The sequence below is a fragment of the Trematomus bernacchii genome, unplaced genomic scaffold (assembly GCF_902827165.1).
Source record: "Trematomus bernacchii unplaced genomic scaffold, fTreBer1.1, whole genome shotgun sequence".
Classification (NCBI taxonomy): domain Eukaryota; kingdom Metazoa; phylum Chordata; class Actinopteri; order Perciformes; family Nototheniidae; genus Trematomus; species Trematomus bernacchii.
This window is the reverse complement of record NW_022987720.1, coordinates 7929291-8072543: the sequence shown is the minus strand read 5'-3', so window position 1 is coordinate 8072543 and position 143253 is coordinate 7929291. Positions and strand designations below refer to the sequence as shown.

Below are 143253 nucleotides of genomic sequence, written 5' to 3'. Positions count from 1 at the left end.
GTCGACGTGTGTGTCTAGGTGTCTCAAGGACTCGGCCGTTGGCAAACGTGGGAAGTTTCAGGCCGATCGGACAATGTATTTAGGAGTTACAGCAGTATCATAAACATTGTGTTTGATGGCGAGTGATCTGTCGCCATGGCAACGGAATTTGATGACACCCCATAATACGCCTAGATGTGTTGAGGGCTGCATCGTTATCAAACCTGTGAAGTTTTGGGCCGTTTGGAGCATGTTAACTGGAGTTATGAGAAAACCGTGTTTCACGGCGACCATTTTGTTACCATAGCAACGACATTTGACGAATCTAAAAACTGACACATATATGTCTCGAGGGCTTGACGGTTAGCACACATGTGAAATTTGAACACTTTTTTACCATTTACACAGGAGTTAAAGCAATATGGTGCTTAACGGCGAGAGATGCGTTGCCATGGCAACAGCTTTTGAGGAAAACTCACTATTGTCATATTGAGGTGTTGAGGGCCGGACCATTAACTGTCATCTGCAGTCTCGTGCCGTTTGGACCATTTTCCATTGATTTAAGACAACATTGTGTTTTATGGCGAGGGATGCGTTGCCATAGAAACGGCATACGGTGAGATCTCAGATTTCACGTAGAGCTGTTGAGGCATGGACCGGTGATATAAAAGTGAAGATTGGGGGACGATGGGACCGTGTCCATTGGAGTTACAGCGACACCGTGTTTCATGGCGAGGGATGCGTTGCCATGGTAACGCCATATTAAGTAACATCACATTTGACGTAGAGCTGTTCAGGGCCGCAGTGTTAACCATCACGTGAAGTTTGGTGGCGTTCTGAGTATGTCAGTTGGCGTTATGACATCATCGTGTTCCATGGCGAGGGATCGCCTAGCATCGAGCGAACGCAAACTTTGGCGCCAAATCACGGCTACGCCGTGCGAAAGAAAAAAACTTCCGTGATAACTTTGAATTGCCCATGTCTCGAGACGCTACCCGACAAATTTCGTCGAGGATGAAAAACGCGATAAATCGCGTTTTTCCGACGCCAAATTCAAAATGGCCGGCTTCCTGCACGTTATTTTATACCCCTCCAAGAGGCTTTTTGGTTTGTCTCCGCACCCTAGATATGCGTAGCGAGTTTCGTTCGTTTACGTGAAAGTTAAAGTGGGGGGAGTTTACGTTAAAAACGGAAGTGGGCGTGGCCTATGCCATTTTTGACGCAAAGTTCCGGAACCAATTACACATCTGAAGTTGCACCACTTCTGACGCGCGTGCAAAATTTGGTGAGTTTTCACATATGTTGCGGGGGTCAAAGGTTTATCGGTCTTCACCGACCTAGGTCTCAGACCCTAATTATAGTAATGTGAAATCCTTTACTCTGAAAATGTGTGTCCTGTAGATCCCCACATTCACCACAAACACACATTCAGGACTGTGAATTCTAAATAATTTAACTACTGAATATGCACAAAACTATAAAATAATTGTTATTTATCAAGATCTAGCCATTTATGAAATAGCTTTCTTAATAGTCTAAACGCGAGTAGTAAAAACACTTCCGCGTAGTCTGCTCTCGTGTATCCTCCCTTTCGTTTCCTCCCTCACCCCTCCTCCCTCACCCCTCCTCAACTCCTCCGTGTGCATTTCAGCTATTGGGACGTCCTTCAACATGGCGTGTCTTGATCGATTTCCGGGTCAAGTCCCGGAGGAGGGGAAGAGAAGAGTCGAGGAGGGGTATTGTCAGTCTCCTGACCAACTTCCTCAATGTTCTCCTGAGTCTTCAACAGACTCTTCCTGTTTCCCCGAATGCTGTGGCACAGCATTCGCACTAAATAGGGGCAAAAGCCCATTAAAAGTGGCCTAAATCATGACAGTAGGTAGCCCACGCGACTACAGTGACGTGGGCACTCACCAAATTGTGCACGCGCGTCAGAAGTGGCGCAACTTGCGATATGTAATTGGTTCCGGAACTTTGCGTAAAAAATTGCGTAGGCCACGCCGACTTCCGTTTTTAACGTTAACTCCCCCCACTTTAACTTTCACGTAAACGAACGAAACTCGCTACGCATATCTAGGGTGCGGAGACAAACAAAAAAGCCTCTCGGAGGGGTATAAAACAACGTACAGGAAGTCGGCCATTTTGAATTTGGCGTCGAAAAACGCGACAAAAAACGCGATTTATCGCGTTTTTCGTCCTCCGCGCAAAATCTATCTTCTCCCAAGGACTTTATCCGTACGACTCGAAATTCGTCGGGTAGCATCTCGAGACATGGGCAATTCCAAGTTATCACGGAAGTTTTTTTCTTTCGCACGGCGCAGCCGTTATTTAGCGCCAAAGTTTGCGTTCGCTCGATGCTAGGCCCATCCCTCGCCATGGAATACGATGATGTCATAACTCAAACTGACATGCTCACAACGCCACCAAACTTCACATGATGGTTAACACTGCGGCCCTGAACAGCTCTACGTCAAATTTTATGTTACTTAATATGGCGTTACCATGGCAACGAATCCCTCGCCATAAAACACGGTGTCGCTGTAACTCCAATGGACACGGTCCCATCGTCCCCCAATCTTCACTTTATATCACCGGTCCATGCCTCAACAGCTCTACGTGAAATCTGAGATCTCACCATATGCCGTTTCCATGGCAACGCATCCCTCGCCGTAAAACACAATGTTGTCTTAAGTCAATGGAAAATGGTCCAAACTACACCACACTTCAGATGATGGCTACTAGTCCGGCCCTCAACAGCTCTACGTGAAATCTGAGATCTCACCGTATGCCGTTCCATGGCAACGCATCCCTCACCGTAAAACACAATGCTGTCTTAAGTCAATGGAAAATTCTCCAAACTGCACCACACTTCAGATGATGGCTAATGGTCCGGCCCTCAACAGCTCTACGCCAATTATGAGATGTCATCATATGCCGTTACCATGGCAACGCATCCCTCGCCAAAAAAACACGAAGTTGTCTTAAGTCAATGGAAAAGGTTCCAAACTGCACCAGACTTCAGATGACAGTTAATGGTCCGGCCCTCAACAGCTCTGTACCAATTATGGGATGTCATCATATGCCGTTTCCATGGCAACGAATCACTCGCCATAAAACACGATGTTGTCTTAATTCAATGGAAAATGCTCCAAACGGCACCAGACATCAGATGATGGCTAATGGTCCGGCCCTCAACAGCTCCACGCCAAATTATGGGATGTCATCATATGCCGTTGCCATGGCGACAGATCCCTCGCCATGAAACACGGTGTTGTCTTAACTCAATGGAAAATGGTCCAAACTGCACCAGACATCAGATGACAGTTAATGGTCCGGCCCTCAACAGCTCTATGCCAATTCTGGGATATCATCATATGCCGTTTCCATGGCAACACACCCCTCGCCATAAAACACAATGTTGTCTTAAGTCAATGGAAAATGGTCCAAACTGCACCACACTTCAGATGATGGCTAATGGTCCGGCCCTCAACAGCTCTATGCCAATTATGGGATGTCATCATATGCCGTTCCATGACAACGCATCCCTCGCCAAAAAACCCGGGTGTTGTCGTAATTCAATGGAAAATTGTCCCAAACGGCACCAGACTTCAGATGACAGTTAATGGTCCGGCCCTCAACACCTCAATATGACAATAGTGAGTTTTCCTCAAAAGCTGTTGCCATGGCAACGCATCCCTCGCCGTTAAGCACGATATTGCTATAACTCCTGTGTAAATGGTAAAAAAAATGCACATGTGTGCTAACCGTCAAGCCCTCGAGACATATATGGGTCAGTTTTCAGATTTCGTCAAATGTCGTTGCTATGGTAACAAAATGGTCGCCGTGTGAAACACAGTTTTCTCATAATTCCAGTTAACATGCTCCAAACGGCACAAAACTTCACAGGTTTGATAACGATGCAGCCCTCAACACATCTAGGCGTATTATGGGGGTGTCATCAAATTCCGTTGCCATGGCGACAGATCACTCGCCATCAAACACAATGTTTATGATACTGCTGTAACTCCTAAATACATTTGTCCCATCGGCCTGAAACTTCCCACGTTTGCCAACGGCCGAGTCCTCGAGACATCTGCCTGACGTCGACGTGCGGACAACAGCCTGCGGAGCGTCGAAGACCCGCTCAACGCTGCTTGCAGCTTTTAATTATAATTATAATTGTATTGAAATGTACATTTTACACCACAACGGAACACAAAAGCAGGACCAACCATCATACATTGAATTCCTTCAGTTGTGCACATGTCATTATTAACAGACGTCGTTTAAGAGTGACGTTTGAGTGAACAAGGACATCCCAATTAATACCTGAGGACTCCTCTGTCCTCGCGTCACCTCCTCGTGTCTCTCGCTCGCATCTTACAAAGGCGGAGCTAAGACGCAAGGAAGGGATGCGAGTGAGGGAAAGGAGGAGTCGAGGAGGGGTATTGAGATGAGGCTTATGTCTTTGGTGAGTTTTCACATATGTTGCGGGGGTCAAAGGTTTATCGGTCTTCACCGACCTAGGTCTCAGACCCTAATTATAGTAATGTGAAATCCTTTACTCTGAAAATGTGTGTCCTGTAGATCCCCACATTCACCACAAACACACATTCAGGACTGTGAATTCTAAATAATTTAACTACTGAATATGCACAAAAACTATAAAATAATTGTTATTTATCAAGATCTAGCCATTTATGAATAGCTTTCTTAATAGTCTAAACGCGAGTAGTAAAAACACTTCCGCGTAGTCTGCTCTCGTGTATCCTCCCTTTCGTTTTCCTCCCTCACCCCTCCTCCCTCACCCCTCCTCAACTCCTCCGTGTGCATTTCAGCTATTGGGACGTCCTTCAACATGGCGTGTCTTGATCGATTTCCGGGTCAAGTCCCGGAGGAGGGGAAGAGAAGAGTCGAGGAGGGGTATTGTCAGTCTCCTGACCAACTTCCTCAATGTTCTCCTGAGTCTTCAACAGACTCTTCCTGTTTCCCCGAATGCTGTGGCACAGCATTCGCACTAAATAGGGGCAAAAGCCCATTAAAAGTGGCCTAAATCATGACAGTAGGTAGCCCACGCGACTACAGTGACGTGGGCACTCACCAAATTGTGCACGCGCGTCAGAAGTGGCGCAACTTGCGATATGTAATTGGTTCCGGAACTTTGCGTAAAAAATTGCGTAGGCCACGCCGACTTCCGTTTTTAACGTTAACTCCCCCCACTTTAACTTTCACGTAAACGAACGAAACTCGCTACGCATATCTAGGGTGCGGAGACAAACAAAAAAGCCTCTCGGAGGGGTATAAAACAACGTACAGGAAGTTGACCATTTTGAATTTGGCGTCAAAAAACGCGACAAAAAACGCGATTTATCGCGTTTTTCGTCCTCCGCGCAAAATCTATCTTCTGCCAGGGACTTTATCCGTACGACTCGAAATTCGTCGGGTAGCATCTCGAGACATGGGCAATTCCAAGTTATCACGGAAGTTTTTTTCTTTCGCACGGCGCAGCCGTTATTTAGCGCCAAAGTTTGCGTTCGCTCGATGCTAGGCCCATCCCTCGCCATGGAATACGATGATGTCATAACTCAAACTGACATGCTCACAACGCCACCAAACTTCACATGATGGTTAACACTGCGGCCCTGAACAGCTCTACGTCAAATTTTATGTTACTTAATATGGCGTTACCATGGCAACGAATCCCTCGCCATAAAACACGGTGTCGCTGTAACTCCAATGGACACGGTCCCATCGTCCCCCAATCTTCACTTTTATATCACCGGTCCATGCCTCAACAGCTCTACGTGAAATCTGAGATCTCACCATATGCCGTTTCCATGGCAACGCATCCCTCGCCGTAAAACACAATGTTGTCTTAAGTCAATGGAAAATGGTCCAAACTACACCACACTTCAGATGATGGCTACTAGTCCGGCCCTCAACAGCTCTACGTGAAATCTGAGATCTCACCGTATGCCGTTTCCATGGCAACGCATCCCTCACCGTAAAACACAATGCTGTCTTAAGTCAATGGAAAATTCTCCAAACTGCACCACACTTCAGATGATGGCTAATGGTCCGGCCCTCAACAGCTCTACGCCAATTATGAGATGTCATCATATGCCGTTACCATGGCAACGCATCCCTCGCCAAAAAACACGAAGTTGTCTTAAGTCAATGGAAAAGGTTCCAAACTGCACCAGACTTCAGATGACAGTTAATGGTCCGGCCCTCAACAGCTCTGTACCAATTATGGGATGTCATCATATGCCGTTTCCATGGCAAGGAATCACTCGCCATAAAACACGATGTTGTCTTAATTCAATGGAAAATGCTCCAAACGGCACCAGACATCAGATGATGGCTAATGGTCCGGCCCTCAACAGCTCCACGCCAATTATGGGATGTCATCATATGCCGTTGCCATGGCGACAGATCCCTCGCCATGAAACACGGTGTTGTCTTAACTCAATGGAAAATGGTCCAAACTGCACCAGACATCAGATGACAGTTAATGGTCCGGCCCTCAACAGCTCTATGCCAATTCTGGGATATCATCATATGCCATTTCCATGGCAACACACCCCTCGCCATAAAAACACAATGTTGTCTTAAGTCAATGGAAAATGGTCCAAACTGCACCACACTTCAGATGATGGCTAATGGTCCGGCCCTCAACAGCTCTATGCCAATTATGGGATGTCATCATATGCCGTTTCCATGACAACGCATCCCTCGCCAAAAAACCCGGTGTTGTCGTAATTCAATGGAAAATTGTCCAAAACGGCACCAGACTTCAGATGACAGTTAATGGTCCGGCCCTCAACACCTCAATATGACAATAGTGAGTTTTCCTCAAAAGCTGTTGCCATGGCAACGCATCCCTCGCCGTTAAGCACGATATTGCTATAACTCCTGTGTAAATGGTAAAAAAAATGCACATGTGTGCTAACCGTCAAGCCCTCGAGACATATATGGGTCAGTTTTCAGATTTCGTCAAATGTCGTTGCTATGGTAACAAAATGGTCGCCGTGAAACACAGTTTTCTCATAATTCCAGTTAACATGCTCCAAACGGCACAAAACTTCACAGGTTTGATAACGATGCAGCCCTCAACACATCTAGGCGTATTATGGGGTGTCATCAAATTCCGTTGCCATGGCGACAGATCACTCGCCATCAAACACAATGTTTATGATACTGCTGTAACTCCTAAATACATTGTCCCATCGGCCTGAAACTTCCCACGTTTGCCAACGGCCGAGTCCTCGAGACATCTGCCTGACGTCGACGTGCGGACAACAGCCTGCGGAGCGTCGAAGACCCGCTCAACGCTGCTTGCAGCTTTAATTATAATTATAATTGTATTGAAATGTACATTTTACACCACAACGGAACACAAAAGCAGGACCAACCATCATACATTGAATTCCTTCAGTTGTGCACATGTCATTATTAACAGACGTCGTTTAAGAGTGACGTTTGAGTGAACAAGGACATCCCAATTAATACCTGAGGACTCCTCTGTCCTCGCGTCACCTCCTCGTGTCTCTCGCTCGCATCTTACAAAGGCGGAGCTAAGACGCAAGGAAGGGATGCGAGTGAGGGAAAGGAGGAGTCGAGGAGGGGTATTGAGATGAGGCTTATGTCTTGTGGATTTTCTCAGATCTGGTGCTTCAGTTACTGGGGAAGGTGAAGGAGGCTCACTATGTTGCAAGTCTGATGTCTCCTCAACTCCCTTTTCAGACTCAAGGCTCGTCTCAATTGAATATTTCACCTCCTCCTTTCCCTCACTCGCGTCCCTTACTTGCGTCTTAGCTCCGCCTTCGTAAGATGCGAGGAGGAGACGCGAGGAGGAGTCCTCAGGTATTAATTGGGACGTCCTCGTTCACTCAAACGTCACTCTTAAACGACGTCTGTTAATGATGACATGTGCACAGCTGTATCCCCTCTCATCGGGCTTAACTGAATAACCCCTTAGAACCGGCCCATTTGTTTGTAAATATTTATTTAAATGAATGAATCTTTCTCTTGTTAGTCAAGGAATTCAATTTATGATGGTTGGTCCTGCTTTTGTGTTCCGTTGTGGTGTAAAAGGTAGCCTACATTTAAATACAAATGCTCTTATTGTTATTATGTTATGTTATTATGTTGCATTGTTGGAGAAGCCTGTGACATAAGATTTTCAACTGCATAATTACTCTGTAGCTATGTCAGATTGACAATAAAGAACCTTGAACCTTGAACCTTGAATTAAAGCTGCAAGCAGCGTTGAGCGGGTCTTCCACGCTCCGCAGGCTGTTGTCCGCACGTCGACGTGTGTGTCTAGGTGTCTCAAGGACTCGGCCGTTGGCAAACGTGGGAAGTTTCAGGCCGATCGGACAATGTATTTAGGAGTTACAGCAGTATCATAAACATTGTGTTTGATGGCGAGTGATCTGTCGCCATGGCAACGGAATTTGATGACACCCCATAATACGCCTAGATGTGTTGAGGGCTGCATCGTTATCAAACCTGTGAAGTTTTGGGCCGTTTGGAGCATGTTAACTGGAGTTATGAGAAAACCGTGTTTCACGGCGACCATTTTGTTACCATAGCAACGACATTTGACGAATCTAAAAACTGACACATATATGTCTCGAGGGCTTGACGGTTAGCACACATGTGAAATTTGAACACTTTTTTACCATTTACACAGGAGTTAAAGCAATATGGTGCTTAACGGCGAGAGATGCGTTGCCATGGCAACAGCTTTTGAGGAAAACTCACTATTGTCATATTGAGGTGTTGAGGGCCGGACCATTAACTGTCATCTGCAGTCTCGTGCCGTTTGGACCATTTTCCATTGATTTAAGACAACATTGTGTTTTATGGCGTGGAAACGGCATACGGTGAGATCTCAGATTTCACGTAGAGCTGTTGAGGCATGGACCGGTGATATAAAAGTGAAGATTGGGGGACGATGGGACTGTGTCCATTGGAGTTACAGCGACACCGTGTTTCATGGCGAGGGATGCGTTGCCATGGTAACGCCATATTAAGTAACATCACATTTGACGTAGAGCTGTTCAGGGCCGCAGTGTTAACCATCACGTGAAGTTTGGTGGCGTTCTGAGTATGTCAGTTGGCGTTATGACATCATCGTGTTCCATGGCGAGGGATCGCCTAGCATCGAGCGAACGCAAACTTTGGCGCCAAATCACGGCTACGCCGTGCGAAAGAAAAAAACTTCCGTGATAACTTTGAATTGCCCATGTCTCGAGACGCTACCCGACAAATTTCGTCGAGGATGAAAAACGCGATAAATCGCGTTTTTCCGACGCCAAATTCAAAATGGCCGGCTTCCTGCACGTTATTTTATACCCCTCCAAGAGGCTTTTTGGTTTGTCTCCGCACCCTAGATATGCGTAGCGAGTTTCGTTCGTTTACGTGAAAGTTAAAGTGGGGGGAGTTTACGTTAAAAACGGAAGTGGGCGTGGCCTATGCCATTTTTGACGCAAAGTTCCGGAACCAATTACACATCTGAAGTTGCACCACTTCTGACGCGCGTGCAAAATTTGGTGAGTTTTCACATATGTTGCGGGGGTCAAAGGTTTATCGGTCTTCACCGACCTAGGTCTCAGACCCTAATTATAGTAATGTGAAATCCTTTACTCTGAAAATGTGTGTCCTGTAGATCCCCACATTCACCACAAACACACATTCAGGACTGTGAATTCTAAATAATTTAACTACTGAATATGCACAAAACTATAAAATAATTGTTATTTATCAAGATCTAGCCATTTATGAAATAGCTTTCTTAATAGTCTAAACGCGAGTAGTAAAAACACTTCCGCGTAGTCTGCTCTCGTGTATCCTCCCTTTCGTTTCCTCCCTCACCCCTCCTCCCTCACCCCTCCTCAACTCCTCCGTGTGCATTTCAGCTATTGGGACGTCCTTCAACATGGCGTGTCTTGATCGATTTCCGGGTCAAGTCCCGGAGGAGGGGAAGAGAAGAGTCGAGGAGGGGTATTGTCAGTCTCCTGACCAACTTCCTCAATGTTCTCCTGAGTCTTCAACAGACTCTTCCTGTTTCCCCGAAGCACTTGTCCATTCTCCGTTTTCACAGTGAATGACCTGGGACCCACTTCACTGAGGACAGTTGCTTTCCTGGTCCAGGAATCAGGACCCTCAATTCTCACAACATCCCCTTCCCGAAGAGGTTCCAGTCTCCTTGTCACTTTGTCATAGTTCATTTTCTGTTTGAGCTTGAGCTTCATTCTCTTATTATCCAGCACCTTCTTGTCGTTGGTGTAGTTTGGTACCGTGGTGCGCAGATTGCGACACATGAGGAGCTCAGCAGGGGATGCACCACACTCCAGCGGTGCGGCCCTGTAACTCAACAAAGCCAGGTAAGGGTCAGTTTTACCATCACTTGCCTTTTTCAGCAGCCTTTTAACAATTTGGACCCCTTTTTCAGCCTGCCCATTAGCCCGTGGATACAGTGGGCTAGAGGTAAGATGCTGAAATCCATACTGCTCCGCAAACTGTCTGAATTCCTCACTGCTGTATTGTGGACCATTGTCACTGACAACACACTGTGGGATGCCATGTCTGGCGAAGAAGCCCTTCATATGTGTGATGATAGAAAGTGCTGATGTACTGGAGAGCTGTGCTACCTCAGGGTAGTTTGAATAATAGTCTATTAACAAAAGATAGTCCTTGCCATTCAGATGGAATAGATCAGTGCCCACCTTTTGCCATGGTGCAGCTGGTAGGTCTGCAGTCAGCATTGGCTCCTTTGTTTGTTTGTAGTGGTGTCTGAGACATGTGTCACATTTTCCTATCATGCTCTCAATGTCCATGTTGATGCCTGACCAATAAACTGCTTCTCTGGCCCTCCTTTTACATTTTTCCATGCCAAGATGTCCCTCGTGGATACGATGTAGCATGTCCTGACGCATGGATTGAGGGATGACAATCCTGTTCTGTCGCAGCACAAGGCCATTTGCCACACTCAGGTCTGCCCGTACAGGATAGAACTGTGGACAACTTCCTTTTGTCCAACGATTGAAAGTATGGCAGGCCACTTTCTGTAGTGTAGGGTCTTTTTCTGTCTCCTGCACAATTTTCTGCAACATGACATCAGAAGCTGGGAGCGATGCCATCACCATGTCAACGTGTGCTTCAACATCATCACCAGCTGTGAATCTGAGACTTGTGTCAGTGCTAGGTACAGGTGCCCTAGATAAAGTATCTGCCAGTACAATGTATTTCCCTGGAGTGTATATTAACTCAAAATCATATCGCTGCAGTTTCATCATCATGCGCTGGATTCTAGGTGACATGTCATTTAGGTTTTTCTTTATGATTGAAATCAGCGGTTTGTGATCAGTCTCAGCTGTAAAGGTTGGTAAACCATAAACGTAACTGTGAAACTTTCCACACCCATACACTAGACCAGGGGTGGGCATTTTACGGCCCGCGGGCCACATCCGGCCCGTTGGCCAGCCTTGGTCGGCCCGTGTGAGGTTGATCATAAATTATAACATAATGAAAAAAAACAGCAACCTTTTCAAAATAAAAGCAACACAGCTGTATTGCTTGCATGGCGTAAATACTTTTCTAACTGTGTTGCTTTTATTTTGAAAAGGGCGCTGCTGTTTTTTTTATTTATTTACGTAAACGCGCATGCCGTGAACAGCTACGAGTGATGCTGGCCGGCTAGTCCTCGAAATGTCCGCTAAGGGCAAAAAAAGAAAGATCGATACTGAATGCCGCATTTTCAACAAGACATGGACCGCTAAGTATTTATTTACAGAAGTGAAAGGTAAAGCTGTGTGTTTAGTTTGTGGTGCGCAGGTCGTTGTGTTCAAGGAGTACAATTTGAGTCGCCACTATGCTACCAAACACGCAGACAAATACAAGAACCTGTCTGAGGAAGAGCGGGCAAAGGGGTCGGATGCTTTGCTAGCTAAGCCTCACAGTCTCACTGCCTGAGTGTTACGCTTCCCTGAAAGAGGAGAACTTTCCACACATCAGGAGACGTGCTCAGAAGATGATGGTCCTCTTTGGATCTACCTACATATGTGAACAGACATTCTCAGCGATGAAGTTCAACAAATCCAGATACAGATCCTCTATCACTGATGATCACCTCTCAGCTGTCCTTCCCATATCCACCTCAGACATTGAACCAGATTTCCGTGCACTTGTTCAAGCCCAAGACAGACTGGATTTTTCTCACTGAACAAGTAAAATGAACTGAAAAACAAAAATCAAAAGCACTCATTTATTTTTGTATAAAGCTGATTAATTTCTTATCTTTAACATACTGTAAAACACCTTTTCAGTATTGGTATATTGAGCAGAATTAAGTTCAACTTATTTTTGATTCGGCCCCCCAACACAGCTCGAGTTTCTGAAGTGGCCCCTTGTCAAAAATAATTGCCCACCCCTGCACTAGACCCAGAGTCTCCTTTTCAATTTGCGCATAGCGCGTCTCAGTCTCTGTCATTGTTCGTGGCGCGTATGCCACCGGCTGCCATTTGTCTCCATTTGCTTGAAGGAGTACAGCTCCCAATCCATCTTTAGATGCATCTGTAGAGATCTTTGTAGCTTTTGATGTATCAAAGAATGTAAGAACTGGCTCAGTAGTTACAGTTTCCTTTAGTTTTTTCCATTATTTTTCATTTGAAGCATTCCACTCAAAAACCTTGTTGTGTTGAAGCAGCTCTCTGAGGCATGTTGTCTTGGAGGAGAGATTAGGTATGAATTTACCCAGGAAGTTTATCATTCCCATAACTCGCAGGACTCCTTTCTTGTCAGTGGGAGGAGGCATGTCCAGTATTGCTTGCACTTTTGCCAGATCAGGCTCCACCCCCTCTCCTGAGATCTTGTCTCCCAAGAAGGTCATTTCTGTGACCCCAAACTGACATTTATTTCTGTTCAATTTCAGTCCATTCACTTGGACTCTCTGTAGGAGATGTTTTAGTCTTTTGTCATGTTCTTGACGTGTTTTTCCCCAGACAACCAAGTCATCTATGTACACTCTTGTGCCCGAGACCCTCTATTATGGACTCCATCGCTCTGTGGAAGATTTCTGGCTCTGAGATGATACCAAATGGTAACCTCAAAAAACAGTATCTCCCAAATGGTGTCATGGTTTTGGATTGTTGTTTTCATTTTCCACCTTTTTATTTGGAAATGTTTTCCTCCTTGTGTCTTGTCTGGTCCTACTTCCTGTGTTTGCCTTCCTGTCTTTAGTTTCCCTGGTGTGTCTGATTGTCTCATTGTGTTCACCTGTTGCCCTTGTGTTTCTGCCTTGTCCTGTGATTACCCTTCTGTGTATTTAGTCTTGTCTTCCCCTGTGCTCCATGTCTGTTCGTCGTCGTTTCATGTCCTTGCTACCTGTCGTCTATGCTTGTCCATGTCTCCTGCCTGTTCCCGCCTGTAAGTTTGTTCCTGTCTGTCGTGCTCCCCGGTTTTGTTTTTGTTAATTAGTTTCTTGTTTTTCATGTCTTCGGCTTTTTATAAATAAAGCTCGCTTTTTGTTACATTACCTTTTTTAGTCCTTTTTAAACTGCACTTGGGTCCTATTTTCCCCAAACCTGACAAATGGTGTATTGAAGGTGCAAAGCTTGCTGCTTTCTGGGTCCAACTTCAGCTGCCAAAACCCCTGCGAAGCGTCCATTTTGCTGAAATATTTTGCACCTGCCATTTCACAGGTTATCTCCTCACGTTTGGGGATTTGGTAGTGTTCTCTTTTGATATTCTCATTCAGATCCTTTGGATTAAGGCAGACTCTTAAGTCACCAGTTTTCTTTTTTACACATGTGATGGAGTTCACCCAGTCAGTAGGCTCCTCCACTCGCTCAATAACACCCAGTAGTGTCATCCTGTCAAGCTCTTTTTTCAAACCTGCTCGTAGTGGTGCTGGCACTCTTCTTGGGGCGTGCACTACAGGCTTGGCATCATCCTTGAGCTGGATCTTGTAAGTGTACGGCAAGGTCCCTTGTCCTTTTAAAAACGGTTGCAAATTCCTTTACAATGTCAACTGTTTCAGCAAACTGCGTGTAGTTTGTATTTCTGCATTGTTTGTCCATTACTATGTCCCCACTGTTTATTTGATAGATTCTCTTAACCAGTCCTAGGTCCTCTGAAGCTTTGTCTCCCAGGAGTGATTCATGCCCATTAGGCACAATGACAAACAACAGGCTGTACTGTTTGCCTTTCACTGTCAACTTGAGTCGCCGGCATTGCCCTTTTGTCTCAATTGGCTGCCCGTTGTATGCCTTCAGTGGTTTGTTCTTTTCTGAGATACTTCTAGGTTTCTCTCTAAGTGCCTTGAGATCATTCACATGAATTAAATTAGCTTTAGCCCCAGTGTCAATCTGAAATGGCACAATTGTCCTATTTACTAGGATTGGTGCAATCCATTTATCATCTGATACAGCATTTACAGTACCTTTTGGACTCTGAGCTGTCATGTGACACCATCTTGATGAAAAATGTTTCACTTAAATCATCACTGTCATCTGAGTCTTCAACTCTGTGCACCTTATTCCATTTATTTTTTTCTCTGGAGAGGCACATCTTTGCATAATGATTTTGTCCTTTGCACTTTGCACACATTTTCCCATAAGCAGGACATTGTCTTGGTGTGTGTTTTTCCCCACATCTCTTGCAGCTGAACGACTGTTCGTCATCATTGTTTTTATCTCTGTATCTTTTCCACTGTTTTGCTTTAACTGACACAGCGTTCACTCCCTCGTCATGTTGGCTTGCTGCTCCATGTGCAGGTTCATTAAAAGTCAGTCCATGTTGGCGCGCTAGCTCACTGGCGTGGCATATTTTAATGGCGCTCTCCATCGTGAGTTCTGTTTCCCTCAATAATTTCTCTCTGATTTTCTTGTCATTAGTCCCAAACACTATCTGGTCTCTAAACATAGAGTCTCTGAGATCATTGAAATGACAGGATTTTGCCTTTAGCTTGAGGTCTGTGAGAAAGTTATCAAACGTCTCTCCCTGAAGCTGCATTCTTGTGCGAAAGACGTACCTTTCAAATGTTTCGTTCTTTTTCGATAGGCAGTGCTCATCAAACTTCTTTAAGACACCATCTAACTTATCTTTGTCCTCTGGTTGAGCAAACACAAAAGTATTGTAGACTTCCAATGCTTCTGGTCCGGCAACGGTTAGCAGTATTGCTATTTTTCTAGCATCTGACTTTGTATCCGCTCCGACAGTTGCAGCGTACAGCAGAAACTGTTGCTTGAATGACCTCCATTTCGTATCCACATTTCCAGTCAGATTTAACGGACTTGGCAGTTTTAATGTATCCATTCTGTGTTGCTTCTTGCTCCCGACAAAGTTTTACCCGTGTCCTGGTACCATGTAATGTTCTTATTGGTTATAAATAAGACATCTTCTTGTATCTTTAGACTAGCTTTACTATCCAACTTTATTAGCCAACATGCAGTACCTTCACATCTTGTTCTGCTAACATCTATGTCCATAGATGTTATACTGCCGCCTAGTGGTAACATATATGCATTGTAACTAAGCATAAACACATATCATTACAGAGCCCGATCGTCGATTTCCAATGATTTAATGTAATTGTTTGCCTGTCTGGCCATTGTAATCGGGCTCTTTGAAGATCCAAAAATCCACGGTTTTCTTACATTTCTGATCAGATTGGCAAAAACTTCAGAATACCGTACTTTTTGCCCGGAAGTGACGCATGTAGTGGTGGTGGGGATAGTGGTGATCTAATGGAAAGTGAGGTGGGCTGAAGATCGGAAGGTTGTGAGTTAAAATCCCGCCAGGAACACCATCACTAGTGTTGAGATCTCCACATTAGGTTGAATAATTAAAGTTAATTATAATCAAATATAATCAATTATATTCTTGTATAACCCACAATGAAAATGCTTCATATTTTATGATTTTCTATATTTACAGTATAAACAAAAAACAAGTGGTTTGTTAAATTGAGTGTAAGGCCTGTAATGGTTTATGGGTGTCACTGATAAGAGAAGAGGCAGTTTCTTCTCTCTCCCCTCACAGCAGTACACAGGGAGGGGGGCTCCTGACTTAAGGAGAAATACATTGAGGCCCCAAAAAGGTGGTTATGTCATAGCCGAGAATAATATTTTGCAAGTCCTGCAGAGGAGGGGTCATGCACTTTTTACATAAGCCTGGGAAGGTTTGTCTTATGCCATAGTCATAGAATATGTCTGGTCATCCACAAATATGGGTATGGAGGAGGTGTCTTTAGGTTTTTCTATCCTGTTTTCGAGCATAAAGACACTGGCGGATGGGGAGGAACTTTCTTTTTGGAGAGAGAGAGAGGGGGGGGGGATCCCCTGGTATACTCTCTCCCGGTAAAGCTCTCTCCCTGGAGCTGGGTTTTTGCTCTCGGTAAGGTTCTCTCAAACTTGGTAACTATTGCTTGAATCTCTGTGTGGAATGCTGAGTGAATGGATGGATGAAAGTTTTAAAACTTAAGATTTCTAACTGATCATTCTGAGGAGCAAAACCTCTTAAATGTGTCAGGCTATAGGCTGTGAATGTTAGAACCTTCGATCCACGAGGAGATCCCTCTGGGTTCTGTCGGAATTCAAACTGATCATTCTGAGGAGCTGCCTCTTAAATGTGTCAGGCTATAGGCTGTGAATGTTAGAACCTTCGATCCACGAGGAGATCCCTCTGGGTTATGTCGGAATTCAATCTGAACATTTTGAGGAACTGACCTCTTACATGTGTCAGGCCATAGTGTGTGGATGTTAACCCCGTCGATCTGTGAAGAAATTCCTTATGGATTTTGTCGGGAGACTTTAATGTGTGAACTATGAATTAAGGTTTTAGACAACCTGGTCTCACCAGAATGCGTGACTCCACCACGACTCCTTAACACCGCAGTGCGTGGTGGAGTCACGAACTTTGCTACAACCCCAATGTAAAGTGAATGAGGCTCCTTTGTCGTGGTGCACACACGCATTTCTACAACGTCCAACATTGAGCTTTTATTCTATAAAACGTTTTTAAAATCTACTTTATAGCTTGTAGTAACTCACGGGAGGCTTCTTTTATTTTATTTGTATTCATAATAATTTTTATTTTTCATCAGAATGTATGATGGTGCATTATTCACCAATTTTTGTTCTCAAAAAACTGTGCATTGTGTGTAATACAACTGTGATTTTTATTAAATTAAATAGTTTTTAAGGAAGGCCAGATCTTCAGCTGTGTCAAATAGATTGTTCCCTTTAGTTAACGTTATTTAAAAGATAATTATATTCCTATTTGATCATGTCCCCTTTATTGTATTACGGACGCAGAGAGCAGACTTTAGTTACACCTGAGTAAAATTCAGGGAAAGGTGATTGTCAAGTGCCAACAATCAGGAGAGATATTTGATTGTTGGTGCTTGAGAAGACAAACATTTATCTGCAGATCCCTGTAAAGCATATTCATTACTCGTTATTCTCTACTAATAGTAAATTAAAAACTGTATATAATGGCTATTTTACACATCCCTTTCAAGATTTCATGATTTTCTAAGGTTTATTGGCATATCATATACACAACTACGTTGAAGTAATGCAATTAATGAAAAACTTGGGTCACAGGTTCCTCAACAGTGCATTACAAGACATCTACAGTATCAATATGTGTGTATACCTCCACCATTAAAGGTGGGGTAGGTAATTTCGGAGAAACCAGCTCGAGTGCGTAGAATTTGAAAATACACAACCGGAGAAAATCTGCCACTTCCTTACAGAGCCCCTCCTCCAACACACATGAACGCGCACATGACCAATGAGGGCACGAGATAAGTTTGTGCAGAGATGGAAGGCTGACAGGCAGGTAGGCCATCCAGTTATTTTAGCCGGGCCGGCTAAAATGATTGGTCGTGCTTTTTACAGTACTACGGCTTCCACAGATGACATTTTTTTATGGATTTTTTGTCAAAGCACTTAAGATATTCATTGCTATCGGGATATTAAGAGCATTCCATGGAATATAACAAAAAGTGTATCTCGAGCCGGTTTCTCAAACTTACCTACCCCACCTTTAAACTGTCAAATTCTGTACATTTCTTATACTATCTACATACATAAGAGTATAATTAATGTGTATAATATCAGTTAAAATAAGTGCTTCAACATAGTTAACATTGCAGGAAAGCAATATATTAGACGTTAAGTACTTTGTCAGGCTTAATATTTATCTGTAAATACCCCCAAAGCTGTTTTCTTATTTAAAAGAAGACCTTAACCTAAAGCATTCTTTAATGTGTTAATAAAGGTTAATTAGTATGTCTGTTTTGCACATCTTCATATTAATATCTTTATACATCCGGCACTAAACTGTTTTATTGTAGAGATCACTTACAGTATCTTCTTGATTTTTTATATTCTATATTTCTATCATTGACCTTCTACTTTCACCCTATGAAAGTATGTACTCTTAATATTTTTTTCATCAAATAACATTATTCAACAAAAATAACATTATTCAACAAAAATAATTCAATAACGTGCTTTAACCACTAGGCGGTGCACACAAGGTGCACACAGCATACTAATAATAACTTTGTATTATTAGTGTAGGACACTTATGTATGTATAACATCTGAAGATGTGTAGTTTTATTCATGTTTTTACATAATTTTACAGGATATTGCTATACTATTTCTCATGTTTTACTTCTACACATTAATATCTGATTTGTAAAACATCACAGACAGAAAGGTATATCCGTCATTTAATGGTAAGCTATTGAAATTGTGATTCCATAGATGTGTCTCCCATCACCCAAATCCCCTGACTATTCTCTCAACTCAGTATTTACATTCTTATATTCAAAGAAAATCAGTAATATCTTTAAAAACTACAAGTCCTTTTCTATCAGCTGTGCACCGTTATGGTGTAAATATAACCTATCTACCAATGGGATCAAATGTAAAAGTCAGCCGAATTAGTATTGATACTGCAAGGAGACGTATTTTGTGAAAATAAATGTAAGATGTTGTGTAATTGTTGATATATTTATGATCCACGTCACGTATTCAGTTTCAGCGGCACTTCTTCCTGTTTGTCCAGAAGTCTTCTCATCAGGGCTCTATAAATAAAGAACTACGGCAGATGTGTAATATTGAATGCAGCCGAACCGTGTATTACAATGCCATTATGTGATGACTTCCAAAGAGAAAAGCAAGAACACTCGGAATAAAGTATTATTTTATTTTTAAATGTTTTCGGATTTCACATCGCATAAACACCATCTCCCAACGTGCATTGCGGCTAAAACATCCAATCAGCGAGCTGAGGATCTTTCCTACATCTGTTTCCGGTATTGTTCCTGTAATGAGAGTTCACATTTATGCTACATTGAAGGGTGGAATTGACTACACATCTTCAGAAACATAATTTGCTTCAGATATACTGTAACTCATAGCAATATTGTAACTATTAAGAAAAGCCAACTGCATTAAAAACCCAGTTAACAAACACTAGGTAAAGTATTTTTCCTTCAATAATGAAGATGTAATTCCAATGTAGACACACCTGGGGTCGCTGTTCAGTCTGTTACGCTGAGCCATGCATTGTCTGGAACGTAAAAGGGACGAAGAAGACAAAGTGAAGTAACGTACTTCCGGTTCCACATGAAAACATTCCCAGTGCAAAAACAAATCGCTAAATAAAAAGATAAAACACTGGCATGTAATTTACGTTAGAATAAATAGAATGGTTTTGAATAATAGATGAGAGTAAAATCTACGTCACTTTACAGCCTAAAGTTAACAGATATGGTTCTAAACTGTATTGAAGTAAACATGTATTATTTTGAACTGTATTTTAGTGAACATGTATTGTTTGAACTGTTTTAAGTAATCCTATATATTCTCTTCTCACTTACACTCACTGACCCAGATATCCTGCTACACACACATACACCTCCTCCCACCAGCACACACACATATTCTTTTCAAGGTCCTTTCTGGGCATCAATATATCTGTGTACAATGTTTGGTTGTCTGGGAAAGAATAGTTTGTGTGAAATATTCCTTGGGAAAGTAAAGGAGTGAATACAGGTGCAGAGATAAAGATTGACTCTGTCCTTGTGTACTTCCGAAGATCTCAAGATCTCACGCCCTGCTCAGAAGAAACATACTTTTTTCCCAGAACTCTGATTCGCTGTATTGGACCCGACCAGAAGTGAATCCAACCAGTAAAAACACCTGGGGGAGTGAGCAGCTCACACAGCTCCTCCCCACGGACTCTCTGATTCGCTTCGGAGTAAAATGGGACGGAAGAGTCAACACATCTCCGCCCCAAAAATGTTTATGAATACTGTTGTTTATTCATGCTAAATGCTTCCTGTTTCTGACTGGCTGGTCCCGATACCTGTATTGCACGGCAGTAGAGCTGGAAGTCCGGAGTGCTCTGGGCTTCCTGTTTCTGACTGGCCGGTCCCGATACCTGTGTTGCACGGCAGTAGAACTGGAAGTACTCTGTAAACTTGTATAAGTGTTTTTTACCAGTAAAATCAGATTATTGTTATAACCTTTATTCCGGTGTTTTGAACTCCTTCTTTTATTAAATATAACCAGGCTCATCTAACGAACGGCGCGTAGCGAAGGTGGGCTTTAAGCCACCACCACGGTGTTTGCTACAACAAGCCCCGCCCACTTTTGGGGAAACCAACGCTGTCATTTGAACGGCGATCAAGCCTGAAGCCACAGAGCTCTTCTGTTACTGTCCTTTCTTACAGAAACACGTAACTCTGGATTTGTTTTAATGTTTGAGGTGCAATAAACGACACAGCAGCTTTTTGGCATGTTAAAACTAGTATTTTCTGCCTCGCTCATGAGAGTAACAGCTGGCGAAATTACAGCCTCGCCTACTGATTTTAATTTAACCATATATCGAGCCCGATCGTCGATTTCAAATGTGTGCTCTAAAATGATATTTATAAATGACTATTATCATTATTATAAGCAAGACAATAAATGGCAAAGATATGTAGAAAATAAACGTATTTAAGATACGTTCATAACAAACGTAACGTGGGGGAAAATATGTTTCTAGAAGATATGTAGAAAATAAACGTATTTGAGATACGTTCATAACAAACGTAACGTGGGAGAAAATACGTTTCCAGTTAAACGTAATTGAGAATGCAGTTTAGTTCTGTGGGAACGTAATTTTTAGGAGACAGGGTTGGTCAGATCTAAACCATCTTCAAGCTGTGGCCTAAAGTTCTCTGTCATATTTTATTCTCCACTTAAAGTATGTTCTCAATTATTATTTGTATCCTTACTTGGGCTATTGTCGGTAAACAAATAAATGCTATTTATAATTACAGACCTAGGTACAGGGGTGGTATTCCGGGAAGAAAGTGGCGAATTTAATAGGAAAACATTTACAGAGAAAGACATTTGAATAACCTCTGACATTAAAGTTTTACATTTGATGAGAAAACTGTTTTGTTATTTTGTTGTCAAGAAACAATGTTGCTTAATTTAATTTTACTCACAATTTATGACTTTATAATACCCAAGTATGTTTCTTGTACATTTACGTCATACTTACGAGAAATTAAAAAATGTTTTATACCTAATAATACTGCTATCCTTCAAAATGGCACCAATATCACTTGAAAAAGGACGAAAGAGGTTTTATTGGGGGTTTTACTGGAATTAACGATGCCTCAGACATACTGGGTGTTATTTCACGTCCGGTGTTATTCTGTAGTTCTGTAGGCCCTATTATGCTTTTTGGGGTTTCTCCTTTCCTGTAGTGTTTATATTGGTTTGTGTGCATGTAAATGGTCTGCAAAAAAAAAAGGCCTTTCCCACACTCTGGTTTCAGACAGAGGGTGAAAAGAGGTGCTGCAGCACAGGCAGTATGAGAAAAATAACGACCTTTTTGAACATTAAAGCATGGAGACATGTCCCAGGAGAGACACTAAATACTAATATGAACCTGAACATTTGCATAATAGCTCATTTGAAACATTGAAGCTGCCAACAAATGTGTCCTGGGAAACAACAATTGTTATACATTGTAGCGAGAACAGTTTTTGAGAAAAAGCTCATTTTAACCTTTGTCTAAAATTGGCAAAAGGGATCAGTAATACTGTATTGAGTCTTCAGCCTGCAGGCCATCATTTTACCTTTTTGCTTTTGTGCTTTGCCAACACCTGTCAAATGTTATGCCAAAACAGTAGATTTCATATTTTATTTTTGTATTGGCTGTCAACAGCAGCTGCAGGTGTTTATTTTGTTGACTTTATGGAACAACAATCAAACCTGTGGCTCTACGTAGACTTTGCATGTTGCTCGAACTCCAGGACTCCCCACAGTCAGTGAACATGGATGCAGGACAAAATCACTGATCACTGAGCTGTCACATCACTATAAATATCCAGAATCACTCTCCTGTAAATCCAGTTTGAGAGCAGGCGGTTACGGGAAGAATAAGTGCCTCAGGCATTAATATAAAAATTGTTGTTGTACAATGGATACAGTGTGCTTAACTGATGCTCTGAGAGGTACTGTATATATACAATAGTGCAGCTTCTCTTGAGCTACAATTTTAGCTCACTAATAGCGCATTTCCACTGCAGGGCCTCGCACGGCTTAGTACGGTATAGTTAGGCCTTGGTAGGCCAGGCTCACTTTATGCTGCGTTTCCATTACAGTTTAGGAACTGGGTAACTATAGTAACGCAGTGTAGGCGGAGCCGTGACGTCATCTTAAAGGAGAGGTGTCATGCTTTTCCGGTTATTACCCGTCCCCTTGTGTGTTATGAAGGTTTGTATGCATGTAAACGGTCTGCAGAGTCAAAACCCTCAAAGTACACCCTGTAGCGAGTAAAACTCTAACACAGAAAATACCTCCCCAAAACGCCTCGTTGGAAATACGCCTTAGTCCATTTGATTCTTCCGTGTACGGCATGATGTCAACCCGTACCCGGAACGAAATGGACCAATCCGTGGAGCCGTTATGTTACGTCCGCGGAGCCGTTACGTTAAGCCCCCGCTGATTGGTCCAAATTGACCAATCCACGGACTTCCTCACACACAGGTAGCTATGCTGATTTCTCCTCCCTGGCTGCAGGCTGATAACAGACAGTTGGGATGGCGGCGAAATTCTCTCTGCAGACCCATTCTCACAGCGTTTATCAACCTTTTTCTTACTCAATATCAAGCCACACTTATTGTTTTTACTTCGGCTGTGAGTTTGTGTGTGCTCAGGATGAGTTTGGCTGTGTTTCGCTATGTATCCTAAACAAGGAAACAACACCTCCACGGAGCTCAGCGCGATTCACAACGTCCCGACCAATCAGAGCACACTGTGCTCACAGGAAGGGTGGGGGCTGGAGCTTTTGGAGCTACAACGAGCCGTTAAAGGCAGAGAGTGAAATTCAGTGAATACACGTAGTTTACAGAGATGCTGTATGCGACACCAATGCGAGTTTGGAAAAATGCACAGTATAAATCTATTTTAGTATACCTCAACAATGGAATTATGATCAGTGGAAATGGCTATGACACCTCTCCTTTAAATGCGAAACACAAAATCAACATCAGCCGTTAGCTGTTAGCACTCAAGAGCTCACAGCTCCTCATATCTGTTCAGAAACTAGACAAAAGTTAAACAAGTACAAACCACAGACTCTCTGTGTCATGGCGAATACAGTCGCTGGTTTATTTATGTCTGTATAGGCCGTTGTTGTGAAGTTGTGAGTGTGGACTGTCGGAGCATATACAACGTTAGCTTAGCCGATCTCCATTCAGAAAACAAGCATTTTAAAAGGTTTTTCGCCTGCCGTCTTGTCTGCAGACTTGTCAAAGCACTAATTCATGGTTTTTACTAACTGGTATCAGTATGTTGTTACTTCGGCATCATTTTGAAACGTGTATTACAATTAAATCACGGTCAAATATGTTCATTTTGTTGTAGTTGCCAGCGATTCTCTCACTAGTTTAGGCCTGTAAAATATATTTATACCCAATGTCCATGGGTGCAGCAGTTATTATTATTTATTTTTTTTGTAATCTATTGTCTGAGCCACATTTTTACCTGGATCATTTACCATAACAATTGTCCCACCGGTTCACCTGGTTTACAGGAATTTCCCGGTGCTGTTTGGAGTGTTGCCAATATGACTGCGCCTATGCGTAACTGCACATGTATCTGCAGACTAAACCTGTATTTAAGTGTGCAGCCGACTTCCTGGTGGAACTCAACAGGCCTGAAGGTTTAACTGGCAGCACCAGCTTGCCTTCCCAGAAACTCAGTGTTCATGGAATAACATTTCCTCTAAAATATCCAACCCGGTATCACGGCAAGACGTGAACATGTGACGATCTACCATGCTGGGAGACGTGAATATGTCACGGTTTCGTCCCTTCAAACGTGACAGTTACACGGTATTGTTAACATGGCCCAACCAGTGGAGAAATACCCGGAAGTGCCAAGCAAATGGTCTACCGCGCCTATTGGTCGGTTTTTATTGTCAAAATTAGATGTTTTTAATTTATTTTTTAATCGTCACACTCGATTTCGCCGGACGTGACGTTGTGTGATTGCGTTGCCAGGCAACGCAATTTACAAACTCTTCAACTACAACCCTAATTATATTTAAAAACATTTTAGAAGGCCTCACGAAATACTTTAAAGTGGACCTATCATGCTATATTTGAATAATATAGTGTAGGACCATACCTTTCAAATACCAAACAGATCATGCATTTTAGCCATGCCTCATTTTGCTCAATTTGACCATTTCTAGCTCTGTTTGTGCAGGGGCAGATTCAGTGAGAACAGCACCATCTACTGGCCTGGCATATGTACTACAGCGTCTCCAGCGCTTTCGAACGGCAATGGCCGTGGAGGTCTCCTCCTGATTGGTGGAGTTGCACCTTTCAACACAAGGACATTCAAACTATTTTAATTAATTTTTGTATTTACTATTTACTTGCACTATATTCTTCTGTTTATCTGTGTTTTGTGTTGCACTGTTGGAGAAGCCTGTGACCTAAGATTTTCATCGACATAACTACACTGTAGCTATGTTCGTATGACTAAATAAAGAACCTTGAACCTTGAACCCAGGGGAGAGGAGAGGGTGCTGCAGCTTCCTCAGCCTTTTGTACAGGTCCTGATTACTGATGGGGAACCCCTGAGGGAGGGGCTGCACCTGGAGGGAGTCAATCAGGTTTATATAACAAGTTTTTATACAGCACCTTTCAACACAAGGACATTCAAAGTGCTTTACAAAAATGAAAGACATTAAAGGTCTCCTATTATAATATTGTTAGGCAATAGCATAGGTCTTAGATATATGCAAATATATAAAAAACATGTCTATGAAGTGTTTTTCTCAAAATACCAAACAGATCACCCATTGTAGCATGCCTCATACCCCTCTATTTCAGCCCTGTTAGCTGATTCTGGGCCAGTAGTTTAAAAAGAAAAAAAGAGGGGGGGAGCATATGCCTGCTCAGAATTCTACCCAGATACTCAACTAAATGCTACCGTGATTAAACGACATATCACGTTCAAAACCACTTCAAGCATTATTTCTGAAACAGTATGCAAATGCTTTTTCTCTTGCGGGTTTACCACAAGGTGAGTTCCTTTTTTTATTTTCTGCTTTTTTCCACTACAGTATTAGCTCTGAGTGTCAGCGATGCTTGCTAATGTAAACACAGAACATATTACTTCCAAAACGTTGCACATTGTTACTGATAGCAACGTTTCTGATAGGGCTGTGGGTCCACATTTCCGATATTACGTCATATCGGACGCAAATCTGGATCAGCTCCGTTAGAGATTTGGGTACGGAGGAAAAGAGAGAGGGTTTTGTTTTCTGACACTTTGTGAGTTCCCTGACACACCGGGGACACATATTTATGTATAAAATACATCAGAAAGGGCATTTTGCATGATAGGAGACCTTTAGCGTTAAGAAATAGTGCAGTTGAAACAACCTCTTAAGTCTATCACTGCCTTACAGGTGTGGAATTCCCCTTGAGATGCAGAACAGTGAAGTGGAATAAAGCAGGTCATATCAGCATAAATGGAAATGCTCTCCCTGCAGCTCAGAGAAATGTTGATTGAGGTGTTGGGCGTGTCTTTGAACAGGTGACACTGTAGGAGGGAGGTGGAGAGGCAGATGAAGTTATTTATGCCGCAGCAGACCTGCAGAATCGACCCACAGTCATGGCTCTCTACAGGTTGATCTGTGCCGCGGCTCTGCTCTCCCTCCTGACTCAAGGTAAGGGTCCTCAGCTGCACCACACACTGACGTACCTCACTGCTGTCTGAGGGACAGGGGGAATTACTTTTAAAAAAAGAGTAGGAGTAGTTGTTGCTCCATAGAGGGAAAAGTACTACTGTCAAAACGTAATGTGTGTATTTCTTATGATGATTTCATCTCTAAATGATGTTTGCTCTGAGTGGAAATCCTGCATTCAATTTTTTATTACATTGCCTTAACTGAAAATATTGCACTTAAAAGGATCAAAATGCAGAGCAGAGTTCATGTAATTGAACTATAATATGCATTAATAAAATGTATGAATATGATATAGTAGAGAAAATGTTTTCTTTCTTACATTTTCTTTCATTTGCATTAAAATAAATGATTTAGAAAAATTATTTCTGAAGGGGAAAAACAACCAACTGTATTTATTGAACATAATAAAATAAATCATTCTTGGAAGTTTGCAGTAACTTAGTTGTTGTTGTTGTTGTTGTTAAGTTGAATAAAAGTATTATATCTTCCATTAAAATGCGAGAGATGTCAAAACATGACTCATTTGAACCTTTGCAGCTTTTGTCTGCTGGGCAATTCCTGATAATTATAGGTGATAACGTGAGAGGAGTACAATATGTGTCCAGTCAATCACTGTCAGTGTCCTTTATCAAGCCTTCTTCTACATGTCCCATTCTTTTATAAGATCCTCTGAGAGTGAAGCAGCTGCCAGGCTTTAAGTGATTTATTAGTCATAGAAACCAACTTTTAGTTCTGCTTTAAATGTCCATTGTATTTTATTACTTAATTATATATTTAGTGTAATAGAATTGCCATTTTTAAGATGTAGTTATAATCAAACTCATATTGATTGATTTTCATTAGTTTGAAGTTATTTCCGGGTACATCAATCCTCTTGTATTTACATTTTAAAGACTTTATTTATCATGAAACCAGAAACATTTGGCTTATATTAAAGAGGAATTAGTGTCAATGTAATTATTTAAAGACAGGAAATTCAGTGGTTAAAAAATATTAAAGTACTGCTTACAGAATCTTAAAGGTGGGGTAGGTAGGTTTGAGAAACCGGCTTGAAATACACTTTTTGTTATATTCCATGGAATGCTCTTAACATCCCGATAGCAATGAATATCTTAAGTGCTTTGACAAAAAATCCATACAAAAATGTCATCTGTGGAAGCCGTAGTACTGTAAAAAGCACGACCAATCATTTTAGCCGGCCCGGCTAAAATAACTGGATGGCCTACCTGCCTGTCAGCCTTCCATCTGTGCACAAACTTATCTCGTGCCCTCATTGGTCATGTGCGCGTTCGTGTGTGTTGGAGGAGGGGCTCTATAAGGAAGTGGCAGATTTTTTCCGGCTGTGTATTTTCAAAATCTAGCGCACTCAAGCCGGTTTCTCAAACTTACCTACCCCACCTTTAAGTACATAGATATTATCATCAAAATACGCTTGAGGTACCAAAAGTGAAGTTATCGTTCGAAATAATAGTTCAGAAACACATAGAATGCGTCTTTTATTGCAAAAAAGTTGTATGAATATATTTTTTTGTGATACATTGCCTTGCCGTTGATCATGCACTAAAAGTACAAAAGTGGGATTTATTTAGTTTAAATAACAGTCAATCTGTAAAACAGTTGCCAAAACAACTTTTGCCAGTGAACTTTAACACATTAAATATTTTTTTTTTTAAATTACTTTAAAGGAACATTTTACTATTGTCCCTTTTTTAAAGAGAGGGAAATATGTACTTTTATATTCATAAATACTTATATATTAATAATAATAGTTCACAATAATAATAGAAAATGTTGAATGTAAACAAAATAAATTAATATTCATATTAGGTACTTGGTGGTGTGTCACAGCAGTGTCTGTCAGGGCTATTATTACTTTGTAGGTATTTTTGATATTGCTGTACTAGATCTTTTTCTAAACAGATGTAATGGCAGTACAGATGGCTCTATGTTTCCAGTGAAGCATGTCATTGTTTCCAGTGTTCAAACAAACAAACCTGCAGGTGTTCATTATATAACACCAGGATGAATACCGGGTGGGGCTCCTCTCTTTTATTTCCCACCCAATTCACTTAATTTAATGTTATTTATTAATACAATTATGTATTCATTTATATAACATAATGGCATACGTATGTGGGTGTGTGCATATATATATTTAAAATTAAAAAGAACTAATCAAATAAAAGTGATGCCAAAACCTAACAAGAAATGAGAGATAAATAAAAAACATGTAAAAACATAATTACCAGGTTTTTAAAACATATCTTAAATTGGTGAACGATTTTTATAAAAGAGTTGCCTTAAGGGAAATGTAGGATACAGTGCCTGTGTGTGTATGGTAATAAATGACATGGATATAGAATTTAATAATAATCAAATTAATATTATTAAATTATCCCAGAACAGAAGAGAAGATTAAAGAAAAGTAGACCGTTCTTTAGTGAGTTAGGCAAACTTGAAATAAAACATTAAGTAAATATCATTATAGAAACATAAGTATGTTCATTCATAACTGTTTCATCAATATGTTTGTTTTTCTATTTTTCAGAGTCTCATTCACAACTAAATGGTAAGTCAAAGTTTTATGGACTTTACCCATTTATCCTTTACAATTTGCTTGATACATCTTTGCTATTTTGTTCATTCATGTTACAATTCATTTTCTTATAAAACACAACAACTTAAAAAAGGTAGACCCCCTGCTAAAGACCAGTGTGTGCTGAACTCAATTACACTCAGCGCCACACATGAGAATGAAATGAGAATCCCATCAGGGGCCAGCCTCCAGACACATAGTTTATTAAAATGCTATTATCTATTCCAAACAAAATGTCGTCCACAAAAACTCTAAAAAGTTGCTTCGTCATCATATCATTTACATGTCATAAACAGCCTATAGACTTCTGGCAATCAGATGCACATACAAACCTCAAAATTACAAATTAACTTTGCAGTCAATCAGAATCAATCAATATGACAACTCGATATAAAACCCGGGAGAGCAGAGGGGCTCACTGTGTTGTGTTGTGTGTCTCTGTCAGTGTGCGGTAAGCCCGCGCTCAACACCAGGATCGTTGGAGGACAGGTGGCCCCTGAGGGCAGCTGGCCCTGGCAGGCCAGCCTGCATCGATTTGGGAATCAGTTCTGTGGAGGGTCCCTCATTAACAGTGAATGGGTGCTGACTGCGGCTCACTGCTTCCAAAGGTGTGTCCTATATCCTATAATGAAATGTATTTATGTGACTTAATTCATGAGGAAATATTATTCTCATTTTCAGGTTCAGATTTGTATTTTGTTCCTCTACTGTGACATGTCTCCATGCTTTAAAGTTCAGAAAGCTCTTTATTGTTCTCATACTGCCTGTGCTGCAGCACCTCTTTTCACCCTCTGTCTGAAACCAGAGCCCAGTCTGCTCTGATTGGTTAGCTGGCTGGCTCTGATGTGATTGGTCAAAAGTGATTGGGGGATGGAGCTACCATCCCCACCATACGTCATCTCAAATCATTCAGAGCTGATTGGCTGTAAGTACGTGTGCCGCGAAAAGTGTGGTGCTTGAAGAGGAGACGAGAGAGCTGCAGTGGCGCGTCCTAAAACCAGGAAGTAAGCACAAAAAAGCAATGAGATTTCTCCAGAGGATTTTAGAAAATAGCTCGAAATAAGATCTGTGGGAAACGTACCTGTTAGATAAATGCACGTTTTGATTAGCCGGATAACATCCACATGTCTACCCTACTTTTATAATTTTTTTATCATAAATCTATGGATTAGATTTATGATAGACTTTTGAAACTACAAGAAGATAAGGAGGACTTTTACAAAAAAGTAATAGAAATGTTTGTCCAGAAGGATAGGCAAATGGACTTCATCTTCAAGTCAAGGTAAGACCGCCATTTTATTGAAAATGGGATCTTACTAAGAGAGAACAATTCAATATTTAAATGATAAAATTACATTTTTTGGGTATCCTTTTGTTGAACTGTCTGTTTAAAATTAATCGAAGCATCAGACAAAAAAAGCTTTTGAAAATAATATTATATTTTGGTTTAGGTCAAAATATAATATTTGTAAACCTGAAGAGTCAGTGCCAGTGCCTCACCAGCCATGAACCTCACTGCACGTCACTGCAGAAGCTTATATATAGACATCTAAGTTTTTTGTGCCCCACCACTTTTGTACATATAAAAACGCCACTGGATATTGTTATAGTTTCTTTAATGATGGTACATTTAGTCTTATATCTGGTTTGCGTTATAATTGGTTACATTTATTTTACTTTATAATAGTTTATAAGTACATTTTTTTTAAAGTCTTATTTTACAATTTATTTTAAGATACGGTAAACCCCAAAGCAAATGCCCTTTACAGTATGTGAAAAATGACTTTACCTGATTCTGATCATTTGAATTTTCATGAATCAATCAATTTATAATTGTTTTAATTTATGTCACTAAGTGAGTTATCATCAGTTTACTATGATATAAGTTTACTAATATTTTAATTTTTTAACTCTCCAGTCCCGGCACAGCCAACCTGATTGTGTATCTGGGTCGCCAAAATCTAGAAGGTGTCAACCCTAACGAGGTGTCGAGGACGGTTACACGGATCATCAATCACCCTAACTACAACTCTGGGACGATCGACAACGACATCTGCCTCCTGAAGCTCTCCTCTCCGGTCCCCTTCACCAACTACATCGCTCCCGTGTGCCTGGCAGCCTCGGACAGCACCTTCTTCAGCGGCACCGACTCCTGGGTCACCGGCTGGGGGGACGTCGCATCTCAAAGTGGGTTCAGAAGGCAACATTTATTTTATTATTAAGGTCACAACTCTGCTGTTTAAATGCAACAAACATTTAGATTTCCTTTGAGCACTTAACTGAGCACTCATAAGGGTGTCCCAAAAAAAAGACATTTCAGAACACACTGAAAAATTGCACTAATTACAAAAACTTTTCACAAACGTCAAAATCAAATCCGAAAACTCAAACATATTTCACAAAAACATAAAACAAAAAATCCTCAAAATATATTTTACGAACCACACATTTAACAAACATTACATTTTGTCAAATGTCATTGTGTTATGTATAAGGTCGTTTTAACATTATTAGAAACAAAAAAAAAGTTTGATGATACGTTCAAGCACTGTAATACTTCATAATTGCAGTAGTTGTAATTCATTGTAATCTTTTTAAAATGCAGTAAAAATCATGTGCTCTTAAAGAAGTGTGTATTTGTGTCTCTTCAGCTCGTCTTCCATCCCCAAAAAGCCTCATGGAGGTGGAGGTGCCCATCGTGGGGAACAGGCAGTGCAAATGTGACTATGGAGTGAATAGAATCACAGACAACATGATCTGCGCCGGGCTCCGGGCCGGAGGGAAGGACTCCTGTCAGGTGAGCATCTTTGACCCAACCTTCTCCAATCCTTTCTGTTACACAGTATCTATCTTAAAATGGTGCAGGTGTACCCTAATAGACTGGTATCTGGATGACGTATTTTTGTGGTCTGACCTTGAACTCAGCATCTTACTGTTTCCCTCCACAAAACACATTCATGATACTAGTTTTGGTTCAAGCTCTACATATTCACACCACTTTATGGTTTTTGAAGCATTAATGCAATCGAACAGCTAACATTAGCTGTGAAGGAACAACAGCACAGTCACATGACTTCACCTTTCCACCGCTAAGCTAAAGGTGGTTAATGTTCGATGACGTTTAGTAGCGTCCTTTAATTTCTGCAACTGTGCTCAGAAATTCACAAATGGAGTATTTTACTGACGTAGTTTATGTTGTAGAACAAAAACAAAACGGAAACATTTGAATGCAGGATCAATACCCTTTAAAGGTGGGGGAGGTAAGTTTGAGAAACCGGCTCGAGATCGCAAGAATTTGAAAATACACAACCGGAGAAAATCTGCCACTTCCTTATAGAGCCGGCTAAAATAATTGGTCGTGCTTTTTACAGTACCACGGCTTCCACAGATGACATTTTTTATGGATTTTTTGTCAAAGCACTTAAGATATTCATTGCTATCGGGATGTTAAGAGCATTCCATGGAATATAACAAAAAGTGTATCTCGAGCCGGTTTCTCAAATTTACCTACCCCACCTTTAAGTAGGTAGGCCTACTAGGCTAGATTGAGCTGATTGCATACTCAAAGAAACGTTGTAGTGGACTATTTTCAGAGTCTGGAATTAATATTTTTACTGCATTCAAGAACCTGAAGACTTTCATATTTTACCTTCCGCAAAGACCCTTTTCTAAATGTGCCTCTCATTAAAGGGGGACTCAGGCGGTCCGCTGGTGAGCAAGCAGGGCGGCCGCTGGATCCAGGACGGAGTCGTGAGTTTTGGGAACGGTTGCGCCGCACCTAATTTCCCAGGAGTCTACTCCAGAGTTTCCCGGTATCAGGCCTGGATCAACAGCCTAATCACCAGCAACCAGCCGGGCTTCGTCACCTTCACGTCCACAGGGACTGACAGCGACCTCAGCGTGTCCTGTCGCGGCCTGCCCCCCCTTCCAACCTCCGCCCCTACACCCCCACGTGAGTACCTGTCACCTGTCAGTCATTTGCAACAGAAATGTGGAAAAGCCACATTTAATATGGTTGTTTCATTTTGTTGAAAGATTAGAGTCAAAGGTTTTTACAGAGTAGATTTTGGAAATGTCTTTTTCACTCCATTAATTTGAAAAAAACATACTTTACATCAGACCTTCAGAATTTAAAGTGGACCTATCATGCTATATTTAAATGATATATTGTAGGGCCATACCTATATAAGGTATATTTATACGTTTCTGTTTTCAAAATACCAAACAGATCATGCATTTTAGCCATGCCTCATTTCACTCTATGTGCTGTTTGCTGTCTACAGGGCTGATTTTGTGAGCTGCAGCTGACCACGCCCCCCTGCAGGAGAGGGGAGCCGTGCTCTGATCAAGTCAAGAGGGGGAGAAAAAAAGATCTCCGTCCTCCGTGTTTTATTATATTGTTATAGGCCTATAGAGTCGTTATTCATTTGTTTTAAAGCTCAATAAATAACAAAGAAGACCTTTGACCGGCACTTTTCTAATTTTGTCCGGAAGATTTAAACTTTAACGGACATCTTGACCGGCGAAAGAAACTGAAACTGAAACTCTGCCGCACGGTCCCCTCGTTCCTTGGAAGAGGCGGAGAGGTGGGTGTTTGTCATCTGCTGGTCGACTAACCGGAGAGAATTACAGTGCTTGCCTCGACGGGGAGGGATTGCATTGAATTAAAGCAGCGGGAGCAAACGCTTGCCTCGGGGAGGGAGAAAAAAAGCCACAGCGGAGAATAAACAGAAGGGTAACCATGGTAACTATGGGCGGGAAGTCTTCTTCGCTGCTTTTGTGGCAGACTACAGCGCCACTTACAGGCCTGGCATATGTACTACAGCGGCTCCAGCGCTTTCGAGCGGCAATGGCCGGCCGCGGCCCAACCCCACATTCCCCTGATAGGTGGAGAGTTGGCCCAATAGCCGTAGCGCCACTTCTGTGACGTCAGTAAAGTGTTCAAATCTGGATCAGTTTTTATCAGATCCGTTGCAGCCCCTTTTTTAGAGATTTGGGTATGGAGGAAAATAGAGAGGGTTGTGTTTTCTGACACTTGGTGAGTTCCCTGGAACACCGGGGACACATATTCATGTATAAAAGACGTACAAAAGTGCATTTTGCATGATAGGTCCCCTTTAAATAGGAATACAACTGTACATTTGATTGTATGCAAGTGCTACTCGATCTCTTGAATGAGATAATACACATTTTTAGAAAATGGCTTTTAGAGATATATATTGTAAAACTCTTACATGTTCTACACACTACAGGTGAAAGGGTAAACATTTTACTGATAGATATCACCACAAAACTTCCCTAATAGATCACTTGCATTAAGGCAAATATTTGTTGTATTACAAGTTTTCTGAAATATTAGTGTTACATTTTCAAATGATGTATTATGTACTGCTCGCTTTTGAAATGTACACAAATAGAGAAAAACTAAATGTGTATTTGGGATGTTTCCTCTTTTTATAAATTCTGTTTAAGCTTGTTCCACTTTACATTGTAGCTATATAATTAATACTTTGAAAATTGAAGAACTATTTTGTGTATCACTCCCCACGAAAGTTCACCCTGAAATGTTTGCTGTATTTGGAAACTTTCAAATATTAAGTTCTGTGTAATACTGTGTCTTCAGCACCTGAGTTTAATATCTTTACATCTGTACGTTGTGATTGTACAGCAAAGGTCACTCCACAGCCGTCAAACTCTGGAACAACCACAACTCAACCTCCACCCACTGGTAGGAGCTTCAGGACATTATATTCCAAAACCATAGTTTTTCTACATCTAACACAAGATTATAGCAGTTTTCCTCAAGTACTGTACATAAGTACAATTTAAGGTATTTGTACTTTGAGTATTAACATATATATGTATAATACTTATCTTCTCAGAAGTACTCAAAGTATCCAAACTTTTTTGACATTGACAAATTACAACATAAAACACTCTTATGTAATTGTAAGTGATAAAACTTGCAAATCAGGTATTATGTATGTAATGCTTGTTTTTGGTGAATTTAGGAGAAATGTTCCCACATAGAGAAAAAATGTTAAACTATTAGCAGCTAATTGTGCATTTTGGAATTTTCCCTTTTGTTACATTTTCAGTATAACCTTGTACCACTTTACATTGAAGATGTATGTTGTTTACACATGCTAAAATAGGAATTGATTTTGTGTATCATTCTGTGAAAACCCACTCTGACATGTTTGGTGAATTTGGAAAACTTTCCAGTATAATTACAAATATTAAGTTTTGGGTTTGAACCAGCTTGACTTAACAAAAATGTAGTACTGTGTCTTCAGCACCTGAGTTTAATATCTTTACATCTGTACGTTGTGATTGTACAGCAAAGGTCACTCCACAGCCGTCAAACTCTGGAAAAACCACAACTCAACCTCCACCCACTGGTAAGAGCTTCAGGACATTATATTCCAAAACCATAGTTTTTCTACATCTAACACAATATTATAGCAGTTTTACTCAAGTACTGTACATAAGTACAATTTAAGGTATTTGTACTTTGAGTATTAACATTGTTTTTGTTAATAGTTAAATAACTAACATGAGTTATTTGATAAGACAAATTACAACAACAAACATCTCTTAAATGTATTTGTTAGTAAGAAAAGAACAGAATAGTGTTATATCTATAATAATACATCCCTTTTATGGAGTCACTCTCATGAGTACTTTTATTTGTGATAGTTTAAGTACAGGCTGATGATACATTTGTTCTTATACTGTAGTATTATTGACTTTTTTTAAACCCCAGGCTGTATACATGTTCTTCCTTCCTGTTTCATTAATCATTTCATTGCTTCATAGTTTAAAAATGTCATTGTCTAAACGTGGTAGTTAGCTTTATGTGTTTTTGTACACTCTGTTGTCAAATGTCAAAATGTCAAATGTTTGTCTTCAGTTTTGTTATAACAACCAAGCGTGTGTATCTGCCCATCTAACCTCTCATGCTAACATAGCCTTAAAGCCTAATGTTGTTTGTCTTTATGGCTGTATGAACAAGAAACTCTAGTGGTTTTGGTCTTTATAACTGATTAAAACAGTGTTTTACTGACTGCTTTATACCAATATGGACTGCTAGCTCATGCCTTACCTCGTCTTTTGCAGGCCACATTTTCAGAATCTGAATTAAAAAAAATGTATATCTTGAGGAAATTGGGTTGCAGGACACTTGCTCCATTTGAGAATAAAGTAGAATATAAAAACATTGCTTAAAAATTAGTAAGTTATAGAAAAATGTGCAATGCATAATGAAAGAAAATAAAGATATTTATATATTTACATATGTAATTCAAGTTAAATGTCCAATAAATGGTCAAATACAATAATATAGAATACGAATATTTATATTGACATAAGTTAAAGTAAGATTGTGCTGCAAAAACATACAATTAAATAAAGATACTTAAATAAACATAAGTAGATGAATTAAAATGTCCAATAAAAGATCAAATCAAATGTAAAAGGGTTTGGCTGCTGATGGTTAAGTGAGTCTCTTGGTGAGGGAGGAGTTAAGAGTCTGATGGCCACAGGCAGGAAGGACTTCCTGTTTGATGGCCACAGGCAGGAAGGACTTCCTGTTTGATGGCCACAGGCAGGAAGGACTTCCTGTTTGATGGCCACAGGCAGGAAGGACTTCCTGTTTGATGGCCACAGGCAGGAAGGACTTCCTGTTTGATGGCCACAGGCAGGAATGACTTCCTGTGGTGCTCTGTGGAGCATCTTGGTGTAATGAGTTGTTCTCTGAAGCTGCTCTTGTGGCTAACCAGTGTGTCATTGAGTGGTTGGAAAACATTTTCCAAGATGAGCCACACCATGAACAGCCTCCTCCTCTATGACACCGCCTTCAGAGAGTCCAGTTGAGGTTTTTTTGTGGCTAAAAAAAAACTCAAAAATCTCATTTTGAGTATTTGCAGATTTTCTCTACACCTGATACATTGTCGTTATTGTTTAAATGCTCTTTATTTGTTAAACTATGATCCCTATTTCATCAATCCCATCCCACAATATATACAAATATTTATAATAGATCAAATCTGGTAGATGGAAAATAAATTATTTTTTCAAAAGTTATTAATAAAACTAGGTTTGGTTCAGGTTCAGTGCTTTGCTGTTTTTTGTGCTATCTACTGACTAACCCTTTTCCTTTTGTCTTTGTTTTTATCTGTATGTCTATAGCTGTGTTAAGTGCTTTGAGAGCAACAAGAAACTAACGTTCAGAAATCTGATTGTGATTGTTTCTCCAGCTGTGTTCTGTGGCAAAGCCCCGAGGAATTCACGTATTGTGGGAGGAAGCTCGGTGGCGACGGCCGGCGAGTGGCCCTGGATGGTGAGTCTGCAGAAGAACGGGAGTCATGTGTGTGGCGGGACTCTGGTGGCCGAGGACGCCATCTTGAGCAACGCTGAATGCTTCACAAGGTGAGACACCTGGAGTAATGGTTCCAACAAATGACGACCAAAGTATGTCCAACTTTAGTCGTAAGATGGTCTTCTCAAAGGCTGCATTGTCACTGCTTTGTAACTACAGTGTGCGAAAACCACAGACGTAAGTCTAGCCTACAACAACGCACTGTGTCAATGGTTTTTATATTGGACTTTATGGAAACCGCCTATTTTAAACCAATCAGAGGTTTGGAAGTTTTGAGTTCTCTTCAGTCAGATGTCTAAAGAGAACTAGATACAACGTCGGAGGCGGGGCCCCGTTCGTTCCTATGAAAGTGGCACATGAAGCCCGAAATGGAAAGACTATAGATTCAAAAAGTACCCGACCTGGGCCCATAGAGCATGAGCACTTGAGTTTTCCTTTAGCCCCGACTCCAATCTCCCACTCTTGGTTCCGTCATGGAGAGGGAAAAAACTCTGGATTCTGCATTTGTACAGCTTTTAGACTCTAATGATTTAAATATTGGATAGAAAAGTGTTCGGACTGGGTAGTTTTTTTTAAGCTAAAAAATAATTATCCGCTGATTTACAGACGTTTCTTTCACAATGTAATTCAATTGGGAAAAAGCATGTTAGGGCCAAAATGATGTAATTGACTGGAAAGTATGTGTAGTACCGTCGTTTGGCAACTTCAAAAATGTGCTTAAACAGCCAGCGCTCTTCCTGGGGGCTTGCTCAGTCCTGGGAATTCGGTGCTCTCTGGGGCGGCACAGCCATCTTTGTAGGAAAGCTTTTATAGCAAAGGCAGCCGCTGTCACTTTCTATGCTGAATGACTGAATGATAACTAAATGTTGACTTATGCTGCATAATTAATCTACGGATATTTTTATATATATTTCGCGACAATTCAGGTCTTAAATGAAATTTTCTGTTTCAGGGTTACTGTAGTTCAGCAATTATTTTAGATACTTGCATTAAACAGTCAGCAGTTGGCTGCTACCGTATTGTTGTTACAATCAACAACAATGCCAAGTTACAAATAGTTCCAGTTGAACCGGTTCGAGCTACTTTACTGTCTGCACAGGTTAGTATACATATTGCAGTCGGTCGCAGGTATCCTCAAAAGATGGCCAACCTGCTGTTGATGTTGTCTCTTTCCTATTCCTTATGGAGTGTTGCAGGGATACCGTATTTCTGTAGGGGAACCTTGAAGTGAGCATATTCCCGGTTTCCTCTGCAAAAATCCAATGGAAATTAGATCTTTGGGTTATTGCAGAAAGTATGCCATGTGGCAAACAAACGATTATGATAGTTGCATGTTTAGCTCAATAGAATAATCCCTTATGTTAACACCACTTTTATAATTCTTCAAAAATAAAAAGTTAACGTTAGGCTATACGCAGGAACCATACGACTGTCACATGGCTACACTAAGATAAACTAAGGTCATCGCTAGGCTAAAGATGGCTAATGTTCAGGGGGGTTACATTAAGTATTCACATTTAGACACTAGTGAGCTACCCGCTTTTAGGACAAGCTTTAGAAATTCACAAAGAACATATTTACCGATGTATTTTATGTCATTAAACAAACAAATCTCTGAAGCTTATTTTAAGCATTTAACCAAAAATGTTTTGACTAATTTCAGGGTTTTAGGACTCATTCTGCAGGTCAATATTGAGTTCATGTTTTATCTCCCACAGTTCCCCCTCAGCGTCTGATTGGACCGTTGTGTTGGGTCGGCTGAAACAGAACGGGTTCAACCCCTTTGAGGTGAAAATGAACGTGTCAAACATCACTCTGAGCATGATGACGGGGTCTAATGTAGCCATGCTGCACCTGCACACCAAGCCCACCCTGTCCGACTACATCCAGCCCATCTGCATGGACAATGGACGGACCTTTTCCGTGGGAACGTCCTGCTGGGTTGCTGGTTGGAGCTCTGCGAAAGGAGGAGGTGAGATTAAACATTTTTGGAATTTGCACACTAATATAGGCACTTACAAAGTACCTCAAGTCCAAGTTTTAGCAATTTAGATTTTTCATTTCCCGTCTTTTTTGTTGTTCTTCCACTCTTCAGAAGAACAAGTCCTGCAGGAGTTTAAGACCTCTGTGGAAAATTGTGGGAACGCGTCGTCGAGTGACATTTTATGTACCGGCACTTTTACACTGGATCCAGTAAGTTATTTCCTTTTTCTTTCTTTATGTAGTTAGCCTATATTTCTGTGTTGCTCAAAATTTTAATTTAGGAGATTATTTCACTTTCATATGTTTTTTCTGTTTTATCAATGTGTTTTAGGGTCTTTTAACATTGGACACTTAAAAAATTACATTGGAAACACAAGTTGAACCTTTTTAAAATAGGTACAGACTTAAATGTAACACTATTTCTACAAGCCTTAAGAAGGTATTGTTTGTGCAGCACATCATAACGGGGGTTCATACAAAACTACTGCTTATATTCAAGTATGCAGACTATCAAAACTATACTCGCATGTCGGCTTAGGTGGTATTTTCCTTTATTCTATAAGCACACATCAAGGAGTATGTGAATATTCATATATCGTTTTTTGATTAATATCTACATAATTAAATACATAAAGATTTTTATTTTATTTTATGTGATTTACTTTGTGTACCCTACAGTGTCGTATAGTTCGTTTTTTTAATAGTTAGTTAGTCATTTTATATATCACGACTGGCATAGCACAGTTGCACATTTGCAGAAATAAATAGTTAAATAAATAAAAAGAGTTAATGGATGACATACAAATGTTTTTTATTGTGTAGTACAAAAATGCAAACATGTATTTTATTTCCTTTGATGTATAGCTTCTAAAGCGATGATTGAGAGTGGTATCTTTTTATAAAAGTGTATGTTGATTGGTTTTGATTTTAATTAAGAGGTAATGAAGTAGTTAGGGTTAGGTTTTTTTTAATTATATATAAGATTATCAGCAAGACAATCAGCAGCTTACAGAGGTAATATTGTTTCACCATCCCTCCTAAATGTTGTGTGTCTGTGTGTTCAGACTGACTCTGGCGGTCCGATGATGTGTAAGCAGGACGGCTCCTGGTTCCAGGCGGTGGTGCTCTCAGCTGAAAGCACAGCCAATAAGACCAGAACAAAAGCAGCAGTGAAGAAACATACAAGACTCAGCCGCTTCGAGAACTTCCTGGAAGTAAATGTGGGTTTCTTATCTTCAGACACCACCAACTCCACCGCTGCCCCCACCCCCACGCTGCCCACCAACAGCGGGGGGAGCCCTGTTCTCTCCCCCCTCTTCTTCCTCCTCCATCTCCTCATCTTCTCCACCTGTCTCCGACTCTTTTTGTAGAAAGCTCAAACTTTGTAAATTGTGATTTACATGATGTGGCGATCACAAATGAATGTAATCTTTATTAACAAATGTCTTAATTTAAGAGAAGATTTAGCTCAAAGCTGCATCTATGACTTAATTTTGTGAGCACTTGGCGTAGAGAGGTAGTTAAATCCGACATCCGGGGGGAAATAACAACTTAAGGAGCTGCAATAAGCACAGCAATGCAAAAATAAATCCTATCAGAGAGGCTAATTTCTGTTTAAACAATCCTTATTCAACTGCAGGGTACATGTTGCAGAAACCTCCTATTTTAAGGAAGGAAAGGAAGAGTTAAACACTGTGTCCACACAGCGTCTCTTTCTGAGCGCCTTTTTTCATTTATGTCTGCTCTAGAAACCAACACTACTTTTCACACTGAGCTAAACCTTTGAACCGTTGTTTTTCTTATTGAAACACAAAAATAATGACGTCACGTTAAGACAATTAGAGGAGTTAGAAGTGTTGACGACATCTGTAGAGAAATCTAAAGATGTTATTTGGGAAAATGAAGAATAACTCCAAAGCAGGAGATAGAAGAAGGTTAGCGGGCTAACATACTAGTTAGCATTTTGTATGTTTTGTTGAGCATAAAGAGAGCGGCCATACAGGTTAAAAAACGCTTGCTAAATCCACTTCGTAGAATAGGGAGAGTGAGAACAGTTTATGCCTAGGGGTTTAAATCAGTTTCAACTTCATCTCTCTTACTTATACATTAAAAACATTATTAGCTGCCTTGGTGTTTTTGTGGATAACAGACATGGAAAGAGAAAATATATTTTTTTAACTGCATAAGTAAGTCAAGAAACATATTGTAAATATAGAGAAGAAATACCACACCTTTATGAAAAAATATATAATGAAGATGTAAAAACTCTGGGCAGGGAATATGCAAAACTGTACACTAAGGTACAGGATTGGTGGATCTTTCTTTTTCTTAGAGTTCCCAACCCTGAGGGTTTTACAGAAAGCAACATTTTATATATTTGTAAAGAAATGTGTGCATGTACAGAGATACATTTCTAAAAGAAAGTTAAAAATAAACGTTTAAATATTAATTACTTTGAAGGAGATTAACCTGAAGCCAGCTTCACTGCTCTATCACAAAATAAAACATGATTACATTCATTTTGTGATCCTGTACGCGAACTGCTCCAGTCTAAAAATGAAGAATAGTTTGAGCTGCACTGAAAAAAAGTCTGGTACGGTTTATGAAGCTATGGACCATACGGCTAAATGCACGTTTTTTTATAATTATTTTTTTACTGAATACAATAATGAAATGTGTGAAATCTTTGTAATATATAATCTTCTACGTACTGAGGAATATTTTGTGAGAACTTTATAATTGTTTAACCTCAAAGTGACATTTATTATGGATCCAGACATTACACACATGGCCTTAACATCTTTTACAAAGACGTCAACTCCAACTGACGTAGAAGCAGATGGTGTATATTGATACAATTGGACGGATTATTGAACAAATGTAAGATTTAAGGAACACTGAGAGCCCTTGTCTACCTCATAATATCATGGAGCTAACATGTCAACATCTATAAAAAACAATATTTGCTCTTAAAATACTTCAGCTGCACTTTTCATGGATCATAAGTCTGCCAAATCTTGCCGTGGATTGCATGCTCTTTAACTGTGAAATAATTGTACAATTTGTTTTGATTTGATGCCATAATGACCTTTTTGAAATATTTCTGTGTTTTTTTTACAAACATCCAGAAGCATATTAATAATTCTCTTTATTATTTTGGTTCATATCGAGATGATTAAATACATAATGAAAATGTGTTGTTGTGAGTCCATCTCTCTGGTGCGCTACATTTTCACTTAATTATAAAAATAAAAAGATTCTGAGCCCACCCGAGAAAACCACCATTTACAGGTTGGGGTCAGTAAAAAATGTGGATAGATAAATCGTTGCCTATGATAGATCAATAAATAAATAGGGGTTTGATGAAAGAGCATGGTTAAAGGGGCCCTGTTATGCTCCCATAGATGAGAGTAACACCTACGTCACTTTCGGGCGAAAAGTACGGCCCCGCCCACTTTTTGGGGAAAACAACGCTGTCATTTGAATGGCGGTCAATAGAAATTCTGAATTTTTTGCCAATCCGATCAGAAATGTTTGAAAACCGTGGATTTTTGGATCTTCAAAGAGCCCGATTACGATGGCCAGTCAGGCAAACAATTACATGAAATCATTTGAAATCGACAATTGGGCTCGATATATGGTTAAATTAAAATCAGTAGGCGAGGCTGTAATTTTCGCCGGCTGTTACTCTCATGAGCGAGGCGGAAAATAATTGTTTTATCATGCCAAAAAGCTGCTGTGTCGTTTATTGCACCTCAAACATTTTTTGTACTTCCTCTAAGAAAAAAGGACAGTAAAAGAAGAGCTCTGTGGCTTCAGGCTTGATCGCCATTCAAATGACAGCGTTGGTTTCCCCCAAAAGTGGGCGGGGCCGTAAAGTGACGTAGATGTTACTCTCATCTATGGACATCGATCGCCTACTGCTATATTTAACCATATATCGAGCTAATCGTTGATTTCCAATGATTTAATGTAATTGTTTGCCTCTCTGGCCATTGTAATCGGGCTCTTTGAAGATCCAAAAATCCACGGTTTTCTTAAATTTCTGATCGGATTGGCAAAAACTTCAGAATTTGTATTGACCGCCATTCAAATGACAGCTTGTTTTCCCCCAAAAGTGGGCGGAGCCGTACTTTTTGCCCAGAAGTGACGCATGTGTTTGTATTTAGTGTCTCTACTGTGACATGTCTCCATGCTTTAATGTTCAAAAAGCTCTTTATTTGTCTCATCCTGCCTGTGCTGCAGCACCTCTTTCCCCCCTCTGTCTGAAACCAGAGCCCAGTCTGCTCTGATTGGTTAGCTCAGCTGGCCAGCTCTGTTGGGATTTGTCAACCTTTTAGAGATGTCCCGCCCCTTAGTCTATCGTACAATGTTTGAGCGCTAGCCAATAGGAGCGCAAGTGTTACATGGTGATGTCATTATATTGTTGAAGTGAAAAGGGAGTCCAATGGAGGCCTTTCAGGCAAGGGGGGGGGAACACAGGAATTGTAGACTTTGCAGACCTGCACTAAAACCTATATAAGACACTACAGAAAAGGGAAGTCCCCCTTATGGATTTAAATGCACATCTTTGAAAACTAGCATATATATATTTATAGTCGTTTTCTCTTGTAAGTCATATTGTGTCTCTTTTTAATACGTTTGTTTCACTTTGTGGTCTTTTTTGGTAACTAACTATCTTAATTTTCCAAAGGTTGTCCCATTTAGTCACTTGAAATACTGAAGTTTAAATGTACAAATCATACAAATAGTTCCAAGTATTCAGTAAGAGAGGGTCATAAAAACCTCCATTCTGCTATGTAATCCTGAGTCAATGGATATCAATATACTATATCAAGTTATAGCACTTTTATAGTAAATTAATAGTTAATGGATAAAGGAACTAAAGAGGAAATGTCATTTTTTGGCTGATCTAATAATAAAATATGTAAAAATCAATGAACTTCAACACACTGATTTAATCTGTTTCACAAAAAGATTAAAACACCAGGAGTTGTTAAATTAGTTTAATATCACTTAGAAATAAAAACATGAGAAAATAGGGTCCAGGCTGAAAAAAATACCAAAGGTACCCAAGTTTAGAGAATGACAATAAAACACTTTGACACAGCCTTCAACATGTGAAAGCTAAAACGAGTTCTGCTCAGTAACAAAATAATTGTCAGTCTTTTTAAAAAAAAATGTAAAAGGGCAAAAGAAAAAGAGAAATAGTCCTGGGTAAAGATGCTGACCATGAGCGCCTCTGATTCAAGTCCTTCCCAGTCACTTTCCTCCCTTGGTTCCTGTTATCTCTCCACTGTAAACTCTAACAATAGGCATTCCGTTTTTAGAAAATGTCCCTGTGGCATTAGTGCACCAGCATCCTTCACTTGATCCTGATCTCGAAGCAGAGGCAGTTGCAGGACTCACACTCCGGGGGCTGACAGGTGCAGGCGCAGTCCCAACATGCACACTGTGGGGAAACATACGAGACACAGGAGATCACAATAAGATAAATATAAAAGCTCTATATGGTAAGCTTTTTGCCTAGGGGCGCTAGAATAGAAAGTAGCGTGTGTGTGTGTGTGTGTGTGTGTGTGTGAGGGGCAGTTTGCCCATTTAGGACACTAGAAGCAAAATCTATAAACTCCATAAGTGTGTGCACAGATTATGACCGATTATTTTGCCCAATTGTCAAGACTCACTAATGTTAATATTGAACCCATTTCTCACAAGCCACATACAGAACGTACTGACACTACAATCAGTCTCATCTCAGGCAGACCAATCAGGTGAAACTTGACTTTGTTCAAGACCGATTTGTGTGATTTGTCTGTCTCAAGAGTTTGACCCTTTAGAATCAGAATCAGAAACAGGTTCATGTATTGCCAAGTAGGTTTACACACAAAAGGAAGTTGCTTTGGTGTTTAGGGTGCATACATACAACACAATAAGAGAATGTAAGAAAAAGACCATGGAGTGTTTTCACAGACTTATTTCAGCTGCAAACAGTTGATAAAAATACCAATTTAAAGAGAAAAGGAAAGCTTTTTAAATATATACACATTGGTTTTAAGTCTTTGCATGTCAGAGAGACATACATACATAAGTGGCTAGCAAGGACAGGAAAGGGTAAATCCAATTTACGTAGATTTTTATTGCAGAACCGGAACTAAAATGAACCAATGTTTGCCTCTAATGCTGTGGAAACTAGTTAAGTCTGAGTATTTAAATAGCCAAAAATCTCAAATGTGCGTGAAGTAAGGCCCCTATTTACAAAGCCGTATGCAAAGATGAACTATTTAACATAATACAATGACAGTATGCTCAGCAGGAATGTGAAGAATTCATGATTACACCAGTAGTTATACTGTGTGCAGTGTGTGGCGGTGACTTACAGAAGGAGAAGGGCAGGAAACGGCCCGACATGAGCGCAGGGTCGGCAGGCGACAGTCACACATCTCTGCTAAACTCTTACACTGCCCACATATGGACATTTCTGGACAGCAGTTACAGCACTTTGAAGAGCACCGGTCCTTCGAGAGAGAGAAAAAACATCATCACTTTCCACACTCCGTACAGATAACACTTAACACTTATTAAGCTGTGCATTACCTAATCGACTACAAACTGTGTTCAGGTGAGTTTTTTTTGTTTTCTTTTACACGCAAACTTTAGTTATTGAGGGTGGTGAACAAAAGACGAAGACAGATGTTTCTTTACTTAACTCCATATGATAATAAAACCCTTGAATCTTGAATCTTAAGATTAGATGCAACATTGTTGTGTCCCTGTTAAATAAGTTATAAATGATAATTAACCACTCTTAAGCCAGACCCTTTTTCTCAAATGTTACAATCACACCTGATAAAGAACTCAAATTACCTCAGATATCTTTCCTATAGTATTGAAAGCCTGAATAGATAGATTTGCAGATAATTAATAGCTGTGTTAGGAGAGCAAGGCTTATCTGGTGCTGCATTTCAAACACCAGAGGGAGCCAACATCAAAGCCTTTACAACTTCAGCATAGTCCACTTTAATTACAGTTCCTCTACAGTCATGCCTACCTTTAGTGCAGGTTAAAGGTAACAACACATATTCATTTTACATTTTACAAACTGCAGTAAGGGTAACAGGGCACCAACCTTGAGGCAGTATCTGATCCACAGCCCGATCCCCAGGATGATCATGTAGAGACTCAGAGTGATCATCAGCACGGCAGGCAGAGGGATGGAGAGCTCCCAAATAGGCAGCACCTGAGGAACAGGACCAATGAAATATATAAGGACATGTCACTGAGCAGAGATTAGTGTATATTAATAAATCAGCATTTATTCTTACTGGCATCGTCTCTTCCTGAGAAGACATCTTTAACTGTCACAAGGCTCACATCTCTGGGGAATCTGGTAGGAGAAGAATAACAGATATAACAGATACATTTATTTTGGCTTTAAAAAATCTCTTTAATTTTCTTCATGTGAAATGTTTAGTATAGCTATAAGTCTAAAGCATGTGCAGGTTTCTCAATGTTCTGTACTGTATTGTTCTTTTCTCTACAACATACAGTATGTGTAACAGCTATAGTTACATTTCAGATATATATTAGATCATAAAACGAGATGAGCTCATACAATTCATAAGTTCAAGTTTGTATCTTCTTGGTCGAATGCACTTATTGTAAGTCGCTTTGGATAAAAGCGTCAGCTAAATCCAATGTACAATTCCACCAGCTTAAATTAGCTTGACCTGTAACAACCTTTTACAGTCTATGGTAACAACATTAAAATGCTGGTCAGTAATGTCTCAATAATAATCTAATGTATAATGCAATACTTATATATGCACAATCAGTACTTCTACTTTCAATATGTTAAGGACATTTAGCTGATTATACTTCTGTTCTTATACCTGAGTCATTTTAGTCACGCCAAAATACTCCAAAATACTTATCTATGTAAAAGTACACAAGTAACTACAGTTAACTGTAGTGGCCGTACAAAGGACTCAAGTATTTGTAGTAGGGGGGTCCCTTTGATGGGACATAGTTGTTTTAAATGTTCGTGAAAGAAAGAAAAATACATTAATTGTATGTTTTATAAAAATGAACAAAGAATAACGTTACAGGAGAAGCATTAGCTAAGAATGCTAATGTGCTAATGTCTCACCGTTCTGAATGGTCCTGTACTTTCATAAATACGCCTTGTGTAATTAATATAAACGCTGGTATATGTGAAGTAAAGTCACATCACCATGTTATACTTTTGTATAAAAGTGTAAAACTAAGAGCGGCGCCTACATGTGAAAACAAACGGGATGAGCTTCGGCGGAAGCTGCTGCGTTGCCATGGAGTCAGAAGGGTCTTCTTCTTCTTTTGGTTTAATGGTGGGTGGCACCACCGCCACCTACTATGCTGGAGTGTGGACCACAGACCATGGGAACAATTCAGTGAGCTACAAGGAAGAAAAAAGAAAAATAAAGAAATAAAGAAAAATAACACAATTAAAAAACAAAAAGAAAACGACCCAGTACATTTGAAGAACTAAAATAAAGCTTTAAAGTTGTCCTTGTCGCAACTCAACAGGTTTAACATTACTACTCCACATTTATTTAGCTTTCTCTTCAGTTTTTCTCTGTATGTTTTATATCTGGCAGTGACAGATAACATGTTTGACCGTTTCTTCGTCTAAGCCACATTCACATGCTCCTGGTGGATGTTTCCCAATTAAATGCATTGTTTTAATCCTGTGTGCCCTAATTTCAGTCTTGTAATAATGTGTTGCTCAGTTGTCTTTCCTATTGTTTTAAAACCTCCCACCTTTTCCTGTAGGCTATTTTATAAAACAGTAGTCCTTTTTTCCCTTCATCCCACTGCTTTTGCCTCCATGATATGTTTCCGTATTATTGCTTTAGCTCGATTTTTACTAAAACTATAGCTTCTATAATTCTCTCCTGCTCTAGGGCTTGTTTTGCTAAAGAGTCAGCTATCTCATTTCCCTCAATGCCCCTATGGGCTGGAATCCCCAAATCTGATTTATTTTTCAGTATGATGTAGTCTATATAATGACTCATATATGTCATAGTAGTAGGCTATGTCTAGTCTGTTTTGGGATGATATGAACTGTAATCATATCAGGGCTGATAGCGAGTCTGAACATACTAGCCTACCTTTTTAATTTGATGTTGTTCTATCCACTGCAATGCATTAGCTATAGCCAACATCTTGATGTATATAGATGATCTGGGGTTCTTATTTTTACGTTTATTTATATTGTATAACATAATATAGTCAAATTGGCCCTCAGAAGCAGGGCCGCCCCTGGCCAACTTGTGGCCCCACGCAAAGTTATGTGATGAGGCCCTCTGTGTCGCGAGCGTCGACGGGGGGGTGCTAGTGGCGCACGCGCCGGAGCCTTGCAGCGGCAAAACTGTGGCGCGCTTACGGTGTCCACACGGTCGCGTTGAAGCTTACCGGTGGGCGTGTCTGGCGTGCGACCAACAACCAATCACATTAATCTCCCTCCCCGGACACACAAGCATGCAGTTTGATTGGCAAGCGCTTGTACTGGCATATGATTTGATTGGCTGGCGCTTCTGCCTTGAAAAGTTGAACTTTTCTCAACTTTCGAAGCGAGCAACGGAGGCAAAGTGACGCGACAGAACCACAATGCAGTTTTGGCAAAGCGTGACGTCACCCCATTCAAAGTGAATGGGTAGCGTCTCCGTTGAAGCACGTGACGCTGCCGTGTGGACCTACCGTTACAGTAATTGCGCCGCATATATGCGCATAAAGGTGCGCCGCATTTGTGCTTCGGATGAGGCTCCCTCCGCCAGGTGAGGCCCCACGCAGTCTGCGTGATCTGCGTGTAGGGAGGGGCGGCCCTGCTCAGAAGGGACAAATAGTTTGTATACATTATTTTAGTTTAGTTGCATTGTTTAAAAAATAATTCAGAATTAATAATTAAATCTTCTTTTTCTTCTTCTTTAACATTTCATTTTTGTAATTCATTCACTATGGCAATCTGAAATAACAAATCTTATCCTCCAGGATTAACAGACACCGCATCACACATAAAACATTTATTTGGGATAATAACATCTCAGTTTAGGTGGTCCTTCCTTCTGAATTATAATACAATATTGGCAACCATATTAAAAATGACATTTTTCTGGTTCAAATTGACAGAAAAAAACATTTGTTTAACAAATGATAAAAAGGGGAAATGTTGATGTTTGTGCAATGTATTTGTGATGTTGGTAATTTTCCTGACGATATGATTACGTCACTTTTCCAGTAAAGTTGAGAAACGTTCGGGCGTGGCTGCAGTCGACGTCTCACCCGTACGTAAGCTACGTAGTGACGTTGTTTTCAGGGCGGGGCTATAAAGCCTTGTTTTTCAGTGTAACTGGCTGAAAGAACTCCATTTTGTGAGAGCCGTCGAAGCAGACCCTGCACCGTCCCCGTCAACAGGAGACACTTAGAAGCGACAAATAAGTCACAGTTAGCCGACGAACCGCTCGTTTATCAAGTTATTATCCGAAAGGAAAGCAAATCTTATCGTATGTCCGATATCCAGAACCTCCAAACTTTTGGTAAGTGATTTATTTTTATCAAACTGACCCGGCAGACATTAAGATGGGGGAAGGGCGAGAGCTAGCGGAGCTAACTGCTAGCTTCTGCCTCACGTCGAGGTTTTAATTGCGTTGAAAATTGATTTAACTTTATTACAGTTCTTGTTTCTCAAATAAATCGGTTTGAGATGGATCAGTAAAGCCAGAAATATTTAAGTCTACTACTTTTAACTGTATTCATCGGTAATGTAACCGACTAGCCGGCCATTTGCTAAAACTGCCGCCATTAGGCCTACATTCTGCTACGTTAGCTTATTCTTCAGTGTGTTACCGTTGAGATGGAACTATTGTGATGTGGGCTGATTTTCAACAATACATTTATTTACCTTGATTATAGATGTATTCTTAGACTTCTAATTTACGCACCGAAAATGAAAGTTGTCGTGTCACGATTGTGGTTTTAATGCACAATCGTGTCTGCTGGCTAGCTATGACTGCCAGGCTTTAGTAAGCAGTATATTTAGCTCGGTACGTCTGCGCAGTTCTTCATCCGAAAAAAGGCCCTCCCTAAGAGCTCTGCCAGATGTCAACACAAAGAAAATGTTGTTTGGACAAATCCGCCTTACATATTTCTTGAATTGTTACTTTTCTTGTGGCGATGCATGAACTGTGTATTACATGAGATTTTTCTTGAGCTTAGTCTATTTTTCTTAACGTCTTATGTCATTGTTTACCTCACCAGACCCCTTTGCTGATGCAACTAAGGGTGATGACCGCCTCCCAGCCGGGACAGAGGACTATATCCACATAAGAATCCAACAGCGGAACGGCAGGAAGACTCTCACTACTGTCCAGGGCATTGGCTCCCGCTATGATAAGAAGAAGCTAGTCAAGGCCTTCAAGAAGGTATGGAGAAACATAATAAGAAATATAATGCTTTCCATTAATCTGCCCCTTTTCAGTAATCTTCTTACCTTCAATCTAAAGAAATAATCAGTGTTGTGATAGTAAGAACTGTCTTGTTCTACCAAACGCTTCAAAATGTTTTTTTCAGTCCATTTAACCACATTTTTACCTTAACAGAAATTTGCGTGCAATGGGACAGTGATTGAGCACCCAGAGTATGGTGAAGTGATCCAGCTTCAGGGAGACCAGCGCAAAAATATCTGCCAGTTCCTTATTGAGGTAAGCCTTGTTATTATGCTATGCATAATTGTTTATTATGAGTGTTAAGGTACATACTGAGTGTCAAAGGGCGTTTTCTTTTTTTGATCTCTTATTTCTTTGCAGATTGACCTGGCCAAGGAGGAGCAGCTCAAAGTCCACGGCTTTTAGGAGCTGCTAGCAGCCCTCTCCCCTTCTCTTCTAGAAGGCCATTAAACCCCCTCCTCCTCTTATGTGCTGCTGTTGCTCTTCCTTCCCCCTCTCTCCTCTCTGCAACCCCACCAGCTCCTATTAGCTAACACGTGAATTACCTCTGACAAACATGGGATTCTGTAACACCAACGCCCCCTTACGCCACCAGGGGGCAGACTCGCGCTCACAAAGACACACCACTGCAGCTCCACACAACATCAGGGATGAGTGGTGATGACCCTCCCACACACTTCCTCCTTCCTTTCCCCCCTGTTTTTGTTCATTTCCTTTTTTAATTTCCCCTTTTTAGGTCTTGTGCCACAACATGGAGGCACCGTTTCATGTAACTTTTTTGTTTTGTACTACAAGGTGTTTCAATAAAACGTTGAGTCTCCACATGTTGGAGTGGTGTCATTGGGAATGGGGCCTGGGTTTGTACAGGAAGGTCGTAGACTTTTGACTATTCACTGCTGCAGGGGCTTTACTCGGAAGAGCTGCAGGTTGGAGGAGGGCATTTCTGTTAAGGTGTTTGCTGCAGGAGTTTGGCAACTTAGTGACTTCACTCTTTTTAGTCTTCAATATCCTAATTGCACCGTTTCCATGCCCAGCGCATTGTAAAGTATTGACATCTTCACCACCTCCCAGAAATGTTTTTTTATTTTTATTTTAAATGTCAGATTTTTTTCTAATTCCGTTTTTTTTTTTTTGCTGCCAATCCAAGTATTAAAGCTAAATCAGGGGTTCAGTGGTGTTATTACTCTGATCAACGAGAGTCTGCATCAGTTATGTGATCAGAGCCCTCCAGAGTAGGGAATTAAATCAAATACTGGTAATATATGGCTGTTGCTTATTTCACTTGAAGTATGCTTTTTAGTTCGTAACATTTGAGATTCATTTTGGACTTACTGGTAAATGAAGTGAGTTTCCTACTCTGGCAGATGACCAGCTTTCCGGTGTGGACTGTAAACGAGTCGGCTACTTACGGTTTTGAACATGTGATTCTTTAATTTCCTACAATGCAATAATTTATAAACCTGAGAAAAAGTCTAAGCCATGGCCAGGTCGCACTGTGCTGAGGGAGTTGGAGAGAAAGTCTGTTTTGCAAAATCCATATTTGGTTCAATAAAATGTCTGCAGTTGATACACATGTCCTGTTTTTTTGTTGTGTGGGCTTTTTCAGTTGTCCTCTCCTTTTGGTGTTGACCATACTTGTCACGCACTGCAGTGTATTAGGACGCATGATTACCAAAAGCAGAGAAGTCCCGGACCCTAAATCATATTGTAGAGAGTAAAAAAATATGTATTCTATCGCTCTATGTAAACAAGAGGGGGAAATATTTAGAGGGTTTATTACCAAATGCATGGTAAAATACATAACTTGGTCACAGTACCTAACTAGCCATTTACCATTTTTTTTTTTTTTACATTTACAGTTGTGTTCATACTTATGGCCATTCTTAAATTATTTGAAGGCTTTATTTGATCAGATATATAATATGTATTACTATGAGGACCAATACAGCGTGTAACTATGGTCAGCATTTAGCATATGTTGATTTATTATAATACAAATAAACCACACAACCAGAAGCACATGAATATCTCTTTAACATGTTTTTGTACCAGTAATAACAATTTACTTAAACATGTTGCTGAAAATGTACTTTTACTTAAGTCACCTATGATTCTTTCAACAGGGATAACCCCTTCAACTTCTTTCATGTTTTCTACCCAACAACCATTTAATACTGGCACCAGATTGGCTGTTATTTGTGATTGAGCTGATTAGGGAGGAGAAAATGAAACTAGCCTAGTCAATATCCCAACATAAACAGTGAGGAGAACTTCAGATTACTTTACAACACCAACATGTCTGGCAGAAGTATTCACCATGGTAAGTATATTTAATATTTAATAAAAAGTACTCCTACTTACATAAGCAGGTTACTTTTAGGAGTAGCATTTATTATTGATGTAATAACCGACTCTCCAAACAATAAACATGATTATTATTAGCTGTCTATTTTTAAGACACGTATTTTCACATTTATGTACATATTTGGCGGTATACAGCGCGGTGCTGCTGCTGTGTCCGACTCGGTGTGCGGTGGTGTTGCACAGGGTGTTGGTGATGATGTTCAGGAAAGGGAGGTGGTGGTTTTGTGTGAAGTAGAAGAAAAGGAGGATGGGAGATAAAAACAAACAAATAAAATACAATCTTTAGATTCTGTTATTTATTTTTTAGATCTTTTTTATTGCATGTGCACACAATTTCCCCTCAAGATGTTTACGTTTAATAGATAACATTAACAAAAGTGGTGATAAACTCAGCTGTTAAAATGATAGGCAACCGTTTCCTCCCTCTAACACTAGAACTAGTAATAATAATTGTTATAACAGTAATATAATTTGACTAAAAACAATAATAATCAGTACTGAGCTACACTATAATAATTGTGAATGAACAATTCCAATTAAATTATGTGGTTTGACGCAAACTCCTTTTTTGAAAATCCATTCCAACCAGATTCTAGGAGAAGATTAATGGGGAGGGGAAGCACTTAGTGGTGGAAAAAATCCTGAAAAGTTATGCCATAATGTTCAAAACAGATCAAAACTCGAAAGGTTCAAAGCATATACATGTAAAGGCTCAAATGAATCGTTCATGCGGAAAGAGTCGGTCTGCTTTTGAGAAAAATTAAGTAGACGTATTTGTCTCACTCCTCCCTGCTTGAAGCTTTTGCCCTATTTGAGCTTTTAAAAAATAACTTTGGAGACCACTTTGGATAACACCAGCCGCAACGCCAAATTGGGCTAGTTGCGAGAAGAATGGGGGATTGGTGTTTCCTACGCTTTGTACTCCCTACTTCCAGAAATCTTACTTCTACCATGCGAATCTTCAAACTCAACTTCGTTTTGATCTCAACTGCACCTGTAACATAACGTGGCAGCATCTTTCAAAGTTGTGATCACAAGAATTTACTGAAACAAACTAGTTTTTCTGTGGTAGTTCCTGTTACAGTATGTTTCCAGCAACACATTTTTCCATGATGACACACAAAGACATTCACAAGGCTGATAGAAAGTAGAACTAACTTTTCTTCTGCTACCTGCTAAGGTGTGGTAGCAGAAGAAAGGTTAGTTCTACAAGAATGTCGTCAAACTTGTGTTGCAGAATTGTGTCTCATTGTCATGCTTAAACGTTTAACACCAATGACGGCCTTGTTGTTGTTCCCTAGATAACCAGCAGGCCAGAAAGCTGCAGATGGTGTTGGTTGGGAAGAAGAAAGTTGGTAAGAGTGCAACAGGAAACACCATCCTCAGGAATGAACAGTCTTTCGAGTCGCGGATCTCTTCCACCTCTGTGACACAGAAGTGCCAGATGGAGAAAGGGCGGTTTAATGATCAGGAACTGGCTGTTGTTGACACTCCTGGTCTGAGGAGAGGCAACCGTGACAAAGAGATGAAGGAGATCCAGGCGTGTCTTGAACCCGGCACACCCACTGTGTACCTGGTCGTGTTGCAGCTCGGCACATTCACTGAGGATGAAAGGCAAATGGTAAAAATAATCCAGAAGGCCTTCGGTACAGAGGCGGCATACTACACCATGGCCCTGTTCACCAGAGGAGATGATCTGAGGGCTGATGGACGGTCCGTTGAAGAGTTAATCGGAGAAGATTCGGCCCTGCGTGACTTCATTAGAGAATGTCATGGGCAGTACCATGTTTTAGACAACAGAGAAAAAGATGATCCCTCCCAAGTTAAAGAGCTGCTGCAGAAGATCAACCTCATGGTGCAGAGAAATGGTGAAGCACAAGGAGAAGCTAACCCCTTCAAAAGAATCATCACTCTGTCTCTATGTGCAGTTGGAGCGATCGCTGTCATAGGTATTGTAATTGGGAAACACATTGTTACTTGAATGCTTTCTGTAGCTTTTAATAAGAAATGTACCACCGCGTTCCTTTAGAGCCTGCTGCCCATTGAAAGACACCAGAGTTGTCTTGTTTTGAAAGATTTAGGTCCAAGGTCCTACATTTAATGTGCCCTCTGCCATGTTTGACCTGCCTTCTTTGCATACTACAATTAGTTTTTTGTAGACCACCCAGTAGTTATTGCACATGAACAAAATTACCTTTGTTTTTATAGGAAATTAATTGGACATCAAGTCCCGTCAAGTCATTGGTGTAAGAGTCCAACGGCTTGGGTTTTGGTGTTTAACAACCAAAAGTTAACGAATATTAAAAAGTATAAGTACAAAAATAAACAAAGAAAAGAAGAACATACAAACAAAAAGATGTAAACCCACTGCAGTCAGCATGACGTCGTGTCCCTGGGCAAGACACTTCACCCCTAATTGCTCCTGTGGGGATTGCCCACAGTTTGAGTATGTAAGTCGCTTTGGATAAAAGCATCTAACAAGTGACATGTAATGTAAAGTGCCATAATATAATTATACATCACAAAGTATGAGTATAATTTTTGAAACACCACATTGCAACTCAGTGTAAGTGCAAATGGTTTATCATAAATAACACATCATAATTTGTTTTCTTTTTGAAGGATGTGTATCACCTATAGATTAATTTGTTTAGAACTTGAAATAAGGACCAATCTCAGGTTGAAAATAAATCAGGATAAAAAAGTCAAAATGTATCTATACCTGATCTATACAAGCTGTTACAATACAAGGAATCTTTAAAACATCTGACTGGGCTGTAATTTCACATCTGTTTTTTTTTTTTAATTAGACAATAACAACATTATTGACAACATTTCCAACAACACCTTCTTCAGAAAGTCCTTTTTTAAGGAGAATAACTCCTATATAGTATTAAACAGACAGATCAGGCTCTGGATGGTAAAGGTGGTATACTTTTTAATGCTCCCAACATATGTGTTTCCTTACAAAATCAAAGATGATGCATATATTCGTAAATATTATAACAAACTGGACTCATTGTAATTATATATATTACATAGAAGACTGGTCTTTCAGTTATTATATGGGGTTTATTCAGTGTGCGTACGTTAAACAAAATCGTTACATTTAAAAACAAATTAAATTAAAGGTGGGGCAGGTAATTTTGGAGAAACCAGCTCGAGTGCGCTAGAATTTGAAAATACACAACCGGAAAATAGGCCACTTCCTTACAGAGCCCCTCCTCCAACACACACGAACGCGCACATGACCAATGAGGGCACGAGATAAGTTTGTGCACAGATGGAAAGCTGACAGGCAGGTAGGCCATCCAGTTATTTTAGCCGGGCCGGCTAAAATGATTGGTCGTGCTTTTTACAGTACTACGGCTTCCACAGATGAAATTTTTTTATGGATTTTTTGTCAAAGCACTTAAAGGTAGGGTAGGTAAGTTTGAGAAACCGGCTCGAGATACACTTTTTGTTATATTCCATGGAATGCTCTTAACATCCCGATAGCAATGAATATCTTAAGTGCTTTGACAAAAAATCCATACAAAAATGTCATCTGTGGAAGCCGTAATACTGTAAAAAGCACGACGAATCATTTTAGCCGGCCCGGCTAAAATAACTGGATGGCCTACCTGCCTGTCAGCCTTCCATCTGTGCACAAACTTATCTCGTGCCCTCATTGGTCATGTGCGCGTTCGTGTGTGTTGGAGGAGGGGCTCTATAAGGAAGTGGCAGATTTTCTCCGGTTGTGTATTTTCAAATTCTAGCGATATCGAGCCGGTTTCTCAAACTTACCTACCCTACCTTTAAGATATTCATTGCTATCGGGATGTTAAGAGCATTCCATGGCATATAACAAAAAGTGTATCTCGAGCCGGTTTCTCAAATTTACCTACCCCACCTTTAAGAGAGCACTCCAAATGTGTTATAAATCTCAATCTCTACATGTATGGCATCCAATCCATTCCTGTGTCTGTTGAAGTGGTCTCCAGAGCTGTTTTTTTAAACACTTTATATTACGAAAACCTATTATTTCTCCTTTTTAAATAAGTCCTTAATATTATACCTGTACCTAAGTAATGTTAAGCAAGGGTTTGTATAAATGTTTTTTTGGATATCCTTATTTATTATCTCTATTCACACATACATTTGTCATGGAACTAAATAACCTTTTTTTCTTCATTTATTTGCTTATTGTGTCAATATTGTACTTCTTTTAATGAACACCTGTTACATGCTTTTGAATTGAAACAAATTATATTTCACCTTATATTCAACAAAAGAATCTTAGTATATATTTTCACATACTATCAAATGTAAAACCTGCTGTCAAAAAATGATGAAAATTAATTGATTTATTTAACCTTTTCAATATTGTAACTGTTTAAGTAAAGTTAAGTTTGGGTTTTCTGTCTGTCAATTTTATATCATCAATTCGTCTGTCTGACTTGTTATATTTCCAGAATGGTATTCAATAAAAATACAAACATTTTACTCATATTCATTTGAAACTTGACTGTAAAAAACGTGTATGTTTTATGTTATCCTTAATTCTATGCTACAAACTATATCATGGAACTTATACATTATTTATTTTGTATACTGTACTAAATTAATTTAAGACTTGTTGTAATTACAAAATGTGTCGTTTTAATATTGAACACAGATAAAACGTGATTCCACAGGGGGCGCTGGTGGGTTAAATGTGATACTGAGGCGTTCCACAATTTGAGAGTAGAAGAAGAAGTTCACTTCACGCACTGGTTCGGGGCAGTTGTTGAACGCGAGGCAGACGGAGTTGTGCGGGAAGCAGTCGCCTATTTAGTGGTTGTTCAGCCTCAAATACTCAACAGGTGAGGCGAATCCATTTAAAAGAACACCCAGTGTGAGTGTGTGCGGACTTTAACAAACAGGTAGGCTCTTTCGTAGCCGAGAATTCAAGTGTTTTGAGGAAGGCTGCTAGGCCTCAAAGGCTAATCGCCATGAGTTACGGTAGGCCTCCGCCAGACGTCGACGGCATGACTTCCCTAAAAGTGGACAACTTAACGTACCGAACATCTCCAGAAACCCTCCGACGGGTGTTCGAGAAGTACGGCCGCGTAGGGGACGTCTACATCCCCCGAGACCGATACACGAAAGAAAGCCGCGGTTTCGCATTTGTGCGTTTCCACGACAAACGTGACGCCGAAGACGCAATGGACGCCATGGACGGCGCGCTCCTTGATGGACGGGAGCTGCGAGTCCAGATGGCCCGGTACGGAAGACCACCCGACTCTCATTATGGTGGTAGTGGAGGAGGAGGTGGAGGAGGAGGAGGCGGCGGGGGTGGTGGTGGTGGTGGCCGCGACCGAGATCGCGATCGCGATCGCGACGGAGGCGGTGGTGGCGGCGGCGGTGGTGGTGGAGGAGGCAGCCGACGAGGAGGAGGTGGTCCAACCAGGCGATACGGTGGACGACGAAGCAGAAGGTAAGAATAGGCGCGCAAACAGCTCTATACACACAGTAGCCAGACTCCATTCAAGAAACTGCCGATTCAGAGGGATCCCATTTTACTTACCATTATTGTCCTCATCGAACACAAGTAAAGTATTTTTCCGAACCAGCAATATCCACTCGACAATTCAGCACAGATTAAATACGAAAAATATATATTTAAAAAAAACCTAATCCGTGACTTTCGAAGTCTGTGAATAGTGTGCCACTTCTTTACATTTTAATATTGTCCCTTTCAATGCATTTGATTTCTGTATCATTTCAATGTCGATTTTACCAGTACACCTTATTTATCCATAACTTTTCATTATAACTACTATTTCAGTAAATACAGGGTAGGAACACGTGCCTTTTTGGATAACTGTTGCCAGACTCCATTGAATAATTTCCATATTCATGAGGGCCGTGCTCTTTTGAACAATACTTTTCCCAGAGAACGCAATTGAAGTATTTTAGCGAAACTGCATAATCCAGATACAGCAAAACTTTTCCAACGTATTTTAATTTTTTTACCCAACTGGCCACAACTGAAACTATTTACATTTATAAGAAATTCCACTTGATATGATGTAAAACAGAGAAAACCAAGAAGTCTTCATGTCTGAGACCCAAAAAACGTGTTTCATTTCCAACTGTTTCCACATTTTGGACCCTAACTTAACACACTGAATGTCTCCAGCTCCTCTCCCAGCCCAAGAGACAAGAGACGCAGCCGGTCCCGCAGCAGGAGCCGCTCTCGCTCCCGAAGCCGATCCCGCTACAGCAGATCCAGGTCCCGCTCCTACTCCCGATCAAAGTCTCACTCTCCCAGGAACAAGAAGGTCAAGGCCCCCTCTCGTTCTAGATCCAGGTCCCGATCCAAGTCTAAGTCCAAGTCCAAATCGAAGTCCAAGTCCAAATCGAAGTCCAAGTCCAAGTCCAGAAGCCGCACCCCCTCCAGAGGGTCCAGGTCGAGATCTAAAAGCCAGCCCAAGACCGCAGCAGAGAATGGAGGCGAAACCCCATAAAGCTCAACATCAGGTGAGTGTTGACTACATGTTGCAAATATTTGTTTTGTTTTGTGTCCCTTTTTGAACTTTTTAAATATCAGGACGGGAGAAAGAGTAGTTTGAATTTTACTCTTGGTAAGTTTATCCCCGTAAGCAGCAAATACAGCAGGTACTCTGGCATTTTTGGTTTTAAATAACAGTAGCTGTTTTTTTTACCTTCGAAAGGATGCACCATGAGTCTTTTTTTTTTACCCCCCCTGCAATCGTGACCTGCAAAGTCTTCGAACCCATAATCACATTTATGTAATACCCAGTGTGAAAGATCATATTTTTTAGTGAACACTAACTATACTAAGTTATACTAAGTGTTTGTTAAGAACAGTTCTGTAAACCAAATCTGGAATTTTCTCCTTCCCAAGCTGCGGCATCCTGTTTGCTAAAGTGGAGTTTTTGCTGAGCTGAGGCAGTATGAGCAGTTAGCAGCTATGTGGTGAGCTGCTGCCCGCAGGCCTCTGCTGCTGCGGCTGCTGGTGGGGGTTTCTGTGCAGCAGGGTGTTGGAGGCAGGCAGAGTTGGGGTTTGGTGTAAAGGTACGTCTGTCTGTGTACACCACCGGAAATTAAACTGTCCTCCAGTGCTTGCCCCCAGCCCAGAAACGTTGGGGCTTTCGGGGTGCTGAGGTTTGTCTCCTCATATCAGTTGGTTCACTTCCCTTTTTTTTGTTCAACATAGGGCAGGGAAATATAAATTATGTCAAGTATCTCAATATTTGTTATTTAATATAGTATTGTTTAGTTGTCAGACATTTATTTTTTTGCATGTTTTATTGCATATAAAGTAAATTGCAGTATGCAACAAACACATGGGCAGCCACATTTTGCAATATGCAAGACGGTCAAAGTTCATGGCGCCAAATATTTACAAAGTACTATGGCCCAATTGTTTACATACTAAAAAATAAGGCTAATAAGTATGTGATTTGGGATCCAGCCATAGGCTACATAAATTCAATCAAACATTGATGCTTGCTTAAAAATGATTAAAAAGACACATTTGCAATTAAGTGTGCAGTCTATATTATTTGTTTCACCTTTACATGGCAAAGTTTTTTGAGATGGAATAACATGCAAAACAAAATACATGGGGGGGGGGGGGGGGGGGAAGCTATGCAAATGAATATTTGGGACCATGACTATAATAATTATAAGTTAACGGTCTTTTAGTGAAGCTAAACTACATGAGCTGTAGTCCAGGCAATGCATTAACAGGCTTTTATTTATAAGAAAATCAAATAAAAACAGTCTGATTTGGATGAATTCTGCAGTCCTCTCTGACTTGGTTCTGTCTAACTTTCTCTGTTCTGGCAGTTTTCAGGGGACGACTGACAGCTTCACGTCGCAGACTGGATCCAACCCAAGCAACAGTGTGCCGCTGTAAAAGGTTATTATTGTGTCTTCCATGCTTTGTTTCTTTTATTCATTTGGCCACAAAAATGGCTCTGTCACTTCATCAATGTGCTGTGATTGTTTTTATTTTTCATAATGATTTTAAAAATCTGTTTCACTGTGGAGAGGAAACACTGTTCTGACCTGGTTTTGTAAAGATGACCCAGGATAAAAACAAGTCAAGTTTGTACCTCTTCTGTGCGCTCTTCTCCCCACGGGCCTGTGTCAGGAAGAGATAGAACGTAGTCTGGGTTTCTTTCAATTGTCTGGCTTTGTTTAATCTTACTTGCAGCAGAGATATTTAATCACCAACTGTCTCAACACAGCTTATGAATATAAAAGAAACAAACTTTACAATAACAATTCAATCACATGCAACAGCCACAGGTCAAATGTTGGTCATGTAACTATACTTGTGAGTTATTCTCTTGGCAAAAAGCTGTTTCTATTTGACATTAAAAAGGGAAACATTTCTAGAGCTGCAACTGACCATTTTTTTTCCATTTATCAATCATTATGTTGACTATTTTCTCAATTTATTCAACCTTTTGCTAACTCAAGCGATTAAATGCCGTCTTTGTGTATTTGTCCCATTTCAAAATGCGGACATTTCTCTCGTTTAAAACAAAAAATTCATCCCCAAAATCAGCCAACACGGTAATTTCGTACACAGGCCCGTGGTGTCCACACACATCTAAAGAAGCATTTCTAAAAAAAAAATGTTAACAAAGATAAATCTACAACAACAAAATCAAACTATGCTTTATATCATTTTCATTTCAGTGCAAACAATTCATTAAACTGAAGTAATCCCTCAAAAAACCTAATTTACAATCTCTTATTTCAGCAGCTCAGGGCGTATTTGTTAGACAGGACAGCAGACCATTTTAACTCCTGTGATAAATGTGTTAAATGTAATTGCATAAACAGTGAAAAGTGACCGGGGTTGATGCATCAGTTTGAAGATTGTTTCACAGATTTTAAGGGCCTTCAATATTTTGTTGCCAGGGCATAATTTACTGGACGCTAGACAAAGTGTCTTTGTGGGGTATTTTTATTTTATTTTTTTATGCTAATCCTGCTTGTATGTTTTGTTTTGTGCACTAGGCGCAGTTGTGTAGCCGTTGAGTATTGCTGGTTAGCTGTTAAGGTGGCGTGTTGCTCTGAAGAGTGCTCCTGTGACTACCAGTGGTGCAGTGCTACAGTCTCACCCTTTGTAAGATTAAATGCTTTTTTTCCTTTTTTCTCCGTATGGTCATGGATGATAAATGTGACTTTCATTAAAGATTTGGTGTTTTGTCTAAAATTGACTCGTTTTATTTTTGTGGTGTATGTGGCATGCTTTAAAACATATGCAAGTGGGAGAGGAGGTATTTAGATAATTTACTGCATTAAAAGTACTGTGATAATACTCACTAGATTCCAAATGTTTTTCGTCACTGTTCTACAAGTATAATGGTAAATATAAGAAACATTTGAGAAATAAGACGAGGAAAGTTTTGTAAAATGCATAAAAATATATATATATATATATATATATATATATCTGCATTAAAAGTGGCAGTAATGTGCACATTTTGTATTATACAGATGTATTCTCACAATAACAAAAATACTTGATTAAATATACCTTTTTACATTCCACAACTGAGATAAAGTATCAACACAAAAATAAAAACACTACATTTCCAGATATACTATGTATACAAAATGTTCCTGGACAAATATTAAGATATAATGGGAGGTAAATAAACTAAAACATCCCTTAAAAGGTACATGATATCGAGACAGCATGAAATAAATATCACTAGTGAGCCAATATGTTTATGGTGTGTAGATGATGCAAGAGTCAATGTAACATTAATAGTTGAGTAAAAAGTTCAAAATGTATTTCTGAGTTGTAGTGGAGAAGAAGCAGCATGAATAACATTGTCAATCATTTTTATGGGTAAATATCAGAGGTGTAAAGTAACCAAGTACATTTACTCAAGTACTGTAGTTAAGTCCAATTTCAGATACTTGTAATTTATTTGAGTATTTCCATTTTATGCTACTTTGTACTTCTACTCTACTACAATTCAGAGGTAAAAAGTGTACTTTTACTGCACTACGGTTATGTAATGCCTTTAGTTACTTTGCAGTTACTTTGGATTAATGATGTGAAATATTATCAACATTTAAATCAGACTTTAGTTACACCTGGAGTAATTGAGTTCACAAGCTACCCCGCAGTATACAAAAAAAAACTAGCTGCACCTTTACCAGCTTTGATAACACTTTAATACATCAATAATTATGATCAAAACACATCATATATATTATTCTGAAATTGACCAATCTGCAGAATGAGTACTTTTACTTTTAGTACTTTCAATATATTTTGATGCCAATACTTTTCAACTTTTACTTGAGTAACATCTGGAATTCAGGTCTTTTATTTGTAACAGAGTATTCCTACTTTCTGGTACTTCTCAAGTACAAGATCTGAGTACTACCACCTCTGGTAAATATTATTTATTGTGCCTAGTGGAGACAATAATCCCTCCTTTGTTTGGCTTATATATTATTAATTAATACAATTAATTAATTAATAAATGTAATAGAGCAAAGAAGATTTGTGGTAAAATATAAAAACATTTTGTTTCAATTTTTTTTAAAGACATTTCTTATTTATTTTACTTGTGTTAATATCATAAGTATATATTTATGTTCTACTGCCCTTCACCAATTTGTTTTATTCATTTACATTTGTCTTTGTTTATATCGTTAAAATATGAAACTGCATGTACATTTGTTCGATAAACATTTCTACTTGATTTACAAAAAAATGAAAAAGGCACTTTTTTATCCGGAAGTAGTTTTATTGGCTTGCTAGCTGTAGCGTTACCCATAAAGGTTAACAGTTTCTATTTTAAAATCAAAACAATAAATAACTTAGCATTTATACATGAATATTATAAAATGTGGTTAAGAATGAGTTACATTTAAGTTTGCCTTTGATTGAAGTTCAATAACTAAACAACTAACCGGAAGTAGAATCCATGTTGCATTAACAATCTACACAACACTGGATGGGTTTAAGCAGATCCGCTGTTGATGAAGTCCCTCCGCGCTGAATGTTTGTAAATCGAAGATTCAAACTAGCGAAACAGCACTACAGTCAGCTGACTAATTCACATGACTGCCTCTAATTCTAGTTTCGGTCCTGTTCACCGGTGAAAACACTCCACGAAAGCAGTTTAACGCGATGCTGAAGTTAGTTTAAAGTAATTAAGGATACCGGGACTACCACAAGAAGCTAACTATGTTACTAATAACTCTCTGAGCCAGCACACAGAGGAGCAGCTAGCTAAACAGCTTCAGCGGTGTTGGTAAGTTGTTCTCTGTCTCAAACCCTGCACTTGATTTTCTTAAGCTTGACGTAAAAAGACACCTCTGTCTATTGTGATCTGTCATTGTCTTGAAACTTACCCTCGGTACAATACAATAAGACTGTACAAAACCCCATTTAGAAATTAGCCGAGTAAAGCTCCATTGCTTGCCTTGCAGTCAGACAAAATGAAGGGATAAAACACACATTTAGATTTTGATGTGATCCAGATAATCCACTGAACAATTCGGCATGAAATTAATTCCCTAACAACATATAATTGAAGGGCACATTTGATTTAAGCAGTCATTGCTGGGCTTTTATCAACGGGAAGCCTACTCGTGGAGATGACTGGCGGCAAACTATTCTAAAAGTTCTTATATTATAGACGTAAGTGTTTGTTTGCAGATATATCGTGTGCCGAAATGATCCGTCTTCTATACTGTCAAATACATACTATTTCAAAGCGTTTATGAAATGTTAGAGTCTTGTAAGTGTATGTGTTTGTGATTAAACCACTGATCTTTTAAGGAAGTTTGGTACACAAATAAGCATTTTTTTAATTGTGTTTTCTAGGTTTAACTGTACAGACGTTCTCTTAAACGTAATGTTACACATACACACATCTGTCTTTTTCCTCTTCAGTTGAACACATGAAGAGTAAGATAAACACCCTTTAAAAATATGTCAGTTAAAGCTAAGTTGCTTATAGTCAGCCATTATGCTGGGACAAAAACACACATTAGGTGTTATTGTGATCTAAACAATCCACTTCCTAATTCAGCATACAATTCTTTAACAACACGTCTTAGGTAGTCATTCCTATGCAGTTATCAACAAAAACAGATTGATGGTAGGTAGGTGGTAATGGTAGGGGGAAACTATTTTTATAAGAAAAAGTTTATAGTTTGTAGATCTATAGTGTGCCAAAATTATCATTGTGCTCTATAATAGAAACGTGTCATGAATAGTGTATGAATGTATCAGTGTTTTGAATAAATATGTGTTTGAGTCAAGTTCAGTATAAAGTTATTTTTGTATGACTGTTGCAGACAGTGACTGTAATATTTTAGTTGTTGTTCTGATTTGTACTTCTCTTCTTTTATTTTCAGATGTGCTGTTCACGCCTGTAGATTTTTTTTTTGTCTTTACTTCCTCAAGGAATTTGCAAATATCCTGCAAAATGGGTCCTGAGGGGAAGAGGCTGTTAAACATCGTCATCTTAGGCTTCGGCTTTATGTTTATGTTCACTGCTTTTCAAACATGCGGCAATATAGAGGTAGGCTGAATTTACAAATGCTCATTTTAGATCCAATTCATCATACTTCAGTGCTTAACAAAATTATTTCTCAATCTCTACAGCAAACTGTCATCAAGAGCTTCAACAACACTGACTTCCATGGGAGTGGATACACCAGGTTGGTATGCTTAGATATTCTGCACACTTTCTCTGCCTGGATACAAATCTGCTGGCATCTTCTATAATCAAATCTGTCGCACTCAAAAATCCTTGAAGCATAGTTAAATCTTAGGTTAACCATTTTAGGGGATTTTTGGTCCAAGTTCAGTCAGTCAGGAAATTGCATACACTTAAGTTTGCAGAGAGTTATTAGAAAGCTTGGATTAGATCCGTCTAATTTTGTTGAATTTATTGTTCCAGAAATAACTGGAAAAAACAATATGATTGTAATTTTAAGACCATTTTGTGCCATTCAAACAATGAGAGTATAATATATTAAAAGATTCAAGATTCAAAGGCTTATTGTCATAGCTGCAGAGCCTTTTTATAATGGTCTTAAGACCCAGGATCTTCCAACAGTTCAACCTACTATACTAAAGACATCAAAAGTAATAAAGAAATAAAATAGTGCATGTGACATAATGGTGCAAGTTAAATGCAGGATTAAGGAAATATATATACTTAACAGAATATACCTTTATTCGTCCCACAGAGGGGAAACATAATAATATCAAACTGAATGTTAAATGAAATACTTGATAGTAGAATAAATACTGTAATAATGTATACATAATTATATTATTAATCTTTATTATAGAGCACGTTTTAATAACAATTCAAACAACATTTTATATTGATTTATTTATATATTCCTCTTTTATTTTATTTATGTATTTCTTATTTTTGTGTGTGTTTATATTTCCACATTTCTTTTTATTTTGTATTTATTATTCTTTTATATTTCCACATTTCCAAAGAGCAGAGCCATTTCATTTTCTTAAAGGAATATTCAGTATTTGGGTTTTGAATGTGAAAAATGGCAAACAAAGGCAACCCTAAAAATAACATTTATTAAACTTGGACAAATACACTTTTTACACAAAGGTTTCTCTCAACTCTAAGTGACTTCAAGAACATCTACTTACATTTACACCTCCTGTTACATTCATACAATTGTTCAGCTTAAAACTGCCTTTATTTCTCACAAATTTCAAAGAAAAATTGTACGGAGGTAAAACTGATATTTTTCAAACAATTATTCTTGATAAATCTTTGACCTGGTGTGTATGATAACTATCCATTAGTTCTACCAGCAATAATTGGCCTCTTTTGTAGAAGTAAACGGTTTTAGATTTTTTTTTAAAGTAGAATCTTAGCAGCTAAGATAAGTGGCACACACATTTTACTTGAGTTTATGCATAATCGGTGTGTTTTCTGTCACTTGCAGCATGGCGATAATCTACGGAGTTTTCTCTGCATCCAACCTGATCGCCCCCTCGGTGGTGACCGTCATCGGGCCGCAGCTCTCCATGTTCTTCAGCGGGCTTTTATACAGGTCAGACCACAAACACTACATGAAGTTTATTGATATACCTAGTGAAATAAAAAATACATGTAAAAACAGTCAAGAAAAATGTATAGGTTTTGTTTATTCTATGTAGGTGATACAATTGCCCCTTTTATAGGCGAGTGAAGTTATTATAAATCACATTTTAACAACAAGAATTCAAGTTGCTTTGCAAAAAACAATAAAAGCATCAAAACATGTAATAGAAACGCATTATAAAAGGACCGCTTTAAATACATTTAAAAGCAGTAGAAATTAAATATAAAACTAAAATAGAATAACACGGGTATAAAATACAATAATAAATGTAACGGTGCTTTGTAAGAAATAAATAATCATTTGAATTAATAAAAGGCAGTGGCAAACAGAGTCTTCAGCCGTGACTTTAAAGGTCCCATGTCATGGCCATTTCTACTGATCATAATTCCATTGTTGAGGTCTACTAGAATAGATTTATATTGTGCAATTTTCCAAACTCACATTGGTTTCTCATACAGCATCTCTGTATAGTATGTGTATTCACTCTCTGTCCTAAGCGGCTTGTTGGCGCTCCTGCCCCCCCCCCCCCCCCCTCCCTGTGAGCCCACTGCTCTGATTGGTCAGCTCGCCCACTCTGTTCTGATGAGTCTACCACTATGGTCTACCACTGTTACAGCGGAACATCAGTGATTATGTGTTACAATGGCGTTTGTTAGCATGACATGGGACCTTTAAAATAGAGGGTTTCAGTTTTATAAGAGTTGTTCCAGATTTATTTAGCGTGAAAAATGAATGCTTCTTCTCCATGTTTAGTGTTGACCCTGTGGAAAAAAAAGCAGATGTAACTAACATAACCCTTTTAATGCAAATGTATGTCTCTTGTTTCCACAGCGGCTACATCGCTATGTTCATTTACCCGTACACATGGAGCTTCTACACAGCGTCCGTGTTGGTTGGGATAGGAGCAGCAGGTAAAATAAGAGACTCTATCTAAGGATTTTTTTGAATAAGACGGCATGTTTTCTCTTTGTTCATATCTCCGGATTTTCTACTTGTGTTTTCAAGTCTTGTGGACGGCTCAGGGAAATGTGCTTGCCATCAACTCCACTGATGACACCATTGGAAGAAATAGTGGCATCTTCTGGGCGCTGCTGCAGTTCAGGTGAAACTACCACCCTAGTTTCTCAAAGCAGCAAATCTCTGATATTTATGCATGACATGTTTTACTTTAAAGTAGTTATTCCCTTCTAAAAAGGACCTGAAAATGATTATTGTATGAATTACTCCTCTTGTGTTAGTCCTGACTCCTAAATGGTGGAATGAGCTCCCCATTGACATCAGGACAGCAGAAACTGTGCATATCTTCCGTCGCAATCTGAAAACGCATCTGTTTCGATTGTACCTTGGCAATTCAATTCTTGAAGAAAGAAAAAAAAAGCACTTTGCAAAGTTAATTTAGGCCTTGTAATGAATTCACCAGCACTTACAATAGTATGACTTGCTTGAAGTGAATATATCTGCACTTTCTTTGTTTTTCAGTGTTCGAATCTTTATAGTTTTTGCATTTATTCTAAGTCGCTTTGGATTAAAGCGTCAGCCAAATAAAATGAAATGTAATGTAACGTGTTACTTTGAATTCTTGAAGATTTTTTTTTTACTCATGACTCCACTCTGAACAAACAATCAAAAAACAAAGAATGTCTTGATGAATTTGATAAAATGGGGCCTCGTTTGATGCCAGTAAAACCACATTAGAACACCTGTTTGCAAACTCTCACACAGTATGCAGTATAGTCCAAGTATAGTCCAAAGTCCATGCATTTTACTGTTTTAAATATCCAAAGTGTTTTATATTAAGGTTTTACTTAATTAGGCCCCTATTTACTTGATATCATTAAGAATTTTCTATTTTTTTGGATTCTTTGTTTCACAATGGAGTCATGGTAGAAAAATAAACTTTCTTCAAGAATTCAAGGTAACCCCAGTTGAGTAATTGATAAACAAATGATCATTTTTGGGGGTCAAATATTCCTTTAGCAATTAAAGGATTATTAAAGTAGCTTCCGATTACTTTTCAGATGCTCTACTAAATGTTGCATCTGTAGTTTTCAGTTTCAAACTCATTTTAACGTCCCTCCTCTCTCTGCAGCTTATTCTTTGGAAATCTTTACATATACTGTGCCTGGCATGGACACGATCACATAACCGGTAGGAAGAGAAACTGTACATGTGCATTAACGGCTATTAATGGAGTTCAGTTCCCTTCAGTTGAAATGTAATCATGTGACTCATGCTGCTGTGTGTCCCAGACAAAGACCGTGAGACGGTGTTCATCTCTCTCACGGTCATCAGTCTGGTCGGCTGCTTCCTCTTCTTCCTCATCCGGAAGCCCGGCCCTGAGGCGGCTCCTGAAGACGTGACGGAGTCGCTGCTGCAGGCCGAGTCTACTGAGAGTACAGCCAGGTGAGGAACACCTGGGGGGCTGTGTGGAAAGACCTGGAAAACTACAAACATCAAACTGTCCTGCAGAATATAACTTCAGGATTCTGTATAAACGTTCCTATTATCAAGTTTGTTGACAATTAGGCTTTCAATTTGTGTAGTGCATACAATAAACGTATAAAGAGGAAATACAAATAAGGGCAAAGTACTTCAAAGGTCAAGAAAAAAATATATAGAATCTATATAGAAAAACAATACATACACACACAGGTGATTTCACATAAACATATTTTAAATAAAGGATAGACACACTGATGCGCTTAATAATCTAAAGGTTATAGGTAAACAAATATGAAAAAACACGTGAAAATGTTATTTGTCTTTGTTTTAATTATTATTTGTTTCTTGCTCTTTAATTTCTTCTTCTTTATATTTCCATATTTTTAATTACTAATGACTTTTTTTTGTTGCACATTTATGTATTCTATTTAATTATCTTTGTATTACCACCATTCTTTATTTACTTTTTTATTCTTTTATGTATTCCACTTTATTTCATTTTCTTCCTTTTTATATTTAAAAACATTTCTATTCACAATTGTATTTGTTCCTCTTGAGTTTTCCACATCTTCTTTACTTTTCCAAATGTCTTTGTTAACTTACCATTGTTTTATTTTTTCTGCTTTTTAAAAATTATTTTATGGATTCCTCTTTATTTTTATGATCTTATTTATTCTTCAATTCATTACTGTTTATACTGTAATGTATATTTGTACAGATTTATTTATTGCACTCCTATAAATCCATATGTTAGGGGGGTCCAAATCAGCCTGATGTATTATTTGGGTTGGGGGGCTCTCAATGGTAATAACTAATAATCCACTGCACAGGCAGCCTGAGGCAGCTGGGCCTCTTTTCTCTAGTGGTCCTGATGTCAGAAGCAAACAGTCCTTTTAAACATTATTTAACAAGAAGGAGAACACCCTCCATAGATTGTTGAAAATGTCCTGGAGAGACATTTTTCAAAAGACAGATGGTAGACCTCGTGGTCCCGCCCGGAGCTGGGGTGATATGTTTTTGCAGGACGAGACGGGTGACCTTTTTCTGTAAATGCTATCCTTTGTAGTCTTTTCCACATTTGTCTTTCAAACTGCTGTAATATGGTCACTAAGACAACCGAGGTCCCGTTTAGGGATGAGTTTAAAGGTGAAAATGTCAACTTAACAAAAATATGAGCCTGTGAAATGTCGAAGAACAGTTTTATCCAAATGTCTTCCTCTTTCCAGCTCGTCGCACCAGAGCATCGGCTCACAAGCTCTGGATGCTTTTGGTAAGTTTTGACTCAAATCACCTGCAGGCTTTTAAAGGGGAATTGTGATGTAATGAAGTGTGGTTGTATCCTGTCTGTTCCTCCAAACTGCATCACTGTAGACAACACACTGATTGTGGAGAATAACCTCATTCAGCCCCATTTCTAAATCTTACAATTATCCCTTTAAACGTTGGCCTAACATAACTGCTAACCTCCACCTTTCTTTGTTCTGCAGTTAAAGCGTGCAAAATGTTTGTCACCAAAGAGATGCTGCTGCTGAGCTTCTGCATCGGATACACAGGTGGGTGAGATGATGTTAAGGTGTGTGTGTGTATGATTATGTGCAGAACAATGAGTCTGGATTGCTGCTTTCTTCTTTGTCAGGCCTGGAGCTCACTTTCTACAGCGGGGTTTACGGGACGTGTATCGGAGCCATGACAAGCTTCGGCCACGATGCAAAGAGTTTGATCGGCATCTCTGGGATCTGCATCGGAGTCGGAGAGATTCTGGGTGAGTCCTCAGTATTCTTTCTACACCCAGTGACAGTAGTGGAAGACCTATTCAGACCCTTTACTGCAGGGAAAGCACTTCTACCACTCTTTGAACAGACTTCACTACAAGAAAGAGTCCTTTATTCAGATCCTCAATGAAGGGAAAATATTGATTGTGCTGAAAACGTTCCCTCTCAGTCCCGTCCTGTATACTGTTGGACAGTTTTATCTGCAACAATACATCTTAGCCCTTTGTCTTTCAATTTAAAGGGACAGGTAAACTCACAAACATGCATTTATATACCAACACCATCTTTTTCCACACATTTTATCAGCCTTTAACAAAAATAACTAAATTATCAATAAAAGTAATAATAATGGTATTAAAATTAATCACGGTAAAGAATAATACATTTGTTCAAAAAGTTATAAATTTTTTTTTCTATAACTTATTTTTTATCGTTAAAATGTAAATCCCGTTTCCGTATTTACCCTGTCCCACAACCCTGTGCAGCATACACCTTACTTCTGCTGGTGTAGACATTCTGACCATATTTCCAGTTTAAAAAGTAAATCATGAATGATAACCAAATATCAAAATAACCTGGAAATACATGGTTTGAACTGGACAGGAAGGGGATGAAGTCATAAGTTCAATACTTTCATCTGAGATGTAGGCTACCTTGATTTGTGCTTAAGTACAATACTTTAGTAAATGCACTGTGATGCAGTTTGTCACATGACCGCTCTGCAGAGAGGAATTTCTCCGATGATTTCACTTCCTCTTCCCTCTGTTCCTCGGGTAGGCGGCGGTGTGTTTGGAATGATGAACAAGTGCAGCCGGTTTGGGAGGAACCCTGTGGTGCTGCTGGGCCTCGTCACGCACTACATCGCCTTTTACCTGATTTTCCTGAACATCTCCAGCGACGCTCCGCTGGCCCCCGAGGAGGGGACCGACCTGCAGGCCTACATCACCCCCAGGTACAGATGCCACAGCCAGGAGGGGGTATTACGGGCCGTCTCCACGGCAGCGTTAAAAAATCTTGAAACGCTTCTGCCCATTCACTTTGAATGGGGTGACGTCACTTTTTTTCGCTTTCGCCGAAATGCATTGTGGGCAGGCGAGCGGAGATTCTCAGGATTTTCAAGATCCAAAGTTGAACAATGTTCAACTTTTGAGGCTGAGGTGGAAGCGTCAGCCAATCAAATCCCGTGTACGCAAATCTGACAGTTCAAGCTCTAGCCAATCAAACGGCGTGTATGCTGGGAGAGAAATACCGCAGGTCATTTCCTCATATTCCAAAAAATGGAGGAGAAATTAGCGGTAGCGAATCAATCACCCGGTGCTTTATGACCAGACCTACCGGGATATAAACCGGAGGAGCCAGGCATGGAGGGAGGTGGCAGAGACAGTGGTAGGTTTTCGCCTGTTTTGGGGAGTTTATATCCAGTTTACTTCGGGCTTTTTTGCTTCGTATGTCGCGGGCGGGAGATTCATGTGATTGGTTGCTCGCAAAAAATCCTCAAGCTTCAGATACGCCCACCTCCAAGATTTTTTTAACGCTGCCGTGGAGACGGCCCGTTACAGTACAGATACTTTACTGCAGTACAATTACTAATGCTACGCTGTAACAATACTCTGGTACAAGCAGATGCCTTACATTGCAAATGGTATAACTGTTTTGATTGTTGTTTTTCTCCATTAATCATTTGTTTTTGAAAATATCTTTAAGAATATATATTTATTTGCTAATTTATTGAATGTGTGCTTGATGTAATTTCAGTGTTTCAGGGCTTATTTTACTCCATTTAATCCATATTTTGGGACACAATACGCCCCTCTGATGCGAATGTTTTTTTTGCATGATGTGTTCTTTAACATTCTGTGTGTGTGTGTGTGTGTGTCAGTGTTGGCGTGGCGTTGCTCTGCAGCTTCCTGCTGGGTTTGGGCGACAGCTGCTTCAACACGCAGCTCCTCAGCATCATCGGCTACACCTTCCGCGACAACAGCGCTCCCGCCTTCGCCGTCTTCAAGTTCATACAGGTGGGTTTCGGACGCTAAATAATTGATACTTAGAAAAAAGTTAGAACAAATTCAGGATCCTGAATTAAAATGTCCTAAAATGACCAAAACCTGTTTAAAACATGTCACAATGTTTCCGCCAATTTTCTGTGAAATGAGTCATTTTGAGACTGATATTTCACTAACATAATATAACACTTTAACTATAAAGCCAGGTGAGAGGGTTAAGTCTCTGGGAAAAGCATGCATGATTTTCAAAAAGTCATACATTTACAGGGGGAAAACATGGATATTCTGTGAGATTAAAGTGGTCAATTATTTTGAAGACTCACAAAGAAAAACTGACAAATCCACAAGTATAGACTCGTCTAGACTCTAGACTAATCCACCTGCTGTCACTTTTATTTTATTTTAACCTTTAAAGTTCTTCATAAACTGTCCTAGTTTCATCTGGTCTCTCGAACAGCAGCGTATCCCCTTTGAACCCCTTTGATGAGTCATACATTTATTTTTTAACAGTTTTAAGCCACGTTTTACCGTACACTTTTTTCGATCTTGGTGTCAGAAAAGGACCGATTTAAAATCATGTAAAGATGTATCATCCTTCAGCTACAGAGCACCACAGGGTGATGTATACATGTGCTGTAACATATTGTGGTCTCCCCCCTGCAGTCCATCATGGCCGCCCTGGCCTTCTTCTACAGTAACTACCTGCTGCTGCACTGGCAGCTGCTCATCCTGGTGGTGTTCGGCTTCCTGGGCACCATCACCTTCTTCCTGGCCGAGTGGAGGGCCGAGTCTCGCCGGAGAGAAACTGACTACGACAGCATCGGATGAGGAAGAGGAGGATGATGATGATGAACGTAAACCAGCCTCAACAAACAGACACTGACACTGGGGTATGTTTGTTTTTCACACCCAGCAGCAGCTGCAGTAACCAAATCTAGACTTTTATCTGTAAGTAAAAGACAAATCTTAAAGAGGAACTTAGTGCACACAAAGCATACCTCATATCTGATATTTTCATAGTTTGTGCACACACATTTGAAAATAATCCATCTAATTCTAAAAACTTCCCCAACTAAATGATCATGTTTACATCAGTAACTCGCCTCGTGTTACCTGGAATTCTTCAAGATGACATTATTTTCATTATTGATTAATGGCTGGTTTGTAAGATGACAGAACATAGTGAAAAATGTCCATCCCAGATATTCAAAATCCAAGGTGATGTCTTTAAATGCCTTGTTTTGCCAAAGTGATTTACTTTAATATCATCTAAAACAGAGAAAAGCAGCATACCTCGATATTTGAGGCTGAAAAAAGCATTTTGTTGTATAAAAAGGATTTTAAAGGAAAAACGTACCCACAAAATTTCGACTTGTATATTAATTATTCCCCTTGTTTTAATTTTTTCACTCATTTCTTTATGGTAATCAAAGATTCTAAATATCTTGATGAATTTAAGTAAATGTTGGTATACTTTATCATAACCTCCCTTAACAAATTCTCACACAACCTTTGTATTATAATCCAAGTCCCACTTATCCTGTCCGATTCTCACTACTTCACAAACACAAGACTTTGAACTAAAACTGCACTATTTAAAACACTTTGTATTATACTGCATATGTTGTGCGAGGGTCTGATGTTTTGATATAGTTCTGTTTAAACTTGATCAAAACATCAAACCACTGCTGGTAAATGCAGCCACCATTCATTGGAGGAAAAACACATTTTGCGTCAATAAGTTAGGTGACACGGGGGAAATAATAGATATACAAATGATCGATTATTTGGGTTAAATATTCCTTTTAACTGACTTTACTGAGGCATGATGAATAGAGATGTGTTAATGAAATAAAAAGCACTTTTGATTGGAGGGGCTGCCAACAATGATGTATCCCAATAGTGCCTGTGGGAAGACATGCTGAGGAATTAACACTGACTTTACTGTTTTCATTGGTTGTTTGTTGCTTCTTCAGCTGGTTTAATGGATAAGGTTGGAGATATTTTGTATTTTTTTTATTGTTAGCAAATCCCATGAAAAGACCAAAACCAAATATTAATGCATCCTCTTACTAGTATTTGTATTTTGCTCCATTGTTGTTTATAACTATTTAAAAACACATCAATGAGCCACATTGACATGTGACTTCTTCACCATGAACTTGATTTCAGATACACCATACGGCTACCACAAATACTCTCTAGAGCCCTAAATGTTGATTCATCCGCCACTAAAAATAGTCCCTTTGATTTTGTTTGATACCAAACGTAGGCTGCATGTTATGACTATTTTCATTATCGATAAATCTGCAGAGTAATTTCTCCATAATTTGGTTGATAAAATGTCTAAAGAAATTGTGGAAAATGTCTTCTCAAATTTAAGTTTGTCTTTTAAATATTTTTTTTGTCAAAGAAATTAACTTTAACATGATATAAAAAAACTGACAAAAGCAGCAAATCTCTATAATTCAGTGACATTTTTGTATGAAATCATACCTTCTTTTTTTTGCGGTTGTCCAATTATTGCACTTCTAATAAAGCAAACAGTGAAGGGATAAATACTTTTTTAAACATTTAACTATTTATTTTTGTTTTTAAAATGTAAGTCTTCAGTGGGAACCAATGGGCTTTGAGCTGAGATCCACAGACAGGAAGTGAAATACAATTTTTTTTGATTTTGGTCTTTTCATGGGATTTATTGACAATATAAGAAATACATTAATGCCACTTTAGCCTTTAGAAGTCTTTCCTCTCTCTTGCACATCAAGCGAACAAACCCAACCTTGATCCCAGAAAATACTGACAGCTCCTGGGCTCCATACGTCTGTTATGATGTTCTCCTCTCCTTGTGTGTAACGGACTCTGTCAAAGACTGTGAACATGAAGCTTTGTGTTGTGAACTCTGCTGAACTCCCAGTTTGTCCTACATGCTCAGCTGCAGTCACAAGGTTATCACAACCTTACAATGAGCTTTTACGATCTGCGGTCACCTGACGTTACAGACAGCTAAATGGGAGCTAAGCAGGTAAAAGGGAAATATTATCAAGAAACTGAATTTATCATTTTTTGTATTTGTATGTGGGACACTTTCCGCCTCGCTCTTACAACAGTGTATTGAGCCATTGTAGCTACAAATAAAATAAAAAGTCATTATGAAGCCTGGGGAGGGGGTCGTGGTTAGAGAAATAAAAAAGATTCAATTTGAAAATAATAATGAAAAAAATAATAATTACAGAAAATAATTTGATATCATAGCGTTTCATTCAAAAGAAAATAGTTTTGATATTCTCTGAGATTAAAGTCGTGAATTTACCAAAAATTACATAATCTGATTTTTTTTCTCGCTAATGTACAATTGTATTCTTTGAAATTCTGAATATTCTCAGATTATGACCACCCACCCTGGCTTTTTTTGTATTTACTTGATTTACAATGAAACAATATGCCGTTGTTAATTATTCTGTGATGCTGTCTTTTCTTCTTGTCTTGTTCCTTCATGACTCTGCAGTCTGGGACCCTTTTATCATTATGAATGAGTGACTGTATTTAGTTCAAATGAAATGAACAGTGGCTGTTTGTTTTGTGTCTCCTAATATGGAGAATGTTAAAGGGGAAAAAGAGACAACAAGATGGTAAAACAGAAGAATAGAATAAAAAAAAGAAAAGTTCAGAGTTTTTAGCTACGCCAGCAGCTCAGTTTTGGGTATTATACTATAATATTGTAGGTAAAGAAAAATGAATTACATTGGTGTCGGAGGGGGTTAATATTCATAAAGAAAACTCAGAATGTATGAAATTAAAGTTGTATATTTATTAGAAACATTCTTAGATATTCTCTGAGATTAAAGTGGTACATTTACAAAAAAAGTCATTGATTTGCAAGAAATTCATTTGAGATTAAAGTCTGAAATGTACAGTCATTTGTGACTTTCCTCTCAGAAAGTTCTAAAAATGTGACTGTGAAAAATTTGATTTTGTTCCCCAGAATATTAGCCTCTTCCCAGCTGCGATTTCCTTTTATTACTTTTACCAAACATTTCGCGTAAAAGCTGTCAAAGACAATTAGCATGACTAACCACTGAGACTCAATACATCTTGATTTGTAAGATCAGTTAATATTCTGACCTCAAAGCCACTAAACCGTTGATCTTAACTTTAATCTGATTTCTTTACGATGGCCTTTAATGCCTCATATAGCGGCTGGCGTGGCTGCAGACTCTGTGTTGTTTATTGTTTTTAATCACAGCTGTTGTAAACTGATCTGATGCCAAAACGGCACAGTGCTAAATAAATGTGGCGGGCCTTAAAACATTCTTGTCTTTTCCAGACAGCTTTATGTAATGTTGAAATGGGAAAGGGCAACAAGGAACTATATCTTAGATGCTGTATGTTATTTTTCTTTTGTTTAAAGTGTCAAAGTATGAAATACAGCACATTTATCCAGTTCATTTATTGCCAAATGAAACGCATTCAGTTAAGTTTCATGTTGCAAATGCAATCAATCTCAATGAGGTCAAGGGAAATGCATGTGTACTATGATGGTGATTTTATACTTGAATGTAGTAATTAAGAACTTTCGCTTGCTTGTTTTTTTTATCAATAAAATATTATTTTGAAATTGAATTGGATTGCATCATTTATATTTGGATTACACATATTTTTTGCTGATAATCACCCTGACAAATGATTAAGATTTGTAATAATACATTTTCAAGATATTACATAAAATAGTGCGGAAGTAAAAGAAAAAGGAAAACATTGACATGCATCTTAAAGGGGACATATCATGTCAAATGCACTTTTTTATGTCTTTTATACATAAATATGTGTCCCCGGTGTGTCAGGGAACTAACGCAGCGTCAGAAAATAAAACCCTCTCTCCTCCTCTGTACCCAAATCTCTAAAAACGGGGCTACAACTGAGCTGATCCAGATTTGCAGCGATTTGACGTCATATCGGCAATGCGGACCCACAGCACTATCAGAAACGTTGCTATCAGAAACAATGCCCCACTGTTTTGGACGTAATATGGTCGGTGTTTACATTAGCATTGCTAACACTCAGAGCTAACCTGTACCGGGTTCTTCTGCTCTGGCAGCCAGGCATGATGGGTAATCTGATGTTTCGCTCTCTCAAAAGTTGGGCCATTTTGACTTCATGCGCCAATGAGCAGCTCTCATAGGAAAGAACGAGACCCCGCCTCCCACGCTGTATTCAGTTCTTATTATACATCCATGGCTAGAAAGGGCGATCTGTTTGGTATTTTGAGCAAAACACTTCATAGACATGTTTTTTATATATTTTTATATATCTGAGACCTATGCTATTGCCTAAAAATAGCATGATAGGTGATCTTTAATATAATAAATATTGTTGGTATGCTGGTGTAAACTAATTGCAAAACGAATAAACTTCCTGACCTGTCTTAACAGTGCATACATTTTCTGCAATAATTCAATATATGCAATACTTTGGCATTGTTACAGCAATTTATTTAATTTAATAGATGTAAACTGTAAGATAAGCAAAAGTTACAGTACTGTTTTTGCTTTATTATGTAAAAAATATAAAGACAGTGTTTTTATTCTTGGAAAAGACTACATTCTACTCTTTCTTGAACGCTGCATGATTGCAGCTTGTTGCATAGCAACCTGTAACGCTGCGAGGATATATCCCAACGTGGGAATCTGTCAACAGTGCCGATGTCGTCAAGCGAGAATGGATGCTAAATACTGTATCCGGTCACAACTTAAAAATAAAAGCCTTCCTATTTAGAGAAGTTGACGACAGGTCATAGGTGATACATATGTTGATCCTTCAGTACAAGTATAAAATACACAAGATCTACTAAAAGTATTAGAATTAGACAATTGGCAAAATGTGTTTTTAAGATCTAAATGAAAATCAACCCAAAACACTTGCAAAGGTTCAAGTGCATTCACCTTATAATTACAGGAAGTACATTGGTAATACATGTAATAATAATAATAATAATAATAATTCATTGCATTTATTTTAGTGCTTTTACAAGTACTCGAAGTGCTTTACATTACATATTACATATATAAGACATGTAATACATGTACACAAATAATATAATTCTACTGGTACCAAAATACCTTTTTATATTATCCAAACCATCTTAAATGACCAGGTATTGAGTAATAGGTGTAATTATTATGTGGAAAAACTGTGTTTACAATGAATTATAAAGGTGCATGTAGCTCATATTCTCTTCGTTTTATTTTGAAGGGCTATTTCCTGTATTTCCGGTAAATGCGTCCTTTTTGGCGTAGCCGGGTTGCTGTTTTCTCTTGAATTTTATCACACTCTGACTCTACTAACGGACACCGAGATTACCGCCGCCGGGGGGATGCCGGACACGGTTATTAACATTATAGAAAGAACATTTAAGAAGCATTTAAATTATATATATATTTTATACTTTATCCAATATATGTTCGCCTTAAATCCACACAGGGGGCGTCACAAACGAAATTAACGGTTGTTTGTCGAAGTTGTACGTTTTTTAAAGCTAGCTAACGTTAGCTGAACTTTAATTAACGGTTTGTTTCCCCGCACACAAACAAAGATGGAGAACATCAGCCTTGTTGACTTGTTGAATTTAGCTATTGGGACACCTTCCAAGGGAGCTGTCAACTTCAGCGCCCTCTACGCCCTGCTCAATGCCATCCTCCGGCAGCTGGATATCCGGGAGATGAAGACCGGGTGGACGGACACTTCTCCCAGGGACGGGCCACCTGAGTCTCTGGTGGCTGTCCCCGCTCCACAGCAGGTGGACAAGCACACGGAGGAGGAGGAGAAGCAGCAGGTTCAGAGTGACATCTCGACGGGGCTGGAGCTGGAGGTTCAGCCCGGCACCGAGCTGCAGGAGCGGGTAGATTCCTCCATGTGTCTGGTCCTCTCCTCCGGTCCTGCTACGGACGGTCAGGGGAGACTCCTGCGCCGCATCCAGACCTGCGAGGACGGCCTGTCCGAGGTGAGAGAAAGTTTGTCTTATTATTGTTAAAAACAACAAAATGCAGTTATATTCCATTTATTTAACCAGCTTAGAATGTGTACCAACACACCAAAACTATTTTTTATCTATATTTTATATTGTCCAAAATTAAAAACAAATCACGTTTATGACTAACATTTTATTTGTTTCCTTTTTTCAACCTTACATATGAAAATTAAGAAAATTATCCATAATACAACAATAGTAGTAATAATATCAATAATAATAATATTAAGTGTTATTGACATACTTTACACAAAAATAAGTGTATGTACAATACCAAAATACATGGTCAGTAATAAAGAAAATATAACTTATACCCAGGACGTTCGAGTTTGCAGAAAAGTCCCTTTCCGGATAAAATAATTAGATTATTATTGTTTGTTAATGCATTAATGTTTTCAATACTTCATGTTGCAACTGGTAAATGACCTAAATAATACAAAAATACTTGTATAGCACCTTTCACACAACAAATGCAGCACAAAGGGCTTTAAAATAAGGGGACCTTGTCAAAGAATGAACATAATAACGTTATTGATAATAAAAACAAGATTAAATGAAGGGTCAAATAAAGTACAAATAATAATGATAAAATCAGTATATTTCCAGTATCTTAAAACTGCGGTAGCACAAAGAGGTCTCCTTTCTTTTTCTTTTTTTAAAATCTATTTATTGTATTATTACATAAATGATGGGGATTTTAATTCCAAAGAAACTCAAAGTATTTCACCTGGAGTGCACTCTCTACTCTGAGACCTTTGAGCAAGCAGGTCTCTCTTCTGTATCTGGCGAGTTGCAGTGAACATTTCAGCGCAGTAATAAGCCCTAATGACAGAGAGGACAATGGGAGATGGGCGCCACCCTGACATCTCAAATGACCTCTGCGTGTCTGTTCAGGTTTCTCTCACGCCACTTTTAAACCACGGTTAGATACAGGCGAGGATCTTCAGTAAAGTACAGAAACTGACGACTTTGATCTCAGAGAAACAACACATTTTGACTACAGGTGTAGGTATTTTTTGCAAAATGTCTAATGCAATAACGTAAACAGGTAACAAATAATATACAATGCAGAAAGAGACAAACAACTCAGTCGGCTTTTTTGAAGTCTCCACCTAAGTAAAAATTCAAATTCCCCAATGTAATAGAGAACAAAGAGTAATATACAAAACATTTATGATTGGATATAATAATTAATATACCCCCCAAAAAAGACATTGTGATGTTTATGAGCATGTGTGTTTGGGGGATTTTGGTTATACACCTGCATTCATTCCCAATGATCTTATTGTGATTATTTTGACTGACGGTCCAATCATCATATCATTTGCGATATCTGGAAAAAATGATGTTTTACAGATTGTTCCAAGGCTTTTATTGAAAAACATATTCAATTTTTTATGCTGCAACCTTGCAGGGATCTCTTTCAGGGAGGTTTTTTCTAAGTTCTGCAGAATATGAAGTGTATGTCAGGACATTTCTTAAGCATCACCATTTTTCATTTAAAATGTTAATTATGCCATAAAAATGTTCCACCTTCTGCATTTAGAAAATTGCAGGACATACTCATGCAATAATGAGAAAACGTCGATTAATAGTTTAGCCCTAAATACAAAAAAAGAAGGATGCACTAGAACATAGGGGAACAAAACATATAAAACAGCAGATTGATCATCTTTTAAGCATCTTTCCTAACATTTTATAGACTCTCCACCCTTGCCTCCCTTGCTCCTGATCTCTCCATCGCTCCTCCCCCCTCCCTCTTGGTGATGGGGGGGTAATTAGTCCCCCACAGAGATGCCTCTGGTTGTCAGGGGATGAAAAGCAGGACATGGGGCAGGTGCAGGTGATGCTGCGTCTTTCAGAAGCCCGTCTGAATCATTCATGTCCTCTGAGCATGGTCGGGGTCAGCTGCAGTATCCGCTGACGGCGCTTTGAAGAGCTGACCCGGCGTGCCCTCAGACAACACTCCCAACAGCATCATAATAATACACGCCATGTCAAGGTTCCCCCATTAACCTGTCAGAGGAAGGATTTCATAATAGTCGGTTTGGCTGTGGGGCCCCCCATGGTGCATAATGGGATTCTACCTTTTCCCACCAAACCGGTTCCAGGGCCAGTTCGGAGCTAGTGCCCGGTTGTGAACCAGTTCGTGTTTTGAACCAAAAAACTGCTTTTCAAGAAACAAGAAAAATATGCCAGGTTTACATCGGAGGCGGTGGGGCGAGATTAACGTGAGCAATAACAGTTCCTGGGGAGTACAGCGAGAGAATCAAATGATTCACTAGAAAGCGACCACACTTATAAAAAACACAAATATGTAAAGTCAGGCAACACTAACCAGTCAAGATAGTCAGATTAGCTTTGGTTTCTATGCTAACATCACCAATCTAACACCAGATAACGGCGTTATGATTCCAGTGTCAAATCAAACTGAACAAACATTGTTGTTGTTGTTGTTAGTGGCGTTGCCATGATGAAAATGTGCCACACAAACGGTTATGTCATGACGTGGCACCACTGGGTAACTGGGCGGTCGAAAAATAACTGGTTCCCAGCTGCGAATTAGCTCCCAACCAAAAAAGCACTAGCACGGAGCTAGAACCGAACTGATTTTCAGTGGAAAAAGGATATGTGAGAACAGCTGAGTGACGTTTGCTGGTCACAGTGCAACAACAGTCAGTTAATGGTTGATTACTGAAAATGAGGCGGCAGGTTACAGAGTAACTTCTCTGATTTATGACTGCTGCCCGGGAGGTCTTTTTGCTGGCCTTGTCTTTTAATTATTAAGCTAATTATCTTAAAATCTTGTTAATGGAATTTGCATAATAATTGGCAAATGTATCAATAGCAAAGATAATTATTGGCTGCAGCCCTACCACTGCTTCAATCAAAAGACTTTGAAACAAACAGTTATTAGTGCATTTTGCATAAAAACAATCTATCAAGTGACACTTTGGGAGAAGAGTAATCCTTATCTTTTACTGAGGAAAAGCTCAGCAGAGCTACATTTTATACACCTAAGCATTGCAATTCTTCCTTTACATAGATTTATACTTTTTTTGTCTTTGACCTTGTTTGAATTCTATCGTTTTTTGCTCTTAATTTAAATTGTATTCGGTGTTGCACACTAACCCTTAAGCAAGAATTAGAGTTTTTCAGGTAAAAAAATAAACCTTTGAATTTCTTTTAAACAATGGCCAGTACTTACTGGTGTAGCCTCTAAAATGATTGTTTGGTTTTTGATTTTACTTACAAAAGCTCAGAAAACTGTATTCTGAGTTTCTCGCATATTAAAATATTTGTTCTAATTGCTTTTATAATAGGATTTTTTTTTGCTATGTACTCTTCTTTCTGTGTCTTTGTATGCAACATTTATACCAAAGCAAATTCCTCGTATGTGTAACCCTACTTGGTAATAAAACTGATTCTGATGGGTACGTTTTCAAATAAAACAAATGAATTATCGCTCCGGTGATGCTGCTTATTCCTCCTTCCAAAGCTGAAACATAGTCCAACTATCTTTAGAGAAATCTTTAAAATAATATGACCATGTGAGGGAAAAATATTGTTGATTTAATTATTATACATGACATAAAAGTATAATTTTGTCAGAAGAAATTGTAAATAAAATAAAGCCCTAGTTCCGGTCAGGTAACAGGTCATATCTGTGTCATGTAGTGTGGCAGCACTTATTAACAAGCTGTTAGTCATTAGAGCTGCTGATGGAGGCTGAAGCTCTGTGGGGTCGCCATGCATCACTTCATGCCCCGCACGTTTGACACAAGTCAAACACACGGACTCACATGCAGCTCAGGAATGTCCTTTGTTCCAGTTCTCACATACGCAAACACGCACACACACACAAACGTTTACCCTGCCAACAAACCCCGACAGCCTCACAGGAAATGAAAAAACGTATTCAAAGAAGGGATCATCATGTAACAGCTTGATTTGTCTCATCCGGGTTGTGCTTCTTTGTCAGCTTTTGTTGAAGTCCTGTCTGTTTTCATTCGGTCAAAGGTCGGAGGGATTTTCCAATGTGTCAGATTCCTGAGACATTTCTTTAGTTTAAGATGAATGTCAAAGTGTCCCTGGAAGTCATTTGAGCCACATATTACCGTCAAATTATCATTACCCTAAAAAAAAGAAGAAACATGAAATCGTCAATCAAAATCCTCAATTTTAATAAATTAAGTAATTGGTTAAACTTAATCAATCTTTTTGTTATTAAATCAACTTAATTCAACTTTATTTTTAGACTTTTCAACGCTCTGGAGTTATTGGAAAGTTTTGAATCACATGAGTCATAAACAATCCTACTACTGGTATTCAATTCTATAAATATTATACTAATTAATCATATTTATTGGCATCCGTACCCATCCATCCATATTCCAACTCCATAGACATGCATTACAAAAATTAAGCTTCACAACATTTGTAAATATTGTTATTGTTAGTATAAATGAAGCTATAGAATCTATCGAGAACAGTTTTTAACAAGTCTATTTAATTACACATATTTTGTATTTTAATGTTAAAGAAAATAAGTTATGAAACGTCCGGGCCAATGCTTGGTTTGTAAGTGTCTGTCTTTTATCATTTTAGGCCATGAAGCTTATTCAGGAGCTCAACAACCAAGGGAACAATCTGAAGGAAGAGAGGAGGGATCTCTGCCAGCAGCAGGTGAGGATGTACAGTGCATCCGGAAAGTATTCATACCCCTTCACTTTTTACACATTTTTGTTATGTTACAGCCATATTTCAATTTGGATTAAATTCATTTTTTTTCTCAACATTCTACACACAATACCCCATAATGACAAAGTGGAAACAGTTTTTAAATAATTTTTGCTAATGAATAAAAAATAAAACACTCAAATATCACATGTGCATAAGTATTCACACCCTTTACTCAATACTTTGTTGAAGCACCTTTGGCAGCAATTACAGCCTCAAGCCTTCTTGAGTATGATGCTACACGCTTGGCACACCTATCTTTGGGCAGTTTCTCACATTCTTCTTTGCAGATTGTCTCAAGCTCCATCAGGTTGGATGGGGAGCGTCGGTGCACAGCCATTTGCAGATCTCTCCAGAAATATTCAATCGGGTTCAAGTCTGGGCTCTGGCTGAGGCACTCAAGGACATTCACAGACTTGTCCCGAAGCCACTCCTTTGTTATCGTGGCTGTGTGCTTAGGGTCGTTGTCCTGTTTAAAGGTGAACCTTTGCCCCAGTCTGAGGTCCAGAGCGCTCTGGAGCAGGTTTTCATCAAGGATCTCCCTGTACATTGCTGCATTCATCTTTCCCTTGATCCTGACTAGTCTCCCAGTTCCTGCTGCTGAAAAACATCCCCACAGCATAGAATAGAATTGGAGGGATGAAACCCTCTTTAATGGTCACACATGCAGAGCACACAGCACACACAATGAAATGTGTTCTGCCAATGATACTGCCACCACCATGCTTCACTGTAGGGATGGTGTTGGCCAGCTGATGAGCGGTGCCTGGTTTCCTCCAGACATGATGCTTGGCATTCAGGCCAAATTTGGTTTCATCAGACCAGACAATTTAGTTTGTCATGGTCTGAGAGTACTCTAGTGCTCCATGGGGGCTTGCATGTGCCTTTGGCTTCCTTCTGGCCACTCTACCATAAAGGCCTGATTGGTGGAGTGCTGCACAGATGGTTGTCCTTCTAGAAGGTTCTCCCATCTCCACAGAGGAACACTGGAGCTCTGTCAGAGTGACCATCGGGTTCTTGGTCACCTCTCTGACCAAGGCCCTTCTCCCCCGATGCTCAGTTTGGTTTGGGCGGCCAGCTCTAGGAAGAGCCCTGGTGGTTTCAAACATCTTCCATTTGCAAATGATGGAAACCAATGTGCTCGTTGGGACGTTCAATGCTGCAGACATTTTTCTGTACCCTTCCCCAGATCTGTGCCTTGATACAATCCTGTCTCTGAGGTCTACAGTCAATTCCTTGGACCTCATGACTTGATTTGTGCTCTGATATGCACTGTCAACGGTGGGACTTCATATAGACAACTGTGTTCTTTTCTAAGTCATGTCCAATCAATTTAATTTACCACAGGTGGACTCCAGTCAAGTAATAGAAATATCTCAAGGATGATCAGTGGAAACGGGATGCACTTGAGCTCAATTTTCAGTGTCATAGCAAAGGGTGTGAATACTTATGTACATGTGATATTTCATTTTATTATTTTTAACACGTTTGCAAAACATTCTTTTAAAACGTTTTCTATTTGTCATTATGGGGTATTGTGTGTGGGATATTGAGAAAAATAAATAATTTAATCCATTTTGAAATAAGGCTGTAACATAACAAAATGTGAAAAAAGTTAAGGTCTGAATACTTTCCGGATGCTCTGTATAAGGGAGCTGAATACTACTGTTACCTCTCACAATAATTAACGTCAGTCATATTTTTGACACATTGAGAATGAAAAACTAGATGTGGTTGAAAAGTGAGACGCTAATCTGCTCTGAGATTTAAGTAAATAAGTTGATTAATTGCCAGAAATCTTTTTTGACCCCTGATTGAGCATTTAAATCGCTATGAAGCACAGATGCCAGCTATCTTTAGTGAGATGTTTCAAAGTAACCCTCCACAAACATGAGAAGGTAGAACAATTGCTCTACCGGTTTCACACAAAAACAAGCAATATAGACTGTATCTAACATTATATAATATATAACGGTGATATATGATCAGGGTGTGGCAGACATGTACGTATATTTCCTTTCTTTTTGGACATACCTACGACAGAGATCTTAGTAATTTATTATCAGTTATATTGATAAGAGGGAAGTAGCAGGTCTTTATGTGGACCTGCCCCCCCCCCCCCCCCCCCCCCCCAGTGTAAATGAAGCTCTTGCAGTCATGTATTCCCTCTATGTTTTGTCCTGAAGGTTGGTGCTGAGGCAGTTAGGATCTCCGAAGTGGAGAACTGCTGCTACCAGGTGGACGCTCTGCAGGAAGCTGTGGTGAGTGTGTTGAGATTATTTATTTTTCTACACATTTACAAAAGTTGCCAATGACAGATTTTCCAAAAATTGCTTTAAAAACATTTATGACGGTTGTCGCTGTGACAGAAATCTCTGAAGGACACATTCCAGAAGTTTCCGGCCCCCGAGGAGCTGAGTCAGTGTGTGACCTGGGACGTCATGCAGTCGTCGCTGCTCAGTGAGAGAGAAATCCTGCAGAAGGTGAGATCCAAACAGAGTTCAGTAAGCGTCAGTAAGAGAATCAAGCCTGCTTTCAGCCTCAGACTGGAACAGGAAACTCCTGACATGCATTGAGTCTGTTTTTTGAGATATTTCTACAACGTTGAAGGGGATCGTAGTGATGCTTGGTCAAAAATCAGCATTCAAAAGGCCTCATTGTAGAAGACGGTGACTCTATGTATGCACAGAGCAGCTGCCTATAAGCCTCCACATCCATGTACCACATTTAAAAGCAGATAATGATTAGGGTACTTGAATATTATTAGTATTATAATATTTTTAGAGGTTGAATACGTTAGTAGGACTGTTTCAGACTTGTTTCCAATGCCTCCAGAGCGTCCAAAAGTAAACATTTATAGAAAAAATATTTATCTTATCATTTCAAAACACTCAACCAATTATTCTGCTACAAACAATATGTGTTGTTTTTTAGCTTTTCAAAAACCACATTTTCACTGCGCTCAAAAAATAGTTTGCTGCAAACAAAAGGAAGCAAGCACTGACACAATGACAAGTTATATTTATTAAAGAAAGTTGGTTCCATGGGAAATGAATGACTCATTTGACCCAATAACCACTGTATTCACATTTCTGATTTCTTTGAAAAAGTTTAGAGTGATTACCTGAAAAATATTGACAACAGATATTCAAAGCTTCATCCGAAAAGCCTGGTTAAAACTAGTACAGTAAAGGAAAAAGATTTGTACAGCCCTACACTGAAAAAACGGAAACGTTTACTTTATAACAGATTTCACATAACTGTATTAGGTTAGTTGAAAACAATAATATGAAGTTTAAATAACAAAAACGCTATATTATTGCTTTCAACTATCCAAATACATTTATGTGAAATTTGTTGACATAATACATTTAATTAAAGTCAATGTTTCAGTTTTTTCAGTGTATTATCAATGAATGTTGCTGTCAATGAGGTATTTAAACATATCAGACATTGTGTCTTTGTCGAAGCATTCAAAGGTTCAGATTTTTGTTACATTGTCTTTACCAACAACAGACTGATTAAAACACTCTATGATAAAAGTGATCATTCAGCACAATCCTGTGTATTGTCTCCTTGTCTCTACGTTTTCTGCAGGACCTTGTAAATGCAGGACTTATCGATCCAGCCAAAGGGATCAGACCCACACACACACCTTTCCACGGCAGCTTCACTGCTGCAAACACAACGCCTTCTCACACCAGCACACCCTCCTCCCCCGGCCCCCTGGAGGACCCCAGCAGGCCCACAGCTCCTGGTTCTCTGGACACAGAGGCTCCTTCAGTCCCATCAGGGCCCCCACAGCAGACTGATCCTGAAACAGGCGGGACGGCTGCTGCTACGCTCCTGCCTCGAAAGGCCAGCGGCTCGGAGCGTTACACAGAGACGGTGGATGCCCTGAGGAACATCGGCAAACTGAAAGAGAGTTTCAGCAAGCTGGAAGCTCGAGTTGCTGCGCTGGAACAAGGAAAGCTGGAACCGTCACAGCTGAAGCACCTGAAAGAGCTCATCACTAACAAAGGTAATGGCATAGCACCTGATGAGTGTTGACTTATTATTCTACATGAGAGATTTTTGTGTCTGATTGTGTAAACATTTAAAGAGCAACCTTAAAAGAATGAATTACTCACACACATACCATGTGTACGGTGGCCCTTAAGTGCAAGACACCACAGCATTTCACAAAACGCCGCAGCATTTCAGAAAACACGACAGCATTTCAGAAAACACGACAGCATTTCAGAAAACACTACAGCATTTCAGAAAACACTACAGCATTTCAGAAAACACTACAGCATTTCAGAAAACACTACAGCATTTCACATTGGACGGAAAGGGTATTCCTTTAGGGAGAACACTTCTTGATTGTGATTGGACAGAGCCAGCCAGAGAAGCACTGCTATGATTGGTTGTTTTTGCTGCCAGTCAAGAAATGGCGCTTCGTGATTGGTCAGCACCCGACAGCGCAACATGTCCCAACACATCAACCGTTAGCTGTTAGCACACACTCAGAGCTCACAGCTCCTCATATCTGTTCAGAAACTGGACAAAAGTTAAACAAGTACAAACCACAGACTGTCTGTGTCATGGAGAATACAGTCGCTGCTTTATTTATGTCTGTATGACGCTGTTGTGAGTGTGGACGGAGCAGCTACAGGTTAGTTTAGCCTGATCGATCCGCCCCCTCTCCAGCACGTCTTGTTTGAATGACAGGAGCAAACACAGCTGACAGCCGCGGTGAAACTCGAGCGATTAGAGCGATGCGAAAAAACCATGAATTAATGCTTTATTAATTCATGGATTTTAAGGGGCTTATCTCCATGTGAATACTATGGTAGACTACCCAATATTCGCATCGCTCTAATCGCTCGAGTTTCACCGCGGCTGTCAGCTGTGTTTGCTCCTGTCACTCAAACAGGACGCGCTGGAGAGGGGGTGGGGCGTATCTCCATGTAAATCCTATGGGAGATACCAACTACAACAAAATGAACATATTTGACCGTGATTTAATTGTAATACACGTTTCAAAGTGATGCCGAAGTAACTACATACTGATACCGGTTAGTAAAAACCATGAATTAATGCTTTGACAAGTCTACAGACAAGACGGCAGGCGAAAAGCTTTTAAAATGCGTGTTTTCTGAATGGAATCGGATCCATCAGGCTAAACTAACCTGTAGCTGCTCCGTCCACACTCACAACAGCGTCATACAGACATAAATAAAGCAGCGACTGTATTCACCATGACATAGACAGTCTGTGGTTTGTACATGTTTAACTTGTGCAGGTCTCCCTTGAAAATGAGATCTATGATCTCAATGGGACCAATCTGGTTAAATAAAGGTTTGAAATGAAATTGAAAACTTTTGTCCAGTTTCTGAACAGATATGAGGAGCTGTGAGCTCTGAGTGTGTGCTAACAGCTAACGGTTGATGTGTTGGGACATGTTGCGCTCGGGTGCTGACCAATCACGAAGCGTCATTTCTTGATTGGCAGCAAAAACAACCAATCACAGCAGTGCTTCTCTGGCTGGCTCTATCCAATCACAAACAAGAAGTGTTCTCCCTAAAGGAATACCCCTTCCGTCCAATCTGAAATGCTGTGGTGTTTTCTGAAATGCTGTTGTGTTTTCTGAAATGCTGTAGTGTTTTCTGAAATGCTGTAGTGTTTTCTGAAATGCTGAAGTGTTTTCTGAAATGCTGTAGTGTTTTCTGAAATGCTGTGGTGTTTTCTGAAATGCTGTAGTGTTTTCTGAAATGCTGAAGTGTTTTCTGAAATGCTGTAGTGTTTTCTGAAATGCTGTAGTGTTTTCTGAAATGCTGAAGTGTTTTCTGAAATGCTGAAGTGTTTTCTGAAATGCTGTAGTGTTTTCTGAAATGCTGTAGTGTTTTCTGAAATGCTGTAGTGTTTTCTGAAATGCTGAAGTGTTTTCTGAAATGCTGTAGTGTTTTCTGAAATGCTGTGGTGTTTTCTGAAATGCTGAAGTGTTTTCTGAAATGCTGTAGTGTTTTCTGAAATGATGTGGTGTTTTCTGAAATGCTGTAGTGTTTTCTGAAATGCTGTAGTGTTTTCTGAAATGATGTGGTGTTTTCTGAAATGCTGTAGTGTTTTCTGAAATGCTGTAGTGTTTTCTGAAATGCTGTAGTGTTTTCTGAAATGATGTGGTGTTTTCTGAAATGCTGTAGTGTCTTGCACTTCAGGGCCACCGTACATGTGTCCTGGTAGAGGATTTCCTCGTGCTACAAGCTAACAAAGCTAATTCCTATCTATACAGAATCAGAATTCCTTTATTTGTACCACAACGGGAACATTTACATTATTACAACAGCAGAAGTATAGTGCAGATAAAGTGAAGAGAATAGAATTGCATATTAAAAAATAAAAAATAACTAAATATGCACACGTTAATAACAACAACAAAAAAACAAAAAGCAGATAAGTAAACCATGGTAAAAAGAGTAGCAGTATATATAAAAAAAAAAAGACCATATCAAATGAAAGAGGTAGCTGGTACTGTTCGCCAATTGTAAATAAATTGAGAGTAAAAATAAAGTGTGAATTGTAAAGGAAAACTCCAATATTTTTGGGAAATATGCTGCTTCAGAATATAGCGACTTCACTTTAGTTATTTTCGGATCCTGAACGAGACCGCCGCCAGAGCGCATCTCCCCGTTACATGCTGAAGGAGCCATGCACGCAACGCAGCCCCGCTCTCTTTAACTCCAGGTGACTTTCTGCCGCTTTCCTCCGTGGTGCAGTGCTGATCGTTTCACCACGGAGGAAAGCACTGCTGCCGCGCCGGCACTTCACAAATTGCAGTACCCATAAGGAGCTGTACAAATGCCGCAGTTTTTGCGTGGATGTGTCTTTAGTTGAAAGCCCAGTGGCGATCTGCTCATCTCTCATCGAAATAATATGCTACACAGGGGCGGACTGGCCATCTGTGTGTTCTGGAGAATCACAGAACGGACGATCGTCATTATAATTATGCCGTTTGAACCAATTATTCGGCATCATGTAAGTTGCGCTGACAGGTCCACACACTGCTTCCCCGCAGCGAGGCTCCCCGCCCTCCTGTTGATAATTCACGATCGTCGGCACGCTGGTAAAATAATTTTTTTTGAATGGCACTTCATATCAAAAAGGTTGCCGACCCCTGCTCTAGATTATGCATTTATTAGGCATGGAGAGAAAAGATGACCAGAGACCGACTTTAATTGACAGCCTTTAGATTTATTTCTTTTTCTCATCATTATTAATAAAAACCTGTCAGTTACCTGTCCTGGATCTATTACTTACTTCCCTGACTTGTACTAATGATGTAATATTTAACTTGTAGGTTCACGGAATGCATCAAATAACATGATGGATCAGCTGAACCAACAGAAAGCTCTAATAGACAACCTGATGAAAGACCGGGAAAAGGTGGGTGAGAAACTTAAGAACATCAGCGTACACTCCTCAGTAATCTATGTTTTCTGATTCAAACGATGTGTCTGTCCCAAGCTGGACAGTTTGGAGGACATGTTTATGAACATGTCGAGTCAAGACAGAGAATCCAGTTCAGAGGCAGCTCCAGGGAACAAGGAGGCAGACAGCAAAGCCTCTCTTGAGCTCAGACAGCAAATATCCTACCTCAGGTAACGACAGGAGGAAACACAGGGACAGGGATACATCTCTAGAATATGTATCTACTCAACAGCTGAGCCACATCCTTCAAAACTTAAGCAGACAAGAAAGATGCAACAGAGTTTGCGACAATAATGTAGTGGTTGTTCACAGTTGATGGTAACAAAGTGGGACTTATATGTTCTTCTTTACAGGAGTTTCTAGCTTGAGAAACATTCATGTAGAGTTTAGAATGTTTTTTACATGAAATGTTTCTAGTTTGATTGCATTTTGCCTCAGTGAAATATTGGAGAAAAGTTTCCCCATCACCAGTACAAGGTTATTATTGCAAACTTGTATTACTAAAATCAGAATAAGAAAAAAAAAAGTATTGTAAACTTGAACAAAATATAAAAATATGTATTTCTTGAGGATAAACCCATGAAAATGAGATAAAGAATATTTAAATATCACCTGGTGGGAGACAGCAACCACAGAAACTTCCAGCAGATGCTGCAACGCTTCATTATGAATAGTGCTTATTTTTTCCAATTTCAAAGTCTTCTAGAATTAAATAACAACATAACGGTTTTTGATATTTTATCAGATCAAGTGTCGTTCTACCAAGCTTAAACAAGCAGATGCTTATGGAAAGCAAACACAAATTAAATCGCAATGTTAAAAATAAAATAAAACAAAAACTGATTGAAAACTCAAAACTATTATAACCTATTATTATAATCAGTGAAGTTGATTTGTTAGAAATTGAAACCTGAAGATAAATGTTGCACTTCTAAATCTATAGACATTTCTTTTTCTTTTTATCACTTAAATGTGGGGTCTTTCTCCACGTTGCGTTGATATACTTAGTCCTTTGTGAGTGTTCAGATCGGAGAAGTCGATGTTCTGTGTTCATGTTCGTACCGTCATGTGCAGGAAGTCTCTGCAGAAACTGGAAGAGGATCTGAAGCAGCTCAAAGCTCAACAGGCTTTAACTTTGGAGAGAACAGAAGACCAGCACTTGCAGAATCAGGTCAGACAGGAGGGACAGTTAGGGGGGGGGCAGTCAACAACAGGGACACACAGGGTCATTAAGTGAAGGTCAGATACTGATATGCTGCTGCAACACCGACATGCCTGTTACTGTTTATCTGTAGTTAAAAAAAAATCCAAAAGTTTGAGTCTAACGTCAGCTGTCTGCCCTCTGACCTCAGCTGGACGACCTGCGAGGCATGTTGGAGGACATGATGCAGTCGCTGACCTCTGACCTGTCCGAGGTGGGACAGGATGAGGGCGACGATGACAGTCAGGGACTCGGCTCAGCGTTCACAGGCAAACCGGTGAACGTTGGCAGGAAGCTCAGCCTGCTGTTCCAGCACTATGAGCAGCTGCAGGACGCAGTGAGCAGCCTGCTCCAGCAGCAGAGCGGAGGCAGAGCTCAGCCGCCCAACAACGGAGAGGCAAGATAGATGAGATTCAGATTTACTGTCCCAGGGGGGTATTTGTTTTCACTGCTGTTATTCAACAGATATACAAAAAGCAAAACAGCAAAACACAGCAACACAGCCACTGAACATTGGATAGCAACTGAAATGCGTATTGCCACACACAGATAAAGTGAGTGCAGAAACTTCAAGTGCGATGCATCCAGTGACAGACCGGCAGAATGTTCAGGAAAACTAATGTGAAGTATTGGTCAGATGTCATTTGATATTGTGTGTGCTAGGCGTGTGGTGCTTTAAGGTTTATATCTGGGTTGATTCTGGTGAGTATTACATGAGTAGATGAATACTGTAATCTCTAAATGTCTTCAAAAAATGATTCTAGATGGATATTGGTTACATTTCTGCTCTGCTGAATCACTGTGTGATGACAAACATGGAAGACGGCTGCGATGTCAGTAGGGGCTTGGACTGGCCGTGGTTGGGTCGCTGCTTCAAGTCCCCGAACAGACTTAAAATATGGAGTGTGGACTGGCACTTGGAGAGATCCCAGTTCACCTCCTGGGCCCTGCCGTGATGCCCTTGAGCAAGGCACCGGTCACTTTAGATAAAAGGTTCAGCTCCAAGTCCTGTTCACACTACTGTATGATATTGGCCTCTCGTGAAAAAAGAACTTAAATAGCTAAAACAAAAAAATTAGAAATAAGCAATGAATCCAAATTAAAGGTAGGGTAGGTAAGTTTGAGAAACCGGCTCGAGATCGCTAGAATTTGAAAATACACAACCGGAGAAAATCTGCCACTTCCTTATAGAGCCCCTCCTCCAACACACACGAACGCACACATGACCAATGAGGGCACGAGATAAGTTTGTGCCCCGATGGAAGGCTGACAGGCAGGTAGCTCATCCAGTTATTTTAGCCGGGCCGGCTAAAATGATTGACAGTACCACGGCTTCCACAGATGAAATTTTTTTATGGATTGTTTGTCAAAGCACTTAAGATATTCATTGCTATCGGGATGTTAAGAGCATTCCATGGAATATAACAAAAAGTGTATCTCGAGCCGGTTTCTCAAACTTACCTACCCTACCTTTAAGCACTAAGGCTTGCAGTGTGCATGTGTCCTAAAGGCTTTTTACCACTTCTTACCGGTGGAAGTAACAGACACCTTGGTTATGGAATGTAGAACAATCATTGCACTCTAAAATGGTAAGTAATGGAATCTGTGATGAGGACTGGGGGGTGGGGGGGTCCCAGGTGTTTAACCTCTGGTAATCAGTCACATGTGGGATCGTTAGTGTTTGAATAAAACAAGTCCAGCTGCTTTGGGACTGAGCCATGATTACTGAAACTTGCATATAAACTCATCCAATAGTTGAAACATTGGTTAGCGAATTGAATTTCTTGGAAATCACTGTTTTGAATATGATATTTGGTTCAGATGTGGTTTATCAGATAGTGATTTTCAACATAATTTCCCCTAAAATGCTACCGTTAATACATAAGTCCAGTTCAGTCATGTTTTTTGTACTCATGCAACACTATTCACTTTCAGCGAATGTGATGTCGAAGCTGGGACCGCTGTGAAGTATATTTGAATATGACTGTTTGTCTATAACAGTGTGTATGTGTGCTTCAGAACGGGGAGCTGGTGAACGACGTGCAGAATGCGATCCTGCAGCTTCAGACAGACTGTGAAAAACTTACTGAAACCACAAGATTTCTGAACGAGGACAACAGCCAGAAACAGAGCCACATAGAGGTAAAAAAAACATTTGTGTTTTTACGGTGAAGTAATGCCTTTCAAGATAATTAATAGACACACTTCGATTACTTTTAACTAGGTTTTGTTTAAATAATGGTATCGATACTGAAAATGTGCAACAACTCTACATATTGCATTATTTATCTATTGACTTATTACAGAATATCAATGGTTGACTATCATTTTGGCTTTTGACCCTTAAAAACAAAACTATGATTATTTGCATTCTCCTGCAGAGGTTATATTTGCTAGTTATTTACAGAAGAATCCGAAAATAAGCCTAATTGATTAAATAAGAGTAGGTTTTTTGCTTTCCTTATGTTGATTATTGCTGAGTATAACCGTTGTTGTTTCCACAGGAGCTGTACAAGACAACGGAAGAGCTGGAGGAGAAGAAGGCCGACAAGCAGATGGTGGAGAGTGAAATCGTAAGTGGGTTCATTTTTCCCACTAAAACGTAAATACTGTGGATACAGGCACGTCTGTACTAAGTGCACTATGTGCTGAGAGGAGAGAGGATCAACATATCTATCAACCTATATATACAGTCTATGGTATCAACATACAAACACATCAATTACATTAAATAAAGAGAAAATAAATGTTTTTTATTTTCAAATAAATACATTTATAATTTTTTTTTAATAGAAACATACAATGAATACAATGGAATGAAGTAAATGTCAAATAATTTAAAGAAAATATACTTTTTTTTAGTGTCTCTGTATTTCGAGATTTGTCTTTGTATTTTCTTTTTTATTTGTACTTTAATTACCATTATTCTTCGCCCTTATTGTTCTTTTGCAGATTTTTTTTAATGAATTTGTAATTCATATTATTGAATTCAAGAATACATTTGCTTTATGAAACTCTTTGTTTGAGAATTCTATTTGCGTTCAGATGTTTTTCATTAGTACACGCATACAAATGTTATTTTATTTGAAGTCATCCACACGTGAAAAACGGTGGGGAATAAAGTACTTTTGTTGTTGCTGTAGAAAAAGCTATTGCATCTGCTATATTAATAAATGTAGGTGTAAAATGTAATCTGCACAATAATTTAGTAGGAACTTAAATCTGTTGTGGTAAAATATTTATTGAATCACAAACACATTTTCTTTGAGTTATTCAGATGGGGACATCCTGTTGTCTTAAGACCCTGTTTGTCCTGAACCTGCTCTGGTTGTCTCCACACCAGAAAAAGGCAGCTAAATATGATCTGGACGGCAAAGTGACCCGCCTGCAGTTTGACTCGGTGACGGAGCAGCTGAACGCCATGTTCCAGGAGCTGCTGAACAAGGTGACAGGCCAGGAGCAGGACTGGCACAAAGTCATCGAAAGACTCTCCTCCGACATGGAGTGTAAGGTAAACATCTGATGCTGAGATACACATGAGGGATCTGTGACTATATGTGAGGTGGTGTTTCACTCCTCACCTTTCTGCAGTTGAACAGGATAGAGCTGGCCTCTGTGAAGAAGCAGCTGGAGGATCGCTGGAGGAACATCCACGAGAAGCTGCAGGATCAGGGAGCTCCAGAGCAGGAGGACGCTGCTGGTATCAGAAAGTAAGCGCTGACATCACTCTTTTTTTAGATTGTGTTGCACCTGCTAGTGTAAAAGAACAACACTAGAAAGGTATCGCAATACCCTGCAGGTAAAACAATATACAATACACAATTGTTTTGTTGAATTTGAGCTATATCCTCTGTGGGAATTTGCTTCCATAATCATTGATGCAGTGTATGTCCAGGGCTTTTATTGTGAAAGGTCACAATGATTGTGAGGCTGTAATTCACTTTCATTCTGTAAAATGTAAAGTTGGTTGGCAATATGTGCTATTAATATAATGCCATCTTTTAAGTAGTCATTTCTGCCATATCCAAATTAGACATACTCATAGGTGTTGCAAAATGTGTAAATCAACAAGAAATGTCAATGTCAGCTGTCTTTGTGTTTTGGTTCCAGACAACTGGTGGACAGATTTCACTGCCTCTCCTGTGACCGGCCTGTGGCCATGCACAACTCCGGACAGTGAGTCACTATTGATTTCACACTATTAGTATTTATATAATGAGATTCAGATGCTGGATATGTATCCTTAGTTATATAAACTTGTCTGCTCTTGTATGTTTGTGACAACAACAGACACGTGGTGAAGCTGTCGTCTACTGCTGGATTCCCCTCTCACAGGTCCATCAGGCCGTTCACTGTGTACGCTCTGGAGCAGTTCAGACAGCACTACAGGAGGTGAGCTCCTCTGCGGTGTCCTTTGTTTCCCAGCAGGGGGCACCAGGGTCTGATAGTAACTCACTCAATCACATAGAACCATAAACAAAGTTGCTATTTCAAATAGGCAGAGGTGGAGGAAATACTCAGCTCCTTGACTTAGATAAAAATAAATAGAAATACATCTTATATTCTTAATAATCCATTATATAAAGTTAAAATCCTGAATAAAATATGTTACGTAGAAATACTGAAGTATTATCAGCAGATTGTACTTAAGTATCAAAAGTGAATGTACTCAGTATGCACAATGTCGTTTTTTTACAGTATTATACAATATCATTCTGTTTCATCACCAACAAATACATGTCAAATAACTTTTATGTTCATCCAAATATTAAGAACATTGTCATTACTTTTAAAAATACTTTGTAGATTATTAGTACTGTACTGCATCATATCAGCATTAATAAGGTGTTTTTATATGTACAAAGTAGCTAGTAACTATGTGTTAAATAAATCTAGTGGAGTCAAAGTGAAAATGAAAATACTCATGTAAGGATGTATAGGCTTCATTGTCATATGCACATTAGCTACAGTGCAGTAATGAAAATCCCAGGATCCTCTAACAATGCAGTATACCATTTATTTGACATAAAAAGAAAAGAAATAGTGCAAAAGACATAATGATAAAAGATAGGTGCAGGAATAAGAAAAACATACACATATAAAATATAATACTATAAACAGTGAATGTAAAACTATGTAAAATACACTGTACACATTCATTCTTTTAATTCTCAGAACATTAGCATCAAAGTATCTGATCCATCAATACATTACATTTCTTTTAGCTGAAGCTTTTATCCAAAGCGATGTAGAATAAGTGCGGGTTGTAAGCTGGTCTTGCCGTCACAGAATGAAACCAGGGAGCAACCGCTACAGCTTTGAGGGAGTTACTGCTGGCTGGAAGAGGGAGCAGCTACAGAAGAGCCACGATGTGATGTGCAGGCAGATAGAGAGTGATCAGAGGACAATGAAGAACTGCAACACTGCGGGGGACAACCTGAACCAGAACCAGCCGGGAATACTGCAGTGAGTCAGGGACAGGACAGGGGAGAGGAGGACAGAGAGAGAGGAGAGTACAGGAGAGGTAGAGAGCTAATGAGGAAGAAGAGAGGAGGTGAGAAAGAGAGGGTGGGAAGCAGGACAGAGAAGGGGAGGTGAGGACAAGAGAAGAAATTAAAGAAAAGGTGAGGAGAGGACAAGCGATATAAAAAGGGTTAGGAGAAGGAGAGGTGGCTTGAGGACATAAGACAGGGACATTTAATTAGTTTAATTTACTGTATATTAAATTGACAGTTCACCCCAAAGTAAAACAAAAATGTTTTCCTATCAATCTATACATTGTTTTGGTAGAAAGGCCTTCTCTCCCTTTTTAATGGAACTAGATTCCAATTGTGCGGTGCTCAAAGCGTAAAAAAAACATATATATAAAAATCAACAGCAACACATGCACACCTGAACTTGTAATATTATCCTTTGGAAAATTAGGCTTAAGACAAATGTACACTTCATTTCAAATGACTGCTACGGAAACAAAGACGACACAGACTCACAGTTTCTCTGGTTTCTCATGTTTGTGTGTGACGGAGCAGCGAGCGTGTCTCTGAGATGACGGACTACAGTCACCTGGCCGTGTTGCGGAGCTGTGGTGGGAGTCACACCGTCACCTCGGCCAGCCAGCGGCGCACCAACCTGCAGACCAACAAGCACCCCCCCCCAGGCAGAGGTAGACTGCGTCATTCAGGTGGGACACAGCAAAGGTTATCCACATATTTATTCTGGAGTTTTAGCTTACTACTAGTGTACTTGCCAGCGGTGTGAACCTGGAAATGTTGAGTACCCCGAAGTGTTATGATAGAAATGTAAAGTTTAACTTTACTTACTTGCATAAGTTGGGCAATTTGCACAATTGGCACAAGTTGCATTCATTAGCATATGCAGACAATAGCTACAAAATGGCTAGGGCGATTTAAACAATTTAGGTTTGGTTTTGGAGGATATTGAGGATGTTCAGCCCACCGGGAGTCCAAAGATGGGCACTTTCTGCCATTTTCTATCCTGAAAATGTCAGAAATAGATTCAAAATCATCAATGTTTGAATTGAATTTTGAAGTTCTGAACATTGTTATAGAGATGTGCTTTTTTTTCTGGTTAGTCAGAGGAAGTTGATATCGTCGGACTGGATGGGCATATTTACAAGGGTCGCCTGAACGCACCTTCCATCAGAAATACAGAAACAAAACTACCTACAATCCCCACCAAGGACGGTAAGTTGATTCAATTGAATTATGAACACATGCTGTTTCTATATTATTATTTTTGGTTTTATTTGTATTATCGTTATAATAATTATTAGTATTATTGTTCTTGTTATTATTATAATTCTGTGTGACTGGCGAAGCCACACACAGAATAGTATTCTAAATCCATTTGAACAGAGCTCAAAAACACCCCACTTTGACCCCATACAGGTTCTGCATACTTTAACGTAGAACAAAAATTACAAGTTTAAACAGTTCTCGAGACTATGGACTTTATTAGACTAATTGGATCTTTTTTAGCTAGTACGGTTCTCACGTAGTCGCAGCTTACGTTTTGTGAACATTTCACACTGTTTCACATTTTATAATGGGTGTGTATGGGAGAGTTAAGACTTAGAGTGACATCACGGCTAGAGGGGAGAGGAGCTGGAAAATCTGATGAGTTTTTTTTCCAACTATTGCTCGGCTGGCCACAATTTTCACTCTTCATACAAAATTTGGTGATCATAATGTAGGGAAATTTGTCACGGCCACACCGATATGCTCATTTAATCAAACTGACTTCCACATATAGCAAACAGAGAGTCATCAGGTGTTCATCTGGTATCCCAAATACTCTGGGTAGGATACTTAGCTGATTGGAGTTACACTTTTTTACTTAGAAGCAATAATGCAGCACAATATTGTCAATGCATTCTCTGACAGGCTGTCTCTCGTTCACTGGCAGGGCGTTGCCATGGACACGCTTTGATCTTTGAACACACCTGTCGGTCGTTAACTAAATCCAGTGGTAATCTAAAGATGTTCAGAAACGATGCACTGACATTATTTAGGTTAAAGCAACAAATAAGCCCTGTGTCTATTCCTGCACTTAATATATATTTTTGAATGATTTGTTTTCTTTGACAATTGAAATACTGCGAATAACCTTCAACTTAACTATATGACAAAACCGTGGAAGGATAATGTGAAACATGAGGAAGTGACTATACACCTGCTGACATCTCATGCTGAGTCTCTCTCTGCACTTTGTTCTGAACATGATTTATGGGAACAAAAATCATTCAATGTATTTTGGCTGGGAGCTGAAAATGTCAAGGTTGGGTGCAGCTGCCGGGGTTGTGCTCGTTGTTAACCTCCATCACATGTTCCTCTGATGGCTGCAGGCATGTGCAAAACTAAAGACAAAGCCAAGTGCCCCCACAAACCCGCTGCCTCCCCCGAAGGTCATCACCCCCACAGTGCCAAGAGCAACCAGGGTAGCCGCTCAGGTGAGACACACACACAGGAAGAAATGTAATATCATCTTCATAACTATGTCTACATTAGTGTATTACCAAGTGATACTCTACAGTAGTTCTGAAAAGCGCCTTTCACTTGTTTAAGTCACCGAAAAAATCTTACTTGTAGTCCTATAATTCCCACGGGTCCTTAAAATCCTTAAAAGTTTGTTAATTGGAAGTAAAATAGATCAAATGTACATGGGTCATGATAGTGGTTGCATTTATAAGTTCCTTTAAGTTATTTTAGTAAGCTCTTCAACACAATCGCTTAATCGACACAATACATGTGTTGCTTTGCTGTTTTCTCCAACACACTCCCCCCCCCCTTGCCTGAAAAGTCTCGATTGGACTCCATTGTTTACTTCTGTAACAAAGTGACATCACTATGTAACATCTAGTGCTCCAACACATTGTACGTAATAGGCTAAGGGGCGGGACATCTCTAAGCGGTTGACCAATCCCTGCAGCTTGTTTGTTTCTCTGATGACTTCATCTCTGATTAATGCATCAGTTTGTTTTAAAAGGTATGAAAATGAATAAAATAAAAAAGGTCCAAAGTTATCATCTTTTAAAAATGTTAAGAGGAAACATCTGATTTAAATATCACTTAAGAAAACCTGATATTTGACACTGCAGACTGCTTTAGGACCTAATAGGGCCCCTTGAAATGGGATGTTAAAGAAAGTGTGGGTACCCTGAAAACAGGTAAACTAACAATAAAGGTAACAGGTAGAAGTAAAACAAAGGAAGAGTGAGAGTTAGTTAAAGGCAATGCTGAACAATTATGATTTTTAATTGTGGTGTAAAGGGGCTCACACATCACCCACACACGCCCTGGTAGGTCTCATGTGACCCCCCCTCTCGTCCTGTGTGCAGCGTCCAGCCTGTCGGGGCGGGACTGGCCGGTGTCGGCTCTGGGCTGCACGTCTCAGAGCTCGGTCGCTGCAGCAGAGAGCAACACGGAGCCGCCCGCTGACGCACCGCTCGACCTGTAGGGGGCACCACTCAGCACTGTACTGTTTTAATATGTAGTTAACTTCTGCACAGAGGAGGTAACCTGCTTTAAACCTTTTATATTTTTTGCTTATTTTATTTGTTGGAACTGTTTTTGCACTACATGTCCCATAAATCACCTGTCAAACACTGAGTCCAAACCTGTGGATTATTTCATTGTTTTCACTTTGAGTGATCAGCCACTAAATGTTATCATTAATAATGATAACATTTCAACAAGAATTTCCTTCGGGATAAATAAAGTCTTATCTTAATAATAAATATAATATAAGTAATAATAAATGTATTCAACAAGGAAGGAAGACCGCAACAAGGATGAGTTTGTGCTTAAAAACCCTGAGTAGAAATTCCCAAAAAGGCCTGAAATATCTCAATATCTTATATCTTATACAATGTTTTTCCTCTTAGCTGAAATTTTAAGCAAAAATGTTAAAGGTAGGGTAGGTAAGAATGGAGAAACCAGCTCGAGTGCGCTAGAATTTGAAAGTACGCAGCGGAAAAAAATCTGCCCCTTCCTTCAGACTTCCTTACAGAGCCCCTCCTCCAACACACACGAACGTGCACATGACCAATGAGGGCACGAGATAAGTTTGTGCACGAGATGGAAGGCTGACAGGCAGGTAGGCCATCCAGTTATTTTAGCCGGGCCGGCTAAAATGATTGGTCGTGCTTTTTACAGTATTACGGCTTCCACAGATGAACATTTTTTTATGTATTTATTGTCAAAGCATTTAATGTATTCATTGCTATCGGGATGTTAAGAGCATTCCATGGAATATAACAAAAAGTGTTTCTGAAGTGAATTACCTACCCCACCTTTAAGAGATTTTGTAAAATAAATGATGACACATGTACATATACCAAGACAAATATCCTCCTCATTGCTCAACATGGATCTGATCTAACTTTGTCAAACACAGAAAATAACACATAAATGACACAAAAACATTACATTTCGCACAAAGTTTGGTGTGAACATGCTCAAAAATGATGCAAAACCGTCAAAGTAGGAATGTCAAACATTTGGTGAAATAGTGCAAGAAATGTTGGAGTTGAAGTGCCAACAATGTGCAACACATTTAGAAAGATTATAAATCACTCAAATGTAAGTGTGACACCTTGTAGAGCAGGGGGTTCCAAAGCTTTCTCACTGAGGGCCCCTCACTAGAGCTATAATGCCTCTTAAGTTCAGTTATAAGTTAGCTAAATCAATCCAATGTAGGTCAATGATTCTTGATACTTGAACATGCTGTAAGAAAGAAACAGCCTACATCACAGCTCTCCATAGGGTTTCATTTATGCTGTTTGCAGCTCATTCCTTAAAACAGAAGCCTCAGATTGCTTGTAATAAGAGGAAATATGAAGGGTGTATTTCAAGGTTGTTATGTATATTTGTTAATAGGCTTTTTTCTGATCAACTTAGATTTGTTGATCAGAAAAAGATCAACAAATCTAAGTTGACAATTAAATCAACAGTCAATTCAAGTTGAAAACATGAATTGACTGAATTGATTTGAAAATTGGGCTTATTAACACATGAATACAGTGTAATATATTTGTATATATATATATTTAAGAAGTACAATATAAGACGAGCAGAAGTTTATTAAGTCATTATACTTTTAGAATTTGCTGAGGGCCGATTCAAAATGGTCCGCGGGCCGCATTTGGCCCCCAGGCCGTAGTTTGGACACCCCTGTTGTAGAGCCAGAAACCAAACAACGTACAGTATTTATACATGTATATTTATATATTTAGGCAGCCAGAGTAATAAAACTCTTGCATGTGTTGTTCCCTTCACTGTCAGCATTGTGTGTCCGGAGGTCACGACCCCGGGTGCATCTCTGCTGGGTACTTCCTGTTCACAGAAACTCCGTCTGAGAGCAGGAAGTACACGCTGACTATAAAAGAAGAGGGGGGGTTCACTTTACTTTGAAGTGCGATCGGATTATTTCCTGTCATTGAAGAATGTGGTTTTATCTCAAGTGACTTTTTAAGTCTGTGGTTCATCATTCTAATGTTTTTTGTTTAAGATTGAAAGCTATTCAAGTGCTCAACTTTAGTACAATTTTAGGGTTAACTTGAATATTTTCATTTTATACAAAAACATATAAGCTAATAAGATGCATATAAACACATTGTTGTTACATTTGAATTAAAATAGGTTTAATCATTATTTCTGACAACATTTTCAGGAGAGAAATGTTTTTGTAAATTCTCATCGTTCCCTGAAGATCTGTTACCGTTCTTAATCGCAAATAATTTAGAAAGATATTGAAAATGTTGCAAAATAATTTGAGTGGGATTGCAGACAAAATATTATAAATAGCACACATTGTAGAATCATCAGAAAAAAATTACAAAATATCGCATTTTCTTTAAAACGGTAAGCAGAAAAAAAATTGGGAATTTTTTCAAAAGCCAAAAAAATGAAGAAACTGCTCAAGTGGGTAACAAAAACAAATGTCTCTCTAATAACCCATAATAAGAGCATATATCATATTTTGTTTTACTTCCTTATGTTCCTCTTAGTCCTGAAAACAATTATGTACCAAACAACCTGTAACCTGATATCCTTTTTGAGCAGCAGCTTATAAACCATTTTTGAGTTGTGTCTTTGAACGCAGCTCCAGACTTCCCCTTCAATAAAGCAGTCGTGTCATGTGAAGACTTGAAGTCAATGATGAGAAACGGCTCCGACCACATCCGTCCTCAGCCTCACTCAGAAAGAAAGTCACTTTTGTTTTCTCTGTCCTTTTAGCTCTTACAGTAAATACCAAAAGTGTGATGAAGCAATTGAGACACAGAAAGTAAATCATACCTTGTTTTTATTAAACATATAAATACACATTTAAACAGAGGAAATGAACAGAAAGTACTCGAGAGAAATCTCTATAAAAGAGCCGTGGATTAGAACAGTGAATTTCTGAGAAGAAAAACCTGGTAAGAGCAAAATAAAAGTTTAAGATGAGGTAAACAATCAAAACGTCAGGGTGGTTGGGACATACTGTATCAGGATTACATTGACTGTTTTTAAATGATCCATAATAAGCCTGAACCCTGCAGGAAGCTCCGACAAATTCTTCCCCGTCGGCACAAACACCTCCACAACCTGCAACTCGTTCCATCAAAAACGAAATTGGATGACTAGTCCTCTCACAAAAAACTCCTCCGTCACATTTGACACATCCAGCATTCCTCTCAACTCCTTTGATTTGCAGGAAAAATCCTCCCTCACCTACAAAAAACTCCCTTTTATGAGGAGAGAAGAAGAGAGAAAGACTGGCAGGACAAACAGAGCCCAGAGGAGTAAAAACACATCAGGGTGAATTTTCATTTCTGTATCAGATTTGAAATATAATCTTATCAGGTTGTTGAATTTGAAAGGATGTAACAGCTTTAAAAGTGAAGCCCTCCCCCCCCAAAGGAACCCATCAGAAATCTTACAGAAAACAGAGGAAGGTTGATTGTCTGTGTGAAGCTGTGAACAACAAAGTCCTGCATCCTCTTTCTTGTGTAGTGAAGGTAACTTGCTTTTTTGAAACGTTTCACTATTCTCCCGGTGAGTTTCTGTGACATACGTGGGATCCTGTGTGAGGGAGCCAGCTAACAAATCCCGGGTTTAGCCTGCTGTGAAGCTCTGCTGTAAATTCTTCTTCCGCAGCGGCAGCAGTTTGAACGTGTTTCAACTCTCTGATCCCGTCTGCAGCGGAGGGTACAGGCAGAGCTCAGGGGCCTCACATCCACACAGAGGTAGGAGTGTTTGAGCGTCACAAAGGTTGTGTGGAAAATCACTGGGTTGGCCTCTAAATGCCCCCGCAGACAGGCAAGGCAGCTCACCGGACAAAGATATTCCAAAATCTATCATCAGCGTGACAGAAAACGTTCAGCTGAAGGTTTTATTTACAAAACTGTCCATTAGAGCCATTGTAGGTAAACAAAAAAAAGACATAACCAGGGAAGGAGGGTGATACTTAGTAAGAATACTTATGAGATTAAAGTGGTAAATTCACTTGATAACATTTTTTTTATATTCTCTCATTAAAATGGGAAAATTATGAAAAATTATTACAGAAAAGCGATTAGAAAAACAAGAATGTATTATTAAAAAACATCCTTTCCAAGAAAAAGACTTAATTTTTATTTTTAGATAATAAAATCCCTAATTCTCAAGTAAACAAAAGTCAGAAATTATCTAAATTAAAGTGAATATACGATTAAATAATAGACAAAAAAAATGTATAATGTAAAAAATGTATGCCAAAACTAACATTCTCTGAGAATGTAAAAGAATGCCTTTAATCTGAGCTTTATACTTCTGTTTTTTCTCGCAAATTAATGCTTTAATAATCATGGCAAGGTTTCCTTCATTTGTGATAATTTTTTGATCTTGTGAATATAAGGTTTTAATCTCTGAAATCCAGATTATTTCTTAAAACATTACCCATCCTTTATTTATTTTTTTACCTACAATGGCCATATTATGCTGTGGTACAAAACCGCCTCATAACCAATAAACAGGAAATGGATCTGAGTCGACTCCTAATAACCCCTCTCCCGTGACAGGAGGTCTGAAATTATTCTGAGAAAAAAGACTTTATAAATGTGGCAGATCTCAAAACATTTCAATGATTGCCGCTCTACTTAACTCACCGATCATATTTGCACTTTACAAAAGGTTATTTCCTACTGTCGTTTAACCATTCAACTCAACATGAAATCACTTCCTGTCTCTGAAGGGATTTACTGAAACCTTCCACGCTCTTTTGTCCATCTGAATTAAATCATATTCTGTCTGCTGCAACATAAAAGATTGTTTATCCCAAACATAGGACTGTTGTTAAGGATCCAGGTAGTCAGAAATATGCCCGTTATCTGTTTTGACCACACAAGACACATTAACTTTTGTATTCAAATATAAAAACATTCCGATTGGAAGCCAATGTATAACCTGACCTCAACAGTACGTAGTGTGGTTCACTTAATATGTTAAATAATGACAGTAATTATGATTTCCCAAATTACCTAATATTGCTTTTATGTTTCTGTTTATAGCAACCTTTAACAAAAACATTTGAACAGAAAAATCGTATCTTCTGGATTCATTCATTTATCCGTCTATAAAATGTTAAATAATGTGAAAAAATGTACATACCAGTTTCTCAAAGTCCAAATATATGTCTTGCTTTGTCCAAAAACCCAAAGATATTTATTTTATTATGATATAAAACAGTAAATCAGCAAATCTACATATTTAAGAGGCTGAAAATAGTATTTTCTGACAGTTTTGCATGAAAAATCACTTCAACTATTTATCAAAATAGTTGGCGATTATTTTTCTAGATTAGTCACTACCACTCTGTTTTAGTTTGTTTCCATTTTAAATTCGGAAAATAAACTCCTGGAACTCGCCTGATATTGTCACAATAAAAGAAAAACACTGAAATATAAATTGCATTCTAGTTACATAGTTGGAACAGAGGCTCTCTATCAAACTGATCATTACAATTTTCTATTTTGTTTACACGTCGTAGAAATAAAGCAACACCTTGTTTGGATCAGGAAACCGCAACAAAAGGATGAAAGTTCAGGAAACATCTTTCTTAATATGCAGCAGAAAGAAGATTTTGTCATCCAGGTCGTTGTTTCTTTAAAAAAAAAGGTCAAAGATTAGCAGGTTTTATTCCTGTGCTAAATCTGTGGTGTGACTCAGGTAAAGGACATCTGTAGATGCATCTCTCTGTGAGCAGTTTCATCGCTGTAAAGGAAACATCTAGAATCCCGTCTGTTTTCTGCTGGTTATTGCCAGATATTTCCGAACCATCTGAAGAAGAAGAAGAGTTTTTAAAAGATAAAAAATGAGATCACATGGCTGCTATCCTCGGAGCGCTCTGCTGGGTCCTGGGCTCGATTTGCATCCCGGATGAAAAAGAATGTTCGTTTCCTCGGCGTGTGATGAAGACGGAGAGGAAGTCTTCGGTTTAGAAAAACGAGACAGGAAAACAGTATTTTTGTCTTTTTCCATTTCCTCTCATTCCACACATGGACCCCCCGCCCCCCCACCCCCCCCCCCCCCCCCCCCACCACACCACCCTCCCCATACATTTGGCTCCTTGACCAGCCCCCCTCCTCCCCGTTCAGTCTCATCTCTGGCCGTGCAGCGCGGACACGACGGGGGGCTGTGGGGCGGCGCTGGGCTGGGCGCCAGGGGGCCACATGGGAGTCTGTTGCAGGTGGTGGTGGTGGAAGTGGTGGTGCAGGTGGGGGCCTGTTGGCGACGATGGGGGCAGCCAGGCGGGCTGGTGGCTGGGCGGTGAGGACGCCCAGAAGGAGCCGTAGCTGGAGGAGGGGGTCGGTGGGGAGCACGCCATGGAGGAACCGCTGCCGGACCCGGGGCCGCAATCAGACGCACGCAGCTTGGAGAACATGGTGATGGCGTCCGGGAAGTTGGGTGGCGTAGCGGGCGTGTTCCTGGGAGTACACATCTGCGGGACGCACACAAGAGAAAGGAGTAAGCAAAAGGTAGGTCTAAACTTTTATTTAACGAGGCCCCATTATGCTTTTTGAGGTTCTCCCTCTCCTGTAGTGTGTTCTTTAGGTTTTTGTGCATGTAAATGGTCTGCAAAGGCTAAAATCCCAAAGCTCCCTCCAGAGGGAGTTTCTCACCCACACACTTTGGAAGATTTAGGGTGGAAGTAGCCCGAGTCATGTTATGATAAACCAAATAGACGTGAAGTCAAACTGTGATGTGCAGATATCTAAGAGGTAAAGTACAATAATAAACTATATGAAATTAAATTAGAAACAACCTCAAAGATGTAAAAACAACATATATACTACAAAATAAATTCTTGAATGTTTTGCCAATTCCCCCGTCTCAAACGCCTCTATTACGAGGCTCTACGACTCCTTTGTTTACTTTCGTAACACAGTGACATCACTATGTAACACTTGCACTTCTATTGGCCAGCCCACCAACACATTGTACGTGATAGGCTAAGGGGCGGGACATCTCCAAGCGATTGACCCATTACAACAGAGCCGGCCAGCTAACCAATCAGAGCAGACTGGGCTCTGGTTTCAGACAGAGGGTGAAAAGAGGTGTTGCAGCATAGGCAGTATGAGAAACATAAAGAGCTTTTTGAACATTAAAGCATGGAGACATGTCACAGTAGATACACTACATACTAATATGAAACACAACATGTATGTAATGTAACACTAGGGTCTCTTTAGGTGATTAAAACACTGAATAAAACCGGGTCATGTTAAAAATGATTGTTTTTCCCTGCAGCTCTGATAACTTAATCTCTGCTTAATGCATCAGTTTTTAAAAAAGGTATCTAAATGAAATGAAAATAGGCTTAAGTCAATATCATTTTCAAATTCTAAAAGAGGAAACCTCTGATTGAATTATCAGTAAAGAAATCCTGAAAGCATCTGTTACTCGACACTGCAGACTGCTTTAGCATCTAACTGTGGACAAACATGTGATCTGTGTGTGACTTCTAAATGCCAAACGTCTTCAGAGAGAACATCAATTAAAGAGTCATTTAAACACACACACACACACACACACACACACAGATCAGATAGCAGACAGAAATAGAGGAGGCTTCTCTCAGCTGTTATGTTCAGAACACACACGCAGACACAGACAGACACACACAGACACACACACACACACAGTAAAGATGCTTCTGACAAAATCAACACTCGGCTGTTTACTGCTGTAATACATGTTTCTACATGCCAACACAAAACACTTCACTCTCTCTACCAGGGTCCGTTACCAAAAGTGCATTTTTTGTATTAAACCTTGTATCTTTGCTTTAACTCTGACCTTTTTATTACATTTCAAAGTCAGTTCAGCTTCATATTTGTATCTTGTGCCTCTACTTTGACATGTTTTCATGTTCAAACAGCTCTTTATTTTTCTCATACTGCAGCACCTCTTTTCACCCTCTGTCTGAAACCAGAAACCAGTCTGCTCTGATTGGTTAGCTGCCCGGCTCTGGTGTGATTGGTCAACAGCTTAGACATGTCCCGCCCCTTAGCCAATCACGTACAATGTGTTGGAGCGCTAGCCAAAGAAGCGCAAGTGTTACATCATGATGTCATTATGTTATCGAAGTAAACTAAGAATCCGTTTTTATTTTTATTTCATTTAGTTTATTATTATACTTCTTAAATATCTTTACATCACAGTTTGACACATGTCTGTTTTATTTATCATGGCATAACTATGACATAGCTACATCTACCCTTATACTTTCTAAAATGATCATAAATGTAGGTGGAAATTCCCATATTTCTGTCCACAATATGTTTTACATTGTGAAAGACTGCAATGTTTAAAATGTATTTTTTAAGAAGGGAGTTTAAATAGATGATCAGTAAAAAACTTGACTTTTATCTGTTTCAGTAAAAGAGTTTGAAAAAATGTCCTTTCATGTTTGAATTCAATAATCCATTTGTAGTGAAGGAAGCAGAACTAAGCACACTAACACCTCTCAGTTCATTCAATATGATGGCATATTCTACTCGTATTGTGCAGCCTTACCTCTGAGTCATCCTAATGAAACACTTATTCATAAATCAATAGGACTTTATTTTGTCTTTACAGTTGTCCTTTTCGACTGTGCATGAGGAAGAGTGGGACAAAGTTCAGCTCATCATCTTTCATCAAAGGTTCATTAATGCTGCAACAATGATCACGGGGCCCGAGAAGCCGTGTGTGTGTGTGTGTGTGTGTGTGTGTGTGTGTGTGTGTGTGTGTGTGTGTGTGTGTGCGTGTGTTGCAGCTGATGCTCCCCCCCCGAGTTCAGTTGCTTCACTCTTTCTCTCAGACCTCTGCAGCTGTATTCTTCCAAACACACACAGACAGCGGAGCCTCAGGCGAGATGATGTCACCGCACTGCACCCAAAATAATAACAAACCCATCGACTCTCACACACTTCCTCCTCCTTCCTTACAAGCTCCAACACGCTCCGCCTAGAGCGAGCCACCGGCACGTACACACACACGAGAGGAGGAAGAGGAGGAGTATTGGACTTAAGTACTATTTAGACGTACTTATATTTGAGTTTTATGCTACTTTAGACTTCAATTAATTATGGAGTGGAACGATATGCTGATATAATATGATCAGTACTGAAATACTTATCTACCCATTTTTTTTTTAAATAACTTGGCTCAACAATGACGAACATTACAATTATATAAGATGTATTTTTTAGTGATACAACAGAATAATACTGTTCTATAATAGCTATTCTGCATAGTGAGTACTTTTACTTTTGATACTTTAAGTAAAATGTGTTGATTATACTTCTGGACATAAGGATGTAAAAAACAAACGTGTACTTGAATGCAGTTGAGTACACAGCGTTTGCCACAGAATAATGATTTCCTTCATTCAGCGTTTTGTCTTGTGAATGAGTGATTATTGTGTGGCAGTGTAATTAAAGATGAAATAGCAAGCAACACACTCCCTTCTTTACAGCACACAGACTTATTGTTCCTGTGAGAGTCTGACACGCCCTGTGTGATGTGTTTCACTCTAAATTTAATTTCCTGCCTAGAAGCGAAATGAACATAAGTTTTATAAGACAAATGTGAAATCCAGCCAAACGGACAGAAAATGTCAAACACAGACGCTCCAAAAGAGTCCAAAGTGCCCTTCAACCTTCAAACACAGTAACGTGTTCACTGTGGGTAGTTCGGAGGGGGTGGGATTACCGAGCATTCAACAGAAACAAACTAACTTGACTCTGCCTGTTTAGAAAGCATAAAGCCACATTATGTAACCATTTTACAGTTTAAAAAATAAAGCTTTTAAATCATTTTAATTCCCACTTTGGCGAACCCTGGGCTTTAATGTCACTAAGTTGATTTTGTTCAAACTTGAGAATATTTGATGTAAAATAATGTATTTTGTTTTAATGTTTCTGATGTGCTCCAGCTGCTCTGCCTCAACTTTCTTTTTCATGGAGTTTCCTGAGGGTCACACAGCTGTATTTGTTGCTAAAGTCAAGCTAACCGCTAGCAGTAGCTGCTAGTTAGCTGTTAGCTCAGTTAGCCGGACTGGTATCCTTGAGGAATGTAATGTTTTGAATTTCATGTCTACTAAAGGGGCACAGTTAAATGTATTCATATTTGATTTCACTCGTATTAGATATTTAACTAACATTTAGCATAATGAATATTAGCTAGCTAGTATGTACATGAACGTTAGTTGAAGTCATTTGAAAATGTTGACACAGTTGTCGAAACCTTTACGCTCAGTCTAGCCAGATCTTGAGTGTGTTGCTGACACAGACAAACCAGAAAATGGTGTCTAAAACAAAGTACATTTTCTCCTGATTTTTCTTTCAAAAAATGCGATAAATATTGTAAAGATAAATGCATGTGTAAACTTACAGCTGTCTATATTAAAGGTAGGGTAGGTAAGTTTGAGAAACCGGCTCGAGATACACTTTTTGTTATATTCCATGGAATGCTCTTAACATCCCGATAGCAATGAATATCTCAAGTGCTTTGACAAAAAATCCATAAAAAAATGTCATCTATGGAAGCCGTAGCACTGTAAAAAGTACGACCAATCATTTTAGCCGGGCCGGCTAAAATAACTGGATGGCCTACCTGCCTGTCAGCTTTCCATCTGTGCACAAACTTATCTCGTGCCCTCATTGGTCATGTGCCCATTCGTGTTTGTTGGAGGAGGGGCTCTGTAAGGAAGTGGCAGATTTTCTCCGGTTGTGTATTTTCAAATTCTAGCGATCTCGAGCCGGTTTCTCAAACTTACCTACCCTACCTAGGACAGTGGTTTATAAGTGAATTGCACTGAGTGGGCGCTAAATCACAAACATACTATTATGTTTAACACACTGATACACATGCTGCAGTTTACATATTTTCTATAAAACGCAATATTATTTCATTTGACTATATATATTTATATCATATGATAGTCCTGTATTCTAAACTCTGCGCATGTTGGTTTGGTTTAACCTCTTTTGATAGATTTTCTCCATGCGTAGTAAAGAACTCAAATGGTGTTAAACTGCTGCTATTATCAATACAACGGCTCTTTCTGTGCCTGTTTTCCAGAGCAGTGAGTGTGCGAGCAGCAGGTCAGCGGGTTCATCTGTCCACTGCGAGGGATTATGTTTTAAGGGGAATAAATGGACTTACCATCTGGTGGTGGTGAGGGGGGATGTTGGCCTCCTGGAAGAAGGAGCTTAAGGCCGTCTGCAGAGAAAGAGAGAAGAGACTGTTGTGATTTATTCAAATTAAATAACATCTACATTTAAATATATAATTGTATTCAATGTTTGTTATGAATAGAGGCTTTTTCCAATGTCTACTGTATTTTAACAGTGGTGTATTAGTGTTTTACTTAAGTTAAGGATCTGTATACAGGGTTCATACACTTTTTCACCAATGACTTTTCCATGACTTCTCCATGACCAATAAAAGTACTCTTTCTCAGCGGTACCACTGAAACATTTTTATTTTAACATGGTAAGCTGGAAAATAAGGTCTGCATATGAAACATGTTGTGCCTATCTAAAACAAATATTAGGCTTGCTAGCTCCTACAGGCTAAAGCCATTGTAGACTAGACTAGGGCGTGATTGTAAAAATCTCTCACCAGCAAAATACCTCGACAGTTAAATGCCATTTTACGTTTCATTACTATACGATACAGTATTTATTATCGTTATAGTATTACTATTTCGGCGATTAGATACAATATAAATTATATTTGATGCAACTTTGGTTATATTTCCATGACTTTTCCATAACTTTTCCAGGGCCTGGAATTTGCATTTTGAATTTCCATGACTTTTCCAGGTTTTTAATGACCGTAAGAACCCTGTGTATACCTATTCCAATAATGTACATGTTTGTAATTCTCCCCAAAAGACGTCATCTTTATCAGTCAGCAAACACATGAGCTTGGATTTGAATGTATTATCTCCACTCAGAGATCTGAAACACTTTGCAGAGCACAGGAGGGTTTCTTAGATTAGCTTTGAGCTAACTGAATCACTGATAACAGGAAGCTCAATTACACACAACTTCCTCTTAATCTGCATGTTTCACACCAACGTTTCTGACTGAAAACAGTCAAAGAAACAGAACTTGTGTTAATATATTATAGTTTAACTAGTTTCTATGTGAGTTCAAATAAAGCAGAATTAATACAAGTGATCTACAGCTAATCATATTTTTGAAAGAAGATAATAATGATCTGAAGCGTAAAACAACAAGTAGTCTTGTGCTGAGGCAGGGTTAGACTATAAAACAGCTGCCTCATGCACAAACCAGGAAGTGTTTTGTTCCTCAGAGGGAACAAACACTTGGCAATCTCTGAGAAACAGAAACAAAAAGCTGAGTACTCCTCATGTGGATCAAAGGAAACATGTGATTCTTTGGGGATAAGCTAATCAGTGTGGGACATTAAAGGTGGGGTAGGTAAGTTTGAGAAACCGGCTCGAGATACACTTTTTGTTATATTCCATGCAATGCTCTTAACATCCCGATAGCAATGAATATCTTAAGTGCTTTGACAAAAAATCCATAAAAAAATGTCATCTGTGGAAGCCGTAGTACTGTAAAAAGTACGACCAATCATTTTAGCCGGCCCGGCTAAAATAACTGGATGGCCTACCTGCCTGTCAGCCTTCCATCGGGGCACAAACTTATCTCGTGCCCTCATTGGTCATGTGCGCTTTCGTGTGTGTTGGAGGAGAGGCTCTGTAAGGAAGTGGCAGATTTTTTCCGGTTGTGTATTTTCAAATTCTAGCGATCTCGTGCCGGTTTCTCCAAAATTACCTACCCCACCTTTAACTAACAACCAGTTTGTTATCTGCATTAGAAGAGATTTCTTTGCACAGGGACAAGGTCTGTAGATAATCTAATATCTACAGACCCTGCATCATGCACTTTATTATCGAATGTAACAATGCCTACATGTATTGTCCACTTGCAATCACATTGAATGCCAGTTTGTTTTTGTACATGTAAATATTAATGTTTAAATAGTTGGTGAGTGATTGTTGACTTTTTAATAATCAGAATCAAAACAAAGTTCTTTGTCAAGTGGATTTTCACGTGGAATTCACTTTGGTGTATAAAGACAGGAAGAGAAATCATTATGGAAAAATAAAGGCAAAAAATAGGCAATTCATCAACATAGCTAAACATCATTCCAATCACAGTTAAAAAAAATTGTAAAGGTTGAACTTTTTTTTATATCTGTTGTCTATGTTGTTTTGGAATGTGTGTCATAATGGATCACAGCATTTTGAGAAATGTTTTAAAAAAGTACTTTTTCTAACAACTTCATTCATCTACGAAGCATAAAAGGAAAACAAATCTTCAAGAGTTTATGGTTAGAATGTAATAAGTGATAATTTAGCATCAAACTGTTGTGCTGCAGCAGCAGTTAGGGTTGCATATCGTTGACTTTTTTACGATACCGATACTCAACCGATACATATCGTGATACTTTCATGTTGCATAAAGGAAAAATTGAATCATCCCGCAATTACTCCCATAAAGCGCTTTATGATGTAGTTAACATGTCAAATGAATATTAAATTCAATTGTGGGACATGGACCTTTTAGTACTGAACAAACATTTAAAACAGATTCTGCAATATCATTTATAACAACCATCAGGCGGGAATAGTACATCTTGTCAATGCAAAAAGAAAATAGCACCAGTATAATCAATATTCAACCTGAGATTCGACTGACCAGAGAACACACAAAGGATCATGAGATCTCGGCATTGCACATAAAACAAATAGCATCATTCAAATCAACATTTGCCTGATGAAAGAAAACAAATCCCATCACAGTTTTGTGCATTCATCTTCAAGAAGATGAGCATATCAGCATAACGAGCCCTTTCACAGCGTAGGATATCACCTGCTGAACTGAACACTCTCTCGCTTGGCACGCTGCTTCCCTGAACACAAAGGTACTTGGTTGTAGTGATGGGAATTATGGCTCTTTGAAGGGAGCCGGATCTTATGGCTCCGTTCCTTTCAAAGAGCCGTTCAAAAGAGCCGTTTTTTTTACGGGGTTACTGGGTTTATCTGCAAAATAAATCACCAGGATAATGATTGACTATATTGCCAGACCTAATGTCAATAATCTGCATTGTAAACATGACACAAGGTGGTGCCATATCCATGTCATTCATGTCAGTGAATGTACTTTGAATTTACCCTCTGTATGTGTTAAGTAAATAAAGTTGCCTTGCCTTGAATGAAATTCACGCAACTCTTAATATTAGATAGGCCTACTGTGTTTTGAAGTGGCGATAGAGATTATTTGTTGACCCTGCTTTAAAGGATATTTTGCCTTTACAAATGGTGCACTTTATCACTGCCTGCGTTTTGGTTGAAGTGCATCCAAATGCTGCTGCGTTTTCGCGTTTGGCTCATTTTCCATCCGAAAAACACGTCGTCTACCTGTCCTGTACCACTTGTTATGACTTCTCTCTCTCGCGTATTCCGTTAAGACCCACCCCATCTCACTCCTCGTGCTGAAACCTACCAATCAGAGTAGGGGCGGGTCTTCACAGAATAAGTTTGGGGAACAAAATCAAGCTTTTTAAAAGGCGAGTGGATTTTGGCAGGCAGTGAGTGCGGACCAACGATTGAACGACAACAAGAACGGCTCTCACCAAGTACGACTCGGTTCCCCTCGTTCGTACCAAAGAGCCGTTCAAAAGAATCGGCTCGTTCGCGACCGACACATCACTACTTGGTTGCCATACGAGACAGCATTGGTTGGAGGTTGGATGTGTTGCCACCTTTCCCAGAAATAAACTTCTGGCAGTCATATGCAGCCACACGTTAGATTTTCTAAAGTGACTCGTTTGAGGAGTTTCACGGCGAAATTGACATCGTAATTCCGACGGTTTGGGCGCGAGTTTAAGGATATTACGCCTCACTTTTATAAAAAAAAAGAAAAAAGTATCAAAAACCGGATCTGATTTCGGTACGATATACCGTAGCCGCCAGTAACAGGTATTTCGGTAATACGGGGAACCGGTATGCACCCCTAGCAGCAGTGTTGCTTGTAGCGGTTATCTTTAGTTCAAATGTGATATTAAACCCTGTGAATGTTGACAGTCTGCACCATGTTTTATCCGTCAGTGTGAGCTTGTTTCACGGCTCAGCGTAGCTTCCATTTCCCTGCAGCGGAGGCCTCTTTCACTCTAACACTTCAATGAATGCAGTGGTTCCCTCCCCAGCCTCCCCCGCCCTCTCCCCCTCCTCCCACGCTCTGGTTCTTTGACAACAGCCGCAGCGGAGCAGGAATGTCTGCCGTACAACGTGACACACATCTCAAAGCGTCACAGCCCTCACAGCTTTTGTGTTTTTTTGTCTCCGCTCACTTTATTTCTCAGGACCTCGAAATGTTTTCACACTTCCTGCTGCTGGAAACACCATGCCGTGTGACTAAACCCGCAACTGAGTTCACCGGGGTGTCTTTGAACGTTACTTTAAGGCAGATTTCATTTAATGTGTGGTGAAAATATGGTTTATCTACAGTCATCAAGTATTTAGCTTGGAACACATTAGCTCAACAGTTAGGTATTTAGTAAATGTTTAACTGTGGGAAAGATTAGGGGGTTATGTATTCATTCTACTTATTATTTTGTGATCACAGGTCCTTAAAAAAAGGAGCACTGTATGTTTGTGTTGTATAAAGAAAACTCACTTTTGTAACTTTATAATGTATTCACAAGGCCAGATGTATTTACTCTTCCTGAAAACTTCAGTTCAAATTCATTTTCATGTTAAACTTCTGAAATGTTATTACTTAAAGACAGACATTGTTGCTGGTTGATTCCTTACTTCTTTAAGATGTGTTTGTTGATGAATTAGCATTTATTTTCTTGCACAATACTCCCTGTACTCTGTATTGTAATGTCTAATGCATTGTAATTTGACTGGGTTGTTAAAGTAAAAAAAAAAGAAAACTCTCCCCTTTCCTCCTCACCGGCCCCACCCATCTCAGCTGTTTACACTTCCCTCATCAGCTGTGATCACTTCCTGCAGACTCTTCACCCCCACATGCTCTACCCCCACCTGCATGTAAGTCTTTAGCCAATGCCACATATGTATAAAACATTATACTGCACCTCTGATGTCTCCGTCTACACATTTTGTTCGAATGCCAGTTAGCTACATTTGCAAGTAAGACTCACAGGAAGTAAAAAATACCTTCTAGCAGCAACCAACACACTTAAAATGTTTGTTGAATGTTTGTTAAGATGTGCAATTAGGTTTGTTGTGTCTATTGACGTTCTCCTTTTGTGTCAAGTAAACACATCAACCTCATCCGGTCATTTTTTATGTTACATTTTGGATTTTATTTTCTTGTAAATGTACTATTTAACATCATAGGATATCGGAGTTTCTTTCTTGGAATTTAACTTCCCTCGACTCTTTATTTTTTTCAAATGTAACTACAAATGTCTTAAACACCCTGCCATATTACTCAAATAAAAGTGTGTTTATTATGGACATGCAAAAAGGAGATAATATTGCATTCAATGTCACACAATCAGCCTTATCTATCCAGACGGCTTAATGTTTTTTTTTTAGCATTTAGTTACAATACAGTCTGTTTTGTTCTCTTTCTGAATGACAATACGGAGAAAAATCAGGCCAATGATGTCACAGCAACACGAACAATAGTGAGTTTACTACGTTCTCACAGAGGACACAAACAATACTACCTTGTTTCCTCCTGCTTTCCCCACTTTACATGCATGTATCAGGCTTTTGGGTTTGAGCCAAGTGTTTTAGTTTCATTGTTAGGACTGTTGTCAACTAAATACATTATCAGTCCACTAACACTCAGTCAAACTATGTTTTTCAGGAACTTTTCTTGATTTGTTGATTAGGACTTTTCAGGCCCAAATTCCTCCAATTCATGGACAGAGTTTGAGACATGAGTCAAGGTTACATACAGCTACATCAGTGATAGCAGGCTTTACAGAAGCTTACATAAAATATCAATACATTCGAATTTCTATTCTTGAACATAATGTTTACATTTAGGATTTTTAAATGGCTCATGTTAAAAAATAAATAAATAACGGTTTTAATCTTATTTTTTTCAAAATGTCCAACCTATAAGGATTGTAAGTGCCAGTGAAACCATGTACAACACTAACAACAATCTCAATGGTGTTTCAACATAACGACTTAAAGCTCATGAACACACCATCTTTTGAACAACATGGCAATTCGACTATCCAATGACAAATATTAAAATAACTTACATTTCTATTCTTGCACAAAATATATACATTCTTGTCTACTTTCAAAAACGTTCAAGGCCCCTGAAAATCTAAAACTTTCCAAGATTTCAATGACCAGTGGGAAAAAGTCTCACATAAATTCTAATTCTCTGAGTAATAACAAAAACGCAATCTTTGTAGCGTCCATGTTGTTTACACATTACTAGTTACTTAAGAACACACCAAAGTCTGAAAAAACGACTTCCCAAATCAGGAAGAGCACTTGAATGCACCATGTGTCATAATCTTAATGATTGTATAATGTTAGCGGATATTAGGTTTTGGATTATATAACCCTAGTAGCTCCTAAAACAATAAGCAGGAGCGACGTTAATGTTTATGGAGGCTGCTAGCAGCTAAGCTAACAACAATTAGCACCACAATGACACGGTGGATTCCTACCGAAAATGTAAACAAAAAAACGGCCACTAGAGTCGAGCACCACGTCCTCAGTCCTGTTAGCTAAGCCGCTGTTAGCCACAGCGGGTCCTAAAGCCACACAATCGTCCAAATAGACAATACTGGGAGTTGATATTCGTGTATTGACAGCTCGTTAACAGCTAGATGTTACAAAACGTAGTTGGACATTATTTTAAAGTAGACTAAAAACGCTTTTTAGCCTCACCTCGAACTGCCAGTGGGCCGCCTGGAGGAGCTGCTTCGCCTGATCCGCGGCGCATCCAGCCGTCAAAACAAACTGGTTGATCATGACTTGATGTCTGAGTTCGTCCATATTCACCGACATGACCGCTTTCTTCGCAACACGCAGTTGCCTAAAAATCAAAAGTAAGACAAAATGAATCAAATCTGAGCTTGGTCGACGCCTGTGAAGCTTTCAAACCCGGTGCTCCCTGTCTGTCTGTGTCCGCAGCCCCCAAACAAGCAACAACAATATTTTCATGTCATCACCAACAACAAAGGAGAACGCGCTGCTGATTGGTCTGCTCAGATACTAGAGAAGCGCTGATTGGCTGAAGCGTTTAAAGTTTTTAGTGCGCTTGTTTTACTGCTCGGAGACATCGCCGGTGAGAGGAGTCAAGCAGATTTACACCCAATAACAACCTAACCACACTGCTGTTGTTATCCTGCCGGTTCGTCACCGTGATAATATTCATTAATTTTACGCTGACGTAATGTGTTTGGCAAATATAAAAACTGAGCATACATAAACATAGTACATATTTTTAGATTTATTTATATTTTTAAATACACCCTATTAGTAGCGATAATTGCTATTTTTCTAATAATTATTAGTAAGTTATATCATGTAAAATAGCCAATATAGAAGCACATAAAGACCAATAAATTACATACAAAACTTAAGACATTTCAACATTGAATAATAATAATGTGTAAAATAAAATAAATAATACAATCTTATAAATATTTGTTCCTACCAATAGAAAAAAGTATTTTCCATCCTAAATCAATCATATATTATTCTTATCCAATCATCAGCTCTGGGTTTTTCTGGTTTTACCCACTTTTCATTAATGGCTTTTACTTTCTGTTGTGCTTAGAATCTGAAAAAGATATCCAACTACTTTATTTGATAAAAATTGGACCAGGAACCATTTTTTTTCATATTTTCACTTTAATTTTGTTATCCTACAGCACTCTGCCTCCTCCGGATGTTCTGCGGACCGGAGCATTTCTCCTGATGAAACAACACTAATCTTCATCATGTGAGTGCAGCTCTTATTGGCCCGCAGCCTCTCTCAATAATTCAGCATGTGACAGAGGAAGTCTATCTATTATGTATTGTTGGGGGGTGCTATTACCTGAAGGCTGTTTGGTGCTAAAAGGATGGATTACTGAATAGTCCTGAGGCGCCAAAGGGTTCAAAGTAACAGTGGCCCTTCTGGCCTTCAGTTACCAAATGTCACTCATAGACATGTAGTAACCAGGATGAGACTCAAAATAGCCACAAAGATGCATAAACACAGTACAAAGAAACACAAAATGACTACAAAGTGAGACAAAATGGTGACAAAACGGCCACAATAATGAGACTGAATGACTTCAAAGAGACATACAAGTACCACAAAGTAAACAAAATGACAACAGAGAGACACAAAAGGACCACAAAGTGAAAAAAATGACAACAAAAAGACAAAATGAGGCACACAAAGTGACTAAAAGGAGACACAGTACAAATACAAAGAGACACCAACAGACAACAAAGAGATACAACAAATACAAGGATACACAAAATGAAAACAAAGAGAAACACAATGGCCACAAAGATACACAAACTGACTACCAAGTGACCCAACATTAGATTCAAAAGGACACACAAAATGACGCAAAGACACACAAAATGGCCGCAAAGATACACTAAATGACACAAATTACTACATGGTGACAAATAAAGACTACAAAGAGACACAAGATGGGCAAAATGATACACAAAAACGCTGCAAAGTGACACAAAATGACACTTAAAACCTCCTATCTTATGTGTTAAAATATTTAAACTTTAGACTTTCATCAACTAGAAACAGAAAAGGCAGGGAAAAAGAACCTTCCAACGTTTGTTTACAGCGTCAAAGTTTGGTTAAGTTGTTAATAATCAAAACGTTGTTGTTTGAAGGTATCACAGTACATTAAAGGTAGGGTAGGTACGTTTGAGAAACCGGAGGCCTGAGGCCTGTACTACGAAGCTGGATTTTCGCTTAGCCGGCTAAATTCAGAGAAATCTCGGGCTTTCCGGTCCTACGACGCTGGTTCTCTTTTTAGCAGGCTAGATTTCCATGGTAACTTATGCTGAGCGGCAAACCTGCTCCGGAGCAGGTTAGGTGGCAGGCTAAGAGATCAACTCAGTGAAAGCACCGCCTGCTGACCAATCAGAGCTCCGTGTGCGGAGTTTAAAGCGATCAATTCATATTACAGGATAGAGGAAATACAGAAAAACTGCCGTTGAAGGAAAGACGGCCGGCCAAAATCAACTGACTGTGTGAACGTGAAAATTAATAGAATATCCCCTCCCATCTTCAGAGCAATCTGACTATTATAATATTAGCGTTAAGAAAGCTTACTTAAATATCTGCCACGACATAAGTAACCGGATCAGAGTAACATTAAGTACAGTCCGCGGCACTGTGAGTGCAGACGTCGATGTGTCCCATTATCATTCATATCATATCACATCATAATGTATCATATATTTCCTTATTTGAGTCAGCTTCTTGAGCCGTATCTGGCCGTGCAACACTCACAGTGTCACATACTGTATGCAGAAGTATTATTTTAAGCAACACATTAAGTTGATGAAACACTCGAGTCAAATTCTCCTAATTAAAGTCAGATCCACTCGTGTCTTGGCAGTGATTTCATAAACCTGTTAATGTACGCATTCAAACACTTTTTCTTTTACCAGCTGTATTCACCTTGCAGGTGCAGCTATGTGGCTTTTATCCTGGATAAAGTGTTTAAGTCATGGATGTTTAAAGTTTAACTTATTCATATTTGACTAATATTAAAGTTCACTTTTCATTCAGGAAGTATGACGCTGCGCTGTCAGTACTCTTGTCCATGTTTGTGATTGGTCGAATGCTCCAAATACCACCCCTTTCATGTGAACGCGCACCTAACTAGATAGGACACGGCTGGCTTGAGCGATCCACTTGATAACCAGCGTCGTAGTACAGTTTAGCCAGAGCGCGTATGTTTTGGATTGGGCCAACCGGCTAACTCAAACATATCCAGGTTAGGTTGAACCAGCTTCGTAGTACAGGCCTCGGCTCGAGATCGCTAGAATTTGAAAATACACAACCGGAGAAAATCTGCCACTTCCTTACAGAGCCCCTCCTCCAACACACACGAACGCGCACATGACCAATGAGGGCACGAGATAAGTTTTTGCCCCGATGGAAGGCTGACAGGCAGGTAGGCCATCCAGTTATTTTAGCCGGGCCGGCTAAAATGATTGGTCGTACTTTTACAGTATTACGGCTTCCACAGATGACATTTTTTTATGGATTTTTTGTCAAAGCACTTAAGATATTCATTGCTATCGGGATGTTAAGAGCATTCCATGGAATATAACAAAAAGTGTATCTCGAGCCGGTTTCTCAAACTTACCTACCCTACCTTTAACTAAAGTATTTTACATAGTACTTTATTGAGTTACTTTTTTTTTCTGCTGTTTCCTACTCCACTACATTTATCATGAGTACTAACATTTAATGATGTCATTTACTCTACAATATGTTTAATACTTTACATTTTTGTGATTATACTAACATTCTTTAATTGAAGGAACAATGTTTACAGTAACAAGAGATGGTTTGTAACACGTTGTAAATATATTGATGAAGGGGAAAGCAGCTTTATGTTACCGCTCTGCAGTGAATCATTAACCTCACTCATACATAACACATGGACTTTGTTTTTAGGGAGGCCTGTTTTCTAAAACACATGTGAGAGTCCATCATGTCAAATGTGAGTCCACATCCATGCATGCAAAATATGATGTGACAGTTTAGTTTCTTTAGCTTCTGCACATCCCACAGTCAATACTTGTGTGTACATTTCTGCAGAAAACTGTACATCTCCTCCACTTTAAAAACAGATATTTCTCCTTTTTTATTGTAGTTTTCATTCATCAATTTGATTTATAGTGCAAAATCCGTCATGCAACATGCTCTCAGTAGACTTTAATAAGACTTTAATATATATAAAATAAAAAAATAGATACACAAATGATACAGAACAAAGCATAAAGCAAACACATACAGTGAAAACTATGATAAATCAACAACAAAACATTCCTCTTCAACTCCACTAAATATTGATCTTTTTACTGCACTGCTAACTTTGATGTTTCTCATTGATAATACAAAAAAGGATCATCAATTTATCATAGGTTATCATAGGCTAAACTTTATTGATCACTTGGCAACTTCCCAGCAGTAAATATGTTAATAAAAAACATTTTCATCACGGTTTCATGTCACGATGTTGCCTTGAATCTTGAAAAATAAAGAAATATATCATTTTGTTTTGTAATTCTCTGAAGAACCATTATTTTCTTATTATCCATAAAAAAGAATATAATGAAGGTGCATGATGAAAACACACAATACTTATTTTACAGTGTATCAGAAATGTTCATTATATGATGTCTGCCGCCCTCATGTGTTCAACAGCTGCCATTACTCCTAAACAAAAACATTAACCATTTACCAGAAGCCTAAACTCTTTTCTGTAACTTGTTTTAATTAATCTGTGAATGTTATATGATTGATCACTTTTTGTTTTCCTTAGTTATGCCACCTTATACTTCAGCTCTTTGGCTTTGGATGTGCATAGACTCTTTTCCAACTGCTTCATATTTCAGTTTCAGTGATTGCATTGGTTAATTGACTGTGTATGTGTATAGGGCTTAGTCTGTTCAGCAGAAGTACATGTTGTGCAGTAAAATTACATGTTGCAGAGTAATACTACATGCTGTGTAGTAAAAGTACATGTTGTTTAGAAGAATGTGCAGTAAAAATACATTGCTCAGTAACAGCTGTAGTAATGGGTACGTGTGTGTGTGTGTGTGTGTGTGTGTGTGTGTGTGTGTGTGTGTGTGTGTGTGTGTGTGTGTGTGTGTGTGTGTGTGTGTGTGTGTGTGTGTGTGTGTGTGTGTGTGTGTGTGTGTGTGTGTGTGTGTGTGTGTGTGTGTGTGTGTGTGTGTGTGTGTGTGTGTGTGTGTGTGTGTGTGTGTGTGTGTGTGTGTGTGTGTGTGTGTGTGTGTGTGTGTGTGTGTGTGTGTGTGTGTGATGTCCACTGTCTCCTCATTCTACTCTCTGAGTCCTGGCCTGACCTCTGCTGGAGGTGATATGATGTGGGGGGAGGAGCGTGACTCCAGACGAATGTTGTGATCAGAAACAGACATAGTGTTCCTGTAGCTGACTGGTTTCTTGGAGGTAAACAGTATTTCACTATTGCCTCCACAGACGGGCCGACTGTAGCATCTCATTGGTTCCCTGGTTCTCTGTTTAAATAGAGAGTTATATGGGGAAACACGTACATAACAAATCTACAAAAAATAATTGTATCACAAAAAAATATAATAAGAACAATATGTGGGGTAGGAAAATGTGAACATGCGAAATCTATTAAAATGTGTTAAAACTGCCCTGGTGATGCACAATATTTTCCACAACAAAATACCTCCTCATGTACAAAAGCAGTTCCAAATAGAAGTCAGCAAGTACCCGTCTAGGCAAACTAACACTTTGTGTAGAAAGCTCTACAGAACATCACACAGCTTATCCATATTAGGTGCAAAACTATGGGATGGTCTTAACTAAAATCTCTCAAGTGTTGACTGTCATCTAAAATTCAAATCAAGATTGCGAAAAAATTGTAAATACACAAAACAACCACAAGCAGAAGTGGATTAATAATTAATATTTAAGACCTCTACATATCCGCTGTGATTTTGGATTACTTATAAGTAACACAGTGAAATCGTGTCTTTAGATCAATGGCTCAGTGTTTGTCTGTGTGACAGCAGCCAGCAGCACACGTCCGTCTCTCAGAGCGTTAGGAAGATTTTATGGCTTTACAGTTTTCTTTGTGCCGGCCTCAGGAAACCACTCAGCCACACTCGATGAACGTTTAGGGGCCGAACCTTTTTGTTTCCCCTCCTTCTCTCTCTTTCTTATGAACAAAAGTACATTCCTGCACACACACACACACACACACACACACACACACACACACACACACACACACACACACACACACACACACACACACACACACACACACACACACACACACACAATGTGGACAAACAGGCTACCATGAGGAACATGTGTTTAGATGCCATTACAACAGTGTAAAGGTGCTCCATCACCAGATAAATCCTGCATGTGAATCCAGCTTACTGTAAGTGTAGTACAAAAGTATTCTCATCTGTGTGCAGTAAAAACACATTTTGTGCAGCATAAGTACACTTTGTGCAGTAAACGTGCATGTCTTGAAGTAAAAGAACATGTTGTGCAGTAAAACTACATTTTGTTCAGTAACGGTATAGTGCATTAAAAGTGCATTTTGTGCAATAAAAGTATGTTACTATAGTAATCATGCATGTCAGTAAAAGCTGTGCAATAAAAGTATGTGCAGTAAATGTACATATTTTGCAGTAAATGTATATGTTGTGAAGAAACTGCATATGTTGTGCAGTAAAAGTAAATGTTGTGCAGTAACAGTACATTTGTGCAACAATTACACATTGTTAACCTGCATGTCTTGCAGTAATAAGTGTTGTATAGTAAAACAGGCATATCAAGCAGTAAAAGAACATATTGGGCAGAGAAAGTTCACATTGTGCAGTGAAAACTGTGCAATGAATGTACATATTGTGCAGTAAATGTATATGTTGCATTAAAAGCTGTGCAGTCAAAGTACATGTTCTTCAGTAGGAGTACATGTAATGCAGTACAATTACATGTTGTGCAGTAAACGTATGAATAAAAGAAAGAAACCAATACACAAATCTGCTTCCACTTTATGAGTCTTTGATTTGTTGTATCATTTATATGCCGATTATTTTTCTAGATGAATGGTTTGGTGTATAAAATGTCCATGCTTGTTTCTCAACATTTAAGGTAATGTCTTTAAATGCCTTGTTTTGTCAGTCCAAAAAACAAAAGATCTTCACTTTATGATATAAAACAAAAAAAAGCTGAACATCTCCTCATTTAAGAGACTGAAAGCGGCCTTCTCTTACATTCCTGCATGATTTTACTGCACAATGAATACTTTAATTCTAGTATTTTGATTACATTTGGCTGAAACATATCTTACTTTTAATATAATGTTTTAAATGCAGGACAATGTTCAGTGTGGTATAAGTAGCCTATAGTTTTACTGCAGTCAACGATCTGGAAAATTCTTCCTGCACATACAGTTCACTCAGGTCCCTCCTTGGGTCCGCGAGCCTCAGCTTGAAACCCTGCAGCCTCAGTTGACTTGAGAGTGATTAAAAATGTTCAACACTATAGAAACCAGGAGGCCAATGGAGGAACGGGAAGCTGTTTACAAGTGGGGGGTGCACCGTTTCTATGGTTGCTGGACAAACCTCCTGCAGCCCCAGGTATTAAACGGCCCCCACCGGAGGATCCTGCCCGTTAGAGGAGAAGCGGCCAGCACCGCGCCAAACACCGTGCACAGGAATCCAACGTTCCCTAATTCTCACACAATTCTGACCCCAGGTGAAGCAGGCTGAGGCTCTATACGTGCTGGATTTAAAAAGACCTCTCCTCAACATAACAGCAGAAAAAGGTGAGTTTAAATTTGATCCATCCCCAGAATATAATATACCTGTAAACTTTCCCAAAAGGCCTTGGATATCCTGTTAATACGCACGTTTAGGTATGACTAGTTTGTTGATCATAAACTATATATGGCATGCTTATTATTTAATTTGCATTGAAATATTGACACTAGAATAATCAGCATTTTAGTAGTTTTATGTGGAGCAAACCATGCCCTTAATGTGCGGATTTTACGCGTAAAACCTCCAACATGTGAGCATGTCTTTACATCTCAATGTATATAACAGTCGGTGTTTTAAAAAAAGGTTATAATTAAACGTTTATTTAATACATTGGGTCAGGTTTAAAGCTGATCATTGGAGTTGGTAATGACTCTTTTCTGCGCTGAGCGTCAAGTGCGCACCAGAGTTTTTCATGGAGACTTTGAGACATAAAGTAAGAGGCCAGTGTTTTTGTCACCATTGTTTTCAAAGTTTAGTTTCTAAAGCGTCATCACTCAGACATCCAGGTGACAGACTAGCCAGTGGATTTAAATGGTTGTTGAAAAGACGTTGACTTTATGCAGAAACGCGCACACAGAGGCTCTGTTTTCAAATAAGGCTCATCATTGTCCTGCCTGTTCGCACTTTGTTAAAGTCGGGTGTATATTTTGTGTCCTGTCAGGCGGTGGCAGGGGAAGGAGGGTAACGGAGAGAGAGAGAAAGAGAGAGAGAGAAAGAAAGAAAGAGCCATGCTGACTCTGAGCTGCGCCGACCCGTGGCCCGAAGGCTCCGTGGGGCTGGAGGAGGAGGTGGTGACCGCGGCTGCTCAGGCGGAGGAGCGGGACACCAACAGCAGCATCTGCAGCTCCGTGAACCTGGACGACAGCCTGACCAGCCTGCAATGGCTGCAGGAGTTCTCCATCCTCGGTGCCAACGTGCCCCAGCAGGCGCTCCACCTGCAGCAGCAGCTGTTCGGACACCAGCGGCTGGGCTCCGACGCACCGGCCTCCCCTGTGGCCGGGGACCCCGCCTCCTCCATCGGCATGCCGCTGACCCCCGGGAAGCCCACAGCGGCAGCCTACAGCAGGATGCAGTCCCTGCCGGGCATCGTGGCGCACGGGCACTGCCCAGACGAGGTGGACTACAAGACGAACACGCGCATCAAGCCGCCGTACTCGTACGCGACGCTCATCTGCATGGCGATGCAGGCCAGCAAGAAGAGCAAGATCACCCTGTCCTGCATCTACCAGTGGATCACCGACAACTTCTGCTACTACAGACACGCGGACCCCACCTGGCAGGTATTTGAAAACACACACACATGCACACACATGCACATAGGCTACATACACACACGTACACACACACACACACACACACACACACACACACACACACACACACACACACACACACACACACACACACACACACACACACACACACACAGTATTTCGTTCTCTATCTAGGCTATTTAAAGGAACATATTTTAATTTTTGATTTTTCTACATTTATTTGACAGCTTAAGTTTCTTTACGGATCCAGATTATATTTATTTAATATAAATGATGATTAATTAACATAATAACTTAACCTACCCAGCAGTATTCCACATTTACCAGCTGCAATACTTAAGTGTTAAGCACATTACATCACTATTTACAGTAATACACGCTTCTGATGGGCCATCCTGCATCAGTGCTTTTTCTTCTCATCCTCTTCGTTTATTTGGTTTGCATACTTTTCTACTATTACTTATATTACAATGCAGGGCTTTTGCTTCGAGAGTATTTCTACACTGTGGTATTGCTACTTTTGGGCATTTAATTTAACTTTACTTATTACAAAACTTGCTATGTCATTTTTTTATTTCAAATTTCTCACACCAAACTATGGAGACATGGAGTTTATTGTTCTAACACAGTTTCCATTGTTTGAAATTAAGTTTCAAATGACAGCTGGGAACACGAAATATTGCTATTTAAAGAACAGTAGAAGAACATTTTTAACACAACGAGTCCTTGGCCTGTTGCCACACTGAAGTATTAGTGACTTCGCATGTGGTTATTAATCTAAATACCCCCCCCAGCTGTACAAAACCAAAGTAAACACTAAAATCCTATTTATATTGACGCTTTTGCTATAGCTGTATTTTCTGCTTGATCAAAAACAAGTGATGGTGGAGGTGGAGGAGATTCTTCCTCTAAAGTTTAGGAATTTTTCAGGAAAAAGTTTAATTTAAATGAATGATTGGTGAAGCGGTTAGCTGTACTCCTGTGTTTCAGCGCCTGAGCTTTCTGTTATTGTAAGGCAGTACATGGGGCAGATAATATTTAACAAAGGTCATTGGGTCGCTGCTCTTTTTAGACTTCAGTGAAGAAGACGCTGGGGGGGGGGGGGGGGGGGGGGGTGGTGTGTGTGGTGCTCTGCCATGTGTACTTCCTGCCCCACTACAGGCTGATGTTCAGTTAGATGTTGAGATTGTTACCATGCTAAGCCCACTTGCTGTACTCGCTATATTAACATTAGAGACAAGAGAGTGGTATTAGTATTATACTATAATACAGAATATAATATGCATATTTACCAAATATATATATATTTTAAATCCTAATAATTTAGCTTTTTTTTATTTCTATTTTCTCACCTGGAACTCAATGGGATTTTTGGTTAGATGCCTCTAATAAGTTATGTGGTTATGCTATGCGAATTTCTGGGTTTTCCTAAAAAAACATGTCGTTCCTTCAGGATGCTGTTTGATGAAACCATTGTACGAGTGTAAGTTGAAACATTCATCTGTATTTTCAGAACTCCATCAGACACAACCTATCGCTCAACAAGTGCTTCATCAAGGTGCCGCGTCAGAAGGATGAACCCGGGAAGGGCGGCTTCTGGAAGATCGACCCTCAGTACGCTGAGCGTCTCCTGAGCGGCGCCTACAAGAAGAGGCGAATGCCCCCTGTCCAGATCAACCCAGCCTTGCAAAACCGTCTCCGAATCAACATCCACCCACAAACCAGAGGCCCCTGCATCCCTGCGGGGAGTCAGAGTGGCTTGTGCATCAACCCCGAGTCTCAGCAGCTTCTCCAGGAGTTCGAAGAGGCAACCGGTGCCGACCAGAACTGGGACCCCCATATGGCTGAAGGGACCATGCTGGGGTCCTGGCCGGTGGTGAGGGGAAGAAGTGGCCACAAGAGGAAACTAGGATCAAGAAATGGCGGCACCAAAGCTCCCAGGCGCTCAAGTTCGCCGCTGCTTTCCGTCGAGGAACAGAAGGAGATCGGACCTCTGAAGGGAGACTTTGACTGGGACGCCCTGCTGGACTCGGCTCTCAATGGGGAGCTCAGTTTGGATGGAGGAGAACCTCTGAGCCCCATCATGACGGATGAAGACCTGACGGTGCGGGGGACCCATATCTCTCCGATCGAAGCCCCCCCAGGGACCGCGGACATCCACGTGTTGGTGGAGACCCAAAGGAATAATGAGGTGTCAGACTTTGATGAGGAGACCTTCCTCGCCACCGCCTTCCTAGAGACCCCGTGGCCAGAAGAGGAGGAACACAGCAGCAATGACTTCCTGTGTAGCTCCTCCGTTAACCTGGACCAGCTGTTTGATCTTGGAGACTCTTTAGGCGGGGACCCCAACACCCGGATTGACACCCTCCTTTGAGGAATAGTTGGAAAATGAAAACTCATACATGAGGAATAACAGACTCTTTTTTTATTACACTAAAGCAACGCTTATTGGCTTTTTCAAGATGTTTAAAGTATTTTTAGAATGACCTTTTGTTGCTGATTCATGCAGGAAGTGAATTCCCAATGCCTAATGAACAAAAATGCCACGATGTACAGCAGCAGAAACATCATCACACAGAAAAATAACTCAAACTAAATGTATGAAATGACAAAAAGAAATCCAGAAATAGGGCCTGGTCACACCACAAAATTAAACAGAAATATAATCCATCTTCACGAACCCTGGTGATGTAGTTAGTTAGCATGATGGATGTGGATTAAGACAGCTGGATGCAGTGCCTCCAGTGGCCAACTGTATACCTACTACAACAAACAAACTGACAGGAAAGCTTGAATTCCAAACAAGGTAATAATAATCAATCACTTTGTTTCTCTACAAATAGAAAAACGAATTCTATAGGCTTAGTTCTTGTAAAATGTAACTAGAGTAAGTGATTTGAATGAGTGTGACATTGTGAATTTAACGGAAAAGCACTAATGAGTCAGGTCCCATCGGTATACATTTTTCTTAAGAACTTGGTACTCCTTTAGTCTCGTAATTCAACATGCAGGATAGTCCGATAAACCTCAACATTACGTCACATACTCGATATAAGATGGGTTCAGTTACGACTTGGTTACGTTTAGGGTTAGGGTTTATATATGGTTAAATATATAGTACAAATGGTGGCTTGGGTCACGTAAGTAAGTGAAGTATGTGAAACGTGAAAAAAACAGAAGTCCACCTGGAAAATATTGAATTGGTTTGACCCAGTCCATCTGCCCTGACCTCTTGCCTCAATGTACTGGAACAAAAAGGGCCTAACTTTCAAGTCCAAAATCACCTGAACCTTCTGTTGACCGTCTGCATTCATGGGGACTGTAGAGCATGCCATGTTGCGTTTCCATAAACCCCGCCTCCAAGCCGCTACTAAGAAGTAGTTTTACTATTAAAAAATTACACGCATTCCTCCCTATGTAAATCAATGGGAAACGTATTTTTGGGGCACATGACATAACGTGTCTAACATGGAAGTTGTAATTCAATGTTTAGCCACAACAAAAATGTGCTTTAAAGCTTAGCGCTCTTCCTGGGGGCTTGGTAGGGCCACTGACCGCGTTATTGCTTGGTTGGGAGTCAGAACACCTATGAGCTCTTCAAGCAATATGTTTTCGATTAACTTAGCGCCATCTTGGAATCTGGTATCCAGTTCGTATAATACATCCATGGTAAGCAAGTTTGACTTTATTGCGCTTTAAATTAGCTGTATTAGTACTATGGCCCCCTGTCTTTTAACAGTATTTAGTCTGACAGTAGATTGGTGACACACCAAGCTACAAAGCTTTCTCCATTTTGAACTCTCCATCCCTTCAAGGCTCAGAAAGTTATGCTAATGGTTAATGAAGCAAATCGGTGTTTTAAGTTGATGCAAAAGATCTGGATTGATTCACTTTGCAACACGCCATAGATTCCATTTCACTGATTTTGCCTCCAAATGTCAGAGTTTTTAAATGCGGCCTTTAAGATTGAGGCATCACGGTCTCTGTTTACGTCATAAAAAGTGTTTATTCATGTTATGTTTGGCCTAAATACTGTTCAGAAAACAACTGATCCACAATTTAAACTGGTACCAGCAAGTAAAAGCCGGAGATATGATTGACAAAAGTTTCTAAGAACTAGTTTTTATTATGTAAATACTGTGACAGCAGCACTATGATGATAAATAATATTTGCCAAATGATGTTTGATATAGGAGTGATTTACTGTATGTTGTTTTTTTGTGTGGGGTTTTTGGTACTAACTATTCTCTGTATGCATTTTTCAGAATTAACTAGGAGCAGTTTTACTAGATTAATAACTATTATGCAGGTTACATTTTTTTTTTTTTCAAGAGGACTCCTTCATATCAGACTCCTTTTAGAAGTTTTAAGTAGTGATTCTTAGCAGAGTAGATGTTAAGCAGTTGAGGAAGAACGTCTGAGCTTCAAGGTGTAAAAGCCTAAACAGCTTGAGGCAAAATTCTATTAGGACCTTAAAAAGCTCATCTTAGAAAGGCCAAAGAGCCTTGTAAATGAATAGCTGACCTTCTATGTGCCAAGAACAACACTTGGGACTCGACAGGGTGGCAGTGTTTTTTAGAGGAATTTCCCTTTTTTTCTAAAACATAACTTCTGATAGGTTGTTGGATAACCAAACCACTCCACATGAATACACATAGTCTTAACTTTAATGATAGACTCATTGCTCCTGTTTTCCTCTAAAATGTGTGAAAGTGCAATCAATGTACAGCGATACTTGTTATATTTTACATGCAGTTTACTTTCCAGACACCAGTTTCACTAGCTTGTGTATTATGAGGTGTGAATACGCAAAGAACTCTTTGTCATGAAACAATGGTTTGTCAGCTCTTCTTGATCAAATAACACGTTAAAGCGTTATAATGGCATATTATATTATACCATGATTGGTTCTGTAAAGATAGACACACTGTATGTGATCTTTTCTTTCCTGTTTTTATTTTATTTTCCTTGACAATAAAAACATGTTTTACTGCATCTTGTTGTTTAAATTATATGTTTGATTTATTATTAATCATTTGACTTGGTTTTCCTCTGGGTCAGACTATAATTTATCATCAACAATCACATGGATTACCAAGAGATTTAAAAAAAACATTTGTGATCCCCAGAGGATGAACCTTACTGATTTAGGGGATCCTATGAGCTTTCATGTAGCACCACCATCCACTTTTAATGTATTCACTGAAACATCTCAACATCTACTGAATGGTTTACAGAGAAAGATTTTTTTTTTTTTTTTCTCAACTATTGGATAATTTTCCATGAAATGTTTTAGACATTCCTGTTCCCTGGAGGATACATCTTACTGAGTAACTTTATCATATATTCAATCAAATAAATAAATACTGACTTCAGATAATGTCTGACTTGCTCTAACATACTTTTTTCAATAAAATATCTACTTGATGGATAAGTAAACGTTTATTTTTTATATTTATGTTCCCCAGAGGTTCAATCCTTCTGACTTTGATTATCATCTGACTTTTCTTATAATGCTAATTATGAAGTTGATATTTGTGAATGGAGTAAAATATTATAAAATATCTAACTACAAGGACCACGAAATGTTGTAAAAACGTTCTTGATCCCCAGAGACTAGACGGTAACGACTTTGGTGATTTTATATTCACATACATGCTTGTTCCCCAGAGGATCAATTGATCATAATAAGATCTAAATGCTTTGTATTTTATTGAAAAAATCCCAACAACTGTTGGATGGATTGCTATGAAATGTAGTTGAGATATTCATGTGTCCCAGATGATAAAGTCAAATAACGTTCAAGATTCTTTGACTTTACTTGTTTATCTGTTTAGGGAAATGTCTATTTTTTAACGTGATAGATTGGTCAAACTTTTGTAGCGATCCCAGAGGATGTTATTTCATTTTTCTCCATCATTAGATTTGGTATGAATTTTGCATGAACATTCATGTTCCCCACAAGTTCAATTGAATCTAATGACATCATCAGGTAAACATAAAATGTTTGCAATACTTTGGTGTATGATCGTATACCTGCAGAACTAATGACAATCCCCTGTCTTAGCCATGTTTACTGATGTAACAGTGAACATTTTACCCACTGTACATCAGCATGTTGACTTTATCATTGTGAGCTGCTTGTATGGTTGTAGACTTGTTTTCTTCTGCTTTTATCCTCCCCCTCCAGCCTCCCTTTGCTTTAGTGTGCCTGTACGTGAGATTTACGCTGGTCTTTTCCTGCTCATCTCTTTCGGGCCCTTGCTGTGATCAGACAGTGGATGGGTAATAGTAGCAGGGGGTGGCTGGGTTTCTCTTTCAGGTCTTTGTCTGTGCTCAGTCAGACTCTTGTTCACTTAGATCTGTGGTCCTTCTTTGGGTTGGTGTGGGGTCTAACGGGGACAAGTGTCCCACGGCCCCATATATCACCGCCTGTCTGCCCCGCTGTAGACCACACCATCTCTCTCTGACCCCGCTGAAGATTAGCAAGGTGGCTCGCGTTCAGAGAGTCAAACGAATAGCGGCCAGTAATCAAATGCAAATACACAGAATATAAGAAGCCTGCGTCCCCCCCGGAGGTCATGAACAGACAGGCTCTCTGACTGTCACTAAGCGTGTCTCTCTTTGATGAGGCAATGACGACTGAGAATAAAGTGCTGTAACGCTACACCTCTTTATGATGGACACCCAACACGCTGCTGGAAGAGCAGGATCCTGCATGTTCATGCCCAAGCCCAAGCGCTTTTTTCCTGGAAAGGAGAGCTGACGTTTCCCCTTCCTCCCCCCTGGACAGCTATTACCTGCTGGGCCTAGCGCTCCAGCTGGACTGCAGGGCTCATCATTATAATGTGGCAGGCTGGTTAGATGAGAGGCCCAAGGTAACCCGATGCAGGTATTATTCCCTGGCCTCGCTGATGGCTGCAGGTAAGAAGAGCCTCCTGGTGAAATGCTAACCCTTAGCGCTTGTTCCAACCCAGAAACGTTGCAAACTGAAAGTGCTAAACGCCCACACTAGGGAAGATGGTCAGGTTCAGCCTAAAAGAGGCAAGAAGATACTAATAGTTTGCCCTCTTGTATCCCTATTTCGTAATTTGTTTGATTTTCTATGCCACAAATGCACAGTTTTTTCCCTAAAATGGATTGATATAACAACTTTTATTTGAAGCGTTTGTTTTAACTAGGACGTATAAGGCGTTTGTCATAAATAATCTGGTATGTGTGGTAAGTAAATAGATGAAAATGTTCACAATTCCTCAGTTAGGTGTTCACATGGCTTTACATGGCAAATGACAATGAATATTCCACTAATATTTACTTATAAATGCAGCCATGCATTCTTCAATTACACTTCACAAAACTACATTATATTACATTACACTACAGTTACTGTAGTATTTCCCCTTGTCATAGTTCCTAATAGGAATTAAAATAGGATATGAATAACAAATGTTTAAGTTTTACAACTGTGCTCCTATGACCATGCAAACACAGCCTACTTTATCACTCCTTCAACCCCCTTCTAGAGAAGATAGGCTGTGTGTTATTAGAGCATATTCATAAACCCGTTGATACCCGTGGTTTTGCTAATGTTTGCTAAAGTAAGTTTGTTTCTCATTTTTCTTTCTTTAAACGTGCTTCTCAACCCAAGGTTTGCAAACTGTTGGCCAGTTTGTTTTGTATCCAACATACAGAGCTGACCCTAAACAGGCAAGAGGTGTTGCAAACTCAAATAAAAACCATGATTGAGATATACTGTACAGTATATTGTGAATGTGATGTAAACATGTAAAACAGAATAATATCGGCATTTCTTTTTCAGATTAAGCTACATAAAGAAGAAATATGGAATAATCCCAAATAATCCATGACCCATATCAAATTTTGAATATTTCCCCATTTGGTCTTTAAGTGGAATGTCTATGTGCATGTTAATATAGTTCTTGTTAGCATGTGAGTCACAGAGTGAAGGAGAGAGAGAATAGCATATTGTGTTAAAGTCCAGACAGATAATTCAAAGACACTGGCACTGGGAGGTCTGAAACTGATGAAAATATCATTTCTCAGTAGTCTGGACCTGTCTGTTTCCGTTGCCCCACGACTTGACTGGTATTCCTAAGGAGGAAGTCTTAGAAAAGAAAGTAATGTTTGTGAGCCCTTGAGAGATGAAGCTTATCTGCAGGATCTTTCAGAAAAAAACAAGATGTGGAAAAAGTGGATGGAGAGGAGACGGGTATACATCTTTTTTATCACACAGCTAATGAAAGACCTGTTTCCTGGGTAACTGCTGGTGCTATTGTCATGTAGGGCTGGGGTAGGGAGGGGGTTGTCTTACGGAGGCTGTGAGGTTGATTAGGGCTGTGGAGGGATGGTGGAGAAAGAGGGCCTGGAAGGAGCCCCAGCTTTATTACAGAGCTGGGTTTTTTTTAAGTTCGCTTACCTTACCAAAGTGAGGCTCCACTGGCCCCCTTCTGTCAGTTTTTTCTTCAGCATGATAGCTTCACTTTATTTATAGTGTGCTTTACAGAACAAAAGAGAAAAAAAACGAGAAAAGAGAAAGCAAAAATAAATAAATAAATAGCGTCAATGGAGGATTTAAAAAAAGAGGATTTAACACAAATACCAACTAGTTAGGTGACATGGGGAAGCAGTTTGGGATTATGGGAGTTCATCATTGCAGTCAGCTTTTTAAAGCAGTTTTAAGATGCAACGTGTTTCTCCCTTGTTTCTCTGAAAACTAAAGATTCAGACATCCAATGACTAAAATCCTTCATCCGTTAATATAGTGGTATAGTTATAGCTATTACTGTAACAGGTTATTTTAAAATTGTTGTATATTACTTTTACTGAAGTAAAGGATCTAAATATTTCTCCAGGTAGATGGGAATGTCATCAGTATAACAGTAAAAAAAGAGGTTGTGTTTTGTGACCATTAAAGAGCATCTAAATATAGAAAGGGAGAGGACCCAGTATAGAACCTTGTGGGACTCCATAGACTAGAAATATGACGAAAACCAACTTTTTGTTTTGGGAATATTTTCAGAAGGTGTAATCTGGCCCCAAAAGGAAGGTACATAGACACATTTCCAGTCATAATAAAGGTGGACAACAGTTTGTGTTTCTTTGAAGGTGAAAATGCATCTTATCTCATCATGAAAACTCAACATCATAAAATACATCTGAGTAGCTCTTAAGTTTTATAATTTATTTTCTGTTTGCTTAAACTCTGCTCTGAAAGGACTTCTAATACTTAAAAAAAGGTTTGGTGGTGGGTTCAACAGGTTTCAATACACTTAAAAGATCCTATCAACCGGTTGATTTAAACATTCACTTTTCATTACATTTTCCCTCCTGCATTTACAGACACTTCCTTTGGTTTTGTGGTTGCATTCATCATGGCGATTCATCATTTTATTTAACTTAATTGTGTCTCTGTTTATAAGAATGTACCTGCTTTAGGCAATGGCATATTTTTATAAACAAAGCCATTTTTGTTAAAATTCTTACCTATTTATCTTCTCTTTTTAAATGTGGACTTGTACAGTCCACATTTCAAAAGATCCTGTGAATGGAGATTGTACATCTCCATTCACAGGACGTTTTGCGTTTTGTTGTTCCCAAACTAAGAACAACATTTGAAAAGAAAGATTTAATAATTTCCTAAATGCTTAACAAATATAATTGATACAATATATCTTCATGCCAAAGTATATTAAAATGCAGTAAAACATGACAGTTGTCTATAGAACACATGAATATCCTGTCAGTGCCATATGTGTGGATGAGTTCGGGGTGTCTGGGTCACGACAGAGATTCGTAGATCATTGTATGCGGGATCTTCAGGGTGATGGTGGGTGTATGTTTGGGTTGTGTGTGTCTGCATGTTTGCCTGTGTGTGTGTTTGTGTGTGTCCTCTGTTGCAGTGCAGGCTGATGCCTTCTTTGTCAGGAAGACACAGGCCAAGGGGTAATCCGACATCCATCACAGGCTTAGCGAGCAATACAAACTCGGTGTAACAACATGGAGACAATACCCAGGGAAACAGTGGGAGGGCCTCTTCATTCATTACGCCAGGCGGGGGGACGCTCTTTTGTAGGTGTTTCAGGAGGAGAGCGGCATGACAAAGCCTGTTCTGGAGTGACCAGTAAACTTCCACAGAGAGCAGGGAAGGAGAGTTCAGCATGCCCCTTGTCCACTAAAATTGGACAATACAGTTTTATCAGATCGTCATTTCTCAAGTCATTTTGAAAGTTTATCACTATATTCGGGACGTATTTAAAGAGCGACATAGTAGACAGGAATGGATCGAACTAACAGGAGACTAACACAGGAGACCACTGAATCTGAAATCATTTTCTGAGTCTCCTTTCACTTGTCGAACACAACAAGTATCATTTGACACTTTCTCTTACTAGAAATACTCTGTTTGGTTTAGGCGCGGGGGCGCATGCGTAGAGCAAGCAGGAAGCATGCCATGACGGGGGTGCCACCGCCTTCCCGTAGCTCGTTGGCAATTTGTTTGTTTGTGACAAGTTGAGAATGGAAAGGGGGGTTTTAAGTGGTGCAAATTCTAAATGCCAGGACGTGACACCAAAAGGCGTTAAAGTAGCATCCTTTTTTGTTTGAAACACAATATGACAATTTGTATTGTAACTTTACATATAATGAAAATTCCAGACCGTTTCTAAACCTAAAAAAGTTTGGAATATTATTATAATTCATCGTTTATTTTGGTCAATATGGAGGCGGATGTTAATGACCTATTATTGAAAAGGATTAATCTTCTCAATGTTTTTTTGATAAGTCAACTACTGACCCTGCGATACATTTTTGGTCAATAAAAGGAAAGGAATTGTTTTTTCTTTTAGGTTACTGTTGCTTGTTTATTGTAATTTGACCTCTTTGACCCTAAGTGTTTGCATGTGAGCTATGCAAGCAGAGGGAAGGACAACAGACTCATGCTTAAGATGGTCAAAAGGTCTAAATATGTGATAGCAAAAAATGGTGTAGTATTTTAATTTTCTTTGGATTATTTATAACCAGTAATAAGTCGATTTAAAATTAAACTTTTTCGAATTCTATTATTTCATCAGAATTTCAATGTAATTTTTTTTTTTTTTTTAACTCCTTTTCATGAATAGCTTACATAAGTAGGTACGTGAGTAAGATTCATAAAGCATCTTTTAAAACAAAGTACAAAGCTTTGAAGTGCATCAACGCTACTTCTGTTAGTAGTATATCAACTTCATATACATATACGTATATAAACATATTTGAGAGACAGGCTTGTAAATGGAGCCACTTGTGTAGCAGCTCACCCTTGAGAAACTTCAACTAAAACTTGAATGTCGTTAAAGTTGCTTTTAATATGTCAGATGTTTTTCCTGCTTGTTGTTGTCGTCTGCAGTGTTTTGCTCCCCAGGTAACTTAAAGGTTAGTGACTCACTGCAGGGACAGAACAATGTGGTCTAAACACTCGAGTCAGTTACCAAACATACTCTCAGCTTACACTGCGACGTCAGCGACATTTCACACCAGATATGTGCATTGTGTGCTTCAGATGCTTCTCATGCGATGACAAGGCAATGACATGGCTCTTTAAAATCTGAATCCACATATATTAGAGTAACATACTGTATATTGATGGTCTATATATAAGGTGACATTCTGACACTGACAGCCACATGGTGCTGCTGGCAGTAGTGATGTGCAAAAGAAGAACAAACACACACGAAATCAACCGCGTAGTAGGCATGTGCAACCAACTCTTTTCACAGTATTGATCAATTTAAGTTGGTTCATGTCAATTAATCAAGCCTTTAGAATTTATTGAGCCCTTATTGTGTCATGAAATGGCGTCAGTTAATCCTTGGTCTGTTATAGTACACGCGTTCGTGCTCCCTTAAAACTTCTCTTATACAATAACAGTCATCATGAATACATTTAAATAATAAAATATTCATCAGTATGCTTTATTTAGCATCCCATTTATAGGTAGGGTAATCAATACGCCTTCACATGTCATTGAACAATGAAAGGGTGTTTGTGCTGCATTCAAGTGGTGTTGGAAAAATGTATTCCATATCTTGGCTCATCTGATCCATGAGCCCTTTGCTGTCACATACATACTTTAAACCACAATAAACCTGTTGTATTTACACTAAAAGAGCAATTTATTACAGCACTTCTTCTTTGTAGCGTTCATTTTGTTTCCTCATTATGACTTACAGCTCATGAAACTTCCCAACCCCTGAAATGGGACTATCTGAGGAGAATATTCTCAGTAGTAGCCAGTACAGCAAACAAGATAGGATTGGGAAAAGTCGGTACATGCTGGACACTAAAAACAATTGTTTAAAACAAATGTGTTCAAAAAGATTTAATTTAAAAATATACGTTTGTTCATTCTTGCACATCACTAACAGAAAAGGCCACCTGATACCTGCGTGTGCTGCTCCAAAGAGGCGGGATGCTGATGCAAAAGGAGGGAATCCACTGAACAAACAAACAGAGCCGTGCATGCAGCTGGGTGCGGTGGTGGTAGTGGTGGTGGTGGGGGGGGGGAGGCTGATCCCTGTATGCGTTCTTGGCGGCCACAGTTTGACCTTGGCGTCCGGGCATGCCCAGGCCTGCCTCTGAATGCTGTGGGGCGGGGGGGGGGGGGCCTCTCCCAGCCGCCTGCTGCAGGACTTGGACCGGCTCAATGAGAAAAGGAAAAATACCTCTGCGTCTCTTTAATCATTCCTTTCTTTTTCCGTTTTTCCAACACCCATCAGCTTGGCCCATGAGCATAAGACTTTAGCACAGAGGATACTTTCTGCGCTAACTCCTTCCCAAACTTTCATTTGATTTCTTTATGTCTTTGTTTCTTCCAACTGCTGCTTTACATATCTTAGACTCTCCCCTCAATAGGTGAGCTGCCGGGGCGACGCCGGCCACAAAAGGCGCCCTGCAGGCACGCCCGGTCAGACCTGGTGCGGGGCCCGGACCCCCCCCCCCACCCACTGCTCGGCACGGCCCTCACACCCCCAGCAAAGACTCTGTTGTGTTTCAGTGCGTCAGCAGAATGAGCTGATCGGAGTGGACGTGGGAGAGGCGGCTTCCAGGAAGATTCCATTTCCCACAAACAGCTCACAGTCGGGATGTTTTAACATTTAAGTTTTAGGTTTTTTTCTTTGCCCACTTGTGTAATGTTCGTAGAATCCATCCTATGTTTGTATTTTAGAGTTATATTGTGTGCTCCAACTTGTTTCTTTATAATTTATATTGTGTATCCTATAGAAACTATTTATAATGTTGATATGTATGTATTTACTATACATTTTTTGTTTTACTTAACTTTATTTGTTACTCTTGTATAAGGTCAAATGTGCTGCTGCTGCTGTAACAGAAGAATTTCCCAAATTCAATAAAGTCCATCCGTCCATCCGTCCATCCGTCTTTTGGCCCTGCTCTTTAACAACCTGCTCTTTTCTCTCTCTGCTATCAGGGTGCTGCA

The 143253-nt window shown here is 39.5% G+C and overlaps 9 protein-coding genes across 14 annotated transcripts; 7 read left to right on the top strand and 2 right to left on the bottom strand.

The window, feature by feature from the left end:
- The first annotated feature begins 26174 nt into the window (after window positions 1–26174).
- Window positions 26175–41362, top strand: LOC117492391 (transmembrane protease serine 9-like). Of its 2 annotated transcripts, XM_034142650.1 has the most exons (12): window positions 26176–26258; window positions 28828–28848; window positions 29321–29483; window positions 30794–31062; window positions 31527–31672; window positions 32566–32827; window positions 34544–34603; window positions 35217–35276; window positions 37134–37305; window positions 38974–39227; window positions 39351–39448; window positions 40303–41362. In XM_034142650.1, the coding sequence occupies exons 1-12, from the start codon at window positions 26204–26206 to the stop codon at window positions 40606–40608; spliced, it is 1866 nt and encodes a 621-aa protein (XP_033998541.1). In that variant the 5' UTR covers window positions 26176–26203; the 3' UTR covers window positions 40609–41362. The 2 variants fall into 2 exon arrangements, with proteins under 2 accessions (XP_033998542.1, XP_033998541.1); XM_034142651.1 differs by lacking the exon at window positions 35217–35276 and having other exon boundaries at window positions 26175–26258.
- A 2867-nt stretch (window positions 41363–44229) lies between these two features.
- si:ch211-198p11.6 lies at window positions 44230–47813 on the bottom strand. 2 transcript variants are annotated; one of them, XM_034142822.1, is made up of 6 exons: window positions 47385–47813; window positions 46561–46622; window positions 46365–46475; window positions 45616–45753; window positions 44595–44690; window positions 44230–44507 (listed from the first exon to the last, which is right to left on the bottom strand). In XM_034142822.1, the coding sequence occupies exons 2-5, from the start codon at window positions 46585–46587 to the stop codon at window positions 44604–44606; spliced, it is 363 nt and encodes a 120-aa protein (XP_033998713.1). In that variant the 5' UTR covers window positions 46588–46622; window positions 47385–47813; the 3' UTR covers window positions 44230–44507; window positions 44595–44603. The 2 variants fall into 2 exon arrangements, with proteins under 2 accessions (XP_033998713.1, XP_033998712.1); XM_034142821.1 differs by having other exon boundaries at window positions 44230–44690.
- A 1807-nt stretch (window positions 47814–49620) lies between these two features.
- Window positions 49621–52285, top strand: eif1 (eukaryotic translation initiation factor 1). Its single transcript, XM_034142820.1, has 4 exons — window positions 49621–49809; window positions 50531–50694; window positions 50872–50973; window positions 51079–52285. Exons 1-4 carry the CDS (start codon window positions 49779–49781, stop codon window positions 51121–51123), a joined length of 342 nt encoding a protein of 113 aa, XP_033998711.1. The 5' UTR covers window positions 49621–49778; the 3' UTR covers window positions 51124–52285.
- A 673-nt stretch (window positions 52286–52958) lies between these two features.
- Window positions 52959–55470, top strand: LOC117492526 (GTPase IMAP family member 7-like). The gene is made up of 2 exons (XM_034142818.1): window positions 52959–53038; window positions 54384–55470. The coding sequence occupies exons 1-2, from the start codon at window positions 53014–53016 to the stop codon at window positions 55061–55063; spliced, it is 705 nt and encodes a 234-aa protein (XP_033998709.1). The 5' UTR covers window positions 52959–53013; the 3' UTR covers window positions 55064–55470.
- A 2344-nt stretch (window positions 55471–57814) lies between these two features.
- Window positions 57815–62305, top strand: srsf2b (serine and arginine rich splicing factor 2b). 4 transcript variants are annotated; one of them, XR_004556859.1, is made up of 4 exons: window positions 57815–58540; window positions 59246–59586; window positions 59975–60144; window positions 60929–62305. XR_004556859.1 is itself a non-coding variant. In XM_034142817.1 (3 exons), the coding sequence occupies exons 1-2, from the start codon at window positions 58056–58058 to the stop codon at window positions 59571–59573; spliced, it is 813 nt and encodes a 270-aa protein (XP_033998708.1). In that variant the 5' UTR covers window positions 57815–58055; the 3' UTR covers window positions 59574–59586; window positions 60929–62305. The 4 variants fall into 4 exon arrangements, 2 of the variants coding, with proteins under 2 accessions (XP_033998708.1, XP_033998707.1); XR_004556858.1 differs by having other exon boundaries at window positions 60922–62305; XM_034142817.1 differs by lacking the exon at window positions 59975–60144.
- Window positions 62306–64123: 1818 nt separating this feature from the next.
- Window positions 64124–78055, top strand: mfsd11 (major facilitator superfamily domain containing 11). The gene is made up of 14 exons (XM_034142815.1): window positions 64124–64370; window positions 65482–65648; window positions 65732–65787; window positions 67057–67164; window positions 68047–68126; window positions 68221–68317; window positions 69305–69363; window positions 69465–69618; window positions 70884–70927; window positions 71145–71210; window positions 71294–71419; window positions 72207–72381; window positions 73309–73444; window positions 74096–78055. Exons 2-14 carry the CDS (start codon window positions 65553–65555, stop codon window positions 74258–74260), a joined length of 1362 nt encoding a protein of 453 aa, XP_033998706.1. The 5' UTR covers window positions 64124–64370; window positions 65482–65552; the 3' UTR covers window positions 74261–78055.
- A 1875-nt stretch (window positions 78056–79930) lies between these two features.
- LOC117492522 (extracellular matrix-binding protein ebh) lies at window positions 79931–102994 on the top strand. Its single transcript, XM_034142814.1, has 16 exons — window positions 79931–80432; window positions 85068–85145; window positions 87386–87460; window positions 87569–87682; window positions 88797–89220; window positions 92539–92624; window positions 95890–96012; window positions 96375–96443; window positions 97214–97381; window positions 97462–97580; window positions 97981–98046; window positions 98161–98262; window positions 99900–100051; window positions 100463–100574; window positions 101735–101839; window positions 102728–102994. Exons 1-14 carry the CDS (start codon window positions 80025–80027, stop codon window positions 100474–100476), a joined length of 1998 nt encoding a protein of 665 aa, XP_033998705.1. The 5' UTR covers window positions 79931–80024; the 3' UTR covers window positions 100477–100574; window positions 101735–101839; window positions 102728–102994.
- Window positions 102995–108957: 5963 nt separating this feature from the next.
- ubald2 (UBA-like domain containing 2) lies at window positions 108958–121090 on the bottom strand. The gene is made up of 3 exons (XM_034142858.1): window positions 120832–121090; window positions 114063–114119; window positions 108958–109350 (listed from the first exon to the last, which is right to left on the bottom strand). The coding sequence occupies exons 1-3, from the start codon at window positions 120949–120951 to the stop codon at window positions 109009–109011; spliced, it is 519 nt and encodes a 172-aa protein (XP_033998749.1). The 5' UTR covers window positions 120952–121090; the 3' UTR covers window positions 108958–109008.
- An 8107-nt stretch (window positions 121091–129197) lies between these two features.
- Window positions 129198–134753, top strand: foxj1a (forkhead box J1a). The gene is made up of 2 exons (XM_034143673.1): window positions 129198–129764; window positions 131272–134753. Exons 1-2 carry the CDS (start codon window positions 129213–129215, stop codon window positions 132130–132132), a joined length of 1413 nt encoding a protein of 470 aa, XP_033999564.1. The 5' UTR covers window positions 129198–129212; the 3' UTR covers window positions 132133–134753.
- The last annotated feature ends 8500 nt before the right edge of the window (window positions 134754–143253 follow it).

What these genes read in the sequence shown, in the direction of transcription:
- mfsd11 (XM_034142815.1), top strand. Translation starts at nt 65,553, where the DNA reads ATGGGTCCTGAGGGGAAGAGGCTGTTAAACATCGTCATCTTAGGCTTC. An exon ending in CATGGGAGTGGATACACCAG is followed by an intron (nt 65,788 to 67,056) that starts GTTGGTATGCTT and finishes TGTCACTTGCAG; the next exon opens with CATGGCGATAATCTACGGAG. An exon ending in CGGAGTCGGAGAGATTCTGG is followed by an intron (nt 71,420 to 72,206) that starts GTGAGTCCTCAG and finishes TTCCTCGGGTAG; the next exon opens with GCGGCGGTGTGTTTGGAATG.
- LOC117492391 (XM_034142650.1), top strand. Translation starts at nt 26,204, where the DNA reads ATGGCTCTCTACAGGTTGATCTGTGCCGCGGCTCTGCTCTCCCTCCTG. An exon ending in GCTCTCCCTCCTGACTCAAG is followed by an intron (nt 26,259 to 28,827) that starts GTAAGGGTCCTC and finishes TCTATTTTTCAG; the next exon opens with AGTCTCATTCACAACTAAAT. An exon ending in GCGGCTCACTGCTTCCAAAG is followed by an intron (nt 29,484 to 30,793) that starts GTGTGTCCTATA and finishes TTAACTCTCCAG; the next exon opens with TCCCGGCACAGCCAACCTGA.
- foxj1a (XM_034143673.1), top strand. Translation starts at nt 129,213, where the DNA reads ATGCTGACTCTGAGCTGCGCCGACCCGTGGCCCGAAGGCTCCGTGGGG. An exon ending in ACGCGGACCCCACCTGGCAG is followed by an intron (nt 129,765 to 131,271) that starts GTATTTGAAAAC and finishes CTGTATTTTCAG; the next exon opens with AACTCCATCAGACACAACCT.
- LOC117492526 (XM_034142818.1), top strand. Translation starts at nt 53,014, where the DNA reads ATGTCTGGCAGAAGTATTCACCATG. An exon ending in TGGCAGAAGTATTCACCATG is followed by an intron (nt 53,039 to 54,383) that starts GTAAGTATATTT and finishes GTTGTTCCCTAG; the next exon opens with ATAACCAGCAGGCCAGAAAG.
- LOC117492522 (XM_034142814.1), top strand. Translation starts at nt 80,025, where the DNA reads ATGGAGAACATCAGCCTTGTTGACTTGTTGAATTTAGCTATTGGGACA. An exon ending in GGGATCTCTGCCAGCAGCAG is followed by an intron (nt 85,146 to 87,385) that starts GTGAGGATGTAC and finishes TTTGTCCTGAAG; the next exon opens with GTTGGTGCTGAGGCAGTTAG. An exon ending in CCTCCGACATGGAGTGTAAG is followed by an intron (nt 97,382 to 97,461) that starts GTAAACATCTGA and finishes ACCTTTCTGCAG; the next exon opens with TTGAACAGGATAGAGCTGGC.
- srsf2b (XM_034142817.1), top strand. Translation starts at nt 58,056, where the DNA reads ATGAGTTACGGTAGGCCTCCGCCAGACGTCGACGGCATGACTTCCCTA. An exon ending in GGTGGACGACGAAGCAGAAG is followed by an intron (nt 58,541 to 59,245) that starts GTAAGAATAGGC and finishes GAATGTCTCCAG; the next exon opens with CTCCTCTCCCAGCCCAAGAG.
- eif1 (XM_034142820.1), top strand. Translation starts at nt 49,779, where the DNA reads ATGTCCGATATCCAGAACCTCCAAACTTTTG. An exon ending in TAGTCAAGGCCTTCAAGAAG is followed by an intron (nt 50,695 to 50,871) that starts GTATGGAGAAAC and finishes TTACCTTAACAG; the next exon opens with AAATTTGCGTGCAATGGGAC. An exon ending in TCTGCCAGTTCCTTATTGAG is followed by an intron (nt 50,974 to 51,078) that starts GTAAGCCTTGTT and finishes ATTTCTTTGCAG; the next exon opens with ATTGACCTGGCCAAGGAGGA.
- ubald2 (XM_034142858.1), bottom strand. Translation starts at nt 120,951, where the DNA reads ATGTCGGTGAATATGGACGAACTCAGACATCAAGTCATGATCAACCAG. An exon ending in CGGCCCACTGGCAGTTCGAG is followed by an intron (nt 114,120 to 120,831) that starts GTGAGGCTAAAA and finishes CTTTCTCTGCAG; the next exon opens with ACGGCCTTAAGCTCCTTCTT. An exon ending in CCCCTCACCACCACCAGATG is followed by an intron (nt 109,351 to 114,062) that starts GTAAGTCCATTT and finishes TGCGTCCCGCAG; the next exon opens with ATGTGTACTCCCAGGAACAC.
- si:ch211-198p11.6 (XM_034142821.1), bottom strand. Translation starts at nt 46,587, where the DNA reads ATGTCTTCTCAGGAAGAGACGATGCCA. An exon ending in CTCAGGAAGAGACGATGCCA is followed by an intron (nt 46,476 to 46,560) that starts GTAAGAATAAAT and finishes CCTGTTCCTCAG; the next exon opens with GTGCTGCCTATTTGGGAGCT. An exon ending in GGATCAGATACTGCCTCAAG is followed by an intron (nt 45,754 to 46,364) that starts GTTGGTGCCCTG and finishes TCTCTCTCGAAG; the next exon opens with GACCGGTGCTCTTCAAAGTG.